The 144,179-nt window shown below is 41.0% G+C and overlaps 1 protein-coding gene across 3 annotated transcripts; it reads right to left on the reverse strand.

The window, feature by feature from the left end:
- Positions 1 to 46,877: 46,877 nt before the first annotated feature.
- On the reverse strand, positions 46,878 to 98,450 carry TEX10 (testis expressed 10). 3 transcript variants are annotated; one of them, XM_075212707.1, is made up of 14 exons: positions 98,102 to 98,449; positions 94,764 to 95,479; positions 93,177 to 93,423; positions 88,943 to 89,052; positions 85,753 to 85,991; positions 84,704 to 84,842; positions 83,312 to 83,487; positions 82,056 to 82,233; positions 76,468 to 76,556; positions 67,858 to 67,991; positions 57,700 to 57,780; positions 56,962 to 57,140; positions 49,495 to 49,705; positions 46,878 to 47,115 (listed from the first exon to the last, which is right to left on the reverse strand). In XM_075212707.1, exons 1-14 carry the CDS (start codon positions 98,279 to 98,281, stop codon positions 47,026 to 47,028), a joined length of 2,769 nt encoding a protein of 922 aa, XP_075068808.1. In that variant the 5' UTR covers positions 98,282 to 98,449; the 3' UTR covers positions 46,878 to 47,025. The 3 variants fall into 3 exon arrangements, with proteins under 3 accessions (XP_075068808.1, XP_075068809.1, XP_075068810.1); XM_075212708.1 differs by having other exon boundaries at positions 98,125 to 98,212; XM_075212709.1 differs by lacking the exons at positions 46,878 to 47,115; positions 56,962 to 57,140; positions 57,700 to 57,780 and having other exon boundaries at positions 49,501 to 49,705; positions 98,102 to 98,450.
- Between the last annotated feature and the right edge of the window lie 45,729 nt (positions 98,451 to 144,179).

A 144,179-nucleotide genomic window follows, 5' to 3' on the forward strand; every position in this document is an offset into this window, starting at 1 on the left:
AATAGATTCTTGGGTTTTACAGAAGTGGAGGCATAAAATTACATCTCTGGGGAAAGATCCTGTGACCGTGGTTTGAGAGACCTATGGGCTTGGTTCAGGAGAAGCTGTTTTTGGGTATTTCCGGGGCAAGTTGGGAGAACAGTTTCCTAAAGTAAGGGCCCAAGTGAACCGGTTCACAAGATTCAGGGATCCTCTTGATCATGCAACGACTCCTTTTCCTTGGAGATCTGGTATGATACAATGTCCTCCTTTCTATTTGGTCTATATGGGTGCCTAGGGAAGTCATTTGCTATCAGACCCCAACCACACAGTGGTGCCCATAGGAACTCTAGAAGAGTACGACTGCCATGTCCAGCATTCAGGCCATGCCCCTGCACAGAACCATTTTAATATCATTACAGCACAGACAGTACATATCTAATATATCTACTCAAAACAATGTGTGATGACCTAGATGCTGCAATATGGTGAAGTAACTGATCATCTCTCTTGATTCTTCTCTCATCCTTTCTAAACTGTGCTGTATTTACCAATGCTAATTAACCTCTAAACTATCTTCAGGTCATGGATCTGTCCTTTAACAACGTCAATCTTTTATTCTCAACCATAGCCTCCTCTTGCTTTGTCTTTATAGGTGGTCATTATTCCCTGTCTCAATTACTGTAAGTGGCACCAGAAGCCAAATTCCCAGAATACATTTCTAGATCCAAACAAGGTGTGGTCTTTACCTTTAGCAGCCCCCTTCCCTTAGAGCTGGATATGCTCACAAATACTCAGTGTACAGACTAGTAGGGGTATAAGAGAGATGTTGTAAAATTAAAATTCCGGTACTCACACACGCAAGAATAGAACACACTGGGTACAGTTCCGACCAGAAGTTAGGCTGTCAACAACCCAGGAATGGTCAAGGTCTAGGCATATGATCAGAATAGAAGGCTATTCAGAAAATGGCTAAAGTCTGGGCAAAGGTCAGAGCAGGCAGATATCCAGAGAATGATTAAGATCCAGGCAAAGTCAGGGCCGGTGGCAATTCAAAAAGTAGTCACTAATCATTCAGTATCAGCAAACACATATTCCCCAGAGTGCAATCACAAGATCGCTCTGCATTAACTGTCTGGCTGCTGGGAAATGTCCATAGCAACCGAGTAACCAGAGGAGGGAAAGATGCTTACAATAATACACTGCCCAATGGATTTCCCACATAAAAACTCAAACTGCTTCAGACTATTTTGAATACAGTTACCAATTAATTTTCATCCCCAACAGTTTTACTAAGGCAAAACTATTTAGCAGTCATTGTAAGGATTAGATGTTTCCTCAAGGATGCAATTAGAAATCCTTCTTTTCGCCCTTTAATACTACACCTCTTCAATATTCTCCCATATTCACTCTATCGTCCACTCACATTTTCCAATTATCAAAACCTATCATTCTCTTTTATTGACACTTTAAACTTCTCCTATGCTGTGCTCATACTATGGAATGTACAACCTAATCTGGCTCATTTAAGCCCTATCTTTCAAACTTTTAAGCTCTCCTTGAAAATATAGGAATACCAATCAAATTCCAGAAGTATAATTGTTTAGCTCCTCTACTTCAGTTGAAAACCTCACCCTCTGTCACCCATGCAGTGGTGCCCAAGTGATCAATCATGGTCTACCTGTCAATGGTGAGGCAGTGACCCGTGGCCACTGAAAATCAGTGTCACGAACGCCAAGCCTGTCCCAGATACAGCAATCTGAACAGCTGGCCGTAACTGGCATCACCTTAGTCACTTAGCAATGACTATACCTTTTTTTGCCACCATGAAGGATTTATTATGGTGTCCTTACGTTCACCAGAACCACTTATTAATGTTTCACACTTAAATCACTTACACATGTAGCATGAGCCTCCCAGGGCTTCGTAAATTCACAAAGAATCACGGAGAACACACTAGATTAAATTTATTTAATCTGTAAATTGTTTTCAAGGCTTATTTACAAAAATTAATAACAAAGACATAGAATATGTTGCACAAATGAGTTTCAGAAATTAAAATAGGAAATAAAATCAGAGTTACTACTTACTAGTTAAGACCTGATGTGTGAGGGAACACAATTGAGACGTATGGGACATTTCAGTCTTGATAGAATCCTTTAAAAATATGAACACTGTACTATTGATACAAGGGATTTTTAAACCATTTCTTGTTGGTCTTCACCATCAACCTTAGGAATTTTATTTTCACCTAAGTTAGATGGATGCCCAAAATGACACAGGGCTTTCGAAGTAAATTATGGATGTCCTGAGACCTGGCATTTTCAGAGGACCTGAGTTCTCACCTCTGCTTGTTCGGCCTGACTAAATCCTCTGCACACAAACTACTCAGAGATCTTATCTGTCTCTGGGCCTGACTACTTTCAAAAAGACCATTGCCTAGGTCAGACTCAGGTCAGTTAACAAAATACACTTTGAAGGGTTACATAAAATATTCACAGTGTTATACATAAATTCAACAGAAAACAACAATCAGTCATTAGATAATCTACATTTTGTCACAATCAGTATCCAAAATTGAGTTTACTTGTACTTACTAACAAATGAAGTAGTGGTCAGAAAAAACACACTATCATTGGAGGTAGGGCCACAGTGGCAAAGGATAGAGTGGCTGTGAAAGCCTTTTAAAAACTGCTCACATTTTTTAAATGAATAAAAATACTTATTGGGGGTGAGCAAAGGGGATTTTATAACTAAATATAAAGTGGATTCCTTGTGTTGTATACACTATATAGACAAAAGTTTTTGGCACCAACAGGGGCTGTAATGACAGTATTGTATTCAAATACATATAATTTAATATGGAGTTGGTCCACCTTTTGCAGCGATAACAGCTTCCACTCTTCTTGGTAGGCTTTCCACAAGAATTTGGAGTGTTTCTGTGGGAATTTGTGCCCATTCATTCTGTAGATTAGAGCATTTATGATGTCAGGCACTGATGTTGGACGAGAAGGCCTGGCTCGCAATCTCCATTTCAGTTCATTCCAAAAATGTTTGATGGGGTGGAGGTCAGGGCTCTGTGCGGGCCAGTCAAGTTCTTCCACACTAAACACATCAAACCATGCCTTTGTAGTCCTTGTTTTGTGCACTGGGGCACAGTTATGTTGGAATAGAAAAGGGCCTTCCCCAATCTGTTGCCACAAAGTTGGAAGCATAGCATTGTCCAAAATGGCTTGGTATGTTGAAGCATTAAGATTGCCCTTCACTGGAGATAAGGGGCCTAGCCCAAACCCTGAAAAACAGCCCCATACCATTATCCCTCCTCCACCAAACTTCACAGTTGGCATAATGCAGTCAGGCAGATAATGTTCACTTTGCAAGTTTGCCTTTACAAGCAATCGCCACTTTAAATTTTCCCTGCAAAGTTGCCGATTTCTGGCGACTTGCAGAAATTGACGTTTCATACATTTACCCCCTAGAGTCTTCACTAGTTGATTTGCTTTCCTTGCGGTGAATAATAACTATCTCTTTTCCAAACAGGATCCAGTCAAACAGCAACTGAGCTTAAGACACTAACAACAACACTAGGTAGTCTAAGATGAGAGAGCAGCACATCTAGAATGGTTTAGTGCTTAAAGGGCTAGGCAAGCCCCCACAATAGGATGGCTACTTTTCCTTTGCAGCATCTACTCCCACCAAGATTGGGGGGCACCAGTGGTCTTTCTTGCCCATGGCACTTAAATTTATAGTTATGGTTCTGATGGGAGACGATAACAAAGCAGGTGAACTCAGTGACCCTTTTTCGCCATATCATCACAGAGATCAAGAAATGTGTATCTGATTCAAAATGTTCTTACATTTACATCTAATATGTTTAAGATTTCTGCTAAATACTTGATATTTAGGTAAAAAATTGTTGCATAATATTGGGTTAACTGATAATTGTATAATATTGGGTTAACTTATAATTGTTTGGACTACCATGTTTCCCCGATAATGAGACACTGTCTTATTTTTTTGGGGGGCCCAAAAAACTGCCTAGGGCTTATTTTCGGGGTAGGGCTTATTTTAATTAACATTGACAGCAATTTCAATAAACAGGTAAGTGTGAACAAAAAAACCTACCTTTATTCAAAAATGGTCATGTCATCTTCTTCAACAACATCATCATAAGTGTCCATACCCCGAATTCCGGCCTGGATTTTTTGCGCCTCCATTTCCTGCAGAAGAAGTGGACCCAATCTGTCATGTCCAGCAATATAGCTCTCCTTAAATGAGTATGTCTTGTCCATGTAGCCTGCTCATAGTGCATTGGCAACACAGCTGTCAGTAATTTTATGCCATGACTTCTTCACCCAAGTCACGACCTCCTGCAGACGGGGCTTTACAAAGTTTCCACGCTGATTTCTTTCCATTTTATTTTCAATGTAGTCATTGACTTTCATGCGCAAATGGTCCATGAATGGCTTGTTTATATCAAGAGTCTGGAGATAGGCAGTCATTCCTGCGGGAATCCTTACTTGATCTATTCTTCTCTCTGCAAGGAAGATCTTCATGTCTTTAGCACGGTGAGTGCTGGATGAATCCCAGACCATCAGACCTCTTTGGTCACCTCGCAAAACAAGTGGCAGCATTAAATACATCCACTTCCTTATAACTGCTTGTGTGGACCAGACTTTTTCGGTTTCAAGAACGAATGCCTGATCTTATCTTTCTTGCCCTTACTGATGATTAGAGGTGTGGCTTTCTTTCGATCCAGACGAATTGCCAAAACACAGGTAACCCGTGCACTTTTGTAGCCAGTGGTGGGAATGTAGATTGACGTGGCACCCCTGTGATTAACTGTCGTTTGAGATCCTTGACCCATAAACACTGCAGTTTCATCCATAGCAATCATATTGCAGGTTTGATATTTAGAGAAGTCGATATCATCAACAAAGGACTTGAATGCAAGTGCACGTTTAATTACTTCAACATCTTCCAGCTTAAACAGTATTGTTGATTTTCTTAGAGACAGTTCATATCGCTGAAGGAAACTGTCCAACCAGTGTTGTTATGCTTTGAATCCTTCTGGGAAAATTTTGAACTGTGGTGCCATTGCAAGGGCAAATGCTTGAATATCAGCCCTGCGCACAACCAACGCCTTTGCTCTCCTATCAGCAATCCATTCACCAATGATGTCTTCCAGCTCAGGATATAAGGGTTGACGACCTGATCCAGACCTGCGCTTCTTAGCTTTTCCCTCATCCACCTGTTGACTGAGGTTATTGTACTTTGCTCGCCATTTTCGGACCATTCTGAGATCCAACGTCTTTTCTTTACAGAAAGCTGAAAGATTCTTGCCCTGTGAGTCCTCCACAATTGCTTTCTTAAACTCAACGTTATAGCTCTTCCTTTTTGCACTTATGTCTGGGGGTCAAAACAGACAGGATAAGAAATAAAATGATGACCGTTATGCTCCCCCATTCCTGCTTTTATCCCCATCATGCCCCTCAGTCCTGCTTTTATCCCCATCATGCCCCTCAGTCCTGCTTTTATCCCCATCATGCCCCTCAGTCTTGCTTTTTTCCACATCATGCCCCTCAGTCCTGCTTTTTCCACATCATGCCCCTCAGTCCTGCTTTTTCCACATCATGCCCCTCAGTCCTGCTTTTTTCCACATCATGCCCCTAATTCCTGCTTTACAATACTTTACCGTACTTACCGTTTTTCTTCACTTTCCTCTATTTCTGTACTCTCCTCCGCGGTGCTGCTGTAAATGACGCTGACATGCACGTCAGCGTCATTCACAGAAAACGAGGGGAGGGTGCGCGCTCACTCTGAGACAGTGAGATGCTGCAGCTGTGACTGGATGCCACTGTTAGATCTTTAACAGTGGCATCCATTTCATGCAGGGGGGGCGGAGCAGGGGGCATTGTATTGTAGCGCAGGGACCGGACAAAATGGGGATTTAGATAGATCTTCTTTTCGGGGTAGGGCTTATTTTGGACCGTTCAGGGAAAGTAAGGGTAGTTCTTATTATCGGGGTAGGTCTTATTATCGGGGAAACACGGTATTACACAGCATAATCATATCTATATTCAGATTCACATTCAGATAGGATTACCTCATATGTCTTAGGGGAAATGATCTCCCTAAAAAATACTCAAATATCCCAAAAATACACCCAAGCATATATAAAAAGAGATACATCTATATATATATATATATATTTTCATAGACCAACATTGATTCATCTTACAAGATAATGCATTAACTTAATAACTTATTTATTTTTCTTCTGTTAACAGGTGGCAGGATTTAAAGGCAAATCCAGGGATCGCCACTGACACGCCAGAGGGGACCAATGATAATCCCAATGCCTCAATCAACATGTTGCCTCTTGAACGGAGCAAGTTGGCCTGTATAGATGTCCAGCAAGTTGAGGGGATAGGTCAAGTGGTTTGTGTGGTTTGTTACACAAGGTCACAAGTATCCTTAGTATCTAAAATCTAGATGATAACAATCCTAGGACTATATATATTGCTGTATCTTGTTCACTCTGATCTCACACCCCTTTTTTACATTTTATAAACTAACTTAAAGTCTTTAAATTGTGCTTAAATTGTCACATTGTAATTTGATTTTGTGAGCTAATCTGACAGAGGTTACCGTTTTCTGGGATAGACAGCTGCACATCAGACAGGCCAGCCAAGGATATCACACCAGTGAATTGTTTTGGTTTTATTCAATATGTTCAAAAACAAACAAAACCTAAATAAAAGGCCTTGCCTGTCTGGCACTAACTAAACACAAGGGACCTTGTGTCCCACACAGACACAAAATTTAAGATTTGCTGGTCAGGTGGGGTAGGAATTTCCAATTTCATTAATTCCAACATGAGATTGATCAACAGGAAGACAGTGAATGCTGTTATTACGACATGCATTAAAAGTCATCAATCTCATGTAAGAATTAATGAAATCAGAGAAATGACTACTATTGTACTGGTCACAGTTTACAGCATCTCTCAGGAGGCGTTCAACCTCCTCCCCAGGTCTGAGAGACAGGACGACTGCCTAGCAGCTTTTTGTCAGCACCTTGCAGGTACAACTGCTGATTACTCTGCTGTGAGACTGGGAGATCAGAAGACTGGGCCTTATGTATAATGCCCATCCTTCTTTCTCCATATATAACCCCAGGGACAAGTTTTTCCTGAAGCTGTATAAACTCTTTGGGAAGCTTCTACGCATACAAGACTACCTCACTGAGATCTTAGGGTATACAAGTGAGAAATCCTGGGTCATATACCTCTGCCATTCATCATTTGCCCAGTGCTTTGGTCACAAATTATATATATATATATTAACCGGGTTAGGAGAACTGTGTCATCTCCTGGGGTAGATGGTAGTGTATAGCAGCATAAAAGTCACACAAGTCCAAGGTTCTGGTACAACTGGCTGAGCCAGTTTTATTAAACAGAAAAAACAAACAGAACTTTGATATAAAAACATTGTAGGTCTGGCACTAACTAAACACAGGAACATCCTCTCTCAAGCCTGGGACCCTGTGCCCCCCACACACACAAAGTATACATGACTTATTGATCACCATTTACAGTGTCTCTCAGGAAGCATCCAACTTCCTCCTCAGGTCTGACAGACTGAGACTGATCTGACATCCTTTTTTTTTTTTAAAACACACCTTTCAGGTGCAACTCTTAAGCAGTTTGCTCCCAGACTGGCAGATCAGAAATATAAATGGAGCCCACCCATATCTTTCAATTTACACCCCAGGGACCCTTACCAGTTTTTCCTTAAACTGAACATACCCTTTGGGAAACATTTCTCAAACACCAGCACTTTCCCTGGGGTTTAAAGGCATATAAGACATACAGCCTGATACATGTATACCTGCCATTTGCCACTTTTCCAGTGCTTCTGTCACAATATATATATACACAATATATATATGGCATGTCTGACAAAAGGACTTCTGAAACACCATTATTTTGTTTATACTTTCAAATGCGCATTACTTTAAGGCTTATGTAACAAGTGATTTTGCAATGTTGATATAATCAAGGCCTTTCTAGAAACTTCTTCATATATTTTGTTAGGGAGGTGTCTTTGGGCCTACTGCACATGCTCAAGTTTCTTACCAGTATTAAACCAACAGAATGTCCGAAAATCATGTTTATACCTTATATGCAAATGATTTTAGGGTCCTGGTCTCTAAAAGCAAGGTAACTGCGACATAATCTCGCCTCGAATATTGCAGGATTGCCAAGTACCTGTTTATTACCAGTTTTTCCTAGCTTTCGAGATAATGTGCCATCAGTGGTACGGAGAAAGACGGGTCCTAGGATATCTGTGATTAAAAATATCTACTGGAAAATCTATTGGCAGCAGTATTTCTTTTATTTACTCTTTGTATTGTATACTAACTCTTTGTATTATATTTACTGTTTTATATTAATTCTTTACATCAAATAAACCATATACCAGTTAGACAACCTGAGTGTCACGTGTTATTAACACCTATTACCCCGAGCGCATTATTTCCCACCGAAAACATTATTTATATATATTACTAATCAAAACAGAGCCCTTTCGTCAATAATAATTCTAGGGAGAAGTTGGAAAGTATGTTTCATTTAGAGACAAAGACTCACTACAATGCAATGAAAAGACATACTTATGGTCATCTTTTGGTGGAGGTAGAAGCAAAATCTGCTTTGAAGAAGACACCTTTGCAATACAGAAGATTGAAAAGATTTGATGTTCTCGAAAGTGGTGAAATTAAAAAGTTAATCTTAAGAGGTGAATCTGTGAGGTATTATTTACCACTTGAGGAAATCTTCAATGTTGTTGAAAGAACTCATGTAGCAGTAGGCCTGGAATGTTGATAATAGACTGAAGATGAAAACACGCCAATGTAGCTATTGAAATTAGAAATATTTTCTTATAGATGTTGTGAGGATTCCGGGTTTAAAGTAACCTTCTGCGCCACACAGCTGGCCTACCCGATACCTACCCAAGGTTCAAAATCACCAAGGCAAATATCCGAAATAAAACAAATAAGTTTATTAGTCGTAATACAGCTCAGGCTGCCCACTGAGCATTTCGCTGTGATCTTCCCCCAGTGAGGAGAGAAGGGATAGCAGGTGTCGCTTCCTATCATCAACCTGGTTGAGGCCAGCCTCCTCTCCCTGTTGACCTGGAACCTCTGAACTAGGCGCTCGAATGTCTTGGCCCAATTGTAACATCTCATGGGGTGTCTACTCCAGCGCCTTCTTCCACTCAGGCAGTTTCACTATGTGCAGGGCTCGGGCCTCTGCCTGACATTTCACAAACACATCAAACAGAAGTCCCAATTTGTCCTGCTTGTGAACTCCTTTCCAGCTGTTGACCTCATTCCCCACCATGTAGAAGCACTCCCAGGGCAAACAGAGCCATTCATCTCTGGGGAACAGCGGCAGCTCTGGGTCCTGGGGGTTTAATGGGCTGCCCCCATCTATGCTGGTCCTTGCTCTGCTACTGCTATGGCCCTTTCTTTCCCTCTTCAGGGCATCTTTATGGTGGGGCTGATACCCACTCTAATTTCTGTGGGGCTGGGACCCACTCTACTCGCAGTTTGGCTATGACCCACTACTGCGTACTCTGTGGGGCTGGGACCCACTCTACTTGCTGTGGGGCTGGAACCCACTCTTCTTGCAGTTGGGCTACGACCCACTGCAGTGTACTTTGTGGGGCTGGGACCCACTCTACTTGCTGTGGGGTTATGACCCACCACTGCGTAATCTGTGGGGCTGAGACCCACTACTCATTCCCAAATCTCAAGGCATTGGCTCAAAATCTCACACTGCTGGCTGGGTGCACGGACCCACTGCCAAGCTGCTCTGTATTTGGACCATAGCTCCAACCTACTGCAGGCGTTCCACTTCCTCAGTGGGGAGCTCCTACCCACTCTCATACACAGTGGGACTGGGACCCACTACCATGCACTCTGCTACAAGGGTTTCCGGGTCTTGAACAGTATCTGCGGTAGGGTTCTATCCTGCTCTCACTTCACTCAGGATATACTTGGTAGTTCCCGGTGGCCACTGTTACTCCCCGGCGAACACCTGGTCGGCACTTTAATCAGTCCTTTACTTACAGGAGCACTCTCCCCACTCCGACTTGCAGGGTGTACCAACCCTCGCCAAGCCTGCACCTAGATGGATCACTATTACTACTCTAGGCCCTGTGTCTTTTACCTGGGCACACGGTCCCACACTCAGTACTGCCAGTAGGCATTCGCACCCTCATTGTGCCAGTACTTTTCTCGCCCTGGATTACACCCAAGTGCCACACTTATCTCGCATCTAGGTGGACCGTAATCCTAGCCTAATGCCGAGGTCACCTGTCTATAATCCTCCTTGTGGGACACGGCTCACTATTCTGTACTGCCGAAAGGGTGAATGCACCGACCGTGAGCCAGTACCCTTGTTGCTTTTGGATCCTTTTGCAACTCCTAACTACTGGTTACTGAGGATCTGGACATATATACTATACTATACTATATATACTATATATTTTGCTATGTTTGCATATTTTCATTAGGATTATTATTTAGATACTGTATTCTTGAGCTCCAACTTTTTGAGTTTATCATTATACATGTTTTGTTGTGGCATGTATTTAAATTTTTAATTATTTTTTATATATATTTTACAGTGATAACATATGTTTTGTTATAATATATGGCTAAATAAATTGTGTTTTGGATTTACGTGGTGTTGCACATGCTATATGAAATTTGTGTATAAATGTGCATATTGTGCACGTTTTTTAAAAATTCACTGTTGGTTATAAGCGCTGCACTCTTTGAGGTTTTGTTGATAAAATTCTTTTATCTTAACAGCGATCAGATAGAGATTTCTTTTTTGGAAATAGTTTTGACTAGTAAGATCTGGTTCTGACTAATCTTGGGTCTTTACTGTAAAATCTATCTATTTATCTATCTATATATATCTACATATATATCTATCTATCTATATATATTGTGAAAAGTGTGCAAACAGATGGCTCCTCAAACATGTTTCAGCTGAATCACTTAACGTTTATTCACGTTAGGCAGTATCTTCAGCGAACAACATGAAACTTTCAGAGCAATAAACAAAATCCCATAGCCATCAACTCTGGCTATAACAGTTAGGTCCCTTACTGAACATTGGACACTTTTTGGCACCAGTCTCCCACCCACAACACAAGGGGGTATATTTACTGAACTGCGGGTTTGAAAACATGGAGATGTTGCCTATAGCAACCAATCAGATTCTAGCTGTCATTTTGCAGAATGTACTAAATAAATGACAGCGAGAATCTGATTGGTTCCTATAGGCAACATCTCCACTTTTTCAAACCCGCAGTTTAGTAAATCTAGCCCAAGATATCTATTTATGCCTCCTCACCAGCACTACCCTAGCTGATTCCTTGATTGCTTAAACCCAGGTGCTCCACCTGGTCTCCTGTGCTGTGTGTGTGTGTGTGTGTGTTCGTGCAGATTTAACCCTCTCTGCACCTATAGGCTGTGGTTTCCCAGGGAAACCACCACTCTTTCCTCTAGTAGAAGGTGGCAAAGTATCCCAATTGTCACATACCCCTCCCCTTAGCTTCGTGCAGCTACACGAAGCCGACTCAGCGGGAGTGCAAAACTGCCCTCTTTGTCATACTCCCGTCTCTTTGACTTCATCAACCCCACTGAAGCAGATACTGCAGAGAGCGCATGTCTACGGGACAGAGCATCTGCATTTTTATGCAAAGCTCCTGGCCTATGCTCTTGTCATGGTTGTCTCGGCAGAACCATGGATCCCTGGACTCTGCTGAATATGACTGAGTTCTCTCACGGGCGCAGAGTCTAACGGGTAGGTGGTTTTCACCAGGAACCCCCGCAAGGGAGTATGGGCTTAGCGGCACCTATTCCGCAGGTCGCGGCCCCGCGAGAGAGTATACAGCAGAGAGGTGAGGAGGAGCCAGAAGGAGGTAGGAGACTCACTGGAACAGCGGTGGTTCACTGCTGGAGGAGAGCAGGCTGGAACCTCAGAGGTAACTTGGGACAGCTGCAGAGGAGTCACGGAACAGCGGTAGCTCTGGGAGGCAGCGGAGGGAGAGAACCGAAGCTGACACGATACAGGTAACTCAAGTAGTGGTAGAGGAATCACTGGAACAGCAGGGTTCAATGCTGAAGGAGAGCAGTCTGATAGAACAGAGGTAACTTGGGACGGCTGCAGAGGAGTCACGGAACAGCGGTAGCTCTGAGAGGCAGCGGAGTGCGAGAACCGAAGCTGACACGATACAGGTAACTCAGGTAGTGGTAGAGGAGTCACTGGAACAGCGGGGTTCAATGCAGGAGGAGAGCAGGTTTATACCACTGAGGTGACTCAAAACGGCTGCAGAGGAGTCACGGAACATAGGTAGCTCTGAGAGGCAGCGGAGTGAGAGAACCGAGGCTGACACGATGCAGGTAAATCAGGAAGTAGTAGAGGAGTCACTGGAACAGCGGGGTTCAGTGCTGGAGGAGAGCAGGAAGATACCACATCATGCAGGCCACACAGGAAGACATTGCGATTAACCCTCCCCCCCCAACGACTCCAGTAGCATTCAAAATGTTTTTTAATTAGTAGTTGAAATGAAAGGAGAATAAGAAAAAAAAGGTGATAATAACATTTCTTTAGAATATACTTACCGAGATGTTGCAGCTGCTGCTCCTTCTTCAGCGGCAGTGGGAACATCAGTATGATGTCAGGTCACACCATCACTCACCGACAGGAAGGGAGGATCATATGATCGCAGGGAAGGAGCAATGATTGCTCCGCCCCTGCGATCGCATTCTGCATTCTTCCTTGCCAGGGGGCCCTCTGTCCTCCAGTCTCGGCGTCTCCGCTGCTGTCTTCAGCCTGGCTGTCACCGTAACAGCCAGCCTGAAGACAGCAGCGGAGACGCAGGGACTGGAGGACAGCGGGTCCCCTGGTAAGTGTGTGCCGTCGGGCCCCCTGGTGAGCCCGGGCCCGGTACAAGAGTACCCATGTACCTCCCTGATGGCGGCCCTGATCCTCATACCAAGGTTTTAGTAAATCGACATGGTAAATCTGTTCCTCTTCTACCCAACTGACGGACCCTATAGTTTACCGGGCCAACCGCCTCTATGACTTCATAAGGTCCCTGCCAGTGTGTAAAGATCTTGCTTTCCTGGGTGGGAACAAGACCCAAACCTTGTCGCCTGGGCTGAAGCAACGAACTACTGCCCGAGTGTCATAATGCCTTCTTTGATGCTCTTGGGCATCCTCTAAATGTTCTTTCACTAAAGGCTCTATTTGTCTCAACCTTTTATACAGTTGGGCAACAAACTGAAACATTTGGGTTTTGGTTGTTCCCAACCTTCCTTAAGGAGGTCTAAGATGCCCCTTGGTTGTCGTCCATACAAGAGTTCAAATGGACTAAACCCCGTTGAGGCTTGTGGAACTTCCTGCACCGTGAACATCAAAAAAGTGAGTAGTGTTTCCCAATCCTTCTTCTTTTGTGCCACCGCCCTCCTAATCATTTGTTTTAGAGTATGGTTAAAGCGCTCCACCAGCCCATCCGTTTGTAGGTGATAGACTGAGGTGTGGAGAGCTTTTAAGTAACTGAAAACTCTTTTTAAATCAATTTCGACATAAAAGGGGTATCCTGGTCTGTTAGTATTTATTTTGAAATCCCCAACCTCATATAAAGTAGAAATTGTTCCTTTGCTATAGTACTTGACTTGATGTTGCATAAGGGAATAGTTTCTGGAAAGCGCGTGGCATAGTCCAGAATCACCAAGACAAACTGGTGTCCACGAGCAGATTTCTCTAGTGGACCTACCAGGTCCATTCCTATTCGTTCAAAGGGTACTTGAACGACTAGATTAGGAATTAATGGGGCCCCATAATTAGGTTTTGGGGAGGTTCTTTGATATACTGGGGAGGTTTTGGGGAGGTTCTTTGACACACATTTTCACACTCCCACCCGCTCCCTGCGCTCGGCCAATGACCGCCGCCTCTCCTCCACTCTCATCACCTCTTCCCATTCCAGAATCCAGAACTTTTCCCGTACAGCCCCCCTTCACTGGAATAACCTCCCTCGCTCCATCCGCCTCTCTCCTACTCTGTGCTCCTTCAAACGTGCACTCAAAAATCACCTCTTTCTCAAAGCCTACCAACCATCCACTTAACCCCCATCTCCTCCGCTCAATCTCCCCTCTCTCCCATTCCCTCAACTGGCTCCTCTTGTGCCTGGTCTGTTTTACCCTCCCATAGGATGTAAGCTCGTATAAGCAGGGCCCTCTTCCCTCCTGTCTCCTTACCCGTTCTTCTGCTCCGTGTCTATTGCATCTGCCTGCCTGGAGTTTCTGAAGTATTAGTACTTTTTGTTTATTGTTCTGTACTGTTATACCCTGTATAGTCTACTGTTTGTACTATGTGCGGCACTTCGGAAACCTTGTGGCGCCTAACAAATAAAAGATAATAATAATAATACTGGGCAGGTTAAGCAATACCTTTTTATTGCCATACGTATTCCTGGCTAGTAAAATCGTGGTAGAATTATTTCCCTAGTATTATCCTCTCCCAAATGACCCCCACAAAGATGTGTGTGTGCGGCTTCCAACACTAAAGGTACATGTACCTGCGGTATTAATAGTTGTTCAACATTTTCCTCCTGAACAACCCCTGCTCTATACAACAAATCCCCTTTAACAAAAAAATAAGGTACACTATCTGCAAGTCTGGCAGCTTTTATCACACCATTAATTTCCACAACAGCTTTAAATGCATTTTCTAGGGAGGCATCATTAAGCTGATCTCCAGCAAAGGCTTGCAATGAAAACAGCCTTGGAATTGAGGACCAGTCCTCAACTTCGTCTGGTGGCTCCACATTTTCCACAGCAGAGTCACCGGCAAGTGATTGTCTCAATGGCTCCTTCTGTTTCCTTGTGTGAGACTTGGGACGAGTAACGATCGTGGACCTGTATTCAGCATCCATAGACGACAGTTCTGTTGTCTCTTTTTCCGGGCCCAGTGAGAGTTGGACAGGTTCCTTTAAGATTGGACTTTCGGCCGGTGTATTAGTTGCCGACATGTCCAGCCGGATCCAGTCACTAAGAATCTCCTGGAACATGGGAAAGTCTCGCCCAAGGATAAGGGGGTATTGTAGTTTAGGGGCTACGGCAGCCACTACCTCAATTGTTTGGCCTTTTATAGTAATAGCAAGGAGAGTCCGCTCATATTCCTCAGTAGGTACATGTATGCACATAACACCTTCACCTTAGGTAACCTTGTTGTTACATCTTTTGGAACCACAGAACTGAAGACAAATGTCAACTCACTTCCTGAGTCTACCAGGGCCAAAACAGCATGTTGATTTATTAAAACAGTCACCCGAAACAGTACCGGTTTCCCTGTGGAGGGGGATATTGTGCAACAAGTAGGAAAGGCTAGTCCTAGTTGAGTAAACGAACAATTCACAGGTTCTGGTTGCTTTGGACATTCAGCATGGAAATGCCCAGGTCTGCCACATTCAAAGCGCCGATTCGACAACTTTGTCTTGGACAACAGTTTTGGATTCCCCTCTGGAGTCTTAGACATGTGTTGCAGGGCCGAATAACGGTCTATCACCATAGCAAGTTCCTCATAAGACTATGGATCTGCTTGTAGCACCCATCTCGGTAAGCTCCTCTCCAACCCACGGACACAATGGTCAATTGCCAGTATCTCGCTATGCGGCCAGGTGTATTGGTATTTGGCTGCCACCAACTCTTTCTCACTTTAGAGAGATCAGCCATCTGTGAGCGAACCGATTTTCCTTGGAGATAACGCCATTCATGATAGCGCTGAGCTCTCTCCGCTCCAGTCATACCTATTCAGGCCAAGATTTCAGCTTTCACTTCCTGATATACAGCAACCTGCTTATCAGATAAATCAACATAAGCACACTGAGCTTCACCACTCAAATATGGAGCCAGCTTATCCGCCCAGGTTCCTGGTGGCCATTTTAGTCTCGTAGCGACTTTATCAAAGGCTAAGACGGTCATTTTCTGCAAGACTGGCACCTCAGACACATCATGCACCTGTCTCACTTGTGCTAACTTTTTACGCAAGAGCTTGGTATTCTCTATCTGGGCCTCTGCAACCTGTAGCATTTGGGCCTACTGTGCTTGTTGTGTTGCAGCTACAGCTAGTAATGCCCCCTGCTGTTCATGCTGCCTAGTGGTCACATTCACCAGAACCCCTCCATATTGCTATTTTGATGTGAAGGAAAATTAAACTTTGCTTCCCTAAGCACAAATTAAACAGATTTGTTTGTGGGAAAGGCTGTATGTCACTTGCAGTTCACAACAAACAACCATCAATTAATTTCATACACCTGCTTTGTGGTTAAGGTTTGAATCACCTATAAACTTCACACATTTGCAGCAAAGATTTTGCAATAAACAGTTTTACACATTTGCTTTGTGATTATGGTTTGTGTCACCTATAGATTCCTCATATTAGCAGCAAAAATTTTGGTTCCTTCTCGGTAGCAAATCACCAGGATACAAATGAAAAAAGTTTTGTATAATTAGTTTCCAGAAATGTTCTCAAGTTAGGACATATTAGAAGCAATATACAAACAATATTATGTTAGTGTACAAAGATTTCATTAGTAGAAGAGTCGCAGACCTGATCCATTTTAACAACTCCCAAAAATATCCTTCCGTCATTCTCTCACTGGATGCAGGGAAGGCCTTTGAAAGACTATCATGACAGTTCATGAATCATACCTTGCAAAAAATGTGATCTTACATGAAGCTTTTTGAAGGGCATTCAAGCCCTATATACCTCTCCTGGAGAGAGGATAATTATTATTATTATTATTATTTATAAGGCGCCACAGATTCCGCAGTGCTGGATACAGAAGCAAGTAACAAATAGATGAGGTAATACATGTCTTTAGCACAGATGAGTGCGAGTAATGCTATGGAGACTCACACAGAGTGCAGCAAAAGACATGACAGGATGTACGAGGGACAGTAGACAGACGTGGGACAATAGGTAGATAGGACACTGGCCACGAGGGCTTTACATTCTAAAAGGGAGGGGTAGTGACTTACAGTAGGACCAACTGGGAGAAAAATGTAGATGGCAGACAAGGAAGAGGAGAGATCAATTATGCCTCTTTGAGTATCATCATCATCATCATTTATTTATATAATCGCCACTAATTCCACAGCGCTGTACAGAGAACTTATTCACATCAGCCCCTGCCCCATTTGAGCTTACAGTCTAAACTCCCTAATATAGGCACACACTCACACAGAGACAGACAGACAGATAGGGAGACAAACAGACAGACAGGGGGAGAACTAGGGTCAATTTTGATAGCAGCCAATTAACCTACCAGTATGTTTTTGGAGTGTGGGAGGAAACCGGAGCACCCGGAGGAAACCCACACAAATACAGGGAGAACATACAAACTCCACACAGGTAAGGCCATGGTCGGGAATCGAACTCATGACCCCAGTGCTGTGAGGCAGAAGTGCTAACCACTAGGCCACTGTGCTGCCCCCATGGTTCATATTTTAAATGGTACCCAACAAGGCTGCTCTCTGCCTCTAATTTTTGCACTGGTGATTTAACTCCTATCAGCCTGATTAGGTCTTCCACAGATGTGCAGAGTAGAGGTTGACCCTTAAGGAATAAAATCTCATTATTCACTGATGATATTCTCCTCTAACACAACCACAAATTACTCTCCATAGCCTATATAAAATTATAGATGAGTATGGTAGAGTCTCAAGTTACAAAGTGACCTTAATTAATTCAGAGACTATGATGTTACATAGCCCTGAGGAAGACAAAATAAGTTTACTTCTTCAAGTAATACTGCGCCTGCATCAATCACTTATACATCTTATTGTATACATTTCTTTCTATTATGGTCGCAGCGAGCGTTGTATATTATTGTATTTCAAAAAGAGTAATTTTGTTACTGTTATTTTTTATAAAGAGACTTTTTGTCTAACATCTGTAAAATTTTGAAAACAAGAAATCCCATGCTAATTAAGCATTTGGTCTGAAGCAGGAAAGTGTTGCATTGACCAAACACATTTCTTTAGCTTGAATGCACACCAAAGGCTATCCTGTGCGACTGTGTCTTTGCTGGAGATAATAGGGATGTCAGGAAACGGGTGGTAATGGACTGAGCACTTTTTATTCATCATCCGTTTCTCACAGTTTAATGTACTTTTTAATCCTTGGCCCAGTCTAAGAATATATACACCACAGCATTGTTGTATTATATGTATTATTATTTCATGTTATTAGGTATATTTTGCCATTGCTATTACCTGCAATAGTGTGTGCATTAGAAATATAAAGAATATTGCCATATTGTGTGAAAGTAACAGGACAGCAGAAGTCATTTTGCTTGTGTTAGCTAAGGTAATTATCATTTGTCTCAAATGTTCACTGTTATGAGGTGTGGCTTAAATCTGTTTGTAATCAAAACAATGGCTGAGTGACTTGACATAGCTAGCTGGCAGTCACGTTAATTAGCTAAGCCAACAGGTAATCTGAGAGGTAATTAGGTTAGAACTTCTAGAAGATATGCAATGTGCCTCCACAGTAATATACTGGCTGAAATAACATTGGGAAATGTATTTACATGTATTCATATAAATGTTATTTTATCAAAATGTATCACAGACTCAGATTGTGTAATGTGGCAGATACAATGTGTCAAATTGATTAAACTCAGAAGGGAAAAACCGCACCAGGTGGTTCATATAATTCCTCAATGATATATCAATCCTATCTAATGGCATCATCCATAAAGATTGAGGATCGGTGCACCCGATCATTAATACATTGTAAATCAAGACACAAGGGAAAGAGAAGAAATGATCAAGTTGGGGCACTCAAAAATGAACCCTAAGTTTCGATTATAATATATGTATATTGATTACTGTAAAATACTTCTTTATTGATATTCATTAAAACATTCTCATAGCGAAATATAAAAGGTGATAAATGGATGAAATTGGTGAAATGCAACAACTGATAAAAAGACAAACTAAAATTTGTCTTGCCGCGTTGCTACTCTCTTATACCACTGGACTATTATGAGTTTATAATGTATAATGTCAATATTACATCTCCGTGGTTATTGTATTCCTGGACATTAAATATACAGTTATACTAAATATCTAACCTCTAATAATGAGAGTATAAATGAATATAATACCCCCTAAGTAATAGAACAGATATATATTAAGGGTTTAAGAAAACTGGTGTGATTAACATATACCAGTTTGTAGATGAGATCCAATAGTTATCACATATAAACCATATATTAGGTGTGAATATTGTAATTTAAACCACTGGAACACATAATAAATCTCCTGGGAAGATACCTCCAATCTATATATAGATTTATTAAACACCATATATTATATTTATTGTGGCTTAAAGATATTGATATGCATTGTAATAAACCTTTTTACAATGCCCTAAATATAGGTATAGTCATAGATTCTTGTCCCCTCTTATTTATGCGGGTTTAGAACTGTTATATAAGGACCACAATTAGATAGAATCAACTAAACAAATTGTATATTAATAATTATGATTCAATCCATGGCCTGCTATCTTCCTTATTTCCCCATATAGAAGGATCTGTCTATCCAGTATGTAGATGGTACTATGATACTAAATTTCCACAGCTGTGTCAGGCTGCTAATTTGGTTAACTGGTATAGACGTTCTCAAAATCAGGGCTGCAGCGTACACAGAGATCTCATTAGGCTGCTTGGGTTTATAATATATGTGATCAGATCTGTTAGCTTATTAGAGGTTAAACTATCTATGAAAACTGCCAGGATTGAAGAGAGAGCATTAAACGCGGCGTCCGCCGACGCGCGTTTCGCTAGAAGCTTTTTCTAGGCAAGCCGATAGTATGGCTTGATTGGATATATATAGTGGAAGATCCTCCCCTTTGATGATGTCATCATTGGCAACGCTGTAGCAACAGGACTATCATCACGCCTCTCCCCGTATGTGTGGCAACGGACCAGGGAGTATTCGTTTACATTTTTTGCATTTGATGTTATACATTATTCAGGAATGGAATAGAGTATTTTATCAGCTCTTTGTGTGAAAATATTAAGGCATGATCTCAAACATGAATGAGCTGGACTTCAAAAGGAATCGCTACATCGGTAAGTATACTTACTAAGGAAGTATTGGATTCATCCTAACTAAAAGGAGGGATTATGATCTTATAATTAGGGGGATATCCACATTGAAATACTGTATAGAGTATAGGGATAAAGTAGATACATAGGAGGAGAGCAATAAAAATAAAAATAAGATAAGTAAAAATAAAAATAAAATAATGCTGGGCAAAACTTCCTATATACAAGCTAATATATTTGATGGGGAATTACCAACATCTATATTCAATATCAGCTAGATTTCAATATGACCATGTACTTTCAAGGCTAATGATTGTGGGTTTATTGTGATCAGAAAAATTGTTTATTATTAAATAGTTAGATAAATAATAATACCATATGTGAGTGGTGATCTGTATTATTGATATAATATAAAGTAGGACCATGCTCTATCTCATGGATGAAATATAATGATTTGGAGTGAGTGATGATGAAAATGAAAAAATTAATGTAAGGGAAATGTGGATTAATAAATGAATAAGAAGTGATATAAACGAAATTGTGAAATGATAATATAAACTGAATTAAGAAAGACGGTCCAAAAGGGACCGAAAGGGTGAAAAGTGAGGGATAGGGAATTATGTGCTTGATGATATATAATACCTGGTACATAGATTTAAGATATATATTAATTTATTCTTATTCGTTTATTATTTAATGAATTGAATATATATGGAGCTTGTCAGATATTCCCATTATTCTTATTAATAGATGAAATAACCATGAAACATATTGTAATATTCAAATAAATTTGAGTGGTATATTAATTTAAAAAAACTGAGAAATTACTATGGTCATTCAGACCATAGGGAGTCATACTCCCCAATAGGAAGATAAATTTGGTCTCTCTCCGTAATAATTCACTATGTAAATCCCCTCCCCTCAGGCCCAAATTGACCTGTTCCATTGCAAATGCTGATAAAACACTGGAGTCACTCTGATGATACTTCATGAAGTGTTTGGCTACTACTGTCAACTGTTTAAAGTTAGTCTTATCATTGACAGCTCTTTTTATATTCCCAATGTGCTCCAAAACTCGTTTTTTGAAGGGTCTACTTGTCATTCCCACATATTTCAAATTGCAGGGGCATGAGAGGCAGTAAATAACGTTCGCGGAATTGCAATTTAAGTATTTGGAGATTTTATATATTTTACCAAATCTGTCTTTGTACTCTTTAACCTGACTCATATTAGAGCAGGCTTTACATGATCCACATTTGAAGAAACCATTGGGAATACTAGAAATCTTCTTCCTTGGAGTCAAAAAGCTATTCACTAAATGGTCTCTAAGATTTCTTGACCGTCTCCATGTAATGGAGATTCTGGGTTCCAAGGTCTTATTAAGATCCTCATCTGATTGTAAAATGTGCCAATGTTTTTGTAGAATTTGAGTTACCGCTTTCCACTCTGAGCAAAAGGTGCCCACCATTCTCATCTTGGATTTTTTTTGGTCCATATTTCTTCTATCTATATTGGAGTGGATCAAGGTTTCTCTATCTAATTTAGACACACTTTTTTCAGCTCTGTGGATGGTTCTACTGTTATACCCCCTTCTCTTCAATCTACCAATCAACTCATTTGATCTCAGTTTATATGTTGAGTTGTCAGAACAATTCCTTTTAGTTCTTAGCAATTCAGCTTTTGGTATTCCTGTAATAACCGGCGGATAATGAGAGCTGGTTGAATACAACAAGCTATTCGTAGCTGTTTTCTTCCTATACATGTCTGTATGTAAATTACCATCTTCAGTCTTGAAGATGGTTAAGTCCAAGAAATTAATAGACGAATCATGTATTTCTGATGTCAATTTTAAATTGAGCTTGTTGTCATTCAAAGATTTTGTAAACTCATTAAATAGTCTTTCATCTCCATCCCACAGAATGAACACATCATCTATATACCTTAACCACATTAGTATATGGTCAGTATATTTGTCATTCTGTGGGTGAAAGACTACTTCCTTCTCCCACCAGCCCAGATATAAATTGGCATAGGTGGGAGCACAAGCTGTCCCCATAGCGGTTCCCCTTGTCTGTAGGAAGAATTTCTCTTCAAATACAAAGTAGTTCTTAGTTAGAACGAACTGTAACAGAGTAATGAGAAAATCAACCATCCCAGTATTTCTTTCCATGCTCAAAAAATATTTGACTGCATGGATTCCATCTGTGTGTATAATATTGGTATAGAGGGACTCAATATCATAGGACGCTAATTTAATCATAGGGTTGACAGTGATATTGTTCAATTTGGATAGAACATCCTTATTATCTTTAATATATGAATCCAAACATATAACATGTTTGCGCAAATGGTGGTCTATAAATCTACTAGCTTTTTCGGTCAAACTTCCATTGCCAGACACAATGCTCAGAGGGGAAAGCGGTAACTCAAATTCTACAAAAACATTGGCACATTTTACAATCAGATGAGGATCTTAATAAGACCTTGGAACCCAGAATCTCCATTACATGGAGACGGTCAAGAAATCTTAGAGACCATTTAGTGCATAGCTTTTTGACTCCAAGGAAGAAGATTTCTAGTATTCCCAATGGTTTCTTCAAATGTGGGTCATGTAAAGCCTGCTCTAATATGAGTCAGGTTAAAGAGTACAAAGACAGATTTGGTAAAATATATAAAATCTCCAAATACTTAAATTGCAATTCCGCGAACGTTATTTACTGCCTCTCATGCCCCTGCAATTTGAAATATGTGGGAATGACAAGTAGACCCTTCAAAAAACGAGTTTTGGAGCACATTGGGAATATAAAAAGAGCTGTCAATGATAAGACTAACTTTAAACAGTTGACAGTAGTAGCCAAACACTTCATGAAGTATCATCAGAGTGACTCCAGTGTTTTATCAGCATTTCCAATGGAACAGGTCAATTTGGGCCTGAGGGGAGGGGATTTACATAGTGAATTATTACGGAGAGAGACCAAATTTATCTTCCTATTGGGGAGTATGACTCCCTATGGTCTGAATGACCATAGTAATTTCTCAGTTTTTTTAAATTAATATACCACTCAAATTTATTTGAATATTACAATATGTTTCATGGTTATTTCATCTATTAATAAGAATAATGGGAATATCTGACAAGCTCCATATATATTCAATTCATTAAATAATAAACGAATAAGAATAAATTAATATATATCTTAAATCTATGTACCAGGTATTATATATCATCAAGCACATAATTCCCTATCCCTCACTTTTCACCCTTTCGGTCCCTTTTGGACCGTCTTTCTTAATTCAGTTTATATTATCATTTCACAATTTCGTTTATATCACTTCTTATTCATTTATTAATCCACATTTCCCTTACATTAATTTTTTCATTTTCATCATCACTCACTCCAAATCATTATATTTCATCCATGAGATAGAGCATGGTCCTACTTTATATTATATCAATAATACAGATCACCACTCACATATGGTATTATTATTTATCTAACTATTTAATAATAAACAATTTTTCTGATCACAATAAACCCACAATCATTAGCCTTGAAAGTACATGGTCATATTGAAATCTAGCTGATATTGAATATAGATGTTGGTAATTCCCCATCAAATATATTAGCTTGTATATAGGAAGTTTTGCCCAGCATTATTTTATTTTTATTTTTACTTATCTTATTTTTATTTTTATTGCTCTCCTCCTATGTATCTACTTTATCCCTATACTCTATACAGTATTTCAATGTGGATATCCCCCTAATTATAAGATCATAATCCCTCCTTTTAGTTAGGATGAATCCAATACTTCCTTAGTAAGTATACTTACCGATGTAGCGATTCCTTTTGAAGTCCAGCTCATTCATGTTTGAGATCATGCCTTAATATTTTCACACAAAGAGCTGATAAAATACTCTATTCCATTCCTGAATAATGTATAACATCAAATGCAAAAAATGTAAACGAATACTCCCTGGTCCGTTGCCACACATCCGGGGAGAGGCGTGATGATAGTCCTGTTGCTACAGCGTTGCCAATGATGACATCATCAAAGGGGAGGATCTTCCACTATATATATCCAATCAAGCCATACTATCGGCTTGCCTAGAAAAAGCTTCTAGCGAAGCGCGCGTCGGCGGACGCCGCGTTTAATGCTCCCTCTTCAATCCTGGCAGTTTTCATAGATAGTTTAACCTCTAATAAGCTAACAGATCTGATCACATATATTATAAACCCAAGCAGCCTAATGAGATCTCTGTGTACGCTGCAGCCCTGATTTTGAGAACGTCTATACCAGTTAACCAAATTAGCAGCCTGACACAGCTGTGGAAATTTAGTATCATAGTACCATCTACATACTGGATAGACAGATCCTTCTATATAGGGAAATAAGGAAGATAGCAGGCCATGGATTGAATCATAATTATTAATATACAATTTGTTTAGTTGATTCTATCTAATTGTGGTCCTTATATAACAGTTCTAAACCCGCATAAATAAGAGGGGACAAGAATCTATGAATATACCTATATTTAGGGCATTGTAAAAAGGTTTATTACAATGCATATCAATATCTTTAAGCCACAATAAATATAATTTATGGTGTTTAATAAATCTATATATAGATTGGAGGTATCTTCCCAGGAGATTTATTATGTGTTCCAGTGGTTTAAATTACAATATTCACACCTAATATATGGTTTATATGTGATAACTATTGGATCTCATCTACAAACTGGTATATGTTAATCACACCAGTTTTCTTAAACCCTTAATATATATCTGTTCTATTACTTAGGGGGTATTATATTCATTTATACTCTCATTATTAGAGGTTAGATATTTAGTATAACTGTATATTTAATGTCCAGGAATACAATAACCACGGAGATGTAATATTGACATTATACATTATAAACTCATAATAGTCCAGTGGTATAAGAGAGTAGCAACGCGGCAAGACAAATTTTAGTTTGTCTTTTTATCAGTTGTTGCATTTCACCAATTTCATCCATTTATCACCTTTTATATTTCGCTATGAGAATGTTTTAATGAATATCAATAAAGAAGTATTTTACAGTAATCAATATACATATATTATAATCGAAACTTAGGGTTCATTTTTGAGTGCCCCAACTTGATCATTTCTTCTCTTTCCCTTGTGTCTTGATTTACAATGTATTAATGATCGGGTGCACCGATCCTCAATCTTTATGGATGATGCCATTAGATAGGATTGATATATCATTGAGGAATTATATGAACCACCTGGTGCGGTTTTTCCCTTCTGAGTTAAATCAATTTCAATATTCGGTTGGTCTTTAACCACCCTTTCTCTAAACCAGCACGGGCCAATAAAATTAAAATCAGTTAATGATATTTTATATCAGAGATTTATTTATATATTTGTCAATTAATATGGCTACCTTTAGCCTTAGTGGAGAGCTCTCCAAAAGACAAGAAAAATGGCAAATTGATGGGGAAGTAGATTTCTTGTCAGATTCTATTTCCAGTTGCTCCTTGACATCAAAAGGATGGACACAAGATCTGTTTGAGCTAAAAAGCATCATGTTCAAACAAGTAAAAACCTTCTGGAATAAGACCATGTTTTGCAATTATACTAAGCAGAACATGATCCCCAGGGGTTTAAGACCTAAATTATATCCCACTTTTGAGCTTTTCAATGAAGATTTAAAAAAGGAATGGGAGATTTCCCTTACAAAATGTTCGAACGAATTAATTAGTATCCTGATTAGACATGATAATGCGCTATTGGACAAATATGCTTCAGAAATTTCAATATTGGGTGATAAATTGAAGAGTTTTGAGGGACTTGAGTCATTTCAGAAATCTTACGATAAATTAAGACAAGATCTAGATTCATTCGAGAAAACTATTGTTGAGAAAAAACGGGGCAAATTCTTACGAGATAAAGAAGACTATTTACAGGACAAAGTCTTCAAATGGCACACTAAGAAATCCTTTAGAAAAGTACCTGTGTATAGTACATCAGATATGGACTCATCGGAGAATGAAACCTCTGACCAATATAATTCAAGAAATCCCAATGAAACATCTCAATCAAGGGATTTTTTAGATATAGGTACCCGAAACAAGGACAGAAGTGGTCCAGAAAATTCCGTAAGTTACGCAGGGGGGGGGAAGAAGTTTAAGAGACAGAAAAAGGAAAGAGATGGAGGGACAGGGGCATCAATCCCATATGAGGAAGAATTACAGACGGACCAGATTTTAGAAGACTCTCTCAGGGTCATAAATCTGTCAGACAAAGTGTTAACCCCAATCCAAATCTCTTTATTGAGCAAAGGTCTCTCCTTCTCCCCTACTGAACATCTCAATAGATTCGAATGGGAGAAGGATCTGGTATTATTTTCCCGAAAATTACTGTTGAATAAGTTTTTCTGTATTAAATCTAGAGAGGATAGTGCCTCCCCAATACACGGCTCAACACATTTAGAAGATAATCAGGTCTCCTTGAATACAGAGGAAGATAGAAAAGCTCTTATTATATTGGAAGAATTAATTGATTCCAATTCAGAGACTGATGATGACTTCACATCCAGAGAGATATTAACAAATATGAGACTACCGAGTATCAAACCTAAGTCTACCTTTTTTCCGGATTTCTCTATTTGTCCACCAGTGGGAGTGTATAGGGACTTAGTTTCCAAAGATTTGGATAGATTATTTTTGAGAGGCAAAAAATTTCAGTCTGGCAATTTGAACAGAGATGAAATCTTAGCATTAAGAGAAATACATGAATGGGAGGACATTGTAATCAAACCCTCTGATAAAGGGGGCAATGTTGTAATTTGGCCTAAACAACAATATCTCAAGGAAATCTATCGCCATCTGAGCGATAAAAATTGTTACAAAAGGATTATTTTTAATCCTACTGCAAATTTTTTAGCAAATTACAATAACATTATTGATTTAGCCTTCCAAAATAATACAATCACAAAAACAGATTATGAATTTCTCAAGGTAACCAATCCTCGAATTGCTACAATTTATATGCTTCCTAAGGTCCATAAAAATGAACAATCACCCCCTGGGAGACCCATTGTGTCTGGCAATGGAAGTTTGACCGAAAAAGCTAGTAGATTTATAGACCACCATTTGCGCAAACATGTTATATGTTTGGATTCATATATTAAAGATACTAAGGATGTTCTATCCAAATTGAACAATATCACTGTCAACCCTATGATTAAATTAGCGTCCTATGATATTGAGTCCCTCTATACCAATATTATACACACAGATGGAATCCATGCAGTCAAATATTTTTTGAGCATGGAAAGAAATACTGGGATGGTTGATTTTCTCATTACTCTGTTACAGTTCGTTCTAACTAAGAACTACTTTGTATTTGAAGAGAAATTCTTCCTACAGACAAGGGGAACCGCTATGGGGACAGCTTGTGCTCCCACCTATGCCAATTTATATCTGGGCTGGTGGGAGAAGGAAGTAGTCTTTCACCCACAGAATGACAAATATACTGACCATATACTAATGTGGTTAAGGTATATAGATGATGTGTTCATTCTGTGGGATGGAGATGAAAGACTATTTAATGAGTTTACAAAATCTTTGAATGACAACAAGCTCAATTTAAAATTGACATCAGAAATACATGATTCGTCTATTAATTTCTTGGACTTAACCATCTTCAAGACTGAAGATGGTAATTTACATACAGACATGTATAGGAAGAAAACAGCTACGAATAGCTTGTTGTATTCAACCAGCTCTCATTATCCGCCGGTTATTACAGGAATACCAAAAGCTGAATTGCTAAGAACTAAAAGGAATTGTTCTGACAACTCAACATATAAACTGAGATCAAATGAGTTGATTGGTAGATTGAAGAGAAGGGGGTATAACAGTAGAACCATCCACAGAGCTGAAAAAAGTGTGTCTAAATTAGATAGAGAAACCTTGATCCACTCCAATATAGATAGAAGAAATATGGACCAAAAAAAATCCAAGATGAGAATGGTGGGCACCTTTTGCTCAGAGTGGAAAGCGGTAACTCAAATTCTACAAAAACATTGGCACATTTTACAATCAGATGAGGATCTTAATAAGACCTTGGAACCCAGAATCTCCATTACATGGAGACGGTCAAGAAATCTTAGAGACCATTTAGTGCATAGCTTTTTGACTCCAAGGAAGAAGATTTCTAGTATTCCCAATGGTTTCTTCAAATGTGGATCATGTAAAGCCTGCTCTAATATGAGTCAGGTTAAAGAGTACAAAGACAGATTTGGTAAAATATATAAAATCTCCAAATACTTAAATTGCAATTCCGCGAACGTTATTTACTGCCTCTCATGCCCCTGCAATTTGAAATATGTGGGAATGACAAGTAGACCCTTCAAAAAACGAGTTTTGGAGCACATTGGGAATATAAAAAGAGCTGTCAATGATAAGACTAACTTTAAACAGTTGACAGTAGTAGCCAAACACTTCATGAAGTATCATCAGAGTGACTCCAGTGTTTTATCAGCATTTGCAATGGAACAGGTCAATTTGGGCCTGAGGGGAGGGGATTTACATAGTGAATTATTACGGAGAGAGACCAAATTTATCTTCCTATTGGGGAGTATGACTCCCTATGGTCTGAATGACCATAGTAATTTCTCAGTTTTTTTAAATTAATATACCACTCAAATTTATTTGAATATTACAATATGTTTCATGGTTATTTCATCTATTAATAAGAATAATGGGAATATCTGACAAGCTCCATATATATTCAATTCATTAAATAATAAACGAATAAGAATAAATTAATATATATCTTAAATCTATGTACCAGGTATTATATATCATCAAGCACATAATTCCCTATCCCTCACTTTTCACCCTTTCGGTCCCTTTTGGACCGTCTTTCTTAATTCAGTTTATATTATCATTTCACAATTTCGTTTATATCACTTCTTATTCATTTATTAATCCACATTTCCCTTACATTAATTTTTTCATTTTCATCATCACTCACTCCAAATCATTATATTTCATCCATGAGATAGAGCATGGTCCTACTTTATATTATATCAATAATACAGATCACCACTCACATATGGTATTATTATTTATCTAACTATTTAATAATAAACAATTTTTCTGATCACAATAAACCCACAATCATTAGCCTTGAAAGTACATGGTCATATTGAAATCTAGCTGATATTGAATATAGATGTTGGTAATTCCCCATCAAATATATTAGCTTGTATATAGGAAGTTTTGCCCAGCATTATTTTATTTTTATTTTTACTTATCTTATTTTTATTTTTATTGCTCTCCTCCTATGTATCTACTTTATCCCTATACTCTATACAGTATTTCAATGTGGATATCCCCCTAATTATAAGATCATAATCCCTCCTTTTAGTTAGGATGAATCCAATACTTCCTTAGTAAGTATACTTACCGATGTAGCGATTCCTTTTGAAGTCCAGCTCATTCATGTTTGAGATCATGCCTTAATATTTTCACACAAAGAGCTGATAAAATACTCTATTCCATTCCTGAATAATGTATAACATCAAATGCAAAAAATGTAAACGAATACTCCCTGGTCCGTTGCCACACATACGGGGAGAGGCGTGATGATAGTCCTGTTGCTACAGCGTTGCCAATGATGACATCATCAAAGGGGAGGATCTTCCACTATATATATCCAATCAAGCCATACTATCGGCTTGCCTAGAAAAAGCTTCTAGCGAAACGCGCGTCGGCGGACGCCGCATTTAATGCTCTCTCTTCAATCCTGGCAGTTTTCATAGATAGTTTAACCTCTAATAAGCTAACAGATCTGATCACATATATTATAAACCCAAGCAGCCTAATGAGATCTCTGTGTACGCTGCAGCCCTGATTTTGAGAACGTCTATACCAGTTAACCAAATTAGCAGCCTGACACAGCTGTGGAAATTTAGTATCATAGTACCATCTACATACTGGATAGACAGATCCTTCTATATGGGGAAATAAGGAAGATAGCAGGCCATGGATTGAATCATAATTATTAATATACAATTTGTTTAGTTGATTCTATCTAATTGTGGTCCTTATATAACAGTTCTAAACCCGCATAAATAAGAGGGGACAAGAATCTATGAATATACCTATATTTAGGGCATTGTAAAAAGGTTTATTACAATGCATATCAATATCTTTAAGCCACAATAAATATAATATATGGTGTTTAATAAATCTATATATAGATTGGAGGTATCTTCCCAGGAGATTTATTATGTGTTCCAGTGGTTTAAATTACAATATTCACATCTAATATATGGTTTATATGTGATAACTATTGGATCTCATCTACAAACTGGTATATGTTAATCACACCAGTTTTCTTAAACCCTTAATATATATCTGTTCTATTACTTAGGGGGTATTATATTCATTTATACTCTCATTATTAGAGGTTAGATATTTAGTATAACTGTATATTTAATGTCCAGGAATACAATAACCACGGAGATGTAATATTGACATTATACATTATAAACTCATAATAGTCCAGTGGTATAAGAGAGTAGCAACGCGGCAAGACAAATTTTAGTTTGTCTTTTTATCAGTTGTTGCATTTCACCAATTTCATCCATTTATCACCTTTTATATTTCGCTATGAGAATGTTTTAATGAATATCAATAAAGAAGTATTTTACAGTAATCAATATACATATATTATAATCGAAACTTAGGGTTCATTTTTGAGTGCCCCAACTTGATCATTTCTTCTCTTTCTCTTGTGTCTTGATTTACAATGTGTCAAATGTCTTGCTGTTTCACGCAAGCGGGAAGTGTCATCCTTGATGTTATATTGTAACCTTTTATTTAGTGTATTCAGCCAAATAGCTAATTGAGTCAAGCCATCCCATTGTATAATCAAGGTAACAGAGACAGTATATCTCAGTTAAAGTATCCACTGATAGACCCCTGCTGTAAGGGGGAGGATTGAAACATTTGACCCTACTCCCTGTGTATATAGCCAAGAATATAGAAAGCAGAATGCCAAGAGAGCTTTTCTAGCTTGGAGGATCCTGGTGTACAAGACATCAGCGAAAAGGACTCTGTGCCAGGCATTGTTGCGCAGCTGAAGGAAACCCTACCAGGACAGGGTCTGTGTGAGCCAGTAACCCAGGTTGGGCAACACCGTAACTCTCTAGCTAATCAGTAGTTGTAATATTGCGGCAGGATAAGACTCTGAAACAGACTGAGATTATTATTTTGGAGTGCTAACTACAAGAGGCTGCTGGTGGATACATGCTATCATTTACCCTGTATCTTGTGAACGTCTTGTGATGTTGTGCTGTCGTAATAAAGCCTTATTTTGGATATATTCTGGTCTACCCGAGTGAGTTGAATCCCACAGAGGGTTCTACACAAGATCTGCGTCTCTCATCCACCCTCGTTACATCCTCCCATTCCCGGTTACAGGACTTTTTTCGGGCTGCACCCACTCTATGGAATTCTCTCCCTCGCACAGTAAGACTCTCCTCTGGTCTACAAACTTTCAAGTGTTCTCTGAAAACCTACCTCTTCAGACAAGTTTATAATATTCCTCAGCCACCCTCTTAACCTCGCTACCTTTAGCCTGTTACACAATTTCACACAAGACAACTACCGCCTGACCAACATTGTTGTGTGACGGGATCTTAGCTTATGAGTCACTTTTACCTTTGCAGTCTGGCTGGGCCAAAATGCAAAATGTAGACTTAACCTCATGTGTCAATCTCCCATTGTCCCATAGATTGTAAGCTTGCGAGCAAGGCTTTCTCACCTCTTTGTCTGTTTTACCCAGTTTGTTTATTAGTTTATTATGTTTGTCCCCAATTGTAAAGCGCTACGGAATATGTTGGCGCTATATAAATAAATGATGATGATGATGATGATGATCAGGGTAACTGCCATCCCAGCTAAGGGTGGTATCCTCACAAGGGAAAATATCCCAGTTGTGATTATGCATCCAAATAGATATAAGTTAAATTGCAGATTGCTGTTTACTTCCAATTTTAGATGATGCGTTGAATCCTGTGCTACCCACTGATGCATTAATACTAATATGTGATATACCAGTGTGTCAAAGAGGAAGAATGGGCTGGGCTACCCCACCCCTCCCTACCTGTGTATATAAACTGTACAGAAAGAGGCAGTTGAGTGTATACCATACTTCTGAGGTTATCATCCCTACCACAGAAGGATGTGTAACAGTCCTTGTAAGGACCCTTTAAGAGCAACAAACACCATTTTGTTTGCAAGATCCCACCTAACGCCAATTGCCTACTGTATCCTGTGACCTACAAATGAGAGCTAAATTGTAATCAATTCCACAACTGTCCTGTGTTAAACCCAGTGCCCTGTGTCAACACTCTACCTGCTATGCGCAGTCATGATCCAACACCTAGAAGTAAGCGCTCCAGGTGCCAATTAAAGAGCCTGGTGATGGCAGCGACTCGTGCACAGTGGTGAGAGTCTGATGTCTTACAGCATCTGTAGGAGTGGTCAGTATTGACAGGTTACTGATGGCAAGAGGGAAACCCAAATAAACTGTTGTGTAAAAAAGACAGGGTGGCAGAGTAAGGACATACTGTCACAGAGTATAACTGGTGGGAGTAAAAGACTGAGTGGGAGAGCAAGGCAATCCTTTCACAGATACTCTTTTCTAGCATTATATTACTTTTAGACCCTACCAGTGGTGTTCCTGTACTCAGTATTTACGGGTATCCAAAAAGAATTCTCCAAATTTGTATGAAAGAGTCAAACTACAAGGGTCAGGTAAGTGGTCCTTTAAAAGTCTACTAAAATGGAAATCAGTGCTATCCAGATGTTATATGGCTGCATAGTTAGCATATATAGTAGCAACTTTTGCTGCGCCAACACAATCTATTGTCTGGACATTTAAATTAAGCTTATGGCTGTTACTGCTCTTTCCTCCAACTGGGGCATAAATTACTTAGGCCAACCAATATCACTTTTATTCCAACACTTAATTTCCATTAAGGCTTTGAAACTAATTTGCTCTCAAGTATAAACTCTCACTCATTACCTCCACTATCACTCTCATTTGGGATAACCAATCTTTTCCTGCTGGCCTTATCCCTAAACCTTGTTGCATTTGAGAATACACACCAACCACAAATTTCCATAATCATTCAATCAGAAGTGAGTAGGTAATGGTGCCAGTTGTCATCATTGTCAGTGTGTATTTGCAACAGCTCTGTAGCACAGACAAAAAAATCTGCCTCCTATCTTATCCCAGCCCGACTCCAGAAGATCTGACCTGACCATTCCAAACTATGTTGGTGCAACTGTGGGGCAGTAGGTAATATTATGCATGTGTTCAGGACATGGCCCATCATTCAACCGCTTTGATTGGAGTTTTTGATCTTGCCCGAAGGGTCACGTCCATATCTTTGACCCCAACCCTGCCTATCGCTTTTTTTCACCTATACGCTGACCCAAACACTACCGCTATGTATGGGGCCACCATTTTAGTGGCCACCAGAGCGGCAATAGCACTACTCTGGAAACACCCAACCCCCCCAACCATCCATAAAATTATTACAAAGATTAATTTCAGTTTTAACATGGAGACGCTAGATGCACCATCTCTAAGGCGCCAATCTCCCCTATTGTTAACTGGATGCCCTGGCACGAGTTCACAACCGATGGTGAAAAGGTCAGGATTATATGCCCCCTGTGATCTGTCTCCCCCTTCAGCCTTGACCCGTCAGTCACACCTATACCACACAGTTGAATTCTCACATCCAAGCCAACCCGGGATCCTCCATCAGGTCTACACAGCTTTATATTTGAGAAAGTATTTCTGTAGTTCAGTGTTCATTGTTTAGTCTGCTCCCCACTATGTACCCCTCCCTTTTCCCTTTCTTTTTTCTGTACCCTTACCCCCCATACCATAAACCTTTAATAAAAACTATTGGTATAAGTTTTATCCAAAATACGAATGATTGGCAAATAGCCAGCTAACTGGTATTAATGGGAAGTTGTAGTATGAATCATGAGAAACACCAGGAGACCACACTACTCGTGGTCAGTCTCAGTCTCCCTCCCTTCCCCCCTCCCCTGTCTCCTTTCTTGCCCTTTTCTTTTTTCCATTCTATCTCTTTTCCTCTTCTTTCATTTTCTTCTTATTTATGTTTGTGATAAAAAAGGAAAAATGTTGTTTGTACATTGAGATATTATGTTGCAATTATTTGACGTGATGTAAACTTGCCTATTTCTTTGTACAATAAAAAAAGAATTAAAAAAAAAAACAAAAAAAACAAAACTATTGGTGACAAAAAAAATACACCTCCAAACAGGTGTATATACACATCCATGTTGGACTGCCACAGCCAAATTAGCATGAACACGTCCTTACTGTGTTTGGCCTACATTAAACCAACCCTTCTGCCCACCCCCTTCTGCCTCTCCAGGCGCAAGTGTCATATATGTGCAAGACAGGCCCCAAGTCTTTTGCCCATTGGATACTAGTCACGGATGAAATAGCAGACACCTGAACTTTAAGAGATCAGTGTTCTCCCAGCACCTTTTTCCCGGGAGCTCCACCTGGCTGTTTTACTTGCCAACCGACTCTTGGAGCCGAACAGAGTCCTATTATAAAATAATAAACCATTCTTTCTCCTATTATAACAGGCACTATGTGAGGACTACAGCCAGCAGTGAGTGTTAGACTAGTCCTGGCAGGTGTGGGCAACATTTTTCATTATTATTGCAAAGTATTACAACTCTCCCCACCGAGCTGCTTCTTAACGCTACCCAGCTGGCAAAATTTTCTGGGAAGAACACTGGAGATCAAAAATGAAGAATTATTCCAAGCAGTCTGGACTAGTTTATGTGGCTTGGAGGATAAATATACTGTTGTTTCAGTAGTTTTGATGAGTTTGGAGATCTCCATGGCCTCCAGAACTGTACACAGTCTCAAGGTGAGGTCTTACCAGTGACCTATGAAGTAGCAATAGAACCTCCCAGTTCCTGCTATTAAAATCTCTTCCATACAATCAAATATTCTTTTCAAATTTTTCACTACTTGACTACATTGCTTGCTTACCTTCATATAATCGATAAACTGAAACTACGAGGTCCCATTCATCTATATGTTGGCATTACATCAAAATTCATTCTGCTTTGAATTAGTGTCGTACATGTATTATTTTACATTTTGATTTATTAAATTTAAGATTCCACACTTTAGTAAGTTCCTCTACTTTATATCATGACATATTCCATTTACCATTTCTAGGCATTCATTCCAATATTTAAGTAAAATCCATGTCTTTTCAATTTCTGAATTAATTTATTATGATGTCACATACAAAATGTCCTGATAAAAACAAAATAATCTATATCCATTGATCACTTTAGCTACTGAACCAAAAAATACTATTAATTTATTTAACACAATGTCTTGGCATCAATTAAGGCTGCATTTTGACCTTGTAAATTTTGGGACCGCAAAAACACAATAAAAAAAGATTTCCCTTTAATCCCTAATATTCAAGATATTCATGTGATTGGCTATTATTCAGTCACTTGTCAGTAGTGATTGCTTAAATGGCACAGCAAGAACTAGTTATTTTAATACTTTTGCATGTATGCTATCTAGTCCCATTGTATTATTTACTTTTAGTTCTGCGTGTTCAAGGAACACATCTTCTGTAGTTAATATATTTGTGCCTACAGTAATATATATCTTTCCACTCGAGTGTAAGTGACCCCCACAGTGATTGTAGTTGTGGGAGATGCTACCAAGTTCTATCCCTTCTAAAAGAAAATAAATTGTTAGTTAAGCTTAGGAACAAAAAGATGCATTTCCAATGTATCCAACACCAAATGAAAACTAAAAGTTGTTTCAGTCATTAACGTGCAGACTGTGTTAACAGTTAATTGGTGCAAAATCACAAAAAAAGATTTTGCCTTCGTCAATCAAGGCTAAAACAATGCATTAACTCCTATTTTTCCTTTAAAATACTACAATGACTTATACATAAGTTTTGCATTAAGGACATTTAAGAAGGGATAGCAGTGGCATTATATAATAATTATTTATTTGACATATAGTGGAAAAACTTGGGTTGCATTTTTTACTATTCTCTTAAATTTGCAATATTGGCCATTAAAATTGCATTTTTGCTTGCTTGCTTTTAGTTAAAAAAAACCCTTTTATTTTATTGTGCAGCCTTCAGGAAAGCAATGGCTGAACAATTTGCATTGGAATGTTTACAGTATATTGACAAATTGCATTCAGCCATTGACATTTGTGTCCCTGGGTAATACATGCCTGCTTATCTAACACTTTCCTTGTTCTAGCCTTTCATTTAGTCAAAGTTAGTAGGTAAAAAGAGTAAAAGAAGTAGATCTAACACAATATAAAAACAGGCAGAATTTCTTACAGTAAAGTGAAAATGGTATGATTTGGTTCCTTTTGCACTGCTTAGCAGCCTTTTCAGGATATCCCATGTGACCTCAAGGATGTATAAAATACTGTCTAATTTGGAAGATTTGCTTCTGTTAGAATGGCCTTACTTGAGAAGGTGTTAGCTGTAGTGACAAATAATCAATAGCTGTCATTGTCACAAGGAACACTAGTAGTTGCTCTTTTTTCACCTTGAGAATTAAAGGTCTAACTGGTTTGAGACTATGTAGAGTGGGTTGTCAAGTAACAGTGCCAAATATGTAAAGCTGTCAAATGTCATGTTTGTCGATAAAGCAAGAAACAACCATTGCCTTTTATTAGCTAAAAAAAAAACTGCACAGCAAAACACTATTCAAGTAGAGTATACAAATATTCATTGTATAGTTTCATATCAGTATATATTCATTACTACATTCTTATGCACATGTAAAATAACATTGATAATGGTGACTTTTGAAAGAAACTTGTAATGAGCTTGTAACTTTAAGTTGTAATGAGACCAGTCTAAGCAATAGGGGAAAATGCAGTGTAGTATATAAGTACTACATACAGAAAACACACACACACACACACACACACATACATATATATATTATATATTGTGGCAAGAGCCCGCTACTGCTGAAGCACACGCAAACTTCTTTTTATGCAGCTTTATTGTCGGGATGGAAAAATGTATTTGACACCATATGAATTTCACTGCAATTATAGAGACCCTACACGCTAGCTAGACATAGACCAGCTCTCTAAGGACCAGCCAGCTTCCCCAGCGTTGGTCTCCCTGAACAAATGATACAAGCAAGCTTTTATACATGATACTCCCCCCCCCAGCCTTAGCTTGATGGGTAGGTGACACACCCACCTTCCCTTTAAGAGGAAACTCCAATCAGTGGTTCTGTTTGCACTAACAGACACACCCTGTGTCACTCACCGGACTTCTAGACCTAGAGTTGAGCCATTTGCCCCTCTGCCGGTGCCTGTGCTGCACTGCGGCCATCCACCATCTTGACTGTGCTTCTGCGCATCTGCAGACCAGCAGGGTCCTTTATAACTTTTCCTTTATTGGTATTGGCTATCCATTAGCCTTTTTCCTATTTAAAGCACCTCTGACCCCTCCTTGATTGTCTGATCTTGATTCTCACCTCCTTGTGTCAGCTGTGTACTCCGTTCCTGTGGCTGCAGTTACCTTCAGTGTTCCAGCACCATTGCACTGGTCTCCGACTACTTCTAGTGCTTCTCACCTGTTGGCCGCATACTTTTCAGCCACATCTGTGGTAAACCTGCTTCCAGCTGTAGTGATCGCTGCTACTCACCTGTTGGCGGGATACTTCTCAGCCACGTCCGTGGTAAACAACCTCCCACTGTATGCTATAGTGATCGCTGCTACTCACCTGTGGGATGGATACCTCTCAGCTACATCCGTAGTAAACCTGTCATTTGTTGACTTTTGTGCCATTATTGTTTCTCTATCTAATCGTTGGCTATCTCTCATCCTAATCAGTGGTAAACCTATCTCTGGCTGATAGCCATAGCCCGTGCTATTTCTCTCCCATTGGACTGACTCCCTTCAGCCTCATATGGGATAACATAACCTTTGTTTATCATATAGCATCTGTCACATCTCTCCTCCTGGCTGGACAGTTGTTAGCTATAACCATTAATTAAATAAATATAATATATATATATATATATATATATATATATATATCTGCTCTCCTGAGTATCTTCGCATATCTAAAATTGTCTACCTTTATATTTAGCTGTACTCCGTTGCTCTGCTGCACTCTCTTGAGGGCCGCGACCTGCGCAGTGACGCCACAAAATCCCAAACCCTCTTGCGGGGGTCCCTGGAGAAGACCAGCCGCTGCGTTAAGACTCCGCTTCTCGAGAGTAGTGATAACAACTAACAGAACGCTGGGTCAAGAACTCTAGTGACCGTGACACCCTGTCTGTTTGCTGAGAGGAAGGAGCTTTCAAACCATGTGAGTTAACCAAACTTAAACTATTGTTTGTCACACATAAGTCTTTACCTGGTTTATCATCAATCTAGGTGCACAAATGCACCAATGTTATACTCTGCTTGTATGCTTTCTCTGCATCTTGTCAGATAAATGCCTCCCTTTGTTGCATATCCCTCCCCCTAGTGTCTCCAAGTAGGGGGACGCGGACTGCATCTGCATTCTTGGGCAGAATTCCAGGTCTATGTTCTACTGAGAACTTGAAAGGTTGCAGTGCCAAGAACTAGCAGGTTACCTTGGCATTTACCTCCTGGTTGTTCTGCATCCATCGCAATGGTGAATGATCTGTTATTAAGATGTACTCTCTGTCTAGGAGATAATAACGCAGAGCTTCTGTAGCCCATTTTATGGCGAGACATTCTTTCTCCACGGTGGCATATTTTTGTTCCCTCGGAAGTAAATTATGACTTAGGTACAGGACAGGATTTTCTACTCCATTCTTCTCCTGTGACAAGACTGCACTTAGGCCAACACCAGAAGCATCAGTGTGAAGGAAGAACCTTCGGGTACAGTCCGGTGCTTGTAGAACTGGAGAGGAACAAAGTACTAACCAAAGATCAGACCAGGCGGCTTCTGCTGAGTCAGACCAGGTTAATCTATCTGGACAACTTTTTTTTAACATGTCCGTAAGTGGAGCAGCTCTAGTGGCGAAGTGGCTTACAAACCGCCTGTAGTAACCTACTAAGCCTAGAATGGTTCTTAACTGTGATTTTTTTTCTGGCCTTGCCCACTTTTTGACTGTCTCCACTTTGTCTAGCTGGGGTTTAACATGCCCTCGACCAACAATGTACCCCAAATATTTGGCTTCTCTCATGGCTATGGCACATTTCTCTGGGTTAGCTGTTAGTCCTGCTGACCTTAATGAAGCTAAGACCGCCTCGACTTTGCCTAAATGTGATCCCCAGTCTAGGGTATAAATCACTATATAGTCCAAATAAGTGGCTGCATAAGCTGTGTGAGGCCGTAACAATTTATTCATGGCCCTTTGGAAGGAGGCAGGGGCCCCATGCAACCCAAAGGGTAGGACTTTATATTGAAAGAAACCATCAGGGGTGGAAAATGCAGTCTTTGACTTGGCCGTAGAAGTCAGGGGGACTTGCCCATAACCCTTTGTTAGATCAAGAGTTGTCAAATAGTTACAACCAGCAAGATTTTCTACCAGTTCATCCACACGTGGCATCAGATAGGCATCGAATTGGGACACACTATTTAGGCGCCTAAAGTCATTGCAAAACCTAATTGTCCCATTGGGTTTCGGGACAAGCACAATGGGACTATTCCACTCACTAGTGGACTCTTCAGTCATGTCTAATTGGAGCATTTTCTCGATCTCCTTTCTCACGTCCATCCATCTGGCCTCGGGAATGCGATACGGTTTGTGTTTTACAATGACTCCTGGTGGAGTAACAATGTGTTCGATTAAGGTAGTGCGCCCAGGAACGGAAGTGAAGACATCCCTGTTTCAGAGAATCATTTCTTCAGTCTGTTGTCACTGCTTAATAGACAAAGCTGGCTCTATGGACACTTCAGATTTTTTCATGGCAGTATTTCACTACCTGAGAGGTTTCCTAATCATACCAAGGTTTAAGGAGGTGAACATGGTATATTTGCTCCTCCCGACTCCTACCTAACTGGCGGCCTCTGTAATTAACAGGACCGACAGCCTCTAGAACTTCACATGGACCCTGCCAATGGGCGAAAAGTTTGCTTTCCTGGGTAGGAACCAGGACTAGGACCTTGTCCCAGGCTTGAAAGATCGAACAGCACTTTTGTCATAACTTTTCTTCTGTCGTTCCTGAGCCTCTTTTACATGTTGCTGCACAATGGGCCCTATCTTTCCTAGCCTCATATATTTGGGACACAAATTGTACCAGATTTGGCTCCCTGGGACCTTGCTGCTCCCACCCTTCCTTTAACATATCCAAGATACCCCTGGGCTGTCTCCCAAACAATAACTCAAAGGGACTAAACCCTGTTGAAGCTTGAGGTACCTCACGGATGGCAAACATCAAATATGGAATAAGAGTGTCCCAATCTTTTTTTTCTTGAGCCACGGCTTTCCTGAGCATGTGCTTTAATGTGCAGTTAAAGCGTTCCACCAAGCCGTCTGTTTGTGGATGGTACACGAAGGTGTGAAGTGCCGTCACCCCATGTCCTGTCCTTTATCAGTTTGGACATGAATGGGGTGCCCTGGCCTGTGAGAATTTCTTTGGGTATACCCAAGCGTTTAAACATCAATACAAGTTCTCTAGCTATGGTGCTGGACTTTATGGTTCGTAGGGGAATTGCCTCTGGATACCTGGTTGCATAGTCAAGCACCACTAGTATATATTGGTGCCCACATGCAGATTTTTCCAGTGGCTCCACAAGGTCCATGGCTATCCGTTCAAAGGGAACTTGTACTATTGGTATTGGAATGAGAGGTGACCTGTACATGGGTTTGGGACAGGTTCTCTGACAAATGGGACAGGACTGGCAATACTTTTTCACTGTCATGTCTACACCGTGCCAGTAAAACCTAAGCAGAACTCGTTCCTGTGTTTTATTCTCCCCTAGATGTCCCCCACAGCCATGTGTGTGTGCTGCTTTTAACACTAGGGATACATGGACCTGAGGAACCATTAATTGTTCTACTTTTTCACCCTGTACAATAGCAACTCTATACAGAAAATTATTTTTCACAATAAAATATGGTATACCTTCTGCAGGCTGGGCGGCTTTCGCTACCCCAATTACCTCAGTTACACTTTTAAAGGCATGTTTCAAAGTGGCATCATTAATTACCAGGGCCCGGGCATATTTTTTTTTTTCAAAACTACATTCTTATCTTTGTTTTTTTTTAGCGGCGAGGGGGGGGGGGGGGGGTTTCGGTCGTTGGTGGGGGGAGCAGGGTAGTTAAAAAAAACCCAACATACTCACGTGATCGCGGCGCCGGCGTCCCTCCTCTCTGCTGCTCTGTGCTCCATTCAGACTGAATGCCGGGTGTGACGTCATCATGTCATGCCCAGTATTCAGTGAGTCTGGAGCAATGGAGCACAGAGGAGCAGAGAAGACCAAGAATGAAGAGAGAAGAAAAGGTAAGTGAAGGGAGGAAAACGGGGGGGGGGGCGGTGCTCAAAGGGGTTAAAAAAAGGGTGGGGGGCAGCATGACACAGAGGGGTTAAAAAACGGGGGGGGTGGCACAGAGGGGTTAAAAAACGGGGGGGCAGCATGACACAGGGGGATTAAAAAAACAGGGGGGGGCATGGCACAGAGGGGTTAAAAAACGAGGGGCGGTATGGCACAGAGGGGTTAAAAAACAGGGGGGCATGGCACAGTGGGGTTAAAAAACGAAGGGGGCATGGCACAGAGGGGTTAAAAAACGAGGGGGGAGCATGGTACAGAGGGGTTAAAAAACGAGGCTGGGCATGGCACAGAGGGGTTAAAAAACAGGGGGTAGCATGGCACAGTGGGGTTAAAAAATGGGGCAGCATGGCACAGTGGGGTTAAAAAACAGGGGGGTGCATGTCACTGAAGGGTTCAAAAACAAGGGGGCAGCATGGCACAGTAGGGTTAAAAAACAGGGGCAGCATGGCACAGTGGGGTTTAAAAAACAGGGGGGTGCACATCACAGTGGGGTTAAAAAACAGGGGGCAGCATGGCACAGTGGGGTTAAAAAACAGGGGGGCAGCATGGCACAGTGGGGTTAAAAAACAGGGGGGAGGCATGGCACAGTGGGATTGAAAAAGAGGGGGGCGCAGCATAGTATAGTGTAATGAAGGGGAGCCAGGTGAAGAGGGCAAAAGCAGCATGGAGGGCGCAGTGTGATCATAAGGCATGGCGATGATGAATGGGCATATGGAGGAAGGCCTAATTATTAATTGTGGGTGGTATTGATTTAACGCCAGGGTTGTTTGGAATTATCTAAACGTAGCCATTTTTTACAAATAGGGCCCCCAGCATTCCAGGATCCAGACAAGCTGCAACTAAAGAAACATGCAGCCATAGGTGGTGAAAGTGAGAAGAACAGGTAGGAGAGAGCAGGACAGTATGTGAAATGTTGTGATTATAGTAGGGACAATGGCAATTTTTGGTGAGTGTTGTGCCCAATGTAAGGTGCAGGCCAAGACTGAACTCTTTGTGTACACACTGCATTCTTTGTATACTACACTGTGGTGCTAGATGTCCTGAAAGTGAGGAGTGCTTGGACATATGTGACGCTCCGGCAAATTGGGCGCCTAGTGATTTTGATGTGTTAGCCACGCCCCCAAAAGCATAACCACACCACCAATTTTTTTTTTTTTTTTACCATACTTGACTATAAGGGGGGCCTTGAATTCCTCTTGGCAGCCCTGCTACACTAATATATATATATATATATATATATATATATATATATATATATATATATATATATATATATATAATGTAAATGACTGATCAGCAGCCGCCTAGGCCCAAAGGAACTGTAATAAATTTGTTTGTTTGAAATTAATTTTACATCCATTATTTAACCCCCATGTCCAAATTAATTCTCACCCAAATTTTTGTCTGTACATTTAGAACCACCCCTCTTTCCTGTCTGTGTCTTGCCTGTGACCCCATGTCCCATTATACTGTATATCTACCTTTATAGCCATCCATATTATATCTACTATATAAATGCCTAGTGGCGTGTGTGAAAAAAAAAAAACCAAGCTGCAGCGCCACCTGCTGGGCAGAGTTATACACTGACCTATATATTTCTTGAAGGAGAAGTGACAGTTGGGAGTGGTTGGTGGTTGCCGGGGGGGGGAGTTTTTAACAACTTAAGTAGCTTGATGAAGGATGTGGCGATGAAGATGAAGGATGAGGTGATGGAGAAAAATGATGAGGTGGTGACATGTGGACAAAACCACGTTAAAAAAGGGCGCTTGCGCCGGGAAGTAACGCTCTTCCCCTGAGGAGGCCTGGGCTAGGCCCAAATGCATGACAATAACCTTTTTAACACCTTAAGTAGCTTGATTTGACTAGAATGCATAAGTATCATGCACGGGTTAACATACATACATAATATATATATATATATATATAATATTTATTTTAATTTCCTAACAACTAACCTAACAAGCAAACAAAATCATGTAATGAGGTTACAGGTGATTAATTTGGTAACATATTATATATTCTACCACTGTATATTATTAAAACCAGCATGCTACGCCATTCAATAGTAGAGCTTTCATATTGGGGACACAGTGGAGCAATGTGTGGGACTGGATCACTTATATATAACTTATGGTATAAATTTATTTAAAGGAAATAGCGCAGGGCTATGTACTAATTTTACCATATTGTGTGGCAGTTTGCTAGAGGAAATCTACAATTAGGCATATGTGAGGAGGGAGTCTGTTTTGCGGATAGCAGGAATTGCTAAATAAGTCTATTCAATGTGAGTGACCAACACTTGAATGCACACACACACACAGTATTAGAGGAAAAATAGAAGGATGATTTATTCTGCAGAACAGGATTAAATACAGCAGGGCCCCTTAACGATAGCAGGTCCAAGTGAGGAAATCCGTTCAAATAAATCCAGTGAGATAGGTTCCACATCTCTGGCAGAGCATCACCCCTTGGCCAAAGTCAGTCACATACATGTCCAGCTCCCATGGTAGCCTCTTATCACCTCATAATCCCACCTTGGGAACTGCCTGCCCAGAGGAGTTGCAAATGGTCTCAGTTGGTGGGCTTTTGCCACTATTCAGCCCCTCCCCTACCTCCCTAGGTGTCTTCCCTCAGGTGACCTCTGCTGGGTCCGGCTCCTGGCTGCCTGTAAAGCTCACTAGTGGACAATATGAAGCAAACAGAAATAACAATGGTGGCTTAATTCACTCAACTCCTGAGTGTTCCATGTGAAGGTGGAATTCAACCCCTGAAGTACTTTTCCAAGGAGATGTTATAGTTACATCTCTGATACTTCCTGATAACATGGCTAAAAAGTGCAGTTCAGGTATGGATTATATTAAGGGGTTGTAAAAAAATACCTGTTGCTTTAGAAATGGGATGCAGGATATCACAGAAAAGTGCAAATTTTGTCAAGTATTCATTGTATTTAAATCCATGTTTGGGTAAACATATTGCATTCTGTTACTAAAAATAACTCAGAATTTAGGGGGCTAGCTTACCCTGGAGGCTGTGTCCAAAACTGTATAAAACAGCATTGGTTTGTACTGAATGTGTCATTGTTGTACCATCTACTTCTGGAAAGTTCGTTAGTACCACAGACTGGCGTGTGAACTGTCCTTCTTAGATCTGCTTGAGCAAATAAACATCTCTTGCTTTAAACTACCTGCTTGACAACCTTTCCATTCTGAAATTCCTATGACCTACAGATTAGACCCAACTCTAATCCGTTGCTGTCTGTTCTGAGGTTTGGACCCAGCTTTCCGGTACCACCACTCTGCCCGCTACCCTGCAGCTCTGGCCAGTGGGGATCCATTCACAGCAACCCTGATCCATAGTAAAAGGTCAGGGGTACCAGTCCAGGTACACCAGCAACGGGGTACACTAGCAGTGACAGTTACCCAGAAGGAACCCGGTTCTCAATGCCAGTAAGGAGTCCAATGGTGTCAGCATTTGTAAGCCCCTCCAACTGCGGTTAGAGGGTGCATTTGGGATAACGAAAGGAAACGGTGTCAAAGTAAACCCAGCCAGTTCCCAGCAACAGACAGGGTGACATAGGCGGTCCGTCCCGTCACACTGTGCTTTACTGATCATGTATCTGGGAGCTGAATGGAATGGACGCTGGGCACAATACTGTAGACCAGGGGTGTCCAACCTATTCGCTTCCCTGGGCCACATTGGAAGACGACGAGTTGGTTTGGGCTGCACATAAGATACACTAACAAGAACGATAGCTGATCATCCCAAAAAACATAGAAAACATAGTTAACATATATATATGAGAAAAAAAAAGTGATTATATATATATATATATATATATATATATATATATATATATATATATATATATATATATATATATATATATATCTCACTTTTTTTTCAAAATCCCCCTATACTTACCTTTCAATCGCCCTGTTCAAAAAATCCTCTCTAGTTATTATACTATAATCACTTTTTGTATTGTTTCGATGCAATATCAATAAAGTGCATTTAAGCCAGGCATTGTATATCAGGGTGCCGTGACCAGGCCTGCGGTACCTGACATATACACCACTGTGACCCCAAATTGTCACCTGTTTTGATAATTTCACCACTATGTTAGTTACGGGATAACAAATTATAATGGGCCAAAGAGAATAATATATAATGCCCCATTAGTATTACAAGTAGAAGTATGTAGCAGGGAGATAAGGTCCATGATGCTCCAGGACCAGGTGACTTTTATTCACTTGTCAGCGTCCCTTGAAATAATAAAAAAAATCCCCCTTAACTTACCTTTTAATCGGCTTGTTCTCCTGTCCTCTTCTCTGATTCTGTGCTGCTGATTGTTCTTCTCGCGCGGGTGTCTCCTCTTTGCTGCGCTCCGCAATGGATGTTGGGCGTGATGACATCACGCCCGACATTCACTGCAAGCACCGCACGGAGGAGGGGACAAGGGAGGGAGCCGGAGTACCAACGGACGTGACCGCGTGGTAAGTATTTTCTTTTCTTTTTTTTTTGCAGGATTTTTTTTCTCCATTAACAGTGCTGCCCCCTTGTCACAACCCAAACTCCTTCTGGGACACATTTATCGGCATGCTGGGCCGCATGCGGCCCGCGGGTTGGACAACCCTGCTCTATATGCTGCAGAGGATGGAGGAGCAGAAAAAGGCCATTCAAGCCTACACAACCACCTACGATGGGCCACGTGTTTGTGCCACCGACTTTTGTCGCTTTGCTTAGACATCCAGCTACCTCGGTGCAACCTTTTGGACTAAAAACAATATTGTGAGGTGTGAGGTGTTCAGAATAGACTGGAAATTAGTGGAAATGAATGTTATTGAGGTTAATAATAGTGTAGGAGTGAAAAAAAAACCGAAATATGGATTTTAGCACTTTTGTATGCTTTTTTTAAAAATAAATCAGAACCAAAAACCAAAACCGTTCGTGGGGTGTTTTGGCAAAACAAATCAGAACCCAAAACCCAAAAATGCCCGGTGCACACCCTTAAAAATTACCTCAACAGAACTTAAGAAAAGTCCAGCAAACCATAACGCTGTGTAAGAATGATGTAGGCAATTTATTTTGTCCAGCAGTTTTTAAAACACATTCAGTTACTGATGTCACAGCTTGTTTTCTTTAATACATATTCATCACACACAATATACAATCTTATTCAATTTCCTAAAAATGCTAAAACAGCAGCACCTCATTCCTGAATCTGTTTCGAAAGATATACATTAAAGCAATACTGAAGATCTGTAAGCCACTGTTCTTGAATTTCACAGCTCTTGAGACTCTAAAAGGGAAAAAATAAATTACATATAATTACATACAACGGAAAAAACAAGATGTGTGTGACTGATTATTAGAGGATTCTGATGAAGCAGATATACAGAGAAATAATTCAGGCTAATTTGCACATTTCTGTATGGATCTTGAACTTTTATTTTGATCTATTATTCTTGCACTATCTTGCTCACACCCAATATTAGAGATTGATTGCACACAAACTACAGAGAGGCTTTTCACTTAGGATATGTGACAGGATTACTTTTATAAGTAACTTATGGTATAAATGTATTTAAAGGAAATAGCGCAGAGCGCTTATTTATAGAATTACACATGCACTTATTTTTGAGATTGTGTATATTTTGGTATAGTAAATCTTTATTTCTGAGACCAGGGGAGAAAATTAGTTGTTTTCTGTTTTAACCTTGCTAGAGGAAATGCATTATTTCTGATGTATACATCTGATACAATAAACCTTTGTTTAGAAAGTCTTTTGTATATCTTTGTGTAAGGAAATGCCTTGTTTGGGGTTTGAAACTTTTCTTGGGGAATTCTTTTCTTTGGAGGAAATGTATATTCTGCTACTGGTGGAAGAAAGCACCCATGCTAATCTCATGTTAATTAGACATTTTGACGGGAGTGTCCAATAAGGGAAAGGAAGGTGTAATTAGACTTGCTGTCAGATGTCCACGATAAGATGCAGGAAGTCACAGAAAGGTTTTAAGATATCACAGATAAGCGTAAATATTGTTAGCTTTGCATTGCATGTAAATCCATGTTTGGATAAACAGGTTGTATCCTGATTCTAAAAATAGCCTGTGAGGCTTGTGTCTAAAACTGTATAAAAGGTGAGCTGTCTGAGCATATAATGCATCATTCTGATGTTCCTTCTGACCTGACCACTGATACCTTTAATCAGTGGAACTGTCCTTGCCAGGACACTTAAGCGAAATAAACATCACTCTCTGCTTCAAGACCCTGCTTGTCAACTTCTTCAATATTGCTGTAATCCTGTGACCCACAGATTAGACACTAAATTTAATCCATCCTCCAGCTGTCTGAGGTTTGGACCCAGCTCTCCAGTACCACCGCTCTGCCCGATACCCAGCGGCTCTGGACAGTGCGATAGGCCAGGGGGGATCCATCCACAGCACCCTGATCCATAGTAAGCAGTCAGGGGTACCAGCCAAGGTGTACTACCAAGGGGGTACCCTAGCAGTGACAGTTACCCAGAAGGAAAGTGGTTCTGGATGCCATAAAGGAGTCCAAGTGGTGTCAGCAGGCTTCTCCTACTGTGACAGGAGTATTCAGAATAACGGAAGGGAATGGTGGCAAAGAAAGCCCAGCCGGTTCCCAGCAACAGACAGGGTGGCATAGGCGATATATCCTGTCACAGGATACCATCAGATCATTCTCAGCACTGGGCGTAGTTACATTGTAGCTTATAACTGTCTACCTTTTATTATGAGAGATCTTTCAAAATTCACACTGGAAGTGGTGCAATCTCCATATTTGTAGTGGTATTGTTTATAATGGACATTATATAGCACTAATGCACCTATTGTGTTCCTAATTAGAGAGGACTTTTCTCTATAAACATCTATTATATGAAACTTTGTTTTACGGTTTCAGTTTTACAGATTCTTAATTTAGAGAGGAATTTGGGCTACTCTTATTTCTATGCCTACTACAACGGAAAAAAAAAAAAAGCAGATATCTCTATACTAAGGAAAACCAGTCTTATATGGGGACAAAGATATGTTTGAAAGTGCACACACCAAACAGTGCCTCTTGAAGAAATCCAAATTTGTTTCTCATCTTTATAACAATTAGTGACATAAAGGTGTTGATGTGGATGTTGTTACTTGTAAATGTGTGGCCTGTAAAATTAATAATTATATATGCTTTGTGAATTAGTCTTTAGTTTATTTTTAACTTAAGTTTTTAAGTAAAGCTAATTATACCAACACAAACAGAAGATATCCAACAGACTGTCAGTAGATGAAAAATACTGTGTCTGCCCCATAGTTCTTGCTGATTGCAACCCAACAGATGTTTTGATCAAATCTGCCTATATATCATGCTGGCCAAGTGTCACCATTTATTGAAAACATTTGTGATCAAGAAATGAAGTCTTTTTTTAAACAGAAAATAACTGAACATATGTTGAAGAATCATTTGAGAAATCTTGTAAGTACAACTGTCATTCTTTGTTTTTTTTTTTTATTAATTATAAGCATACCACAGCCAATTTGCTTGTGTGTGTTGAGAATTGGATCCAATCCTATTATGATGTTTCTCTTTAGAATTTTGAACCATACAAATTACAAAATTCACAAAACTAAAGCATACAATAGCAAGAATTATCTCCTACATCTTAACATACCATGACATCTTGAAGGGTTTGCTGTACTAGGAAAGCATTGGTCATCATGTGACTTCTTAGCTGTGTGTTTTGTAGCAGTAGTCGAAGCAACTGTGCAATAACCGGCAGCTCTTCCTGACATGCTCTGCTAACTTGAAGATTTTGTAACATCAGCTTCAGAACATTTGGCAGCATAGATAGTAAGGAAATGCATGCTCCCCATAAAGAATCCCTGAAATGAAAATGATAAGAAATACATTATACATTTATATATAATAATTTGGAAAATGTAGCAAAACAGAAGATTTCTTTGTTTTCATGACTGCCTAAGGTTACATTTGCACAGTACATAAAGTGATGTTTATTTCTCCCAGGTTTTTAATGTACATAGGTTTAAAGGGGGGTCTAAATAATGCCTTAAACTAAATGTATTTGTTTTCTACTACTTGGTTATTTGAAACTTCCAATTACTAAATCATTTATGGCAAAATAAAGTTTCACATTTAATTTGGTTATACCACCAATATTTTGGTTTATGATTAGAGCAGCAACAAAAGAGTGCAGTCATTATCCATGTTTTAAACAAAGTATTTAATTCTTACACATAACAGCATTTAGTAATGGGTGGATTGAGGAAAAACATAATTCATTACAATATGTCAGCATATGCAGAGATTAAACACCAAATTTAAAATAGCCTCAATCTACTGATTTTTATATTTTCTTCTGTGACAAATAGGACTTCTTTTTCAGAAAGAGAATGAAAATGAAAGCCAACATGTCAGGCCCTCCCTCTTGCCAAGTGTTGTGCTATTTGTGGAAGCATATCTAAACCTTACACTCCCTACATGACACATAGAGAAAATATATATATATATATATATATATATATATATATATATATATATATATATATATATATCTATATATATATATATATATCTATATATATATATATATATATATATATCTCAATGGCTCTGTAAGGAAAACACAACAGAAAAAAACTCACATGTGTACTTTTGTTAAACCTTGAGAAATGTATACATATTGGCTATGTCTAGAGAACTGGTCAATTAAAATGTAAAGATAAAGATTGACAATATAGATCTAAGATTGTATTACCGAGCCAAATAATACACATGTAAAATAAGTGGTGTATTTATGCTAAACCAAATATGCTCTTTAATGTATATATCAATTAATTCTATAGTGCAATATACAACTTTTCAAAATGGCTTAAACACCCCTGGCTATTGTAAGAATGTATACATATACACACAAAATACTGTGCAAACATTTTAGGCAGGTGTGGAAAAAATGCTGCACAGAAAGAATGCTTTTAAAAATAGAAGTGTATTTTTATCAATTAAAAAAAAATGTAAAATGAATGAACAGAAGAGAAATGTAAATCAAATCAATATTTGGTGTGACCACTCTTTGCCTTCAAAACAGCATGAATTCTTCTAGGTATACATGCAGTTTTTGAAGTAACTCAACATGGAGGTTGTTCCAGAACTATAGACAGATCGTTTGTGGATGTAGGCTTGCTCAAATCCTTGTCTCTTCATGTAAACCCAGACAGACTCAATGATGTTGAGATCAGGGCTCTGTGGGGGCCATATCATCACTTCCAGAACTCCTTGTTCTTCTTTACGCTGAAGATAGTTCTTAATTACATTGGCTGTGTGTTTGGGGTTGTTATCCTGCTGCAGAATAAAGCTGGAGCCAATCAGACGCTTCCTTGATGATATTGCATGATGGATAAGTACCTGCCTATATTTCTCAGCATTAAGGAGACCTTTATTCCGGACCAAATTCCCAATTTCATTTATTGAAATGCAGCCCAGATTTGCAAGGATCCTCCAACCATGCTTCACAGTCGCCTGAACACACTCATTATTGTACCGCTCTCCAGCGAACAAAATGTCTTCTGCTACAGCCAAATATTTAAAATCTTGACTTATCAGTCCAGAGCACATTGCTGCCATTTATCTGCACCCCAGTTCCTATGTTTTTGTGCATGAATGAGTCGCTTGGCCTTATTTTGTTGAAGGTATGGAAATTCTTCCATGAAGACCACTTCTAGCCAGACTTCTCCGAACATTAGATGGGGTACCTGGTTCCCACTGGTTTCGTCCAGTTCTGAGCTGATGGCACTGCTGGACATCTTCTGATTTCGAAGGGAAGAATGATGTGGTCTTTCAACTGATGAACTAAGTTTCCTTGGTCGACCACTGTGTCTACAGTCCTCAATGTTGCCAGATTATTTGTGCTTCTTCAAAAGAGCTTGAACAGCACATCTTGAAATCTCAGTATGCTTTGAAATATTTGCCTGGGATAGACATTGTGTCTTGTTGCTGTACTCAGTGTTGCCATTGCGTATGACCTGTGACATGAAACCATCTTCCATAACTCACCTTTGTAGCAGAGTTTGGATGTTACTCACCCAGTTTTAAGTCTCCTCCACAGCTGTTTCTGTTTCAGCTAATGACTGATTCAACCTACATATGAAAATGATCATTATCACCTGTTTGGTATGATTGGTTAAATCATACACCTGACTATAATCCTACAAAATTCCTGAGTGTGTGCAAGTGTATCTAGAAGAATGGATGCTGTTTTGAAGGCAAAGGGTGGTCACATCAAGTATTGATTTGATTTACATTTCTCTTCTGATCACTCACTTTGCATATTGTTAATTGGTAAAAATAAAATATTAACACTTCTATTTCTGTAAGCATTCTTACTTTGCAGCATTGTATTGTGCATATACACAGACTTTGTAATGTCTGTGTAAACGTGTGTGTTTCCTCTGGCCAGAGTGTAGCCACTGAACAATAAAATATATAATATAGTAGAAATAACGAAAAACACTTGCAAATGCAAACAATGAATGTCTCTGACAAAACAAAGAGAAAACAGGAAACTCCTCGTCTCAGAATGAGAGACTTTTTGATGGATTACAGATTCGTGTAGTAACCAATGTTACCTTGTTTCTGGCAATATAAAATGTAAAACGGGCCCTAAAAACCCACCTTTTTCTTAAAGCCTTTCTGTCTCCCACTTAACTTCCTACCTTATCTTCTGCCTCTGTCCCCCTACTCTCCCTCTCTCCCCTGTGTCTCTCTGTCTGTCCACCCCTCCCCTTAGATTGTACGCTCCTCTGAGCAGGGCCATCTCTCCTCCTGTTTCCACCACTTCTAAATCTGCTCTCCAGCTACTTAGCCCTCCTCCTCGAGGGTCCGCCACCCCACGTCCACTCTCGCTCCCTCCTCCCCCCTGGGGGTCTCCCTGTCTTCCGCGCCCTCCTTCTTGGGCCCCGTCGTTTGCGGATCCTCCCTCCCTCTTCCCCGCCCTCTCTAGCTGTGCATTGAGCTTACTGAGTTGCTGTGTTTACTGTACTGTGCTGTCTCCCATTGTATTGTAATTTTGTTTGTCTCTGTACGGCGCTACGGATGCCTTGTGGCGCCTTATAAATAAATATTAATAATAATAATAATAAAAGTTAAAAACTCACAGTATGTAGGTACACAGTCCAAATCTGTCCTGTATATGTGAAAAACGGTAGGAAATTGTATCCATCTGGGCCTCTACTCACATAGGAAGCGGTAGAGACTTGATTTCCCCGCTATTGGGGACGCTGTGTTGGTGCATGAGCGGTTGATTGGAGATCTTCCGGATGTCAGTGCTACTCTCCATCTACTGGGGGATCCTGCTTAATGCAGCTGACAGAGTAGGGCCAGGGAATTTGCATTTTTTTACTATCTATATCATCTCTATATACATATATATCTCTCTATATATCTCCACACACACACACATATATATATATATATACACACACACACACACACACACATCATCGTCATTTATTTATATAGCGCCACTAATTCCACAGCACTGTACAGAAAATTCATTCACATCAGTCTATGCCCCATTGGGGCTTACAGACTAAATTCCCTAACACACTAGGGTCAATTTGTTAGCAGCCAATTAACCTACTAGTATGTTTTTGGAGTGTGGGAGGAAACCGGAGCACCATAAGGAAACCCACGCAAACACGGGGAGAACATACAAACTCCACACAGATAAGGCCATGGTCGGGAATTGAACTCATGACCCCAGTGCTGTGAGGCAGAAGTGCTAACCACTGAGCCACCGAGCTGCCCCCGCACACATATATTATATATATATATATATATGTGTATATTTTGATATAGGAAATCTTTATTTCTGAGACCAGGGGAGAAAATTTGTTTTTTTCTGTTTTAACCTTGCTAGGGTAAATGTATATATCTGATACAATAAGCTTTTGTTTAGAAAGTCTTTTGTATATTTTGGTGTAAGGAAATGCCTTGTTTGGGGTTTGCAACTTTTCTTGAGAAATTCTTTTCTTTGGAGGAAATGTGTGTTCTGCAACTGTTGGAAGAAAGCACCCATGCTAATCTCATGTTGATTAGACCTTTTGATGCGAGTGTCCAAAACCGCTTAAGGTAAAGGAAGGCGTAATTAGACTAGCTGTCGGATGTGTCAATGTGTCCAAATTAAGATGCAGGAAATCACAGCAAGGTTTTAGGATATCACAGATAAGCGTAAATGTTGTTAGCTTTGCATTGCATGTAAACCATGTTTGGGTAAACAAACTGCATCCTGATTCTAAAAATAGCCTGTGAGGCTGTGTCTAAAACTGCATAAAAAGAGAGCCCTTGAAATGCATCATTCTGATGTTCCATCTGACCTGACCACTAATACCTTTAATCAGTGGAACGGTTCTTGTCAGGACACTTGAGCGAAATAAACATCACTCTTTGCTCGACAAATTCTTCAATATTGCAGTAATCCTGTGACCTACAGATTAGACCCTAAATCTAATCCGACCTCCTGCTGTTTCTGAGGTTTGGACTCAGCTTTCAAGTAGCACCGCTCTGCCGCTACCCAGCAGCTCTGACAAGTGTGATAGGCCAGGGGGGATCCATACACAGCACCCTGATCCATAGTAAACGGTCAGGGGTACCAGCCCAAGTGTACCCGCACAGGAGTAGACGAGCAGCGACAGTTACAAAGAAGGAACATGGTTCTGGATGCCATAAAGAAGTCCAGTGGTGGCAGCAGGCTCCTCCTACTGCAGCAGGAGAGGCATATTCGGAATAACGAAAGGGGATGGTGGCAAAGTAAGCCCAGTCGGTTCCCAGCAACAACAGACAGGGTGGCATAGGCGGTCCATCCTGTCACAAATACATTTTAGTGAGCAGAAAACTATATGCAATTATGTAAACTATATACACAATATACCTCCTCTTTATAGCAAGTACAGTGTAATATAAAGAAAAATAATACTTAACCTTCCAGGCTAATGTATTACAGCCAGGAGAGAGCCCAACAGCAGCCAAGTCGGTCTGAGTTTTGACTGCAAAGGTTTCTTTCTTCACCTCGATGCTTTAGGCCTCAGGAAAAAAAACAACCTGCCAATTAAGACACGGGGAGCTCCAGAATAACTCCTCCTTGTCTGCAGTGTCCAGCGGTCCGCCTGACTGCTTGTAAGAGTCTGTCTGCATCGCTTCTCTTATTAAGCCCACAGACTGTCTGTCTTAACCCACTAAGTGCACTATGCAGCGTAGCTCTGCCCCCACCCCCCTCTGAGGAAGGGACCTGGAAGCTTCCAAGATGGCGGCCACCATAGCTTCTGGATTCCGGCACTCTATGCTCCACAGAGCAGCGCCGGTGCCCAGAAAATGAGGTGCTGCCTTCCACTGCGCGCCAACCTCAGAAAGGATAGAAGACAATTGCTGCTTCTGAGCACTGCCGCTCTACTCCGTGACAGCACTGCAGTAACTTGCCAGGTAACTGTCCCAGCACTTTCCTATCTTCTTTCCCTTTACTAATATAAAAAAAAAAAAAAAAAAAAAAAAACACAGCCTACAAAAATAAAGAGCAGCAAAAGGAAAAGACAGCCCAACTCCTTGGACACTTAGACTACACTGACTAGCTGCAGAGGGTTGCAGGAGAGAGAAGTCTGTCAGCAGCCACAAAATTAACTAGTTAAGTGCCAACTCCACACTCTCCAACTACAACCCCATGGTAGTAGTGTCCGTACTATCTATCTAATATATATATATATATATATATATATATATATATATATATATATATATATATATATATCTATATATCTATCTAATATATCTATCTAATATATAAATGCTTAGTGGCGTCTGTGTGTGTGAAAAAAAAAAAACACAAGTTGCAGCGCCACCTGCTGGGCAGAGTTATACACTGACCTACTAAATTCTTAGTGTGTGTGGGGAAAAAAAATTCATAAAGGGCTGAAATTTGGTAGGGCTCAAACTCATTTTCGGGAGCTAATTTTTCCTCATGAACACACATGTGTAGAGGCGTGCGTTAGTGTGTGTGTGGAAAAAACTCTTTTCTCAGAAAGGGCTCATCCAATTGACCTGAAATTTGGTATACTGACATTATTTGACAAAAAAATTAGAATAGTCAAGTCAGTTAACTTCCATCATCCCACCTGGGAGGGGTAGTAAAGGCTAAATTTACGAGTTGAGGGGTCAAACTCATTTTCGTGAGGTAATTTTACCTCACGAACACACATTAAAAAGGGCGCTTGCGTCGGGAAGTAACGATCTTCCCCAGAGGAGGCCTGGGCTAGGCCCAAATGCATGACAAGAACCTTTTTAAGACCTTAAGTATCTTGATTTGACTAGAATGCATGAGTATCATGCACGGGTTAACACATATACATATATACATACATATATATATATATATATATATATATATATATATATATATATATATATATATATATATATATATATACATATACATATATATATATATATATACATATATACACACATATATATACATATATACACACACATACACACACACGCATTGCAAAGTCTGTGTCTACACAAGCCAAGGTATAAAAAATATTAAAAATGTACCTGTCTACAGCTGTTGTTTAGGTGGACTCACTAACATAGTAACTAATGGCTCCTGCGTGGTTTAAAAATGTTCTCCAGTTGAACAGTGAAGAAACAGGGCGAATGCCTCCATCATATGGTGTTCAACATTCACCACAAATAGCTTTCATGGTGTTGGGAGAATGAAGAAGCTGAAAGCAGGTCCTTCACTGTTTACACATTACATCCAGAGGAAACCATGTCAACAGGGAGTTAGCAGGGGGAACTCTACTAGAGTAACTACCCAAAAATTGGAAGAAGGTTAAGATTTTATTTTAAACAAATAAATCTCATTAAATAAAAACCTCTATAAATATATATCTATACATATAAATCTAAATATACATATCAAACTATAGATCTGTATAATAATTTATGAAAGTGGACTTCAAGCACAAATAAAGCCAAACAGATTTAGTCAGTCTTTAGTCAAAGAGTGCATTTTCCCGATGGATATAAACATACAACTATATTTACTATATTTTTTGTTTGTTTTCACCTTTTCTGTACATGCTCTCCATCTTTCTCAATTGTAAGCAAGAAGTTAAAAATGCTGTAACAGCTGGAAGCCAAAAATGTATGGAGAGTCTCAGTTGGAATGCAACTTTGGTCAAAAAGTGTACTTATCGCATGCAAAACTGATCCAATGGTACTGTCTGGTATTACCACCAAGCCACCCTGTTGAAGACAATTACACGAATCAGACAAAAATGTAAAATATTTACCATTAAAATAGACACAATCATGTACTGAAAAATAAAAAATTAAAATTAAATCAATAAAAGCAGATAGGCTAATCGGTCTTTATCTGCCTTGTACAAATTTGTTAAAATACAGTAGGTAAAAAATTCTGAGTACTCGCGTCAAATGTGCTATATTGATGATGCCTTCTTGGTTTCAAACAGGCCCCTTGTTATACAAGAATGCAACAGTTACCTAGGTAACTGTTACATTTTAGACCCCCCCCCCCCCCCCCCCGATATATCTATACCTTCCTTCAGATTGGAAACGTAGTTGATATATAAAAAAATTAATAAATAAAAATATGATATAAGGCAAAGTGAGGGACTGATAAAGGTGATAGTGAAAAATCATAACAGAGAAGGATGAACACTATATAGGGTAAATTTCCTCTTTCTAGAATAGCTATTCTATGTCTAGTATTTGTTTTTAATGTTTACCTCAATAAAAGTGTAACAGCATATATAAAATGTGAAATATGTTCAATAAGTCTCACCAAATGTTTGGTGATTGCACTTTGAAGGATATCAAAACATTGGCGTCGCGATCTCACTGAAGACAAACTGCTGCATACTGCCTGTTAAAATACAAATACTGTTGCATCATTCCTTTTAAACCAAGCACACTGTTTTATCATACAAAATAAATACTATATCCGGACTGTCATGATCATTGTTTATTTGTTGAGCAACACAAAATTGTAGCACTGGACTGTCAAAATGATAAATCATACAAATCACACATAAAAACAGACCAAGCACATAAGATATTGATGGATGCTGAACACAATACGAGCTAGTGGGACTGAGTGGATAATGGCGAGAAAGGATGTTCAATTGAACATGTTTAACGATCTACTCAAAACTCCTGAACAAATTCTATAATTGTTTATATTTTTATCTTCTATCTATATAAACATGAATGTCACTTGTAATAATTAAATAAAACACTTATGAGTTATAATGATCATATGAGTCTTATGATATGCTATCATGCAAAGAATCATCAATGGAAAGCATTTGGACAATACCCAAATGTCCGCTAGATTGCACTAGCAAGAAACAAATGTTTGCAGAAAAGTGGAACTCTTTTTCCATTTATGGTATACATAATTATCACTCACGCTGACTATTTAAGTGAACTCCACATGCATTTAACATAGATCATTTTTCCTCCAAAAAATATTCTCTTAACTAACATAGCTAGAGAAAGAGAGCTCAGATATTTTGTGAGATGACTTTGTAAGATGACTGATACTTTTTGAGATGACCGATAGGACACGTTTGGCAGGAGCGAGCTATTAAGACTGTTAAACTTTATTTCATGAATAACAGAAGCTAAGATGATGATGAGAGAGAATTAACTAGGGTCAACTGCGCATAAATGAATAGTTGCAACTGTGATGTCTGTGCATTGCTTTTTGTTTATCCACAATGTCTGGTATTAGTATTTTGTTCTTCATGTAATGTGTATGGATCACTGCTTTCTGTATATGTTATGAACGGTGCTGCAGATCTTTTATGACACCTTAGAAAGAAAAAAATAATAATCATTGATGCCAAAAGATGCACATCTTTCTTAGTTGCTTAAAAGATGTTGCTAGCTATTTGTGCAATTATTTGACTAATGAACTCCTGATTTCTACATGTCTGTTCACTCAAAAGTAATAGAGGGCAACATAATAATATTTTGTTGGCCATACCATTTGAGCTTACCATTAACTGCTTGATTTGTATAGTTTAAAAGAGAATAAAAGTAACTGCTGTGTACTCCCTAGTATGGTATAAGCAGCATTACTGTAGTATAATATAGTGGACCTTGGCACAGGATTACATAAGATAGCATCACATCCCCTTCAGAAACACACAAGTGGCAATTTGCACCACAAATGTTGAGTACATAAAATCGTCTTATGGGAAGTGGAAAAATAAAAACAGATACAAATTGTTACATTTCCACTAGCACACATTGCACCTCATGATAGAAATAATCTGTTATGATAAGGATAAGTTTACAGCTTGAATTACATTTATTGGAGATGGCCTTCAACTTAGGTATGAGATTTAGGGATTGTGTTGACAATTGAGAATATAGCTCAGGCTGTTACTACAATTGTTACTACAGGATGAGAGCAGGACCAATAACCAAATAGAATAGAGTTGGTTTCTTAAAACCACCTGGGCATGGAAATACATAATCCATTTTGTGATAGAGGATAAAAGGATATTTTTTTTTTATTATTTTTTAAAGTGTACCACTACATATCTCTGGAACTATGAATACTTATGGTGGGACCCTTGACATTTGGGACCTGAGAAAATGGGATTTTTATACTTACGTAAAATCTGTTTCTCTTAATCCATTGTGGGACACTGGGAACATTGGGGTATAGAGTAGGGACAGGCGAACTGGCACTTTAACTTTAGTTAACTAAGCCCTAGCTCCTCCCCCTCTAATACCCCACCTCCTGATAAAGTCCAGTCTATGTTTAACCAAGCCCACAGAAAGGGAGATACAGAGAAACCATAGAAGAGAGAATAAACTTAACACAACATTCTCTTAACAACCAGACAACGTGTCAAACAGAAGGAGAAACCAGAGCATTAAGGGTGGGTGCCCGGTGTCCCCCAATGGATTAAGAGAAACGGATTTTCCGTAAGTATAAAAATCCCATTTTCTCTCACATCTTTGGCGGACACCAGGAAGTTTGGGGACATTCCAAAGATGTCTCACGGGAGGGAACGCTCAGAAGAAACGGCACAAAGCACCTTTCTCCCAAAACTTGCATCCCCAGATGCAAACACATTAAATTTGTAAAACTTTGTGAAAGTGTGTACAGACGACCACGTGGCCGCTTTACACAACTGTTTACTGGAGGCGCCATGGCGGGCCGCCCAGGAAGCACTAACAGATCTTGTAGAATGCGCCCGGAAATTATCTGGGACAGGCTCCCCAGCCCCACTATAAGCCTGACGGATAGCAGACGTAATCCACCTAGCAATGGTCACTTTAGAAGCTGGCCAGCCTCTTTTGTGAGCATCATAAAGAATCAAAAGTTTCTCAGTTTTGCACAGTTTCTGTGATCTTTTAACAAACTCGCAAGGCACGAACTACATCAAGATAACGAATAGACTCATCGTTATCAGAAGACGAGGAATCAGTCAGAGCCGGAATGACAATGTCCCGATTCAAATGAAATCTAGATACAACCTTAGGAAGGAAGGAGGGCTTGGTTCGAAGAACTGCCCTATCCTCATGAAAAACCAGCAGAAGAGGCTTGCAAGACAAGGCAGCAAGCTCTGAAACTCTGCGTGACGTAGAAATGGCCAAAAGAAAAACCGTTTTCCAAGTTAGAGATTTGAAATCCACCGTATTCAAGGGTTCAAACGGTGGATGCTGTAAAGCCCTCAACAACAAATTGTAATCCCATGGAGGAACATAAGGTTGTATATGGAGAACACCTTGAATGAAAGTTTGCACATCAAGTATGACAGCAAGTTTTCTTTGAAAGAACATTGAAAGAGCCGACACCTGACCTTTAAGTGAACTAAGACGAAAACCTGCATCCAAGCCGTCCTGAATGAACCTCAGTAACCTGGCCAGACGAAAGGAAGACGTAGGATAACCCTTCTTTTCACACCAGCCAATATAAGTTTTCCAGACTCAACAATATATTTTTGCTGAAGCTGGTTATCGAGCACGGAGAATGGTCTGCACCACCCGTTCAGAAAACCCCTTGTCCCTAGGATCCTGGCTTCAATAGCCATGCCATTAAAGCCAGACGTTGCAAACCTAGATGCCAAAAGGGACCCTGAGTCAACAGGTCTGGGCGTATCAGCAACCGCCACGACCGACCTCCTGCCATGAAGAGCACGTCGGTGTATCAGGCCCTGAGCGGCCAATCTGGTGCCACTAGAAGAACTGGAACACCTTCTCTCCACCTTTTTTAGTACTCGTGGAAACATGGCTACCGGAGGAAAAAGGTACACTAAGCGGTACGTCCAAGAGACAGACATGGCGTCTACCTCGACTGCTCTGGGATCTCTTGCGCGGGAGCAGTAGAGAGGAACCTTGTGATTCAACCGAGATGCCATTATATCGACATCCGGATGACCCCAACGTTCCACTAACAGTTGAAAAACCTCCGGATGGAGGGACCATTCTCCCGGGTGCAGAGTCTGCCTGCTTAAGAAATCTGCTTCCCAATTTTCTAATCCGGGAATAAAGATGGCCATGAGAGCTGTAACGTGAGCCTCGGCCCACTGAAAAATCTTGTGAGTCTCCCGCATAGCCAAGGGACTCTTGGTGCCGCCCTGATGGTTGAGATATGCCACTGCTGTGACATTGTCTGACTGAATCTTCACTGGCTTTCCCTGCAGCAAGTGTTGCGCACTCATCAGAGCATGAAACACTGCTCGCAGTTCTAAGACATTTATAGGAAGCTTGGATTCCTTCCGAGTCCAAAGCCCCTGAAACCGAGCGTGAAGACAGACAGCCCCCCAATCTCGAAGGCTGGCATCTGTTATCAGAATCCCAATTCTAAATTGAGAACAAGCGTCCCCTGGTGAGATTCGGCTTGTGTAAACCACCAGATCAGCGACTGACGCGTCTGCGGATACAGGCGAAAAAGCTGACTCGCCAGATTCCGATGGGCTTTGTTCCATTGCGACAGAAGTTCCAACTGGAACTGCCGTGCATGAATCTGAGCGCACTGAATTGCCTTGAATGACTATACCATCTTGCCTAGAAGTCTCATGGCAAAATGAACCGAAGGTCTCCTTGCCACCAACAGGGATTTCATAATCTTCTGCAAGGCTAGAATTTTGTTCTGCGGAAAGAATACCCGTCGCAGCCGGGTGTCGAATAAAAGACCCAGAAACACCATACGTTGACATGGGATCAACTTGGATTTCTTGAACTTGATAATCCAACCGCGAGACTTCAGAGTCTGGATTACTATTTGAATATGCGACTGAGGCCTCTCTGAAGAATCTGCCTTTAACAGAAGATAGTCCAGGTAAGGAATGATTGTAATTCCCCTGGACCTTAGCAGAGCAGCCATGACCGCCATGATCTTGGTTAAGATACGTGGGGCTGTGGCCAGACCAAAGGGAAGAGCCTGAAACTGGAAGTGCTCTGATCGAACTGCGAACCTCAAAAAGGGACTAATGACCCTTCTAAATAGGCACATGGAGATATGTATCCTTGATGTCTAGAGCCACCATAAACTCTCCTTGTTCCATGCCGAGAGAAAACCCCAAACCTTTTTGAGAATGAGGAATCGAAACAATCCCCCCGAACGAAAAAAAAAGAGAGTGAATCGCTTCTTTTAACGCCAGTCTTTACCTTGGACAGGCCGGAAGCCCTGCGGTAAAAAACGTCTGGGAGGAAGAACGATCAGCTCGATCTTGTAACCCTGGTTCACCACCCCCCGAATCCAGACATCGGTGCTCGACTGAAACCACCGATCTCTGAACAAAAGGAGACGAGCTCCTACCACTAATGACAGTGGAAAAGCAAAATGTGCGTCATGCAGACTATTTGTCTGCAGGCTTTGCTGCTAGGCATCGAGCAGACCAGGCCTGATGCACCCACTGCAAACCACCTCTAGGAGCTGATAACTGACCTCTAGAACATTGTCCTGAGGAATATTGTCCCCGAAATCTTCCTGCAGAACGAAAGGCCCAAAATCTAGACATCCTCTGCTTGGGAGCACTGACAGGGAGGAAAGTGCTCTTACACCCTATTGCTTGACTGATGATGTAGTCAAGCTGCGATCCAAACAAAACACCTCCAGAAAAAGGAATGAACTCAAGAGCCTTTTTAGACTCTACAGCAGCCTCCCAGGACTTAAGCCAGAGAGTACGACGAGCTGAGACTGCAGAGGCAAAAATACGTGCCCCAATCAGCCCTGCATCCATAGCAGCTTCACCTAAATAATCTGTTGCCCTCTGAATTTGCTCCACTAATGGAAGCAGTTCAGAGGACGGCCTGCCTGCTAACAAATCTTCAGACAGTTGCTGTGACCAGCGTTCTGCCGCCTTGTTAACAGATGGTGATGGTAACGCAGGCCTCGAAGAGAAACCTGCTGCCATAAAAATGGACTTAAGGACGGTCTCAACCTTCCGGTCTGTACCATCCTTAAGAGTAGCCTGGTTAGGAAGAGGAATAGTAGTAACCTTGGCTAACCTTGCCACAGCCGCTTCCACCCGTGGAAGTCTCCCATTTAGCGAGAACTTCAGGGGGAAAGGGATAACACGACTGCAGTCGCCAAGCTACCTGAAACTTCTTGTCTGGGGAAGCCCAAGTTTCTGCCAACAAATCTTCCAATTGAGAAGAGGCCGGGAAGGAAAAGGCTTTCTTCTTGCGCCTTACAAAAAGAGAAGACTCAGCAGCCTCAGGAACTTCTTCCTCAGGAAAATCAAGTACCTGACGCACAGCCTGAATTAACTCCTCCACACTCTGACGATCAGTATGACCCTCCTCCACCACCGAAGGAGCATTTATGTCAGAATCCAACGATAACTCACCCTCTTCCTGAGAACCACAGTCAGAATCTGACTCATTTTTCTGAAAAGGTGCCGCCGCTCTCTTACGCTTACGTGAAGAAGACAGTGCAGCTGATGTCATTATCCTCTCTAAAGAGGAGGAAACCACAACCAAACCCTGTACAGAGGATGCAAGACCCTGTATTTAGGCTGGTTCTACAGACTCCACCGGGGCAGAAACAATCAAAACCAAAAACTGCTGCTAAGCAGCCCTGTGCACAGCCCGTTCGCCGGCCACTTAAACTAGACTGGGCTCTATCAGGAGGTGGGGTATAGAGGGGGAGGAGCTAGGGCTTAGTTAACTAATGTTAAAGTGCCAGTTCGCCTGTCCTACTCTATACCCCAATGTTCCTGGTGTCCCCCAAGGATGCGAGAGAAATACTGCTTTCTAACAATTTATGTATTTAAAAAAAACAAAAAAAAAAGTATGCTATTAAATCCAGATATTAAAATAGATGAGGACTTTCATTTTTTGAAGTGAGATTGGGTGGTAATTTTTAGTAGAGAGGGAATCCTTGCCAGGATTTGTAATGTTACCAGGATTACTTTCCAGTCTGGTTTGGGCAGGGGTGTTTCACCAGACATAAGTTCAGAAAATAAAAGTACCTACAAGACCAATACTTCCAGTAATAGCAGAGCTTTGTGTATTCTTAGTGCTTTAAATAAATACTATGTTTGAAGTAAATTAAACTGCTGCAAAAATCCATGTCTGGCCACAAGGTATCAAACATATAGTAAAATTATAGGGTTTTCTACATGAGAGCAATGGATCATCAAGGTCCGGAAACTATCACATGCATTTATAAATATATACATACATATATATATACACATATATACATATATATACATATATATACATATATATACACATATATATACACATATATACACATATATATATATATATATATATATATATAGATAGATATACACACACACACACATACATGTATCAAAGGTCTATAATAAAATGTGTTCAATTTAATACTTTTCTTTGAAATTAAAATAATTTCAGGTGACAGGAAAATAAAAGAAAATCTAATCATCAGCATACATCCTCAGGCAGTATTCTATAATGATTACTGTGAATTTAAACTGTGTTTAACAGATGCATTATTTGATGCTGGCATTTATCACATCTATAAGTCATCACAAAAGCTATTTATAAATGCATACAATAAAAACAAAATTACCATTTTTTATGTTTTAATATTCTGATTTTATTTTTATATCAAAAGTTTCACAAAGATACATATCAGGATAAATACATGAAGCAACAAGTAAAGGCTTGTATAAGCAAAGTAGATAGAGGGAATACGAGGAGGGAGGGGAGGCAGGTACAAATAGGGAAAGGGAAACTATACTTTGGAACTCAGACATTCATCAATGCAATAGTTTGAGTAACAGAGAAAGACTATGATCTGACAACACATTTACTCATCCATGACTACTTTCCCTATTTGTTTTAACACTTCTGCTATGCTATAAAATATTTCAGGGGCGAGTCTGTAACACTTGAGGCCATCTCCCCTCTATAGTCAAACTCTTCTACAAACCAGTTATGGAGGGATGCGATACTGAATTCTATAGTTGTACTACAGACTAGGGCCACATTTGGCAAATGTCTATGGTGAATGCCTATGTTGTAAAATAGGCATGGGAACATTACACAGAAAGAAAAACCGTTTGGGCAGCACGGTGGCCAAGTGGTTAGCACTTCTGCCTCACAGTGCTGGGGTCATGAGTTCATGGGCCTTATCTGTGTGGAGTTTGTATGTTCTCCCTGCGTTTGCGTGGGTTTTCTCTGGGTGCTCCGGATTCCTCCCCACAGTCCAAAAACAGACTAGTAGGTAATTGGCTGCTATCAAAAATTGACCCTAGTCTCTTTCTCTCTCGGTCTGTGTGTGTGTATGTTAGGGAATTTAGACTGTAAGCTCCAATGGGGCAGGGACTGATGTGAATGAGTTCTCTGTATAGCTCTGCGGAATCAGTAGCGCTATATAAATAAATGATGATGATGATGATGATGGAGAGAGTGGGTGGCCTCTAACCAAAGTTTCTTTTGGGAGATTTCCAAAAAGAGATTCTTGCCAGGTATGTTGCTACATAATAAAGTGACCATGCAATAGTATATTGTGTACATAAAACCAAACTTTTAAAAGCAAGTCCAAAAAGCCTTTACACTAAAACAAAAAAAAACAAAACTTCAGCCTCCAACACTTATTGGATGAAAATAGAAACTGTCCCTGGTACAGTACTTATTACCCGTTTCTGTATTTGAATTATTTCAGTCTGAATTCCTAAAACTGTGCGACATCCATGCTCTAAAGTGTAGAGTAGAAGCACATGGAAGCTGACCTTCTTTGTCTTACTACAGGTGTCTATGAATTCTAAAAATGCACATGCCTTGTGGAAAAGCTCTAAATGAAGAGTTGCTATCCATTACCTTATTAACAGAGATGTGTGGAAAATATCCATTGGGCAAACAAGTCTAGATAGAGTCCAATACTGCACTGGCCATTTTTATTAACGCACAACAGATCCTGCAAAGATCAGGGGCGGGTTGGGCCGGGGGGCATCGCCCCCCTGGGCTGCTCAGTCTAACCCCTGTTAGGGCAGGCCGCCCCCCCCCGGCTGCAATATTACCCATATATAACCAGGCGTGTCATGTGATGCGGCCGCATCGCCTGTCAAGTGATGCGGCCGTGTCATCAATGACGCGGCCACATCGCATATCATGTGACGCGGCCGCATCGCATATCATGTGACGCGGCCGCATCGCATATCATGTGACGCGGCCGCATCGCATATCATGTGACGCGGCCGCCTGTGCGCCCCCTGGGCTGCATGTTGCCAGGCCGCCCCTGGCAAAGATTCTGGAAGGCCATTAATGATTTATTTGAGCCCTCTAGATTTCATAAGCCTACTTGTATCATAAAGAATATGATCTTATCTAAAAACAATGCTATTGATACTGTATTCCTACTTAGGGAGGAATTCAATTCCCCCACGAGTAGCGCAGTGTCAAACCTAATACTGTTAATATGGTAATTTGAACACATATCTGCTCGCGACTCCCAAAAAGCCGGCATTGAAATTACTGCACTAACGGTAATTATGCGCACTATTACCGTAGTAATGTTAATAGTGCACAGGTCGAGTTACCTTTGACAATAACGCGCCCAATTGAATATGTCCCTTAGTGCGACGTCACTCCAACAAAAGTATGTTTTTTTTAGATTAGATATATAGATATATATATATATATATATATATATATATATATATATATATATATATATATATATATATATATATATATATATATATAAAAACTCTATTTTTAAAAAAAAACGAAGAGAAGAGAAGTCATGAATAGCATTGACATCGCCTTTCTCACCCTGATCATGCTGGAAAGTTGACTAAAACTCATGAGCCATCTGATTGCTGCCCTTCATGCCCCACGTGTTTCCATTTATTTGTTCTGTCAAATATGCAGGTTTGGGCTGGGTGGCACCTGCTTTTTTTTTTTCTTAAGCATTTAACATTATTCCACACAACAAATTTATGTGCATAAACTGAACATACTAGGGGGAAAAGTATGAAGGGCAGACAACTGGCTTAAGAAGAGAATGCAGTGTTTTTATAAATGAAACATTCAGACTGGATCTCAGATGATATATACCATAGGTTCAGTACTGTTCCTTTTTCGGTGGTAGTCATTATACCGGTGCTTGGAATCCTGACAAATCAGCATTATTTGATCATTATACTGGTTGTCAGGATTCAAAGCACAGGTATAAAGTACCCTTACCCCCTTTTTAATATCGGAATGTAAATGTATCCAAAGTGCACAACTCCTATAATTTTTATACATTATTTCTCTTATATTGTACTTCTATCTGTACACAATAGAGTTATTGAACTGGTCATTGTACTACTGATGCAACCTTGAAATAACATAACTTGGCATTAAGAGCAGACTTAAAGATTAACATTAAAGTGCAATTTGCTGGCATCTGCTATTTAAGATAATTAGTCAGTTTTACTGAAGGACTTTTTTTTGCAATCACACAGAAAATCAGTTAAAGTTTTGAAAGTACCTGTGTCACTGTCCAATGGTGCGCAAAATATGGCTGATCAGTCAAATAAAGGCAGATACGCGAGACCCGTGTTCTGCTCACCCGAGAACTTATTTTGTTAGTCTGCATGAATGCCAACTTCTCTGCTGAGAATCCTAAAAAAAATAATTAAAAATAGTATAAATGTGGGTACAAATTTATAAAATTTATATATATATATATATATATATATATATATATATATATATATATATATATATATATATATATATATATATATATATATATATATAACATTTATAAGTGCATTTAAAAGCAAACATTTCCTTTGATCACAACCCGAACAAAGAGATACACTAAAAACTGTACATATGCTATGCTGGTTGATATTATTATTATTATCGTTTGTTTGTTAGGCGCCACAAGGCTTCCGCAGCTCCGCACATAGAACAAACAGTAGACTATACAGGGTATAACAGTACAGAACAATAAACAAAAAGTACCAATACTTCAGAAACTCCAGGCAGGCTGATGCAATGAACACAGAGCAGAAGAATGAGTAAGGAGACAGGAGGGAAGAGGGCCCTGTTCATGCGAGCTTACATCCTAAGGGAGGGTTAAACAGACCATGCACAAGAGGAGCCGGTTGAGGCAATAGTAGAGTGGGGAGAATGAGCGGAGGAGATGGGGTTAAGTGGATGGTTGGTAGGCTTTGAGAAAGAGGTGAGTTTTGAGTGCACGTTTGAAGGAGCACAGAGTAGGAGAGAGGTGGATGGAGCGAGGGAGGTCATTCCAGTGAAGGGGGGCTGCACGGGAAAAGTTCTGGATTCTGGAATGGTAAGAGGTGATCAGAGTGGAGGAGAGGCGTCGGTCGTTGGCCGAGCGCAGGGAGCGGGCAGGAATGTGAATGGAGGGGAGGTTAAAAGATGTAGGGGGCAGTAGAGTGGGAGAGCGCCTTGTAAGTGGTGGTGAGAAGTTTGAAAAGAATTCTGTAGGGGAAGGGGAGCCAGTGTAGGGCAAGGCAGATAGGGAAGGCAGAGGAGGAGCGGCGCAAGAGGTAGATGAGTCTTGCGGCCGCATTGAGTATAGAGCGGAGGGGGGAGGCCGGTGAGGAGGAGGTTACAATAATCGAGGCGGGAGATGAGTGCGTGGATGATGGTTTTGGTAGCCTCCTGAGAGAGAAAGGGACGGATGCGGGCAATATTGCGTAGTTGGAAGCAACAGGCTTGGGCAAGGGAATGAATGTGGGGGGCAAAAGAGAGAGAGGAATCAAGGGTGACACCCAAGCAGCAGAGTTGGGTAACAGAGGAGATGGTGGTGTTGCTAACGACAATGGAGAAGTCATGGTGGGATGGGAGGCTGGGAGGAGGAAAGACAATGAGTTCAGTTTTGGAAATGTTGATTTTGAGAAAGCGCTCCGACATCCAGCAGGAGATGGCGGAGAGGCAGTCAGATACCTGAGAGAGGAGGGTGGAGGAAAGATCAGGTGAAGAGATGTAGAGTTGAATGTCGTCAGCATAAAGGTGATAGTGAAGGCCAAAGGAGGAGATGAGAGCACCAGGGGAGGAAGTATAGAGAGCGATAAGAGTAGAGGGCTGAGAACGGAGCCCTGTGGGACTCATACAGCGAGAGGGTAGGGGGAGGAGAAAGAACCAGACGTGGATACAGAGAAGGAGCGGTTAGCAAGGTATGAGGTGAACCAGGCGTGGACAGAACCAGAGAGGCAGAGAGAGAGAAGAGTTTGCAGCAGGAGGGATGGTCGACGGTGTCAAAGGCTGCGGAGAGGTCAAGGAGGATGAGTAGGGAGAAGTGACCCTTGGATTTGGCCGATAGGAGATCATTAGTAACCTTGTCCAGGGCAGTTTCGGTAGAGTGGAGGGGGCGGTAGCCGGATTGGAGAGGGACAAGGAGGGAATTGTACAGAGGTGCCTGGTTAGGCGGCTGCAGACAATCTGCTCAAGTAATTTTGAGGCATAGGGGAGAAGAGAGATAGGGTGGTAATTGGCAAGAGACGTGGGGTCGAGATTGGGTTTCTTGAGGATAGGAGAGATGAGAGCGTATTTAAATGAGGAGGGTACTACACCAGAGGAGAGTGATAGGTTGAAAAGGTGTGCGAGGTAAGAACAGGCAGTGGGAGAAAGAGAGCGAAGGAGGTGAGAGGGGATGGGATCGAGAGGGCAGGTAGAGGGTGGAGAGGAAAGAATGAGAGAGCGAACTTCTTCACCTGTTGTAGGGCAGAAGGAGCACCAGAGATGGGTGTTGGTGGGAGGTGAAGCGAAGATGGAGTCGGGAGAAGGAGATGTTCAGTCTGATAGCCTCAATTTTGGAAGAGAAAAAGGTGGCAAAGTCGGAAGCGGAGAGGGAAGACGGGACAAAAGGGGGTGGGGGGAGAGTAGGGAGCTGAAGGTGGCAAAGAGGCGGCGGGGATTGGAGGACTGAGAAGAAATAAGGGACTTAAAGAAGGACTGTTTGGTGAGGGAGAGGGCGGAGCAGAAAGAGGAGAGGATGAATTTAAAGTGAAGGAAGTCGGCCAGGGAACGAGATTTTCTCCAGTGGCGTTCAGCAATGTGAGAGCACTTTTGGATGAAGCGGGTGAGTTTTGAGTGCCAGGGCTGGGGAATAATGCGGCGTCTACTGACAGTAGAGGCCGGGGCGACAGCGTCCAGGGCAGTAGTGAGGGAGGGATTGTAGAGAGAGGACGCCTGGTCAGGACAGACCAGGGAGGGAAGGAGTGATAGGAGAGTTTCAAGAGAGGAGAAGAAAGAGGTAGGGTCAATAGCATCAAGATTGCGCCTAGTGAGGGTGGCTTTATTGAATATGCAAATAAATATAGAAGCCTTTACAGGGCAGCACGGTGGCGTAGTGGTTAGCACTTCTGCCTCACACCCCTGGGGTCATGAGTTCAATTCCTGATCATGGCCTTATCTGTGAGGAGTTTGTATGTTCTCCCCATGTTTGCGTGGGTTTCCTCCGGGTTCTCCGGTTTCCTCCCACACTCCAAAAACATACTGGTAAGTTAATTGGCTGCTATCAAACTGACCCTAGTCTGTGTGTCTGTGTATGTATTTTAGGGAATTTAGACTGTAAGCTCCAATGGGGCAGGGATTGATGTGAGTGAGTTCTCTGTACAGCGCTGCGGAATTAGTGGCGCTATATAAATAAATGATCTAGGATAGCATCAAGCAAAAACTAGTATATAAATCAAAGGAGCATTATCAGACCCGTTATAAGTACACTGTTCATTCAGTGTCACAGATTCCATGCACAATGGGATGGAAAAGATTGTACCCTCTACATTTAGTAATGATGGATATAGTTGATCAAGTTAGTTTGCAATTGTGTCTCTACTCCTTATCCCACAACTTTTTTGCTGCCGGAATGCAAAATGTGCTCTTGCTTTAAAAGATCATACTCAGAACATGTGAATTTAGGAATAAAATTGCATAAGTTAAAAAATGTAAAATTTAGAATAGCATTTACAATATAATTGGTATTGCATCTTAATGAGCAACAAAACACCATCAGTAAATACGACATGGAGCATTCTAAACTACTGGACGGGATCTACTGATGGGTCACTGGTAAATAATGAGCAACTTATGCTGGGTGCTTGCACACTTTCAGTAATCTTGCGTGTGTTGTGCCTTATGTGCAAGAAATGAGGAACATCTTTGAGCATGTAGCGATTAAGGCCATTCCATGATCAAATACATAGTGATCCCCTGGCTCCAGCATTACGCTCATGTCAAATAAACCACAGAACTTAAATTTGGTTAGGATGGTCTTCAAATCTATGGCGTTCACAGAAACCTAACTTTTTTTTTTTTTAACTTGTGTTTGCATTTGTAAATAATTACTACTGGATTTTAAATTTGCTTACACAGATCAACTTTCAATTTTAAAATTCACTGCAGTTTAAAATGTTTATATTAATGCTTATTTACTCTTCACACTATTCATTAAAAAGGTATACATTTGAAATGACCTAAATGATCAGACATCTTTACTGGAAATGTAATGGAATATCTATTTGCATATGATGTATAATTAAAATAAACTAATATGAAAAGCAAAAATGGGGTGATAGATTGAGAAAGATGGACTTTGACTTCACATCAAATGACCTACAGAGTCAAAAGAGAAGAACAAATGTTCAACAAATGCTAAAAACTCATTGCAACAAAAGGTTATGGTTAAGTAAAAAAAAAAAAATGGTTTTAAAAGGAATTTTGTAACATCCAAGTCAAGATTTCTCCTACCATAAATAGAGAAGTTCTAGGCACAAGCTCCACCATTCCAAAAATAATTTTTCAACGAATCTGTGGTGTCACAAATGTTATCTTATGAATTGTGGAAGAGCCAAAAAAGCGCAAATGAAAGCGTTAATCCCATACTTACCTACTTTCTTCAGCTCCCTTCCGGGAGCCAGCCAGTGGAGGGGGGCGTGAAGGGGCGGGGTGGCCGAAATCGCGTCATTTCGGCCCCGCCCCCTGTGACGTCATGACGCAAATTGCGTCATTTGACAGCGGGGGCGGGGCCAAACGCCGCGATTCACCGGGAATCGCGGCGTTTGGGATCTAATTCTGCCCACTTCACTAGGAAGTGGGGCACTTCCTAGTGAAGTGGGCAGAATTCGGGAGATTGCCACACTCGCCCGGGAGTCCGGGAGACTCTCACAAAATGCGGGAGTCTCCCGGACATTCCGGGAGAGTTGGCAAGTATGGTTAATCCTAATGTATTACCCTTTACTGAACAACTTCTGATTGCTCAAGCATCTTCAGCTAGTGAAGAAAGATTTTTTTTTTTTTTCTTCTTTTGGTTTAGTTTGAAGCTTCAAAACAGACTGGGAACCAGAAAGGCCTCTAGACTAGTTTTTTTTTTTAATTCAAAATGTTTAATGCCAGTGACATGCCTAGTGCAAATGGTTAATTCCTTTTTTTTCCCCTGTGTTTCTCTAAAAAGTGCTTTTGCATTTTCCATTTTGTATTACTATTCAGATTTAATTATAAGTAATAAGCACAACTAATGCTTAACATTAACTTATTCTTATTTACAATTTCATCTAAGTGTACTTTGCATGTTTTAATGTGTTTAGTATATCTACATATACTCAGATGTAATAGAAATAATAAGCAGTATAAAATTGGTTTTATTAAAAGATTTTAAATAAATCATATTAAAGCCTAATAACTTTGAATTGTTAATGTTAGAAAGCATTAAAATATGGTAGATCAAGGTTTCTAGTACATAGCAATGTTTCACAGTATTGATTTAAGCAGAATTCATTTTTTTATTGAAACATTCATGTAATTTTTGTTTTTTATTTACAAACAAATTTTTTTCCAACCCTGAAGGAAAGTATGGAAAATAATATAAATGGAGTCTAATGTCATCCAATGTGAACCTCAATTGGATGAGATTCAGGAACAGGAAGTACAGAAAAATAAACCAGGTGTAATATTAGACTTAATTCTTACAAATGGTGACAGAATATCTGATGTAAATGTGGGAGAGAACTAGGATCCAGTGACCATCAAGCAGTATGGTTTAGTATAAAGACAGAGACTGACTCCACACAAAAACAAAGGTATTCGATTTCAGGAAGTCTGAACTTGTCGAGATGGAAAAATGTGTAAGTGACTCTTTGGCAGAGTTTAAGAACTTATGTAGGAGAGGTGGGGAAAACAAAAAAAGTGCAATATTAAAAGCAACAGACCTTTGTATCAAAAGGGTTATGAAAGCACAAGCAAAAGGAAGAAAGTGTGGTGGTATGCAAAAGAAGTAGCAGCTATTGTGAAAGCAAAAAATATGGCCTTTAGGAAATATAAGCAGACTCTGAATAATGAAGACATAGGGGTGTATCTTGCTAGATAGAAGGAGGCTACGAAGGTAATCAGATGTGAAAAGACACAAGTTGAAGAGAAAATGGGCCAGTCAGTATGTTTAGGAGGCAAATTTTTTTGTTTATGGTATATAAGTGAAAGGAGAAAAACAATAGGAGGAATAATAAGATGAATGGCAGAGAGTGAGTCTTGTTGAGGGAGACGAGAAAATAGCAGATCATCTTAATCATTTTTGCTCAGTGTTCACTACAGAAAGAGCGGGGAATGGGCCACAGTTAAGTTGCAAGTATGTTTATAAAAAGGAGGTAGATACAAGTACATTTACAGTGGAGAAGGTCTTAACAGAGCTCTCAAAACTGAAAGGGGATAAATAAATGGGGCCAGATGGAATACATCCGGGTATACTAAAGGCGCTTAAGGTGGTGCTGGTAACACCATTAACAGGATTATTCAACCAATCACTAGCTAGGAAAAATTCCAGAGGACTGGAAAAGAGCGAATGTAGTCCCACTGCACGAAAGTGGAGGCAAGGAAGAAGCGAGCAACTACAGACCAGTGACCCTTACATCAGTAGTAGGGAAATTGATGGAAACAATCTTAAAAGAAAGAGCTGTAGAACATCTAAAATTCAGTAGCTTACAGGATCCCAAATAGCATGGATTTACTGGGGGGAGATGATGTCAAACAAATCTGTTTGACTCGGTGACTAAAGTAATAGATCAAGGGGATGGGGGGGGGGGGGGGGCAATAGGTGAAGCTTATCTAGATTTTAGTAAGGTTTTTAACACTCTCCCACAATCAGACTGTTAAACTTGAAAGCTTGGGATTGGATTCTAAGATGGTTGAATAGATATGATCTTGGTTACAGGATAGAAAACAGAGAGTTCTAGTAAATAGATTGCATTCACAGGAGGGAAAGGTTACCAGTAGACTACCTCAAGGATCTGTACTTGGACCTGTGATTTTTAATGTCTTTGTTGGTGACATTGCAAATGGTATTGAAGGGAAAGTATGCATTTTTGCAGATGACAAAAAGATATGCAACAGGATTAAAACAAAATGATTTATGAACTAGGTAGATTAGAGAAATGGTCAAGAGAGTGGCATCTACAGTTTAATGCAAAAAAGTAAAAACATGCCTCCAAAACCCAAAGGTTAAATATAGTATTAATGGCACTATAATGGATACTGCTGAGGAAGAAAGGGATCTAGGAGTCACTCTTTAAAGTGACTTACAGGCAGGTTAACAATGTAACAGAGCAATGACAAAGGCAAGTCATATTATTGGTTGCATAGGGAGAGGAAGTAGTAGCAGATAGAAAGAAGTAATAATTCTACTGTATAGGTCATTGGTACGGCCTCATCTATAATACTGTGTTCAATTCTGGAGGCCATATCTCCAGAACAATATAAATACATTAGAGACTATACAAAGAAGGGCAATTAAAATGGTGGATGGCCTATATGACAAAACTTACCCAGAAAGACTAAAAGATCTTAATGTATAGTTTGAAGCAGAGAAGGGAAAGAGGGGACACGATAAAAACTTTCAAATATATCAAGGGTTTAAAGAAGGTACAGGAGGGAAACATTCTTCAAAGGAAGAGAAATATTGGAACACAAGGACAGGCATGGAAACTGAAGAGAAGTAGGTTCAGAGGAAATTGGAGGAAAAACTAATTCACAGAAAGGGTAGTGGAAAAATGGAATAGCCTCTGCCACCTCTGATGGGAGGCTAATACAGTAGAGCAATTTAAACATGCTTGGGATAGACATAATGATATCCTTAAAAAGAAAAAAAGGAGGTTACAATGCAGTATGTTAAAATAAAAAATTGCCAGACTAGATGGGCCAAGTGGTTCTTATGTGACAAACAAATTCTATGTTTCTGTTTTTTTATAGTCTCATATGGGTGGCAGAATGATACATGACTAAAGGAATCCCATTTGGACAACACTTTGCAATTGAATCCACCCACAGTTTGTTACATCTGTGGCAATCAAATTGACCTGAATGTTCTTTTACCTCCTAGGGTTGCAAACAAAAATGTGTTAATTAAGCACATTTTAAACACACAATCACTACTGTTGGTCTTTTAAATGTAATTACTTTTTTCATACTTCCCTTCATTCCACAAGATAATAGAACTTCAAAATCAATTTACTTGTAATTGAATCATCCACTGTGAATACTAGTGCATACGTGGAAAAAACCTCCAAACATTGGCCCATCCAGGGCCAGCGAAACTGCCTCACCGGGACCATCGCTTTGTATCTACCTGTGTTTTTCCGATTGGTAGTGATGGTGACTTAGACACAGTGACCCCTCTAGGTGAAGGGCCAGGCTTGCAACGCTCAGCAAATATGGAGCCCACCTTCAGCAGGTAGGGATGGAGAGTCGTTGAATGCACTTCTTTACCAGGAGTATCCTCTAACAAAGGAGAAATGTCAAGAAAGTAACCTTTTTCGCCACACATCAGCATGTCCAGGTTTGCGCTGTACAAATGTGCTAGCAGACCACTAGTCAGGTGGCTTCCTGATGTGACAAATTGCACCAAGCCATTGCAGAAGCAACACGTGAAAATCTCAGATTTATGTGCAGTCCCACCTGGAGAACTCCAACAAAGGTGGTGGTGCTTGGGGGCCGACACCCACGATATGTTGCAGTCTAGTATTATTACATTTCATAAACTGGTAAATTTACCGACCAGATCTTTAAGCGACAGTGGACACAGGACATTACAAACTAAGAGAATGCAAAATGTTAGTTAAAAAACAGCATACTTTACCTATAAGTGTTGAGAACAAAAAACTAAAATAGTCCACGTCATACATTGTAATTTCAGGGGCTGGACACAACCAATTTCCAAAAGAAGACCTGTAATAAATAAAGAATCATTGTGCCTTCTTTGAAATCAAACATGTCTACATTTAAACTCTGGTTATTGTTAAAACTATTAATAACGAAATCCATTTACAGCTCTATAACATATTAAAATAAATAATCATTGCCAGCAGTGAGGTAGTCTGCTCAGAAGCACAACAAGGGATATTATATACATGTACACACCTGTGTACAGCCTATGGAAAATATACATTTTGGCACCAAAACCTCACACGTTTATAGACATACAGCGCCTTTACACTGCCATTAATTCTTGCAAGAGAAATCACTAAGGAATGCGTTTGAATTTAAGTTATAATACAGGTGATCTGTAAGAAGTGAACTGGTGGAATAAAAAGATCTGCTCAATTATATTGTTTATACCTCTCTTCAACCCTGTTTCCCCCTTTGCCTTTCTAGTCTCTTCTTTTTTCATCAGTCTTTTCTTACTCCTCTCCCCTCCCATTTTGTCTTTCCTCATCTCCTATAAACTTATACAAGTGAAATTAACTTCTACATATCTTTCTTCAGCTCTGATAGCATTTTATTCTTGTGCCTCCTAAAAAACAACTCCTCTTCCTTGAGAAGAGTCACTATGGACCCTTGGTTTTGGTACAACACCACTACAAACATCAACCTAAAGGACAAGGCACTCCATTATGATGAAAAGCTAAGAGAAATATTAGTGCCTCTACAATATTACTCTATTCCCACCGTTAACCACCTATCCAAAATTTGAAGAAACCACATGGACTTACAATTACTTTGATATGAGATCTGTATATTACGTAAATATTTTTATTTAAAAAGTTGCATAACTGGGTGTGCAACTGTTCTCATACTAATTGACAAATAGTTTCATTATAATCACACACAAGATTTTAACATCTTATTCAATATTATAATATAAAAATAAAAAAAAATAATTATGTAAATAACACATTCTGTAACTATCTGAAACGACAAACTACAGTCAGCATGATTCTTGTACAAAATTTGGAGGGAAGTTTTGATATCCTAACATTGACCTATATAACCAAGTTGCAATTTATAGATCTATCAAAGACTGGATTAATAATAAAGATACCTCCACTAATTGTCTAATAGAACAACAATTTCTGTGTAATATAAATCTATTTCCTCCACCTTCCTAAGGCTGAGATCAGCTCTATTGACGTATACTGTGCTTTTTTGGTGACCAAGAAAAAAAAAAAGAGCATTAATTGTCACCATACATTATTTTAACCATTGGTGAGCAATTTGGTATTCCAATGAAGCCAGGCAACCCATTCAATGTATGGGCAAATGCAGGTAACATCTATAGAGAAAATCTGCACCAATTATCTGACCTCACCACTACAGGCTCCATCTCCTGCTCATCTGTATTGTAACTTGGTTCATACACGTCCTGCGCTGCAACCCTAACTCATTTGTCTGTTTCCTCAGTTCCCGCCCCCCCCCCCCCCGGATTCTCTCTGGATCCTATCCATCCACATCACACTGACCCTCTGCTTCTGTCCTATCTACCTCCAACCTGCTGCCTCAGTTTTTATTATGACAATTTGAATATACTCCAGAATATCATGGAGTGATCAGATGAATTGGCATTAATTTCAAAGTCCCTCTTTGCTACAACAATTAACTTTATCCCAAAAACAATATTTCCACTGCATTTCAGCCCTGCCACAAAAGCACCAGCTGACATTAGGTCAGTGATTCTCTTGTTAACACAGGTGAGAGTGTTGACGAGGACAATGCTGGAGATCACTATCATGCTGATTGAGTTTGAGATTGAAATCATTGCTCTTCCTCTGTTAACTGCAAGGAAACATGTGCAGTCATCATTTATCAGGTCATCAAGAACTTCAAGGAGAGGTTCCATAGTTGTGAAAAAGGCTTCAGGGCACCCAAGAACGTCTAGCAAGCGCCAGGACCGCCTCCTTAAGTTGATTCAGCTGTGGGATCGGGGCACCAGCATTGCAGAGCTTGCTCAGGAATGGCAGCAGGTAGGTGAGAGTGTATCTGCACGCACAGCGAGGCGAAGACTTTTGTAGAATGGCCTGGTGTCAAGAAGGCCAGCAAACAAGCCTCTTCTCTCCAGGAAAAATAGCAGGGACAGACTGATATTCTGCAAAAGGTACAGGGATTGGACTTGAGGACTGGGGTAAAGTCATTTTCTCTGATGAATCCCCTTTCAGATTGTTTGGAGCATCTCGAAAAATGCTTGTCTGGAGAAGGGAAGGTGAGCACTACCATCAGTCCTGTGTCATGCCAACAGTAAAGCATACTGACACCATGTGTGGGGTTGCTTCTCAGCCAAGGCAGTGGGCTCACTCACAATTTTGCCTAAGAACACAGCCATGAATAAAGAATGGTACCAAAACATCCTCCAAGAGCAACTTCTCGCAACCATCCAAGAACAGTTTGGTGATGAACAATGCCTTTTCCAGCATGATGGAGCACCTTGCCATAAGGCAAAAGTGATAAAAGTGGCCAGGAAACTCCCCATACCTTAATCCCATTGAGAATTTGTGGTCAATCCTCAAGAGGCAGGTGGACAAACAAAAACCCACAAATTCTGACAAACTCCAAGCATTGATTAGGCAAGAATGGGAGGCCATCAGTATGTGGCCCAGAAGTTGATTGACAGCATGCCAGGGTCAATTGCAGAAGTCTTCAAAAAGAAGGGTCAACGCTGCAAACATTGACTCTTTGCATAAACTTAATGTAATTAAGTGAACAAAAAAAGCCTGCGACACTTACGAAATGCTTTTAAACTTACTTCAGTATACCATAGCAACATCTGACAAAAAGGTCTAAAAAAAAAAAACCTGAAAACAGCAAACTTTGTGAAAACCAATACTTGCGTCATTCTCAAATCTTTTGGCCATGACTGTACTACTCCTAACTCACATATTATTTCACTGCTTTGCCTCTTAGTGTATTGCCCTATTACAGCCACTGTACTGTTCTACCATAGTATTAGTTTCATTTGGATACCTCATTGTACGGTTTCATCATCCTCATTGTTTTGCTCTTCTATAAAAATTGTGTGCCACATTATTGCATTACCACTGTTTATCTGCTTTGGTTTCATTGTTAATGTTTTGCTCTATCTTAACTTTGTTGCGCCTCATTAATAACCTGCCATATAACTGCTTTGTCAATGTCACACACCACTGTGTTTTACTCACCTATGCCACATCGCTTCTGTCTTCTCCTTTAAACGCCTTTACACTTCCTTACTGATCCTATTATCTTTTTTCCACCACTTCTCTCCTGCAAACTCTTTTCTAACCTCTCCACTCACCTTATTTTTTTACTTCCATCACCCCCACACTCATCTCTAACCTCTCACTTCCCTTCCTTCTCATTCATACTTTCAACTGACAATCGAAGGCTTATTCTTCTCTATCCCTTCAGTTCTCTCTCTCATCCTACCTTCCAACTCTCTCCCCTTCCCTTCATCATCCCTCTTCCCACTGTCTCTCCTCTGCACCCCGCTCTCTCACTGCCACCTCCCTCATCTCAGCTCCTACCCTGTCCTCACACCCTCCCCTGGAAACCCCACTCACTGCCACCCTCTGATTTAACTCCTATCCTCCTCCTTTTCCCCTCCACCCTGAAATGAAGTTTCTCTATCCTCACTCCTTCCCCCTTGATCTTCTGCTATCTATGCACCGTCTCACCAGCTCAGCCCCATATTCACATCTCCCCCACCAGCAATTTCCCTGCAAGCTATGGGCCAGCCTCCCAGTTCTGTTGCTCATCCCATTGCCTCTCTCGCTCAAAATTCTGCCCACACGAACAATACAGCAATTTCATCCATTTCTCTCCTTTTCCCTCCCTCTATCCTGTTCTATCTGGAATGCCAAGTCAGTATACAACAAACTGGCCTCCATCCATGATCTCTTTACCTCTAGTTCCTATAACATGCTTGACATCACTGAAACCTGGATATCCCCCGACGACTCCATCTCACCTGGGAAGCTGGCAGCTTTGGAATTCTTTTATCGCACTGCGCTTTGCGTGCTATTCCCAGTTAACCCTCCCTCTCCTTCAAAGTCCATTCAATTCGCCTCTTCTACCTGACCCACCTCTATTTGGCCACTATGCACTGACCCATTTCTCTCAATTCCTGGATCATTTGAGCACCTGGCTTCCTCAGTTTCTCTCCTCTGTGCATTCTTGAGGGACTTAAACATCACTATTAAAAATCCCACCTCACTGCATACAAACTTCTCTGAGTGTCCTCCTCCCCCTCAATCTCTCTCAATAGACCTCCTCTCCCTCCCACAGTAGCGGTCACTCCCTTGATTTGTTTTTTTCCAGCTATGTACTGTCTCATTTCAACAATTCACCTGTCCCTCACTGTGACCACCATCTCCTCTCTTTTAGCATCCCCCCACCCCTCTCACATGTCCCCTCCACAAAATCCATCACCAGGCACAACCTCAATATCACTGACCCTGCCATTTTCTCCACCTCCCTGGTCTCACATCTCTCCCCCATCAGCACTTATACTTGCTACAATCAGATTGGCTGGCTCACTTTTCAATTACACCCTTACCTCTGCCCTTGATACGGTCATCCGGGCTGTCATCCCTTAGCCTTCGTGGTCCCAACCTCAAACTTGCCCACTATATTCAAAAATGCTTCTGTAATGTGGAACAGCTCTGAAGGAAGTGGAGCTCTCACAACGATTTCTTTCACTTCTAGTTTGTTCTCTCCTCTTACAGTTTTCACCTATCATTTTCTCAACAGTTCTTCTTCAAAGTTCTCATTTCCTCCCAATCCTCCAACCTCTGTCGCCTCTTTGCCATGTTCAACTCCCTCCTGCTCCCCTCTCCCTCCATATGTCATAATATAGTCTCCCACCAGACCCTTCCCTCCACACCTTCTCTCCTCTCCCTACCCACCACATCTCCCCCTCTCCTCTGGGGCGACATCTCCATCCCCAGTTCCCCATACCCAAAGCCCCTCAATAGCCCACACTCCTCCTTCAATCCGGTATTTGCAGATGAAGTCCACTCCCTTCTATACTCCTCACATCCCTCCATCTGTCCCCTTTGATCACATCCCTTGATCTTGATCTCATCATCTCTGCTCACTCACTCTCCTGATGCCTGCTTCCATCTTGCCAATCTCCTCAACCTATCCCCCTCCTCCAGTACTTTCCCCTCTTCCTTGAAACATGTTCTCATCTCCCCAAACTCAAAAAACCCACTTGTTACTCTGCATTACTCTCCAATTACAGCCCTATGTCCCCACTTTCCTTTGCCTTCAAACTTCTTGGGTGGGTCCTTCCCTCCGTTAAATCTAAGGGACACGTCTACCTTCTCATTCTCTCTGCTACCTTCCATACTTCGTGTGGAATTAAATCCCTCACCCAAATAATTTGTTAGGCATGTGCACACAATAAAATTGGTTCATCATGCCAACATGTAATTGGAATCACACTTCACTTCAGAAGACAAATTAGTGTTCACTCACCTAGCGTGAAATATACCAATAAGCGTAGACACAAGATTAGATGGCAATCTTTCGGCAACACAGCACTGACTCAAACGAATAAGCAAATCAGAGGACAAAAAAGGAAGAAAGTACAACAGCTGCATCAACTTCAACTGCAAATCTTCAGGTAGAAGCACAAGAACCCCATCTTCTGAATCTAATTGAAACATATTCGGTAACAATATTATTAGAAAATCTTCAGCATAAACAATGTTATATTATATGAAAAACAATCATTGTAAAGGGATTGAAATTTCTCTACTCTATGCAAGATCAACGAGTTCAAGAACTGTAAGGTTAAAAACACACAAGCTGTTTGCAAAATAAATAATTGCAAATCTGTGGTTCTACTGAAAATTATGAAACTTGATACGGTTTATCTACTAAAACTGAACTTACCTAAATTTGGAAGGAATGCTTCAATATATAGAGGTACACGTTATGTCATATGTTACTCTATAGTCCCACCATTTTCTAAATCTATTTAAAGAAATGAGGTGCATTTTAAATGCTTGGAGAAAATATATTCAGACATTTTTTGGTTGAATTACTTCTATAAAAATGAGCCTTCCACCAGGGTTATTGCTTTTATTTTTTATTTTTTTCCTGTTCACGTTCCCATAAAACCATCAAGAAAACGAATATCTTCGTAATATTATTTGGTCTGTAAAAACATCAACTTGTGCTGAAAAGAGTATTACTAGGCACAAAAGATTTAAGGGGAATTAGCAGCAATGGGTATAGACAAATAATTATGTTTGCTATGCAGTCTACCAGGCCACCTGGTTTGGTTGTAAAAAATGCAAATACTAAATGTAAATGTTTTACGTCCTTTACTTTTCCTCAATAGGGATAGTGGTACTCTCAAAAAAACATGGTTTCCTCGTCCATTTACTCAAAGTCCCAATCTTTCTCTATTTAAGGCTACACACCACAAAACAACAGATACATTTTATATGCTCATCTGCGTCAGTTTAATTTTACCCTCAACAAATGAACATCAAAAAGTGCACAAGATTTCTAGAGGCTCCTTTCCCTTTTCCAGGTGCAAGATTAATGGTTTATTTTTATTTAATTATTCTTTATTTCTGCACATAAAGGGGGGGTGTGGTGTCCGTTTATCAAAATTTATGACTTATGACCATATACTGTATTAAGACTATGGGTTGTGAAGAACAACAATTCCATATTACAAATAATAATAATTATAATAATAAAAAGAAAAAAAAAGTCACCATATATCTGACAAGCTGCAGTCTGGAGGTTCTGTAGCAAGTCTTTGTTTGAACGAGCTGCAGCAGTATATATTGTATCAATCATAAGGGCAGAAAGTTGGTGATTTCTTGGACCAAGATGAACAAGCTGCATTGGCAGAGTAGCAAGCCAACGAGATAAAACTTTACTTCGACTTCTGCAAAAACAATCAAATAAAAAGCACAATTAGCATATTAGCAATTAATGCTGTAAATAGTCATATGCAAATAAGTTTGTTGCAGTCAGTCACACTCAAGACATCCCCAATCACTTCCAACATAACTGGGGCCAATAAGTGCAGTTGGAAGACCTCATAGGCTGACAGCAGTCATCTATTCACTGAATTTACCTACAAGTCCATGAATTGCAGTCATTTTAGGACCACACACTGACAGTTTCTATAAATGTCCCTGACAAGCACCCTACTCTCCCTAGTTAGATGCAAGTTGTTTGCCAGGTCTAAAATATCAAGGAGCTGTTTCCCACTAAACCAGACAAGTTTGAGCACAGTGGCAGCAGGAACAGGAAAATAGGTTTTATTTGTACATACTGTAAAATGCATTTAGTGGACCACTCTCAACCAAGGTATACAGGAGGGAGCTGTGCTGGAGTAGTAGGTACCATTCAAACAATAGGCTTGTTTGTATCCTGGCTGCTCCCCTCTATACTGCTCTAGCCATATCTCCTCAGTTGTTTTATTAACACCACAGGATTCAGAGAGATGTATTTTACAGTAAGTAGATGAGAGAGAGAGAGAGAGAGAGAGAGAGATAGAGAAAATAATAATAAAGCAAAATAAAAACTCAAGAGTTGCAGGAGCGAAAAAAACAAAAAAAAAAACAGCTAAGGAGATATAGTAGAAGCAGTATAGAGGGGAGGAGATAGGATACAAACAAGTCTAGTCTATATTTTGAATAGTGCCTACTGCTATATCCTAAGGCTGAGCAGTGTCACCCACATGTAATGAATGAGTAAATAAAATTTCCTTGCTAACCCACATTATTGGTTTAAAGCTCTACAGAGCACCATTATTGTTAAAGATTTCACTTGCAAACATCTTTCATAAATGCCCCCCCCCCTCCCAACAGTGCCAATATTTTAATAAGTTACTGCTTCACAGCACTTTCATTCACTTATCTTTACTCTCAGGTCCTCAGTCAACCGCTTAGAGCCCAATATCAGAAGTTTTAAGGCCTCATTTAAAAAACAAACAATCGATTGAAAAAAAAAAAAGTGACATTCCTTATTCATATTTTTTTTTTTTTTTTTTAAGTCTGCTAAAGTTAGCAAATAAAAAGTAAATGCACATTAAGAAAAACGAATAAAACAATCAGAGCAGAAATGGGGGTGGGGAGGGGGTATGAGAAACTCACCTTCCCAGGTTGAGACACATATCTTCTTCTTTTAAGTAAACTCTATTAAAAAACTTCAGGAGCATGGAGCGCACGGTTAGTTGCAAGTCTCTTTGCAGGTACATCATGTATACTGCTTGAATCAACTTTTCTGTAGCCACTAAAATATAATGATTCAATTAGCAACTGACCTACTTAAAACATTTTATACTCCGCCTAATGCTCTACTCAGTTTGACCCATGTCCGCTGGGGAGTCCAGACCTGGTCTTACACCCCCCCTCCTCCTTCAACCCTTTCCCGCATCCTCACTATTGCATACAACGCCACATGTCCCAGCATCCCTTTAAGGTTTCTCATTGTAATATTGTTGCAAAATTCTTCTACCTGTTTATGTTTTGCTACTGCCCCAAGAGTACTTGTTCTTTTTACTCTGTTATCCAACTCTCAATGTAACTTGGTGTTGCCCTCTTGAGCTAGTTGTTTACCTGTTTACTGTGCGACAAAATCTACAAATAAACTATTTAAAATAAAACAATTTTTTTTTTATACACACCTCACTTTAAAAACAAAAAGACATAAAACCAATTTTAGTACTTGCTTTTCGAAATATAAGCTAGAATGATACATAGTATGAAGTAAACAAAGAAGTTAAATTGGGTAATGAACTACATGACCAGTTTTGCCCCTTCATGATCAAATTTCACTGTTCGGAAACATCAGTTTAAAAGTGAACAACTTTAATGTCATAGTCTAAAGAAAAGTGTTTTTGATGTGCCAGATAGGGCTTTATTTTCCTAAGAGATCAGAGATTGTGACATCCAATAGGTCCTCACATTCGTCATCATTTTTAGGTGGAAAACAAAACAAATTTGATGGTCCTGTATTACATGCACCCATGTTCCCCAGGGCTCTGGGTAGGGGAATCAGCAGAAGTCAAATTTGTTGGTATCGCAGCTTTAACAGTACTACTGTTTTTTTTGTTTACATATGTTCATAAATACTGTGCTTGCTGCCCTGTAAGACAAAAGTTATAATTTTATACTGGAGAATCTTCAAAATTACAACTCACCTCTGTTTCTTTGAATATTTAATAGTCTATTTGTTACTTCAAGTAGTCGCTTTAACTGCTTGCAATTAAGCTTCCATCCATTAGTTAATTTTTCTGTCACGAACATCCTAATCATAGCCAGCCATCCTGAATCCTCTTGAAGGGTTGAAGAATTTGCCAAAGAGACCATGATATCACATAATGTTAAATTTAATAAAAGATGGTCAAGACCATTATGGGGAAGCAATCCATCCTTGTTACTAACAAAAATAAAACAAAAACAAAAAACCATTACAACAAAATAAAAAGGTGAAGCAATTTTTCAAAAGTATGCAGCTCAAACCACATGGTAGACCATTATATAAGTGCTATTTGCAACTGAATAGGTTTACTATTTCAATGGACAGCATGGAAGTCAGGACTTCTCCTACTACCCTACATAATGAGAGTTATAATAAAATTCACTTAACCCAGGGATACATGACACTCATATACATTGTCAAATATCTGACATACACCAGAAGTTTAACACACACACACAGATCCTCCACAACATTAAAATCATCTTGTGCCCCAAAACAGCGCTGAACCGTCGAGGTATGGACTCCACAAGACCTCTGAAGGTGTCCTGCGGTGTCTGGCACTAAGACGTTAGCAGCAGATCCCTTCAAGTCTGAGCAAAGTAGGCATCACCTGGCAACTTACATGACTTGTTTTTCCAGCACATTCCACAGATGTTCGACTGGATTGAGATCTAGGGAATTTGGAGGTCAAGTCAACATCTTTAACTCTTTAGCATGCTCCCTCAAGCCATTCCTGAGCAATTTTTGCAGTGTGGCAGAGTGGTTTATCCTGCTGAAAGAGGCCACTGCCATCAGGGAATACCGTTGCCATGAAGGGGTGCACTTGGGTCTGAAACAATATTTAGGTAGGTGGTACGTGTCAGAGTAACATCCACAGGGCCTGATCAACCACTAGGCTGACCAGGCTGCAGCCTGGGGCGCCGAGTCCTGGGGGGCGCAGCGCGGCACACTAGCAAGCTTTTTTTTTTTTTTTTTATTCAAATGCCGGCGATCGGCTTCTTTCTCCTCTGATGGGGCCTATACCCAATCACGCAGCTAACAGCATCTGATGCTGTTAGCTGCTGCTGTTAGTCAGTGTATTGCTTAGTGTGGTCACGTGAGATCTCACATCTCACGTGACCACACTAATCACAGAGAGCGTGCCCGCAGTGACAGTGCAGCTAACAGTGTCGGATGCTGTTAGCTGCGTGTGAAGAGGACAGAAGCGCCGGCTGGTGAGAGGAGGAACAGAAGACAGCAAGGTAAGTGCAGCTTGTTAAATATCAGGGGGGGGGGGAGACACATCGGATGTGGAGGGGGGGGGGGGGGAGATGACTGGGGGGACTAATGAACTGGCTAATGTGGCTAACGAGGGGGGTCTTATAAATTGGATATGGGGGGGGATTAATGAACTGGCTAGTATGGATTGGATAGGGGGGATTAATGGAGTGAAAATGGGGAGGTAATGAACTGGTTAGAGGGGGGCTTATGAATTGGATGGAGCAGGTTAATGAAATGGCTAGGGGAGGGGATTAATGAAGTGAAAATGGGGAGGTAATGAACTGGCGAGAGGGGGGGTTAATGAATTGGATAGGGGGGATTAATGAAATGGCAATAGGGAGGTAATGAACTGGCTACAAGGGGGGGGTTAATGAATTGGATAGGGGGGGGTCATACACTGTCTGTTGCGGGTCGATAGGGGGGATGAATTAGATGGTGGCGGAGGTGATGAAATAGCTTGTGGGGGAAGGATCTCTGGATTGTGTGGCGGTGATGTGGATGCTGACTGTGGTTTCAGCGGTCACTAGAATACTAAATACTAGATAGACAGGGCTGGTAAATGTTACTATATGAGTGTAAATAAATTTCATATATTTTATTGTCTATGTCTGTACTAGGGGGTTGTTTTGTATCATTCAGGGTTTGTTAAAATTTGGCACTATAATACAATTTTTGCACATTTTAAATACAGGACTCCCAAGTTTTCAGAAGCCAGGCAACGAACAACGCTCCAAGAACAAGCAAAAGAGAACACCAGGTAGTCTACGCTGCAAGATCAGGTAAGAGAGGAAGTGCATAATGAAGTGTGTTTTATGTATTAATTAATGTTTTACAATTTTGTTTACATATATCTATATATGGGGGGGGGGGGGGGGGCGGTAACCAGTGTAGTAGCCTAGGGCGGCTGTGACCCTTAATCAGGCCCTGAACATCCACATGAATGCCAGGACTCAAGGTTTCTCAGAAGAATTGCCTCCTGTGGAGCTTACAGTCTAATTTCCCTAGCACACACAAACACACACAATATTTAAAACATTTTTAATGCATGTTACTGGCATTTTAAACATATAATCATTAGGTTACTGAATGATACGTTTAAGTTTCTTTACCTACACTATATCAATTTGCATTAAGAAATAATTTATTACAGGCATTTACCTCCAAGGTCTAATTTATATTTGATAATGCTCTATATATGACGGCAAACCCACTACCGTTTGTTTTGTTTTTTAAACTGGTTCTTAACTTTCATTACGTCGATTATGCATTTTCTAATCATTTTGTGCTAATCAATTTGTACATTAACAAAGATATATATCAAGATATTCTTTTAACTTGGTCATGCCCTGTATTCAGTGGTATTTTTGTAGGTGTTTCAGTTAGCCCTCAAAGTGCCTCTGGGCTTGCATAAACTGGTTATTACATTCAGTTACCATGATTAACAGCATACATCTACAGCACAGTAATAATCTTTAAGATTATGGCAGTGAAATTATTCAGTAATGACACAGCAAAATATCTGGATTCCATCTAACTGAACATTTGTTTAATATTTTGACTGCCCAATAGGATAGACAAAAACAGGGAAGCAAATTATCTCAGATAATTCTAAATTAAATCACAACATCCAAGTTTTTGTTCTGGATACTTTAATATAATGCAATGATTTGGTCCACAAGCACCAGCGCGTACAACATTAAAGTTGCACCTATAGTTCCTGAAAATCAACCAAACTGAACATAATTACATGTATTTAAAACTTTTTCAGTAATGATAAACAAAACATATGTATAATATATATATATATATATATATATATATATATATATATATATATATATATATATATATTATTTAAAGAACAATACCTTTTCTTTATTTTCTTCTTCTGCTTTAAAGGTTCATGTAGGTTGTATGGAAAATGCTTCATAAAATGATGCTTGAAATCTTTAAGATAACTTTTTCTAAGCCAACCATCCTGTGGGATGAACAAAAAACAAAACTAAACACAAGATACTTTAAGTAAAAAGATAAAATATGTAACTATTTATTTTGTATACAATAAGTCAGTAAATATAAAAAAGTGCCCATTCTCATGTCCTCAGTATATGTAATGAAATGTTAAAATTAAAAAAAGAAATCCAAGCATCCCTCTTTTTAGCATTAGTAAAAACATTTAAACACTAAAATTTGTTCCTTTGTCACAAATGTAAAACTTTGAAAATTTTGTTCATACAATGTTAAGTATCTTTTAAAAAAGGAAAGTGAGATTCCTCAGTTTATTAAATGTAACACTCAATATAAAGGATATGCTACAATACCCATGTGGCTTGCAGTACATATGGAGGTCCTGTAAAAACGCAGATCAAAGAGCAGGTTTTAACCCAAGTCCTATTACATGGTTTGGGGGCAGAGGTGGGTTTGGGAACATTACCATCTAAAAGTGGAAATCCTCTATAAGGATTTAATTAATATTTGGATACTTTTTAAATTGATTCATTATGGCTATATTGTAGCAAGTTCTATGCTTGTAATAGAACATAAAAACATGAAAAGCGGTTTATCAGAGTTATGTAATCCTACTGTGAACTAGGGAACTGGGAAGTGTTATTTTAGGTGCTTCTATTTCGACCTTGTGCAATTTAATTTGTTTATTTTGTAAAATAAAGTCATTAGCGTTATGGATTTGTGTTTTTAACAATATTTCAGGCATTTTTGTGACATTAATTCCCAGTTCAGCTTTATAACATATACAGGGACCAGAGTGCTGATACTTGCAATTGTTTGGACAAAAAGACCAGAGCTAAAGTAAATCGCAAAACTGTTAAGATGTTTACACAGTTGCTAGACAAGGTGCTCTATCAAACTGCACAATACCATTTGATATTTATAAATATGGTTCTAGAATTAACCAGCAACAAGTGCACAAATAATATTTATATGGATGAAAACACAATTTACTTAAACTTTAGCTCATGCTTTTAGTTCATATCATTTTACCTCTTATTCTGTGTTTGTTCAATATGGACTGCAATACAGTGAACTTTATTAACAAGAATGGAAGAAGTCAGCCTACCAGGTATGAAGATTAGGAGGAGAAAATGAAGCATGGGGGAGGCTGGTGTAGTTGCTGCTTTGGAGCTTGAGTCATTAAGGAAAGCAAAGCAAAAAAAAAAAAAAACTTGCTCCTAGGCAAACCCATGTTGCATTGGAGGTAACTTTAAAATGTGGGAACAGATTTACAGTTGGGATAGGGCATGTCTAGATCAACTTTAAATTTCAATGCAAAATGGTGGTAAAATCATGTTTGTACACCATACTGGTGAAAAGTTAGAACAGGATAAATAAATCCTGAGTTGAAAAGGTTTTAGTCAACAGGAGACATAAAACCCTAAATTTGGATTCACAAAGGTCATTTAGTTTTGACATCACAGGAAGGGGAGCTTCGGGCCCTGTAGCTTGGTTTTAAAACTGCACTGTGACTCTAAGAAACTGTTCACTTTGGGAGTCAATCTGATATTGAAGAGTATTCCATTTTCCTGCTTCTCCCAGCATCAGTAACTTTATTATACGTGCGTTATCGATTCTGTGTTTTATCCTTTTTATTTTATAAGAAACAATTGCATTATATTTGTATGTCATTTTATTAACAGTTTTATCTTAATCATTGTGGATGTAGTTTCCATATTAAATTACACTTAAGTTCAAGTCTCTGTGTTCTTATGAATTCACGCAACAGTTTAGTCAAAACGCTAGATAATTGAAAACTGGGGGAGAACATTGTGGCCTATGTTAACTCTGACTAAAGTAAATTGTGCTAGATTAGTTGTAAGGGAGACCCAAAGGCTACCTTAACAAAAAAAAAAAATAAGTGTCAGCTCTTCATAAAAAAAAAACCTTGGCGGTGGCATAGTTGGTACAGCAAAGCTAGTGTGTGGCATAGATAGGGAAGGATTTAATCATTTTAAACAGACCAGGTGGTTGTTTTTGGTTAACCCTTTGTCTCACACACACTCGTCACGCAGGCTCAGGTGAGTGGTGTTTGTGACACACCCCTTGCATTGCAACATGGTTTGTCCAGGTTCAAATTTACTCCTTTATTTGCTTTGCTCTCCTTAATGACTCAAGCCCATGATGTCTATTTTATGCAGGCTTACATCTAGCAAAGCTAAATTTGAAGAAGAAAGAGTAGACGGACAGAACTGAAGGAGAAAATCTTTAAGACAGTGAATGAACAAATGTGAAGAGAAATCTCCTAACATTAATACTAACCGAAATATATTATCTTTGATGACCAGCGATACCAAAAGGTATATATAGTTTTCACAGGTGCTTATACACATATGTACAAAACTCACGTGTTGTGGTAGTAGTATAGCATAGTATAAAAATGATCACTAAACCTCAAAATTTAAATCTTCAAAAATAGAATTTAAAAGGCAAAATACAATGTTTAGTGTTTTAATATTTCACTGTTAAAAGGATAAGTTGCTTCCCCACTTCGTTACAACTGACAAGCACACAGAAACATAGAATTTGTCTGCAGATAAGAACCACTTGGCCCATCTAGTCTGCCCATTATTTAATCTATAGTAATCTCAACCCTATTTGATCCCTAGTTCTTTGTAAGAATATCCTTATATCTATCCCAAGCATGTTTAAATTGGTCTACTGTATTAGCCTCTACCACCTCTAATCGGAGGCTATTCCACTTTTCCCTACCCTTTCTGTGAAGTAATTTTTCCTCGAATTTCCTATGAACCTATTTCTCTCCAGATTCAGTGCATGTCCTCATGTTCTAATACTTCTCTTCCTTTGAAGACTGTTTCCCTCCTCTACTTTGTTAAAACCCTTGATATATTTGAAAGTCTCCATCATGTCCCCCCTTCACCTTCTTTTCTCAAACTATGTATATCAAGATCTTTTAGTATTTCCAGTTAAGTTTTGTCATGTAGGCCATGCACCATTTTAATTGCCGTTCTTTGTACAGTGTCTAATGTATTTATACTCTTCTGGAGATATGGCCTTAAGGAGTGAACACATTATTCTAGATGAGGCCGTACCAATGACCTATGCAGTAGAATTATTACTACTTTCTATCTGCTACTGATTCCTCTCCCTATGCAACCAAGCATCTGACTTGCCTCTCTCATTGCTTTGTTACATTACTTACATGCCTTTAAGTTACTTGAAATAGTGACTCCTAGATCCCTTTCCTACTCAGTAGTTTCCATTATAGTGGCGTTATACTATGTGTAGCCTTTGGGTTTTTGCAACCAAAGTGCATTATTTTGCATTTGCCATTAAACTGTAGTCCCACATGTCTAGGACTGTGCCCTGATGGGATCGGAAACAGGTCAAATGCAGTTATTTGAGTTGCATGGTCTTCAGTGGTCCTGCCCATGTGTATGAATCCACCAATCCATTCAGTACAGTAAATTTATCAAGTCACTCTGTGGCGTAATATGATAAAGCAGAAATGTCGAGAGATCTATGGAGCGGTTTGCAAACCAAATCAAACGGTGTATAAACTGAAGTGAGCCAAGCGAGACAGAGCTTGCAGACAGGTCACTGATCGAAATGATGGTAGGTAACACACATCATTTTTCTGCCTTAACTAGTATTACTACTTTTATGTCATTTGTGATTAAAGCAGACTGTTAGGAGTAAATAGTAGCACCCATATCAAGCATTTTTTTTTTTTTCAAATAGGAATAGGGAATATACCACAGATTTGAAGCATTTTTAGGATTTAAACTATCAAATTATAAACCTGGTCCGGCTTATATAAACTACAAGCCAAAACTATAAAAATTATGTAACATGCAAATATATCATTTAGATACCTGATTGAATAGGCTTCCAGACAACCATGGTTCTATGAATTTCAGACTATATATTCAGTCCTTGTGCTACCCTAACCCCATATAAGCCAAATACAACCATCTCTAATCCCTTTCCATCACCATGTCTATTTCCTATAATTTCCCTTGTTAATCTGTCAATGAATTACCATGCTAACATTATAAATGTACAGATGACAAAAATAAAATAAAAGGGACACTAGATAAAGTTTGTTAATAATTTTTTAAAAAAACCTACCATTTTCTGGGATTCATCCTGGTGTTCACCAAGCTTCCAAAGAAGAGAAATTATGCTCAACACTTGCTGCAGAAGATGATGTGCTACAGGTTCTAGAAGGTTTTCAGAAACATCACTAGTGATCTTACCAGGTGACTCTTCAACCCAGCATTCAATCAAAATTGGAATGATTGCTTGAATGAACACTTTCAAATTATTTGAAGAAGAAAGACCTTCACCTGCATTGCTAGATACACCAGTCAGTGCCCTTACAAAAAAAAAAAAAGTTTTAAAAACAAAGATGCAATAAAGATCAAACATGCTAATCAATTTTGAAAAACTTAAAAGTTGCCACATCTTCTAAAACGGTAATGTAGAATGGATTGATACCTTTACAATAAATTACCTCCAACATTGCCCAGAAATCACAGAGGCATGAAAGCAAGCACAAATGTACAAAGACAATAGGCACAAAACCTTTGCTTTAATCTGGAATTTAAAATGTTTAAATGTATGTTAATTTTGCATACAATGATGGCTTACTATCTCGGCTGTTACAACAAACTATTCTGTTGTCTTATTCCCAACCTCACCATGCAACTATTTATATTTGACAATACCATTTGTAAAGGACAATACCACATTTCATAAATACATTTTTAATTGAAGGCGGTTCCTTCACTTTGGATCCCATTAATTTGAACCGTGGTGATTTGTAGCAAATTTGGCTTCCCCAACCAACCTCCCATATCAATTTCGCTGCTTCAGTCCACTAATAAAACAGCACATGAAAGTTCCAAGTCAATAATAATTACCCTTATATATATATAAAAGTTATAACCTGTCAAATTTTGAGGCAAATTATGGGGTTTGTACTAATTATGTGAAAGCAACTATACGAAGAATATTTGAAAATTATTTTTGCCATTACCCCTAAAATAAAAATATATTTATCTCAAAACATAAACAAAACCAACAGCCATCTGTCTTTAAAAAGCAATACGCAATTCAATTTTCTGCAGATGGACATGAAATTGGTAACAATTGCTTTGGTCATGAAGAATAAAATAAATAAAATACAGACAAGGGCTGTCTAACTCCTCTATTGTGACCAAGCAGTAAACAAAATGTTAAGTGTATTTACCTTTATGTACTAAGAAATGATCCACTACTAGTGCTTCCATTTTAAAGTGTGCTGGAATGCATCATTGAGTTAATGAATGCAAAACAAGTTTAAATTTGAAGATCACCTTCTGACTGTCTGACGCGCATTACCCAGGATCACTGAGAATAAACCCATCTAAAAAGGATAGTGGCCTCTTATTTGGATGAGTGAGCACCCATACACTCAAATCAGCTGTAATTCTCCAAGATAGACCCCTCCATCATCTAGTATTCAGAGATGCTCACAGATGCACCTGCTGATCATAAACACTGAAATCCTATTGTACTGAGAAAGTAATGGCAGGGCTCCCAGGGGTGGGACCCAAATAAAGAGAAAGAAAAAAAAAAAAATCAAAAAAAATCAATGCAACATGGAAAATCTATTTCCAATATTTCATGGGTAATTTTTATCTTAATTTAGTCTTGCTTGATGTAAAGCTTTACCTTAGACGAAATGATGAGTTTATAGCGGTCTGTGTTTCCCCACAATCAAACAATCTGACCCTGTGCTGACCATTTGCATGTTCTGGCCATGAGATAAAAACATTTTTTTTTAAGGTAAACATATTTTCTGCGTTGTCTTGAAGCCCTTCGTTATTGGGAAATCTCTCTGCAGCTCGTTTCACTAAGGCTTGAAGAAACTTTTTTAGTCTGCTCAGTACATTTATCCTCCACTTTTGGGACGTAATCTTTCGGTTAGGATTGACAGACAATGTCCACGCAGATGGCTTATCTGTGCTTTTTATTTCTTTGGAATTCTTCTGATGGGAAATAAGTTCCAGGAAATTGTTTATCAACATACTACTACGATCAATAAGTAGGTCAGGATACTCTTCCAGAAGAATATCCAAGATCTTTAATGAATCTTCCTGGATACCCACCGAAATATGAGTCATAGCAGTGGAGAGATGGGCACTTACAAGAGGAAAAAAAGGCGTCATTTTCTGTTGCGATATCATGGGCGCTAAATACTGCAAGACAGAAATAGCAGCTGATCTAACCATTGAATCTTTATCTGTAAACACTGCAGCAACTTCACTCATTATGTTTGAAATGTGTGCATCAATTAATGAAGGATGTGTTGACAAGATTTCTCGGAGACCAACAAGAGCACCATGTTTAACACCAGCATTATAATGGTGCAGTTGCGATAGGATATCCTGCAAAAGAAAACAAAATTGCAACATTCATTTAGGTATTACCAAGCATGTTTCATAGATATCCAATAATAACAGTCCCAATGAGAGCAGTTATGCATTCCTGCTGCAGTTTTGAAATACTATACTAAGATATATTGGGGCATATTCAATTAAAACGGCAGATCGTGGTTACGCGTGGCTGCATATTTCTCGTTACCACAACATTGCAGAGATCCACAATGTTGTGGTACCATATTGGGACTTAATGTGCGCAGCCGCAATCTGCCATCTTAATTGAATATGCCCCATGCACACAATGAAACAAGAAGCAAAAAAAAAAAAAAATCACCAACAGATATTTCCATAGAGAAAGAATAAAGCTCTTGTATCAGATGATCCTATCATGATCCCAAAGTAAAACTTTGGGGATTTATTAACAGTATGAACAATTTTTGAGATGCTTTACAAAAAAGTAAAAATATGGCTTTTTGAGAAAATCAAAATTTTTGAAAATTTTACATTTTTAATTTGTATTGAAACATTATGCAGTGTTATATATCATATGAAAGCCATTAAAAAGATGTTTAAATGAGACCTTGCCCAACTCTCTAGCTCAATCAGGTGAGCTACAAATGCAATTTAAAAAAACGTTAAAAGCAAATTTTTGGTCACAAAACAAAAAGTGCAACTTTAAGGGGGGTATTCAATTGTTGCTCCGGGCGCCGCCGGAACATGCGCGTTAAAACTATTACCGTTTATACGGTAATATTGCGTGCAATTACCGTTCATACGGTAATTTACTCGCTCAATTTCAGCTCGCTGCTCAGGGAGCTGCGAGCTGAAATTGAGCGAGTAATTACCGTATAAACGGTAATAGTTTTAACGCGCTCGTTCCGGTGGCGCCCGGAGCAACAATTGAATACCCCCCCTAAAGGCGTATAACGTCAAAGCCAGTGCACATATCAGCCTAAGATTTAGGGGTTTTCTTTACACCCATGCAAGCATTTATCATAGCAAATTTAATTGAAATTAGAGAATGTAAGGTAGATTTTTTTCTAAAATTGTGTTGATTTGATGTGGAATGACCCTACAGTGGATTTACAATTACCAGTGTTTGTGACGTAAAGCCTGAAATCAAGATAAATCATGTCAGACCAATTTCCAAATTTAATGTGACCTTGTACCCAATAAAATCCACGTGAAAAGCAAACACAAATTATTTAGGTAAAAGAATCAAAAATCAAAATACATACACATTCTTACAAGCACATAACATAGAACCAAAGACAAGACACACACTGCACATATTTAGTTATGCTAGGATAGTTCAGCATTCTATGTGGAATACAGCACAAAGGATTCAATAGCATAATATTTTGGGTAAGTAGAGTCCTTAAGAATAAGAGTGAAATATTTTGAGCCCAGCATTCACTTTGGGACGCAATGTTCATATACTGCTTCTGCCTTTGAGTTGCAATTTTCATAGAGCATATCCTCTGTATTTTCATTGATACACTGGGCACAGAACACATTCACCTGACATCATTGTAATTATTATTCTTGTCCCCCTAACAGTTATGACCTGAAGCTTAAATGGATTTAAAGAATGAGGGGAACTTCAGGCAATCAAAGGTGAATGATGTAAATTCTGCAGCTGTTATTTTGCAGTCTATCATCTAAATATAATAAATTATATATTTCACCCAATCCTATGAATGGATGAAAAGGTGACTCAATGTATAAATTTCAAGACTGGTGAAGCCAGTGTTCTCCTCATCGTTAACTAGCCGCAACTAGTTAAAAACACTTAATAAATGAGTGAACAGGAAAGTAAAATCAAACTCCTTTTCTACAAATTGCTGTACTGAAGGCATTAAAACTTACATGTTTTGGGTTGGACAATGAATCAAAAACACACGTTGTTGTGTATGTCTACAATATGACAATTTGCTGAGAGTGGCAGAATATGTACCATTTTATTAGTTTATGCCTAGCAAGCTGGACTGTTAGCTCACTATCCACTCAGTATGTTCTCTGGTGGCAAAAAAACTACTGTTGCTGCGCCAGTCACCGAGGTTCCCTATGTACAAAACAGGAACAAATACTATCCACAGCATCCCTAAACCATTTTCTCTTGTCCCTAACCTCTGTCTTCTTCTCCAGTATAAACTACTGGTAATTTGCATGTAAGAGAAGATAGAGCTGCAGGTAAATGGGCAACAATCTCACATGTGACATCACTGCACCAGCTGTCCAAGGAGAAGAGAAAACACCACAATATATGGAGCAGTCTCAGAACAGAGAAGACAAATTGGAATCTGGTGACAGCATAGGGTTGAAAACTGCTTTACATATTAAATTCATAAGGGAGATGGTTAGTAAAAACAAATATAGTGTTAACTAAACCATCATTTATGGCACCAAACTTCACCATTAACATTCCTTAGTTTACACTTTACAATAGACAATGTTTGCAGTAATATTTCATTAGCATATTCTTTGAACGGGAAAGTCGTTCAAGACACATGGATGACACAGAATGAACCCACATGTAAAGGATTATATAGAGTAATACATAAGTCTCCAGTAGTGAGAAATAGTTGTACATCTTTGTGAATTACTAAATAACTTGTTTGTCAGTACCGTAATGGTGAGCTTTCTCTTACTGGTGGGGAGTAAATGGTCCTCCCTCAACTGCTCGCTCAGGTGAATAGACTTGATCCTGCAGTTGGTGTCAGTAACATTGTCCGCTCGAGGTTTCTTCTTCCCAACCTTCAACTTCACTTTTTGAAAATCTTCTTGTCGTTTTCTTTTATTCGCCATCGTCAAGATAAAACGCTAGTAAAGCAATGCTGCTACAGTGTGTAACAAAGACTCGGTATTACACTACTGAATGGAATCGTTTATTGTGACATGCCAAAATGCGCTCCTTTCACTAAAAGCTCCATGCAGCTTCGTCCGCTCCTCCGTATGCACACAATATACTTCCGGGTTACAAGGATCCACTTCCTATCCCCATCTACGGGAAGTACGGTGAGACATACAGATGAAAACCCTTTGCAAACACATTTTTGATCAGAAGTGTCAGTGAGTTTAATTGAGTCATTCAATTCAGTCAAATGTTTTGGTAGTAAAACAAAACTGGAGGACTATAGAACAAAGTGGCACACAGCATTTATCACACCAATGTTTTAATTAACTTTCTGTTACACCTCATAGTCTGAAAGATTATATGTGTGTGTATATCATTCACATGGGAAAGAGATGGGACAGGATACACAATTGGAAGAAAGCAAACCAGCGAAGGTAGTGTGTTGATCTGGGAACTGTTCTACTGGGAACCCTTGGGTCAGGGCCATCTTAACAACATCATGGGCCCCCGGGCAAAGCAGTGCACCGGGGCCCCTACATATATATATATATATATATATATATATATATATATATATATATAGATGTATAGAGATACAGATAGAGATAGATAGATGTACTTGCTCAGTGACCCTTGAAGGTTTTTTTTCAGTTTTTTTTTTTCAGGAATATTTATTCTAATTAAGAGTCCTGCCTATGGGGCCCCCTTGTCCGTGGGGCCCCCAGGCACCTGCCCATGGTGCCCAATGAAAAAGATGGCCCTGCCTTGGGTCCTGGCATTCATGTGGATTTCACTTTGATACTTACCACCTACCTAAACAATGTTACAGATCAAGTACACCTCTTCATGGCAACGGTAATCCCAGATGGCAGTGACCTCTTTCAGCAGTATAATGTCCCCTGCCACACTGCAAAGATTGTTCATGATTGGTTTGATGAACATGACAAAGAGTTCAAGGTGTTGACTTTGCCTTCAAGTTCCCCCAAACCTCCTCTCATGCACGTATCCAAGACTTCTCCCGCGCCGCTCCCCTCCATTGGAACAAGCTCCCCCGCTCCATCAGAACTTCCCCTAATCTGTCCTCTTTCAAACGAACATTAAAAACCCACCTTTTCCTTAAAGCCTTCCAGTCTCATGCCTAAACTCCCACCTGTCGGCTACCTCTCTTTCTCATCCCTTCTTCCCTTCTCCCCCTTCCTCCCGTCTCTCCGTCTCATCCATGTGTCTGTCTGTCTTCCCCTCCCTTTAGATTGTTCGCTCCTTTGAGCAGGGATCTCCTACCTTCTGTTTCCATCACTTTTAACTGCGCTCTCCAGCTACTCAGCTCACCTCCTCTCAGTCCCTCTGCCCTCTGTCTCCTCTTGCTTCTCTCCGCTCCCCTCAGTGACTCTCTCCCTGTCATCCGTGCCCACCCTCTTGGGCCATAGTTAACTGCCTGTACTCACTTTTCCCCTCCCTCCCTCTCTTTCATGCTGTGCCTGAGCCCCCAGAGTTATAGTGCTTACTGTTACTTGTACTGTGCTGTTTCACCTTGTACTGTGCCATTGTTTGTCCTTGTACGGCGCTACGGATACTTTGTGGCGCCCTACAAATAAAAATTAATAATAATAATAATAATAATTTAGATCGAGCATCTGTGGGATGTGCTGGAAAACAAGTCTGAGCCATGGAGGCCCCACCTCACAGCTTACAGGATGTAAAGGATCAACTGCTAACATCTTGGTGCCAGATACCACAGGTGACCTTCAGAGGTCTTGCGGACTCCATGCCTCGATGGGTCAGAGGTGTTCTGGTGACACTAAGGGGATCTACACAATATTAAGTAGGTGGTTTTAATGTTGTGGCTGATCAGTGTTTATACATAGTGGTTGAAGTGGTAATTTAGAAGTTGCGGTATGGAAAATGTAAGTGACTAATGTTTAATAGTTTTTGCAATGGAGGCAGTAGGAGAAGTGGTTGTATGCCATACCAGCCCACATCGACCACTGTGTGTGTATATATGTATATGAAAATTGGGGCACACTATGCCTTCCCCGCTTCCCATGGTATGTACGGGGTTAAGACATTGGTTACTCCCTTGGGAACCTTTCATGGCTAACACTGTCTGAGTCTCCTTTGGGAAAGAACACCCTTCCCCTCGGGGGACTTGGCTATATGGAGATGTAGTGTAACAGAGCTGCCCCCTCTAGGCCATTAGACGGCTTACTAAGAGAGTTTGGGCTAGCAAATGACCCAGATTTGAGATCTGGGTGGTGAACATTCTGACTACAGGTTACAGCGGTAATGCAAGCACTACTCCCAACCGCTACTTCCTGTTGGTCATGTCTATGTGCCTCCCCCAAATTTCCTACTAACTTGGGTACTGCTGGTTCAAGCACACTTTCACTCTGCCCCCCCCCCCCCCTGCCATTTACACCGTACACCCCCAACACATTACCAGGGTAAAAACATTGCTATTATCTAACCCAACAGAATTTACCACAGTATCATCTACCACATTTTTAGCAACTATCTAATCTACACCAGTATCAATGCTAACATTTGCAGAAACATGGTGGATAAACAGGCTTAGATTCTAATGCAGTACTATATTTAGCATTATCATCATTACACACATTCTTAGCATCACAAGATTCAAAATTATCACAGACTGCTTCTGAATTTTCACACAATTCTACCATATTACAGGATTCAACATTGTAACATACTACCGTAGATGAGGATGAGGGAATAGGCTTCCTTTTTTCAGGGCAAAAAGTCTGACATGTCCAACTTTGTTACACACAAAACACCTGCTGGTATGAAATGCTGGTTTGGTGGTTGGGCCAGGGGTAGACCCCCCCGCCCCCCCAGTGATTAGCTGGCAGGGGAAGAGGTGTTTTCAGTGGACTTATCCCTTTCCCAGCATTGGCATCCGCAATCTGTGCTGCCTTATCTGCAGATTTGAGTTCAAACAGCCCTAATATCACTGGGCAAATGCGAAGAAGCTGATCCTTAAACATGAAGGCCTGCAAATTCTCTTGAGTGGTAATAGACAGTCTATAGATCCATTGTTGGAGGATGACCCTCAGCTTATCTGCCACATCCAAGTAGCCATCAGTAGGTCTACATTGTAAAATCTGGAATTGTCTGCAATACACCTTTGGGGTGTGGTTATATAATCTGGATTAATGCCTGTTTTATAGCATTATAATCCACATCCAGGTCCCGGAGAAGGGCTGCAAATACTTCCAGAGCTATGCCTCTTCACCCTGGTGTTAATACCTTGCCCATTCATTCTTGGGCAGCTGATATTGTCTGAAAGTCCTTTCAAATCCTCTTAAGAAAATGTCCAAGTCTCCATCTTTTTCCATGACAGTAAAATGCTCCAAAAGGGATTTAAAAGTGGTTACATCCCTGGACTCATGGTACTGCGGTGAATTATTACGCCTTTGGAGTCTTGACAACTCCAGTTGAAACTCTCCCTCCACCTGGCGTTCTTGTAAAATAAACTGTAAACACAGCATCACATGTAGCCAGCTGCTGAAGGATCATTGACAGAGAAGAGTCCCCACCGCTCTGAGAACTATGATTGCTGACATGCTCTGCTTCAGACTGTCCTTGAATAGTGTCCACATAGTGTCAATTACTGGTCCCCTGCTCAGGTACTGTGACAGTTGCCTTGCGTCATCTTCCACTTATATACGGATCAGCACATCCTTCATTTTATTGGTGCCATCTAGGCCTCTACTCACAGATCAACAATAATCGTGTTTTTATCCTGTCTCTTATAAGCAGCTGCAATTTCCTCAGTCACACTGCAAAATAAAAGATAGAAAAAAAAAACAAGGGAAGGAGGAAACTGTTTTGCATGTTTGTCAATAAAAAGTAATTCGCCCTGAATCTCGTCCTTGTAAAACTGTTGTATTTCTCGCAAGGATACTACTAGTTCTTAAGTGCAAGGGTTAGTTGCTTAAACCATGCACTTAATACTCTAGGAAATGAAATCTATCCCACGACTATGTCACAAATCTGTCAGGAACGCACTCCCAGCATCCCTGACTTTGGGTGTTTATTGTGTGGGGTTACATATAATTCCAGCACTTAGTCTTTCACTCACCCTTCACACAGGTTATAGATTTGCTGAATCGCCCCCACACAGTGCTCTCACACCCACACACCTATGATCTGCTTCCGCCTATTAAATGAGGGCAATTGGACCCAAGAGCTGACCAGCCAAATGTTTTAAAACACTTTTATCCGAGGGGAAATCATGTACATTCCTATTTATCAGTACATGGATTCCGCGGCATGGTAGGGGTAAGGAGGGACAGGAGAAGATGGGGAGCCAAACAACATAGATAATTGGAAAGCAAAAATGTATATAGACAAGTAGGCCAGCCGGCGTACTTGTATTTATTCAAAAGGTAAAAACCTAATATGTCAAATAGATAAGAAACACTGAATCAAACAGAAAAAACATAATGCATATATGGAACAGAGATATCTGAACACAGTATTGAGAGCCGTTAGTCTATGAACAGAGTAAATGGCTTCTATTGTTTAAACCAGCCGGCTTAATTAAACAATAAACACAATGAAAACATGAAGTATAAGGCCCGCAGGGTGTAGTATGAAGGCAGTAGAAACAGTCTGTGGGCTGTGTTCACGGGGTGTGAAAAAATAAACAGTTATTGCATTTAGGGTCTTAAAACTCCGATATAAGCTCTCTGTTGCTGTAGAGCGGTAAGACAGTAACTGAAACATAAGTCCACAGATAATTCTTATCGTTGGGTATATAACAGTATCTTGCGGATAAGATAAAATATGTCCGCTAAAGTTCATGAGACAAAGAGTAAGATAGACGAGCAGGAATCCGAGACTGATGGAACTAAAAATTTCTGCCTTGTTGATAAAGTCCTATTTATCAGTTTAATATTTAGACCTTCACCCTGACATATATTTATTCCAAAAACGGTATATAATGAGTATATAGAAGAAACATCCATTTAAATCATACATTTTAAATCGAAAAAAATAAAAACAAAACTATATAAGTAGTTGGGTATTAGGAGAATAATGCTGAGTGTACAATTCATGTGTTAAGAAACAAAATCTATAAAGGGGCCATAAAGTATCAAGGCTACTAAAGTTGCTGGGCAAAGAGAATTCTGCACCATGTTGAGGAGGAACGTTAACGCAAGTAGAGATATTGTCAATAAAGCCAGATAGTGGGAATGGTCTTGATCTCTGCTTGAGTGCCAGCTACCCCCAGACAGGTGCCGAGTCTTAACGGAGGAGAAGTATTCACCATGGATTCCCGCAAGGGAATATGGTCTTAGCTGCTCTAAACCGCAGGTCGCGGTTCTCTAGGGGTCACAGAGCAGATAGTACAGAGAGCCACAATGTAACTGTAAGGCAGAATGAAATGTAGCCTCAGGTGTATAGAATTCCGGAACAGGACGGGTGCTGTGCGATGATCAGCAGTCTAGCCACAAATCTCGATAATAGGATAGGCTGAGGAGGTAGTACAGTCACAGATCTAAACAGCGGAATAAGCTGAACAGATATAGCTGTGAAGCGATGCACTGCGGTAAGCAAAAGCACTGAGATCCACACAGGTGTTATAATTCTGGAACAGGACCAATGATGAGCGAGTCTCTGCAATTGAACGAACGGCCTAACTCGCGAAGACAGGAACAAAGGTAAGTATGGGCACGGACCAGAGACAGAGGAGATGCTTCCTATCAGGTAGGGAGACATGATGAACTGACACCCATAGAAAGGAGGAGGACCCTTATAAAGGGAACTGGCTGGTGATCTTCCTATCACCGTGGAGCAGAGGTTTTAAAAGGTTCCCGGGGTTGCGCATGTGCAGAATGCTTGGCAAGATGGCGTCCGAGGATAGAGGAACACCAGGCTGTAGAATAGATAGGAGTAACCATGGGAAACCCATGTATACAAGGCTCAGAATGGAACTTAACCGGTGAGATGCGTGATAGATATAGAGAAGCTTTGTACTATTGTGCAGCAACGTGGATACATCTCAGTTATTAAAGAGAATGTATTTGTTAAAAATTAAATAGAAAATAAATGGATTGTAAATAAACAGGTCATAAATTATTGTGTTTGTAAGTAGAATAATAAAGTGGCCACAACGCTCAAAATTATGCCAATGCTAAATGTCAAAATTTGAAAAACCTAAGTGTGACATTAATTGATCAAACAATATATCTCATTAGAATATGCACTTGAGACCATAAGTCTGAAATGACCATAGAAAAGTGTCACAATGTAAAAGGACACATGAGAAGCTACTAAGCCTGTCAGCGGCATGTAAGAAGTAAGAAAATAAGATTAGGTATGTGAACATAACAGCTTTAAGCACCAGAGCATAAATTAATGAAAAAAGCAACAATGATAGTGGTGATAATAAAAGTTACAGAACAGAATGTACCAAGAGATAAGTGATTGCAAAAGTGAGAAGAATCAATTTCTTATTAAGTCCACAAGGACTAATCATATTCAGATTGAATATTCACTTGGCTTCTAAACTTAAAAGTAAATTTTTGCGATCTCCTCCTTTGCTTGGAATGGGTATGTAGTCTATGATCATATACCTTAATGAACCTGCTGACTTTTGGTTACATATAAGAGGCTGACTTTTGGTTACGTATAAGTATATAGCCCTCCCTCCTGTTCTCATCATTAGAAGAGAGTGCATATGGGGAAGAGGGTGGCTGCAGTTCTTTGCTCAGAATATCACTTGGAGAGGATTAGACAGGGTAAAAGAGCCAATTTATATAGCAAGCAATAGCTGTAATTTGATTGCAGTGTCACGGGCACTAGGAGTCTTTACCCAGGTATCACCAGATGATGGACTTACCAGAGCAGTATAGGTGGTAATATGGTACTCTGGTAGCGGGGTGATCACGGAACAGGAGACAGCAGATGGTAAGAGAATGCTCGTGGAAAGTCTATGACGAGCAGCACTGGTAATATATAGATAATTGTACACGAGGAACTGGATGGACAAGGAAACGTGAGGGTAGTCAGTGGTCTGCGGATAGCAAGTTGTACCACTGCTATAGTGAGGAGGAATGTCCAGAAGTAACGAGGAGGTGATGAGAGTCAGCGGTCTGCGTATAGCAAGTTGTACCACTGCTATGTGAAAGGATACTGGAAACAGATGACTCAGGAAACAGGGAACAGTGGTCTGCCTCTAGCAAGTTGTACCACTGAAATATATATGTGAGGAAGAGCACGGGGAGATAAATGCAATGCAGAGTATACACGGGCACACTGAACTTGATCCCACGATGATATGCACAAGATAGTAATAACTGAGCAGCACTGCACAAATATACAAAGTCACAAGAACTATCCAGGCTGAAAGGTAACACAGTCAAATGATGGCAATAGTCTCAGTGGATAGGAAACTCCAGAGGAGAACAACTCAGTCCAGCAAGATATGCAATACACCAGCACAGTCAATGAGAAGTATGCATACCGTGGTTCAGGAGAGCAGGCTGTCAGAAAGAGGTGCAGGGATACCTGAACGGCTGGAGGCCGGCAGGATACGAAGTCCCAGGAGGGTGGAATTGGTAACCAAGTAGGTGCAGCGCACAGGTAGGTAGACCAGCAAGGATGGAAACAATACTCAGGAAGCAGTAGTATATAGAACTGGACACCTGGAGAACACAGGAGAGTAGAGGTGGTCTAGCCGAGATGAAAGCAGCGGAGCGTTGATCCAATGCAGACAGGCGAGTTGACACAAGCAGGAACGCTGTAGAAGCACGGAGAGCGGATCGGCTGGCTGCAGACACGAGGAGTACTGGAGAGTTGCGATGAGCAGGGCACTGCAGATACACGGAGGCAGCGGATAGGAATCAGCTGGTGCAGTCACGATGAAACACGGGAGAGTTGAGCTGAGCAGGATACTGTAGATAGACGGAGGCAGCGGATAGGAATCAGCTGGTGCAGTCACGATGAAACACGGGAGAGTTGAGATAAGCAGGATACTGTAGATACCCGGAGGCAGCTGATAGGAATCAGCTGGTGCAGTCACGATGAAACACGGGAGAGTTGAAGTGAGCTGGAAACTGTAGAGCACGGAGGCAGCGGATAGGAATCAGCTGGTGCAGTCACGATGAAACACGGGAGAGTTGAAGTGAGCTGGAAACTGTAGAGCACGGAGGCAGCGGATAGGAATCAGCTGGTGCAGTCACGATGAAACACAGGAGAGTTGAAGTGAGCTGGAAACTGTAGAGCACGGAGGCAGCGGATAGGAATCAGCTGGTGCAGTCACGATGAAACACAGGGGAGATGAAGTGGTCTGGAAACCACAAACGAACAACAGGAATCAGCAGGAGCTGAATACACGAGGAAACACCTTCAGAGGCTCATGGGGAATGAGACTCCAAGATCAGGCAACGAGGTATTGACCACAGGTGCTTTAAATAGGGAGTGTTGCCTGATCAGCCAATTAACTAAAAGGAACATGTACTGAAGGTTTGAAAGGGCTGCACATGTGCAGACCCTCAGGATGGTGGACGGCCACGGTTCCTAAACACACGGGAAGTAGCACTCACAGTCCGGTGAGTGACATGCAGTTTCTGTTATCAGTCTGATAGAATTGTGTGCTGCTAATCAAAAAGAGTTTAGAGTAGTGGCTACTGGTTATCATAGTATAAAGTGTAGACATTTAACTATTTAGGGGAGAAAAAACAGGGTGTTTTTTGACTGTGAGCATCACACCCCAAAAAACATATATTTTTGTCAGTAAAAATTTGTTAGGGGCAGTATCAGTGACATCTTTAGTAAGTGGACAAAAACAGGGTGTTTTTTGACTGTGATAAGCATACCCCCTCAAAACATACTTTGAAAATCCAAACTTTTTCAAGATGAAAGCCAGTTCGGGTCCGATTCATCAAGGCACATATCAACCAATTTTGTGCGCGTCATATGCTAAATCACTCTGAGCATGCTCAGAACCGGAATATATGCCAGTGAACGCAGCAATGTTAACTGCATTTACTTACACAAATGACACTTACTACAGCCTATGATTTCTGGGAGTGGACAGGGTGGGGAAGGGGTGTTCGCCCATAGTCAATGTACAGTAAGGGCGTGCCAAACTCGAGCGCATGCAGCCAGATCCAAATCAAGCTTTTGGCATCTCAAAGTTACTTCTTGTTCTGCCATATCTCTTTCTCCAGCTACAGGGCTAGTCTTAAGCTGAGTAGACGCTACAGGTTTTTCACCAAATCATCGGGCCGATTACATGATAAATGATTGCTAGGTCCAATATCAAATTTGTGTGTACCACGCATCAATGATCATGTTTTATTGTACCAAAGCATGCCATATCGTTTGATTTCCTAACAATTGCTATAAACTATGGAACGATGCCAATTCTGCAGTGTGTGTGTACCCACTACCGTCTGTCCAACAATTTCGCCAATAGTTCCTCCAACAGCGATGCCTTTGTGGACATGTTTATTTAAATCCTGTGTGCTTTGTTGCCTAAGAGTAAAGCATATGGAAATAGTGATCTTTTCATAGCGAATCAATAATAAACTTTTTTTTATATGCTCTATATGTAATCTTTGTGTTCCTGTATGTAAGTGTATACAACATAAGTTGTTAACACATGTGCAAATGCATATTCTCAATAGAGTCTCATTTATTTACTGATGTGACATGTGTCCATTTCTTCAGTTCAGTATTATCTACCTGTAATTTATGTATATATTTATAGGACTATCATAATATGATTGGTGGACACCCTAATAGACAGGGTTGTAAAGTTGACAATATTAGGATGCCAGTTGAATGTAGGCAGTATTCATTAGGTTGAGAATTCTAATATAGACAATATTATTCCTGTCGCTGTCCCTGTCCCCTATCCCTATCCCTGTCTTTATAATACTGTCAACATGTGAATTGGCAACCTAATATTACTGTTGACACCTGAATTGTCGATCAAATGTTGTTGTTTTTTTCTGAATGTCGAACAAATGAATCTAGCACTTTACAGTTAGACAAGATGATAGACCAAAGCCACAATGTCAAATAGTGGAAGATGAAATTGTCCTTGGGCCCAGCATATTACATGCACATAGTTTAACAAACCAAGCACTTTAGCGACAGGGACTGCCGCTTTTATGGCTGAAGTGCTTGATTTGTTTGAGCCCCCACAAAAGAGAATATTTTGGTTGTTGCTTGATGAATTGGACAGAATGGATAGGGATTTTAAGATATTACTAATGGCAATTTGGCTAACAATGGTCATCTTCCTCTATGTGGACAATGTTATCATCACCATCCTCATCACTGATGTCATGATCATCATCACACAATATTATTTCATCCCCACTAGAATCTACATATTCTATTTGTAATTGGCAGCAAAAATATTATTCCTCATACAACTTATAGTTCATTTTGATAAACACCAGTTTGTCTACATTTTTGGAAAGTAGTCTCGGGCGATCATTCACAACATTCCTGGCTGCGCTAAACACTTTCCGAATATACACTGTAGGGTGGGCAGCTTAAGTACACCATAGCTAGTTTGTACAAGGGGCCCCAAATTGCCTTTTTCCCCTCCCAGTATTCAAAAGGACTGTCTGAGATGCTAAGTTCTACTTTATCATTAAAGTAATCCTCCATTATTTTACATTTGTTTCAAGTGAGACCTGGTAGAGATGTCAATATATTTGGGCATTTCTTTTAAGCCTGACCAGATGTCATAACGTTTTACATTGCTGCTGTGTTGTTAACTCATCATCAATGTGACTTTTAGAAAAGGAAAGTTTTATCTGGCACCAGCACTTGTAGGAGAAGCTGAAGCAAGGAACGTGTGTTGTGCAGCTTGTGCCCACAGCTTCCTCACAAGGAGCTGTTTGTATCTCTGAAGATTTGTCATTTGGAAAGAAAGACATTACATATTGTCACGAATTGGGGTCTTAGTCCTGTTTACACCACTCGACGGTACTATATCACAGTTTATCTCCCTTTTGGTCGAAGGCTACATTCTATCCTGGGACAAGTGTGACTTCTGTCTGCAGTACTGGAGGCTGACATTTTTGAGACATTTGCTAAACATCCTGCTGAGTCTAAACACCTGATCTCATCCACCAATTAGCTTCCTATGCAGACAGACTATAAGAGTCCCCTCCTACACTCAGCAAATTGCCAGTGCAACACTTTCCTAGTCCCTGGTTCCAGACTACCACAGTTGCTGTTTGTTTGCTGCTTCATCCTGTCTGCTGTACGCAGATCTCAACCATTTATCCTCTGAGTGAATTGAGACTCATCCTGTTGCTAATACATGGACCATAACCATTTACTCTCTGAGTGAGTTCAGTTCCATCCTGTTTGCTGTTATATGGATTTCAAACCATTAACCCTTTGTGTGAATTCAGCTTAATCTTGTTGCTGTTATATGGACTTTATACCATTAACCCTTTGTGTAAATTCAGCTTCATCCTGTTGCTGTTATATGGTCTTCAAACCATTAACCCTTTGTGAAAATTCAGCATCACTCTGCTTGCTGAAATAAAGACTTAGGCCATTTATTCCTCATGTGGATTCACCTTCATTTTATCTGCTTGTGTAGAGTTTCCAGCTGTTACCTTCTGTGTGGATCCTCCTCTCATCAATCTATTCCTGCCTCTCCTACTGGCTATCTGGGGTAGTAGTTTGTTCTGAGTCATCCACTTTCGGCAGCCAACTCTGTGTCTCGGGGTGCCGACTTCCAGTTCCAGGCCTACCTCAGGTTCTGAGTTCTGAGTTGTCCAAGGCCAGCTCCAGGTTTATTCCGTTCAGGAGGTTGCAACCACCTGTATAGTCTCTGGCTGAGTTCTGACTCTTCCTAGTCCCAGTTGTGGTACTATATTCCTCTGTTCCCACGTCCGTTTACCAGTCCATCAGGTCCAGATTCCAGTAGTTTATTCCAGTACGGAGTCCAGTCCAGCATTCCTCCTCTTAACATCTGGTATACAGGAATAGAGGTACCCCTATGAGAAGACACTCATCCGGCCTCCCAGTTTTCACTACATCACTGCAACAGCTAGCCCCAAGGGTCCCGAGATGGATCCTAGAAACTCTATTGCCGTGACACATATTACTTAAACCTAGGATCAAGCATGTTTGCCAAAATGTAGTGATCCAATTTCAAGATGCTGCAAACCCTTGAGTGCTGACAAAGTGAATAAAGAACTTCTAAATCTATAAGGCCTACGTAGTATCGCTAAATTTCATCTCCTCCTTCAGCTTCTCCGTCTGCTTTCCAGTAGTTTGATTAGGGGTAGAATTGGACTCAGGCTGGCAGTGTTTGAACTCACTTCATTTGTTACAATTTCAAATGGTTTCAGTAGGATTTTCAAATGTGCTGGAGTAAGGTAACATGTCCCCCCTCTTCATATCTCATCTCATCATCAGTGAAGCATATAAAGTGTGGAATTCCACCTCATTACTACCTCTTGCTTCAGTTGGTGGCATGGCAGATGACATGTTTTTGCAGTCGCTACAATGTTCTACATGCGGTCGCTGAATGTCGAAGTGCCCAGAAATTTTATGGCCATGTACAGCATCTCCTGCACTGATCTCTCATTTTTTAAAAAATTCTGCACCACTAAGTTTATTGTGTGTGTGCAAAGCATGGTACATGTTGAAATTCACCCAGTTATAATGCACACACAATGTTCACTCTGTTTTTGGCAAGGAGGAATCTTGAGCAGAGTCTTAGTGGGGTAAGCCATTTTTCTGTGACATTCTTGAGTTTTTCCAACAGATTGACACTGGTATGTTTCTTTGTGAAGCTAGCGTTACAAAACGTAGCTTGCTTGTGAATGACCTGGCATTGTGTGTTAGCTTTACTTTGCTGAAAAGATGAGGAGGGCGATGGTGAAGCTACGGGCGCTGTTGTTGATGATGACAATACACCTACCCAGTGGGCTGTCATGGTCATGTTGTCTTTGGTTTGACCAGTACTGCTTCTCCACATATCCATAGTTAAGTGGACAGTCGGTACAATGGCATTTTCTAGGGACTGAATGACTGTTTACTTAACCTCCCGGCACAGCTGAGGGATTGATGGGAGAAATGGAATCTAGATGGAATTTGGTAGCCTGGACACATGACCTCAACTAATCGGCTAAAACCTGATGCATTGATGTCGGAAATTGGACGCACATCCAATGCTAATATAGCTGTCATGGCTTTATTGATTTGCTATGCAACAGGATGCTGAATGTCATACTTGTTTCCTCTTGCAAATGCTTACTTGACAGACAGTTGTGTAAAACTATGCTTACACTTCTTACTCCCCTTCTGTATAGATGTATCACTCCCAGCAGCAGCTTTAGTGTGCAAGGATGTTATGACTGGATGGGATTACTTCACCACCTGGTCTTTTGAGGGAAGAAGGATGAATGATGGTTACCCAAGGTTACCTAGGGGATCCGGCGCTTCCTCACTAGAGAGTTCATCCGCATTGCTGTGGGCCTTTCCTTGCTTGTGAGCAATATGAAAGTTATAAATTTCAAGTGCAAGGCTCCACCACAAGAGTATGCCATTCTCCCTTAAATTGTGTTGTTCCCACTTTAAAGAGTTGTGGTCAGTCACCTATGTGAAATGTTGTCCATACAAATAAAGTTGAAGTTTTTTCACTGCACAAACAATGGGCAAACATTCTTTCTCATTTGTGGCATACCCCACCTCCCAGTTCAGCAGTTTCCTGCTCAAATAGGCCACAGGGTGCTCTTGCCCATTGGGCCCCACCTGGCTAAGTACTGCTCCAAGTCCGTACTGTGATGCGTTAGTTTGCACAAGAAATTCCTTGCCATAATTGGGCACCATCAGTACTGGAGCACCATCACTGAAGGGCTTCCTTCAGTGATTGAAATACCAGCTCACCAGGAAAACTTTCTCAAGGGTGAAAGTTTTCCTGGTTGGAGACGAAACATGTTGGGACCGCCCCTTTTACATCACTTCCGGATATCCTAATACCCGCAGTCATACAACGCACGCTGTTTCTTTCACCTCACATCTGATCCACAGAGCCGTTTTCATGTACATCCACAATCCCTCCACATCGATCCGCACATTTACAGTCAAGTCCATAAATATTGGAACATTGACACAATTCTCATATTTTGGGCTCTATACACCACCACAATGGATTTGAAATGAAACTAACAAAGTGTGCTTTAACTGCAGACTGTCAGCTTTAATTTGAGGGTATTTACATCCAAATCAGGTGAACAGTGTAGGAATTACAATGGTTTATATATGTGCCTCCCACTTTTTAAGGGACCAAAAGTAATGGGACAAACTAAACAATCCTACATCAAACTTTCACTTTCTAATACTTTGTTGCAAATCCTTTGCAGTCAATTACAGCCTGAAGTCTGGAAGGCATAGACATCACCAGACGCTGGGTTTCATCCCTGGTGATGCTCTGCCAGCCCTTTACTGCAAATGTCTTCAGTTCCTGCTTGTTCTTGGGGCATTTTCCCTTCAGTTTTGTCTTCATCAAGTGAAATGCATGCTCAGTTGGATTCAGGTCAGGTGATTGACTTGGCCATTGCATAACATTCCACTTGTTAGCCTTAAAAAAACTCTTTGGTTGCTTTTGCAGTATGCTTTGTGTCATTGTCCATCTGCACTGTGAAGCGCCGTCCAATGAGTTCTGAAGCAATTGACTGAATATGAGCAGATAATATTGCCCGAAACACTTCAGAATTCATTCTACTGCTTTTGTCAGCAGTTACATCATCAATAAATACAAGGGAACCAGTTCCATTGGCAGCCATACATGCCCACGCCATGACACTACAACCACCATGCTTCACTGATGAGGTGGTATGTTTAGGATCATGAGCAGTTCCTTTCCTTCTCCATACTCTTCTTTTCCCATCACTCTGGTACAAGTTGATCTTTGTCTCATCTGTCCATAGGATGTTGTTCCAGAACGGCTTTTTTAGATGTTGTTTGGCAAACTCTAATCTGGTCTTCCTGTTTTTATGGCTAACAAATGGTTTACATCTTGTGGTGAACCCTCTATATTCACTCTTGTGAAATCTTCTCTTGATTGTTGATTTTGACACATATACAACTACCTCCTGGAGAGTGTTCTTGATTTGACCAACTGTTGTGAAGGGGTTTTTGTCCACCAGGGAAGAAGTTCTTCTGTCATCCACCACAGTTGTCTGTGGTCTTCCGGGTCTTTTGGTGTTGCTGAGCTCTCCGGTGCGTTCTTTCTTTTTAAGAATGTTCCAAACAGTTGATTTGGCTACACCTAATGTTTTTGCTATCTCTCTGATGGGTTTGTTTTGATTTTTCAGCTTAATGATGGCTTGCTTCACTGAGTGACAGCTCTTTGGATCTTATATTGGGAGTCGACAGCAACAGATTCCAAATGCAAATGTCACACTGTTACGATTTTGATGCCTTAGTCAGTATTAGCACAGGCTTACCTAGGGCGCGGAGTCTAACAGCCTTCCGGTCTTCACCAAGAACCACCTCAAGGTAGTGTGGACTTTGCTGCCGAAGAACCGCAGGTCGCGGCCCCCAGATTAGCCTACTGACATAAGGGAGAAAGTTCTAAGTGATGGCAGGCAGACAAGAAAATAGACAATGCGGTGCAAGTACAGGCACTAACCGTTAATTCCAGGCGTTGTAGGTCTGGAACAGTAACCGGTAGATGCACGGAGCCAATGGGTGCGTGGCAGGATATGGGTCCAGAGACACGACCGGGTCAGTACACTGGTGATATCAGATATACGGTACCAGAGGGAAATCCAGAGAATAGTTGGTAACACAGCCGAGTCGGTACACAGAAGGTATCAGGTATACAGTGCCAGAGGGAGATCCAGAGAATAGTTGGTAACACAGCCGAGTCGGTACACAAGAGATAGTCCAGTTCGTAGTGCCAGGGATAAGCCAAAGAATAGTCAGGTCACAGCCAGGTAGGTACACAGGAGAAGGAGGAATAGAGGGATACACAGGGAGCAGGTTCACAGGAGTCAGGACACAGGAACTGTAGCCAGGAACAGGAAACACATTGCTCTGACACAGGCAGCGTGTCAGAGCAGGGGAGATATAGGAGTTTGAATTCCACGCCCAGGAGTCACATGATCGGCAGCAGGGAGAACCCGGAAGTGCGGCAGCGCCAACAGAAGAAGCGCTGCACAGATCGGCCACCGCTGTCAGACCACGCTGACAGCGCAGCGGAACGGGAACAAGGTAAGTTCCTAACAGTACCCCCCCTTCAGGGGTGGCCTCCGGACAACCTATAAGGCTTTTGAGGGAACTTGGTATGGAATTTCTTCAACAAACTCGGAGCATGAAGGTCTCGTGCAGGAATCCAAGAACGCTCTTCAGGGCCGTAACCTTTCCAGTGAACCAGGAACTGCAAGGAACCTCTGGAAATCCGAGAATCTAGAATCTCCTTCACCTCAAATTCCTGATCTAGCGCAGAAATAGCAGCAGGAGGTCTTCTTGAAGAGAAGAATTTGTTAATAACAAGTGGTTTGAGAAGGGAAATGTTTAAGACATTGGGAATCCTCAAGGTAGGGGGTAATTTTAATCTAAAGGCCATCGGATTAATGACCTCAATGATCTTGAAGGGACCGATAAATCGGGGTGCGAATTTCCTAGAAGGGACCAACAAGCGAAGATTCTTCGTAGACAACCATACTTTGTCACCAGGAGTAAGTAGTGGAGATGGTCTTCTTCTTTTGTCAAATGCTCTTTTACTGATGGCAGAGGTGTGAAGTAATTTGCGTTTGATAAGATCCCACCTAGACGAGAAGTCCGATAGAAGGGAATCAACTGCAGGAACTCCAGAAGCGGTTAACTCTTTGAAGGGTGGAACTTTAGGATGAAATCCCTGAAGAGCAAAAAAGGGAGAAGTGGAGGTAGAATCGTGTGAATTATTATTGTGAGCGAATTCTGCCCAAGGTAATAAATCAACCCAATCATCATGTTTAGCTGAAATGAAACATCTGAGGAATTTCTCCAATTCTTGATTCGTCCTTTCAGTGAGACCATTACTTTGAGGATGATATGCAGAAGAGAAATTTAACTTAATTCCACAAAGACGAGAAAAGGCCCTCCAAAATCTTGCCACGAACTGAGTTCCTCGATCAGAAACGATAATATCTGGACAGCCATGTAAGCGGAAAATTTCTTTAATGAAGAGTTGAGCCAGAATAGGAGCAGAAGGGAGACCTTTTAATGCCACAAAATGAGCGGCTCGGGAAAGGCGATCAGTGACCACCCACACTACTGAGAACCCTCTGGAGGAGGGTAAATCTGTGATAAAATCCATGGAAAGATGACTCCAAGGTCGATCCGGAATTGGCAGAGGCTGCAGCAGACCGTATGGAGCTTGACGAGGAACTTTATTTTGAGCACAAGTGGAACACGCCGTCACAAATTGTCGAACGTCCGAACGTATAGCCGGCCACCAATAACTACGGGAGATAAATTCCAAGGTCTTCTTTATACCGGCATGACCAGAAAAACGGGAGGCATGAGCCCATTTAAGGAGTTTAGTTTGGAGATGTGGAGGAACCAAAGTCTTCCCGTGAGGAATAATCAAACGAGTAGGAGTAGTAGCCAAAATACATTCTGGATCTAGAATAGACCTAACACTCTCTTCTTCGGTATCCATAGAATCAAAGGAACGAGAGAGAGCATTAGCCTTCTTGTTCTTGGACCGTGGTCTGAAGGTAATGATCATATTGAATCGTGAAAAAAATAAGGACCATCTGGCCTGACGGGGATTGAGGCAAGATGCAGTTTGTAAATAAAGCAGGTTCTTGTGATCCGTAAAAATAGTAACAGGAAATCTGGCTCCCTCCAAATGATGTCTCCAAGCTTCCAAGGCCAATTTGATAGCAAGTAGTTCTCTGTCTCCAATGCCGTAGTTTTTTTCAGTGGGTGAGAATTTACGAGAAAAGAAGCGACAGGGAGAAAATTTTCCAGTAGAATTCTTCTGAGACAAAATAGCTCCCACTCCAGCGGAGGATGCGTCAACTTCGAGAAAAAAGGGGAAGGAAGAATCTGGCTGTTGCAGAATAGGTGCCGATATGAAGGCTTCTTTAAGATACTTGAAGGCCTCTACCGCCTCTGGTGGACAGGTTTTAGCGTTGGCAGATTTCTTGGTCAAGGAAGTGATGGGTGCAATAACAGACGAAAACCCTTTGATAAAGTGGCGGTAATAATTAGAAAACCCAATAAAACGCTGGATGGCCTTAAGTCCAACCGGTTGGGGCCAGTCAGAAATCGCCTTTAATTTCTCAGGGTCCATACGTAATCCGGAGCCAGAAACCACGTGACCAAGAAAAGGAAGATGCGTTTTTTCAAAGACAAACTTGTCCACATTACAGTACAGATGATGTGACCGAAGGCGTTGAAGAATCAAGGAGACATGATGGCGATGAATAATAATATCAGGTGAAAAAATGAGAATATCGTCTAGGTAGATGACAACAAATTGATACAGGAAATCCTGAAAAACTTCGTTAATGAAATTTTGAAAAACCGCAGGAGCGTTACAAAGTCCAAATGGCATGACAAGATACTCAAAATGCCCATCGTGCGTATTGAACGCCGTCTTCCATTCGTCCCCTTGTTTAATACGGATAAGGTTGTAGGCCCCTTTCAAATCAAGTTTAGAAAAAATTGAAGCTCCCTTGATCCTATCAAAGAGTTCAGAGATCAATGGTAAAGGGTACCTATTCTTTTTCGTTATGGCGTTGAGGCCACGGTAGTCTATACAAGGACGCAATCCGCCGTCCTTCTTTTTTACAAAAAAGAAACCTGCTCCTGCTGGTGACGAGGATTTCCGGATAAAACCCCTGTTTAAATTCTCCTTAATATATAGGGACATAGCATCTGATTCGGGTAGAGACAATGGAAATACCCGTCCTCTGGGTGGTATCTTATTCGGCAACAATTCAATGGAGCAATCCCAAGGTCTATGAGAGGGTAACTTGGAAGCCTCCTTTTCACAAAAGACGTCAGAAAACGAATGATATTGAGGAAGAATACCGGAGGATGTTGAAAGACAGCCCATAGCGGGTCTATGAATCCTGGGAAGACATCGGGAATGACACTCTGAACCCCATGCAAGGACTTCCGGTTTCTGCCAATCTAAAGTGGGGGAGTGAAGTCTGAGCCAAGGTAAGCCTAAGATCAACGGGTTGATAGCCTCTGGAATGACTAGGAAGGAGATTTCCTCAGTGTGTAAGGCTCCAATGCGTAGAGAAATGTTGACAGTTCTGTTCTTAATGGATCCTCCAATAATACGACTGCCGTCTATAGCTGTAATGGCAATAGGTGGATCTAAGGGTTGCCTAGGCAATGACAACCGCTCAACAATGTCAGCTCGTAAAAAGTTCCCCGCTGCACCGGAGTCAATAAGCGCTGGAAGAGACAATTGTTTATCAGTATATTGCAGAAGAACTTGGATAGAAAAACTAGAATCCATAGGAGAGAGAATGTTAATACCTAACTTAGTCTCTCCGTCAACAGTTATGTCCGATCGTTTCCCGGCCGCTTCCCACATTGACTCAGGACATGACCGGGTTCCCCGCAATAAAGGCATAAACAATTCTTGAACCGCCTCTCTCTTTCCTCCTGGGATAAACGTGCTCTTCCCAACTGCATAGGCTCTTCCTCCGGTGTAAAAGGACTTTGGAAGCGAGGAGCCAAACGGAAAGTAGATCGACGGGAACTCTCTCTCTCCTGAGTGCGTTCACGGAAACGTATATCAGTCTGGTTACAGAGAGAGATCAAATCATCCAGGGTAGTTGGTAACTCTCGGGCCGCTAGCTCGACCTTAATACGATCGGACAAGCCTTGCCAAAATGTGGCCACTAAAGCTTCATTGTTCCAACGAAGTTCGGCCACCATAGTGCGAAATTGAAGGGTGTACTGGCCCTGGCGCAGACGGAGGAGTCCAGAAGCTGCACTGGAGACTCGTCCGGGTTCATCAAAGATGCGTCTGAAGGTTTCCAGGAAAGTGGCACAATTATGAAGGATGGGGTCATCATGTTCCCAGAGAGGAGAAGCCCAGGCAAGCGCTTGACCAGACAATAAGGAAATGATATAAGCGACTTTAGTTTTCTGTGTAGGAAAGTTTCCAGGCAAAAGTTCAAATTGAATAGCACACTGGTTCAACAACCCTCGGCATTCCTTGGGATCCCCATTGAACTTGGGTGGGTTAGGTATGCGGAGTTGAGAGGTTGTGGGAGCAGATACAGCCGAACTGCTTGGAGCGGGGGCAGGTTGTGGGGCCGGAGCAGGTGGAGGATTAGGAGCTGCCACCTGAGCTGCTTGAAGCGTATCCAACCTGTTAGACAGAGTCTGCAGAATCTGTAATAACTGTTCTTGATTTTTCCCCTGTTCTTCAACCTGAGCCGCTAAGTTATCCAGTAATACTCTCGCAGTGGGATTCCCTGTCGCTTCCATCAGTTAGATAAGTGGGTCAGAGCAAACTGTTACGATTTTGATGCCTTAGTCAGTATTAGCACAGGCTTACCTAGGGCGCGGAGTCTAACGGCCTTCCGGTCTTCACCAAGAACCACCGCAAGGTAGTGTGGACTTTGCTGCCGAAGAACCGCAGGTCGCGGCCCCCAGATTAGCCTACTGACGTAAGGGAGAAAGTTCTAAGTGATGGCAGGCAGACAAGAAAATAGACAATGCGGTGCAAGTACAGGCACTAACCGTTAATTCCAGGTCTGGAACAGTAACCGGTAGATGCACGGAGCCAATGGGTGCGTGGCAGGATATGGGTCCAGAGACACGACCGGGTCAGTACACTGGTGATATCAGATATACGGTACCAGAGGGAAATCCAGAGAATAGTTGGTAACACAGCCGAGTCGGTACACAGAAGGTATCAGGTATACGGTGCCAGAGGGAGATCCAGAGAATAGTTGGTAACACAGCCGAGTCGGTACACAGGAGATAGTCCAGTTCGTAATGCCAGGGATAAGCCAAAGAATAGTCAGGTCACAGCCAGGTAGGTACACAGGAGAAGGAGGAATAGAGGGATACACAGGGAGCAGGTTCACAGGAGTCAGGACACAGGAACTGTAGCCAGGAACAGGAAACACATTGCTCTGACACAGACAGCGTGTCAGAGCAGGGGAGATATAGGAGTTTGAATTCCCCGCCCAGGAGTCACATGATCGGCAGCAGGGAGAACCCGGAAGTGCGGCAGCGCCAACAGAAGAAGCGCTGCACAGATCGGCCACCGCTGTCAGACCACGCTGACAGCGCAGCGGAACGGGAACAAGGTAAGTTCCTAACACACACGTAGAATGAACTCCAGACCTTTTACCTCCTCAATTGATGATGAAATAACGAGGGAATAGCCCACACATGTCCATGAAATAGGTTTTGAGTCGATTGTCCCATTACTTTTGGTCCCTTAAAAAGTGTGAGGCATATATAGAAACCATTGTAATTCCTACACCGTTCACCTGATTTGGATGTAAATACTCTCAAATTAAAGCTGAAATACTGCAGTTAAAGTACATCTTGTTAGTTTCATTTCAAATCCATTGTGGTGGTGTATAGAGCCCAAAATATGAGAATTGTGTCAATGTCCCAATATTTATGGACTTGACTGTAGAGTTCACACGGCGAGCTGTATTAGTTAACTCTTGCCACATATTGGATTAAGCATTAGATGCGCTTGTTTCCATATCGATCTATTAGGATCATTAGGGCACCTGATCTTTTGGGGCATATTCAATTGTTCGCATTACTCGCAAAAGTAACGCAGCTTGCGCACTATTATCGTTATTACGGTACCTTTAATGCCGGCTTTCTGTTCGCAGCTCGGGGAGCTGCAAGCTGAAATCCGGGTTAGAATTACCGTGATAACGGTAATACTTTTAACATTGTGTTACTTTTGCGAGTTACACGGACAATTGAATATGCCCCTTTGAGTTTACTGTCAAAGAGATTAATTTATGGTATTTTTGTTGCTATTCTTTAATATGCTTTGGTATGGAGCCTGGATAAATAATTTTTTAACAATTTTTATTTTTCTGAATGTGTTTATTTATATCTAATTACATTATATTTTTACTATTTCTGCTATTTAATAAACAACCTTTTTTAGCCTTAACAATTAGTGCCTTTTTTAAATCAATAATAGCACAGCCAGCTTTAGGTTATTGTGAAGGAGCTCCTTTATGCGCATGTGATGATTCAATTGCAGTGGGCGGACACGCAATAGCCAATAGCGCTCCACTGCTGTTTGCACGTGCTGAACACATGCGCAGATCAAGAACTGGCTGAAAGCCATAGCGTTTCAAACAAAGAAATTTCCTCTAACATGTTCCATTTAGCCAGGATCATTTCAGACAAAGGAAAAACATGAGTCTCCACAGGAAGTTAGATCAGACAAAGAAATGCATATGCTCAACTGGACAACTGACTCATCATTCAGTGTCCACTTGTGAAAATCACCACCCCCTACCTGCAGCAATGCATTCTGGGTAAAGGTTTATAAACTTTAAGACAACCTGAAATCAGTCTCTTTTGACCACAACACATACACACCTTTAAACTGGGACATCTCTTCCACCTGGAGCCTACAGGACACACACTCCACAGTGAGCTAAGTTAACAACAACAGAATAGGATATTATAAACTAATTTCTGAAGTATTAACATCATGCCTGTTGAATCTATCATGTATTATCTGTATTGTATGTATGCATTTATGTATTGTATGTTTGATTATTTTTGTAAAGTAAAAGACTTGTACCTTTCCGTCTGTTTTGTATGTTTAGATAACTGGAATGAATAGAATGAATGGATATTTATATAAATAATGCAGTACAGTGAAGTAAATGAAAAATTGGTATTTAACGATTAACACATAATGCTGGGCTATCTGACGTGGAGGACAATAGATGTGTAATACTTAGGCAGTATGTAGCCTGGTCAAACAAAGGGATCACGTAAGTCGCTCTTACGGATTTCTAGTTGGGATGCGTAAGCATAACAACTGGGATTCCTTGTTTATAGCTGGCGCGGTATTGTAAGGAACTTACCTCTCCTCGTTCCTGTTCTCGATCGCAGCTGATGCTCCGTTCCTCCAGGTGGTGCGTGGCTCCGGTCATGGGACATGCAGGTGGGAATTTGAAATCCCTTCCCCTATATCCCCTTGCTCGCTCTGACACACTGCCTGTGTCAGAGCAACAAGTTACAGCTTGGCGTCTGGCTCTCTCCATTTGTGTATCCTGTGCTGACTCCTGGTGTTTCCTCCGTGTATGACCTCTGCCTTGTTTGACCACTGCTTCTGGATTATCCTGCTGACATTCTGTGTATCCGACCTGGCTATTCATATTTGATTACTCTGCTGCCTGTACCCCTGTGTTTCCGAACCGGCTGACATTCTGTGTATCCGACCCGGCTGTTCATATTTGACTACTCTGCTGCCTGTGCCCCGGGGTATCCGACCCGGCTGACATTCTGTGTATCCCACCTGACTATTCACATTGACTTCTATGCTGCCTGTGCTCCAGTGTATCCAACCCAGCTGTGCTCCTGTGTATCCGACCCTACGACTCTCCTACTGTGGTATCGCTTCATGTATCCGACCCGGTGCTCCACTGAAATGTGTCAGGAATCTGTGGTCTGTGCTGATCTATTTCAGCTAATTATCCTGCCCTGCTTTACCGTTTCAGAGTCTGCTCAAGATCTCTTATCTACTAACCTCTCATCTAATATAACAGGGACAGAAAAGAGGGTGGTAAGGTGCACTAGAGCTCTCAAGTTTGCTAGGTAAAGATATCATGGAACGTGTTAAAATTTAACTTTTTATTATAATTAATAAACTAGCGATATATATAAAGATATATGCTCAGTAAAAACAAACAATGTGTATGTTAAAATCAGCTGGATGCACCGAATGACAATGGTTCAATATAATTTGGGGAGTGTTATATATAGGAAGGACATATATTCCTTATAAGGTAGGTAAGATATTCTCATATATATCAATTCGATTCCTCCAGAAAGATTATCCTAAATTGACAGTCCATATACCACGTCCGGTATTGGATAATCTCAGTGGGCTAAAATATAGAGATAGCAAAGCCCTAGCCTTTCGGTATCCTCGACCTCTCAGCGTCGGATTCCAAATCCCCCTAAATTTGACGGGGACACTAGAGCTTGCCATGGCTTCCTAAACCAATGTGCCATTCAATTACAATTACAGCCAGTGAATTTTCCTACTGATAAAACCAAGGTGGCCTATATTATTTCTTTATTATCGGGACAAGCTTTAGCCTGGGCATCCCCCTTTTGGGAACGCAATGATCCCATTTTGCTTAATTGTACCACCTTTTTGGAAGCCTTCAGGCGTATCTGATGAACACGGACGAGTATCCAGTGCAGCCTCAGGTATTCTGTACCTTCGCCAAGGCACCCTCTCCCTAGGACAATACGCTGTCCAATTCCGTACATTGGCCGCCGAACTTTGCTGTAACAACGAAGCTCTTGTGGCCACTTTTTGGCAAGAACTCTCGGACCACATCAAAAATGAATTGGCTGGTCACGAACTCCCTTCCTCTTTGGATGCTTTAATTGCACTGTGTAACCAGACCGATATATGTTTCCAGGATTGCACTCAGGAAAAAAAGATGTCCCGCTATTCTGGGTTTCGTTTGGCTTCTCACTTTCAGAGTCCGGTGGTACCTTTAAAGGAACCCATGCAATTGGGGAGAGCTAGTCTCTCTCAGGAGGAGAGAGAGACAATTCAAGAATCATTTGTGCTTGTACTGCGGAAAACCAGGTCACCTTCTGAGTAATTGTTCCAAACGGCCAGGAAACGACAAGGCCTAAATGACCCAGGAGAGGTCAGGTTAGGTGTTTTCGCTTCTTTTCAATCAGATTCCAGTTTTTCTATTCAGGCCCTCCTATATGCTGACAATCAGCTATGTCTTCCTGCTCTTATTGATTCCGGGGTGGCAGGGAATTTCATAAGTGCTGCTACTGTCACCAAATTATTAGGGATGTGCACCGGCGACTTTTGAGGTCTCGTGTTTTGTGTTTTGGATCCGGATTTTCGTTATTTTTGGGGTTCGGATTTGTCTCGCAAAACACTTGACGAAAGGTCTCGGTTCGGATTTAAGGTTTTGGATTCGGATTTTTTTGGAAAAAAACATAAAAAGTTTAAAAATCAAGTTTTTGGGCTTATTTTCACTCCTAGGCTATTATTAACCTCAATAACATTCAATAACAAGCATTTCCACTAATTTACAGTGTATTCTGAACACCTCACAATATAGTTATTAGTCCAAAACGTTGCAACAAGGTATCTTTCTGGACTGCGTAGAGGAGTGGGTCACCACAATATATATTAAAAACCCTGAACTTTTATGATTCGCACCAATAAATGTACCTGGACTGCGTAGAGGAGTGGGTCACCACAAGATATATTAAAAACCCTGAACTTTTATGATTCGCACCAATAAATGTACCTGGACTGCGTAGAGGAGTGGGTCACCACAATATCTATTAAAAACCCTGAACTTGGGGGGTGCGCTCATCAGCAGTGTTCGGACGGAGCTGCACCGGGGAGAACCTGGGCTGCATTTTGAGCCCTCGGACGCCCGTGGAACTGCCGTGTAGCCGAGTGTCGGGATTGCGGCCTGGATCTCCACGTGGCTATTAAGGAGCCTCCATCACATCCCCAACCCCATCCTAAGGTTGAACATCACAAGCGGGTCCATACATCCGGATCTGGGGCTTACCTATTTGGAGGGCATCCAATCGTCCCCGCTTGTCAGAACCCCTCTTGGCGGGGCAGCTTAGCGGACGCGGCAGCCTGTCAGCCACAAGCGGACGGAGAGCTCCTTCTGCACACAGGATTGTGTCTGGAGGTACGAAGGGGAGATTGTGGGTGGTTGCGGCGGCGCCGCTGGGAGTCCACAACGTCAATCAGTGGACTGGATTAAAAGGGGCAGCCCCGGCCCCCCTCTGCATACTAGCACTCAAACGCTCGTTGCAGCACAAAACAGATCCCTCAGCTGCTGACACTTTGGCCTCACTGACGCCGCGAGACACCAAAATAAGGTACAAGCTGTTTGTATGTCTGGGATGCCTGAAGGAGAGAAGTTGGCTTCCTACAGATAGCAGGGCAGTAATATAGAACCATTACAGAAAAGAGTAATCAACTGCTAAATACCAGGCTACATCCAGTGGAAATATTTCTGTTCAGATTTAACGTGTAACAGACCTGGATTGAGTCTTTCTGATGTAGCAACACTGACATCCGGTGGCAGACTCTCGCTACTACACTACATTATTCAACCTAAGTTTACAAAGTCAACTAGTATATAAATTCTGCTCTTGGGAAGCTGGCTCTTTAGTCAGAATAGGGCCGCACTGGACACATGGTAATATTCCTTTAAACAGACCACGGCTCGCGTCCTGCGAGATGGCCGCCTAGACCAATCATGAGGAGGGGTGAATAGCGGCAGTCTTACCTCAACATTATGTACTACCTGCAATGAGTATTATACCTTGAACAAACTGCTGAACACACATAGAGTCGTCTTGATGGGCAAAGACCGTAAAAGCTCAGCTAAGAAAAATCAAGGAAAATCCCAAGAGACCCCTCAACGTTCTGACCTTCGCTCATATTTAAAAACCCCTGTGGCCACGGAAGAATCAGAAATGGCATCTCCTTCCGTTGCTTCTGGATCAACATCACCTGACCCACGACAGGACGAAACACGTCGCCAGAAGGGGACTGAGATAACAGAGCAACCTGATTTGTCACAAGTCTTAAGGATGCTTAAGTCCCTCCCAACTAAGCAAGAGCTACCCTCTAAAAAAGACTTTGAAGCGTTAGAAGCAAAATTACAAGAGATTGTACACCAAGAAGTGGTCACACTGCAAGCAGATATCGCCCACCTTGGCCATCGATTGGTTGCACTCGAGGAACACAAAGAAAAAGGTGATGAACGTGTTACAGCTCTAGAAAAGACGGTGGCGGAGCAGGCAAAGGCCTTGCAGGGATTCCAGCAAAAGATGGACGATCTAGACAATCGAGGTCGCCGTAATAATTTGCGGATACGGGGTTTGCCAGAAGACGTCCCCCCACAGGGCCTTATTGATGCTTTGACAAAGATGTTTAATGAGGTCCTAGAATTACCATCCGACAATATAATCGTATTTGACAGGGCGCATAGAGCATTACGCCCAAGGGGGTCCCCAACGGAAAGGCCTAGAGATGTTATATGCCGTCTCCACTATTACACACAGAAGGATGAAATCGTCCGCAAGCTAAGGGGTCTCCAAGGAGTGGAATTCAACGGTCAGGAAATCCACATATTCCAAGATCTATCTTGGCAAACCCTACAATTTCGGAGGTTACTTAAACCCCTTACGGAGGAGCTCCGGAAAAAATCGATTAAATACAGATGGGGCTTCCCGCTCCAACTGCAAGTTACACATGAAGGGAAACTGACGGTCCTCAGGATTCCACCAGACCTGCCAGACTTCTGTACCACTCTGAACATTCCTTTAATCACTCTAGCTGAATGGCAGGAGTCCCATCAACGTTTGTATCCGGTAATGGAGTCCCAACACGATGATAGGTTCCAATTTCCAAGTAGATCCAAGCGGTCACCCCAAAAGCGTCTGAATCAGCAGGCACAAGGGAACACTTGAATACGCACAAATGAGTGCGAGACTTCACCCTTAGGAGGAGAACCTCTCATAAGACCCAACTAAAGACCTGCTACCGTGAATAGCTTCTCTTGGGCGTGAATATTCCTATCCTACCTTTGCCTACTTTATCCCCCTCATCTCTGATATGCTATTTACAACTGTTAGTGTTCAATATAGATCTGCCTAGCTCATCAATATTTTTCTAAAAGTTTTTCTATAGATTTCTAAGGTTATAGTGTTATAATGTTTTCCAATATTACAATGTTCAAGTATTTTCGATTAGCTGTGTGTTCATGCATAGTTGTTTGTTGTTCTCTTTACAAAAATTGAATATGTTAGTACATATAAGTAACAGAGGTCCTACACCTCCCTGGAAGATAGGGACCTGGGCTGAGAATACCCGGGACCCTGCTGAGGACGAGATGCGGACCATCTATCTATGTATGTTTGATTGTCGCTGTTTACTGCCCTCCTCAGGGCTCCAAGACCGAGTGCTATATTCCGGACCATGTTTGGATCACGATCCTATATGGTATGCCGGAACGGTCTTACAAAATTGCCAATGATTAGTAGCTCTTTGCTGATACTGATACTTCAGTCTAAGCACTTATGGCTTCCTGACCCTCTTCCCTCCCCCTTCATTCCTACTTTCTTCAATTCCCCCCCACTACAATTCACCTATGGGTTCATACACACTTTCCCCTTGTGGTGGTACACAGGTAAATACCTAGAACTGCTTGGTAATGGTGGGTAGACTTAAATGCGTTACCCTTAACGTTAAGGGTCTAAATGTCCCGGAAAAGCGGTCCCGTTTATTACGCGACCTTATGGCCAAAAAAATTGACGTAGCCTTTTTACAGGAAACTCATTTCAAGCAAGGTTCTGCTCCTAGGTTGAGCAGCCGCCAATTCCCACATGTCTTTATGAGCAACAATGCGGAAAATAAGTCCCTGGGAGTGGCAATTCTCATGTCCAGTCGTTTGCCTGTTCAGGACATAGACACACATACATTACAGGAAGGCAGAGGTTTGGCAGTGACATGTATGATATCCACCCAAATGTATACCTTTGTTAATATTTATGGTCCGAACTCTAATCAACCTGTATTTCTAGAAAAGCTTCTGGACAAAGTGGAATCGTTAAAGAAGGGCATCACTGTAATGGGCGGAGATTTCAACTGGGTTCTACATCCTCCGACGGACTCATCTTCGGGATCCGCTAGACTGGCCGGTAAGCTGTATCGAAGGGTGAGACGTACTATGCACGAACACCAGCTGGTTGACGCGTGGCGTCTTAAACATCCCACAGACCGTGACTATACTTTCTTCTCGCACCCACATAACACGTATTCGAGACTGGACTATTTCTTCCTTACCCATAACCATTTGCCCTTGATTTCAGAGGTAACTATAGGCCAGATCACATGGTCAGATCACGCGCCGGTGTACCTGACGCTCTCTATTTCTAAGACAGTTAAGAGACCTTTCACCTGGAGACTAAACGAACTCCTAATTCAAGAAGCGCATAACAAGACAATGATAGAAGAGGCCATCACGGATTATGTCCAAACCAACGACACACCCGACATTTCGAAGATTTCCTTATGGGAAGCTCATAAATGCGTTATACGGGGTAAACTTATTCAAATGGGTGCGGTTAGAAAGCGAGAAAAAATTGCCCATAGGGACTCGCTCCTAGAAAAAATAAAGACACTTGAAACGTGTCACAAATCAGACCTGGATCCCTCTGTTATGATAGAACTGACAGAAACCAGGAAGGCCTTAAATCAACTAATGTCAGATAAAATTAAATATGACCTCCGTAGATGTCAGAACCAATTTTATCAGTGGGGAGATAAGCCAGGGAAGCTTCTGGCCCGTGCTTTGCGCAAACAGAGAGCTCAACTATATGTTCCCCAGATCAAGACAGACGCAGGGTCCACACTAGTTCACACTTCTGATATCGCTGGGGCGTTCCGGGACTATTACACCAAGCTTTATAATCTGTTTGACACATCTAACACATCTAGCCTCCCGACCAAACAGACCCGCATAGCAGAATACCTTGAACGCATAGATTTTCCCACGCTAGATGAGGATTCTGTACAACTGTTAGAAGAACCCTTTACGACTGAGGAACTAGAGGAGGCGATCAAGACGACGCCATCAGGGAAGAGCCCGGGGCCGGACGGTTTTACCACTCTTTACTACAAAACTTTCAAAACACAATTAGTACCTCTTTTGCTCCAGGCCTTTAACTCTGTCTCTGCCCAGAAACACTTTTCCCCTCAAACACTAGCTGCCCAGATTACTGTATTGCCAAAAGAAGGGAAAGATCCAGCTTCATGTGCTAGTTATAGACCCATCTCTCTACTTAATGGGGACATTAAACTTTACGCTAAACTGATTGCAAATAGATTAAAACCATATCTGACCCAAATCATTCATTCTGATCAGGTGGGGTTTGTTCCGGGAAGGGAGGCAAGGGACAATACCACTAAGATAATTAATTTGGTACAATACGCACACACCGCCAACATCCCTACGGTTTTACTATCCACAGATGCCGAAAAGGCGTTTGATAGAGTGGACTGGGAATTTATGAGGGGGGTCCTTAGTCACTTGGGTTTAGGTCCATTGAGTATGGCCCGAATAGAGGCTCTATATATGAAACCAACGGCAAGAGTCCGGGTTAACGGGGAACTATCAGAACCCATTGTAATATCCAACGGTACCAGACAGGGATGCCCCTTGTCTCCGTTGATCTTTATCTTGTGTATGGAAGCATTGGCTCGATCCATCCGGGCAAACCCTGATATCTCTGGTCTACGGTTAGAAGACAAAAGCTTTAAATTGGCGCTTTTCGCGGATGACCTCCTGGCAATCCTCACTAATCCTGTGGTTTCAATTCCTAACTTTGTGTCAGAATTTCAGCAGTTTGGCGAGCTGTCTGGCTTTAAAATAAACTATTCAAAATCGGTAGCACTCAACATCTCTGCGCCCGAGACAGTGGTTGAAGGCCTGAAGCCAGCATTTTCATTCACGTGGCATTCCTCACGACTTAAATATCTGGGGGTGTTTATCAATAAGGATAACAAAAAGATTTTTGAGGACAATTTTATCCCCATCACCAATACAATTAGTAGAGACCTGAAAAACTGGTGTCCAAAAGGCTTTTCTCTGATAGGCAGAGTCAACGTGGTCAAGATGAATGTATTACCACGGATTCTCTACTTGCTCCAAACTCTCCCTATACACCTTCCCACCTCCTGGTTCAAGACGCTACATAAAGCAGTTAGGGATTTTGTATGGAATGGGAGGCGCCCACGTTTTAAACATGACATTTTATATATGCGGAAACACGCTGGGGGGCTACAATTACCCAACTTCGCGTTATACTACGATGCGGTCATACTAAATAGAGTGGTGGACTGGACAAGGCAGAGACTGGACAAGCAGTGGGTCTGGATAGAGAGTTACGTCGCAGGCAAGGCCCTTAAGTTCTCATCATGGCTACACTCACTCCCTAAAATCATCCACCCGACTGTTTCGCCAACCCTAGCTAGATGGACCAAATTACGCGCGGCTCCTCATATTTCCTCACGACACTCGCCTTTGACCCCGATATTTGACAACCCAGAGTTTCCTCCAGGACTTACTAGACAGACATTCAGATGTTGGATTGGGGCAGGACTCCGCAGGGCTGGCCAGCTGGTGGACGCGTCTGGGGTCTTACCCTTCACCATTCTCCAAGCTAAATGGGAACTACCAAATGCGGAGATTTGGCGATATATACAGCTCCGCCATTTTCTGGGGTCTTCGGAGGTCCGAGAGTCGGTGGGGAGGTCGCTTACCCAGTTTGAATCTATATGTACCACTGCATTATATCCTAATCATACTTTGTCTCTCATTTACAGTATTCTCATTGAACATGCTTATAACAAACAACCTACCTTCATTAGAGAGTGGGAAAGGGAGCTGGCTTGCACGATTCCTGAGCAAGATTGGAAAAATATCCTTTTACGCACTCAGTCAAGCTCGGTCAGTGTACGGGTGGTGGAGACACAATATAAAATTTTGACTAGGTGGTATAGATGCCCCAACCTGCTGGCTAAGATGGTGCCTGGGATGTCAAACTTGTGTTGGCGATGTATGTCAGCACCAGGTACTCCGTTGCATATATGGTGGGAGTGCATAGCTCTTAGAACTTTTTGGGACGCAGTTCTTTTGATTTCAAAAGAAATAATGGGCGTTGAACCGCCTAATTGCCCCAAATACTGGTTATTGAATCTTAATAAATTGACCATCTCAAAATATAAAAAATCAACAATTAAAAACCTTAGCAACGCGGCAAATGCTGTGATCCCGGTGCATTGGAGATCACAGAATATTCCTACCATCAAAGAATGGTTTGCCCGTCTAGAATCTTACAGAATAATGGATGACATACTCTATTCATCAAGAGACAAATATAGGGAGTATTACTATATATGGTTCAAGTGGCTTGAATTTAAGGATTTGCCACTATATTCTCAGTGGAATAGGTGAACCCCCCCCCCCCCCTTTCCCCTCTCTCTCATCTCTGATCTATCCCTCCTTCCCTGTCTGTATTCCTCTTGACCTTTCCCCCATCCTTACATGATGTATTATAGTATACTAAATGGTACTTTGTTTTTTTTTATATACTGGTGCAATGACACACCTCGTTCGTGTAACTGTATCTTTATATGCAATGTTTATTAATGACTTTAATGCATCGTTCAATGCAAAACAGATATATTTGTAAAAGCTGTTTAATTTTCTTTCCAATAAAAAAAAGAATTTAAAAAAAAAAAAAAACCCTGAACTTTTATGAATCGCACCAATAAATGTACCTGGACTGCGTATAGGAGTGGGTCACCACAAGATATATTAAAAACCCTGAACTTTTATGATTCGCACCAATAAATGTACCTGGACTGCGTAGAGGAGTGGGTCACCACAATATCTATTAAAAACCCTGAACTTTTATGAATCGCACCAATAAATGTACCTGGACTGCGTATAGGAGTGGGTCACCACAAGATATATTAAAAACCCTGAACTTTTATGATTCGCACCAATAAATGTACCTGGACTGCGTAGAGGAGTGGGTCACCACAAGATATATTAAAAACCCTGAACTTTTATGAATCGCACCAATAAATGTACCTGGACTGCGTAGAGGAGTGGGTCACCACAATATATCTTAAAAACCCTGAACTTTTATGAATCGCACCAATAAATGTACCTGGACTGCGTAGAGGAGTGGGTCACCACAATATATTAAAAACCCTGAACTTTTATGAATCGCACCAATAAATGTACCTGGACTGCGTAGAGGAGTGGGTCACCACAATATATATTAAAAACCCTGAACTTTTATGATTCGCACCAATAAATGTACCTGGACTGCGTAGAGGAGTGGGTCACCACAAGATATATTAAAAACCCTGAACTTTTATGATTCGCACCAATAAATGTACCTGGACTGCGTAGAGGAGTGGGTCACCACAATATCTATTAAAAACCCTGAACTTTTATGAATCGCACCAATAAATGTACCTGGACTGCGTATAGGAGTGGGTCACCACAAGATATATTAAAAACCCTGAACTTTTATGATTCGCACCAATAAATGTACCTGGACTGCGTAGAGGAGTGGGTCACCACAATATCTATTAAAAACCCTGAACTTTTATGAATCGCACCAATAAATGTACCTGGACTGCGTATAGGAGTGGGTCACCACAAGATATATTAAAAACCCTGAACTTTTATGATTCGCACCAATAAATGTACCTGGACTGCCTAGAGGAGTGGGCACTGGGCACCACAATAAAATATATAAAAAACCTTCAACAGGTCTGCATTACACTACACATACGGCTGCTCCTCCATCCTCTCCATCGTATACATGTTGGAGTTTTAGCGTGTGACAACCTCTTGTTTTTGATAATGTCAGTGCATTTTGAATATTTTTCAATTTGCCCCACACCACTGAATGAACTTTATCTATGATACGCATCTATCTATCTTGACTGCGTAGTGTGATGGCCCCGGTACACAATTTGGTACCGAGGCCACAATATAATTAAAAAACCCTCCACGTGTCAGAATTCCACCAAAAAAGGGTATGGACTGCGTAGTGTGGTGGCCCCGGTACACAATTTGGTACCGAGGCCACAATATAATTAAAAAATTGGGCATCAACAGTCAACGTTGTTTAATATCTGATACACCTCTATCTGGACTGCATAGTGGAGTGGCCCCGGTACCCAATTTGGTACCGGGGCCACAATACCTCCTCCAAACATGGTACAGACAATTCGTCATTGAGATCCCATCAAGTATGTTAAAGACAGACAGGGTCGAAGTGTTATTCGTTGACTTTGTAAACCCAAAAAACTGTCCCTGTTGCACATAGTCGTGCAATGAAGACTGACTTTTTCATTTAAAGGCACGATCTTTCAAGTGTAGTGTTTGTAAGTCTAAGTCATATTATACTTTTGGTAAAATTGGTTTATTTTGTTCCTCTTTATGGTAATTAGTCATAGAATTAAAGTATGAAATAGAATTAAAGTATGAAATAGAATTAAAGTATGAAATAGAATTAAAGTATGAAATAGAATTAAAGTATGAAATAGAATTAAAGTATGAAATAGAGTGGTATAGAGTTGTAGTGTGGTATAGATAGAGTGGTCCACACAATATAATAATAAAACCCTCAACTGGTCTGAATTCCACCAAACAAGTATCTGGACTGCGTAGTGTGGTGGCCCCGGTACACAATTTGGTACCGAGGCCACAATATAATTAAAAAACCCTCCACGTGTCAGAATTCCACCAAACAAGTATCTGGACTGCATAGTGGGGTGGCCCCGGTACCCAATTTGATACCGGGGCCACAATACCTCCTCCAAACATGGTACAGACAATTCGTCATTGAGATCCCATCAAGTATGTTAAAGACAGACAGGGTCGAAGTGTTATTCGTTGACTTTGTAAACCCAAAAAACTGTCCCTGTTGCACATAGTCGTGCAATGAAGACTGACTTTTTCATTTAAAGGCACGATCTTTCAAGTGTAGTGTTTGTAAGTCTAAGTCATATTATACTTTTGGTAAAATTGGTTTATTTTGTTCCTCTTTATGGTAATTAGTCATAGAATTAAAGTATGAAATATAATTAAAGTATGAAATAGAATTGAAGTATTAAATAGAATTAAAGTATGAAATAGAATTAAAGTATGAAATAGAATTAAAGTATGAAATAGAGTGGTATAGAGTTGTAGTGTGGTATAGATAGAGTGGTCCACACAATATAATAATAAAACCCTCAACTGGTCTGAATTCCACCAAACAAGTATCTGGACTGCGTAGTGTGGTGGCCCCGGTACACAATTTGGTACCGAGGCCACAATATAATTAAAAAACCCTCCACGTGTCAGAATTCCACCAAACAAGTATCTGGACTGCATAGTGGGGTGGCCCCGGTACACAATTTGGTACCGAGGCCACAATATAATTAAAAAATTGGGCATCAACTGTCACCGTTGTTTAATATCTGATACACCTAAATATGGACTGCACAGTGGAGTGGCCCCGGTAGTAAATTTGGTGCCGGGGCCACAATACCTCCTCCAACTTCCAAGTGTAGTGTTTATAAAGACAGACAGCGTCGAAGTGTTATTAGTTGACTTTCTTAACCCTAAAATTGTCCCTGTTGCAAATATTCGTGCAATGGACAGTTACTTTTTTATTGAAAGACTCAAGCTTTCAAGTGTAGTGTTTATAAAATATAAACAACAATACAGTAGTTTTAGAGCACGTCAATACCTCTTGTTTTAAATTATGACACGGCATTTTACTTTTGGTTTAATTTCTTGTATTTTTTTAAATTTGGTTTTACTTTTTGAACATGGCAAACGACTGTTGATTGGTCATATAATGCAAAAAAAAAAGGTCCAAGATGGAATTGTCCTTGGGCCCTCACACCCACCCTTATGTTGTTTAAATAGGACATGCACACTTTAACAAACCAATCATTTCAGCGACAGGGCCTACCAAACAACTTTGGCTGAAATGATTGGTTTGTTTGGGCCCCCACACCAAAAAAGCTATTCATCTCTCCCTGTACAGACTAAACAGGCTCTACTGAGGCAAGATGTCGTCCTCATCCTCAACCTCTGATTCCTCTCCCCCTACAGTGTGTACTTCCTCCTCATCACACATTATCAATTCGTCCCCGCTGGACTCCACAACCACAGGTCCCTCTGTAGTATCTGGAGGGCAGTGCTGTACTTCATTGAGGAATTGATTATTCATTTTTATAAACATCATTTTTTCAACGTTCTGAGGAAGCAACCTCCTTCGCCGCTCACTGACCAGGTTCCCCGCTGCACTAAAAACTCTTTCCGAGTACACACTGGAGGGGGGACAACTCAGGTAAAATAGAGCCAGTTTGTACAGGGGCTTCCAAACTGCCTTTTTTTCCTGCCAGTAACAATATGGACTGTCTGACATGTCTACTTGGATGGTGTCAGCAAAGTAATCATCCACAATTTTTTCTATTGTGACAGCATCCAATGCAGCGACAGTAGACATGTCTGCAATGGTTGGCAGGTCCTTCAGTCCGGACCAGATGTTATCAGCATCCCCGCCAGTGCCTCTTTTGGGAAAACTGAGCTTTTTCCTCGCAGCCATAGATGTGGAAGAAAATGAGGGTGGAGCTGTTGGCATGTCACGGTCCTCTTCAGAGGACAATCTCCTGACCAGCAGGTCTTTGCACTGCTGTAGACTTGTGTCCGCCGGAAACAGAGACACAACATACGCTTTAAACCGAGGATCGAGCACGGTGGCCAGAATGTATTCCTCTGACTTTAAAAGAGTGACCACCCTCGGATCCTGGCAAAGCGTACGAAGGGCTACATCCACAAGAGCTACATGCTTGGTGTAATCGCAATGGCTTACCAGCTCCTCCCTCACTTTCTCCAGCTGCTTCTGCAACAGCCTGATCAGGGGAATGACCTGACTCAAGCTGGCAGTGTCGGAACTGACTTCTCGTGTGGCAAGTTCAAATGGCTGCAGAACCTTGCACAACACGGAAATCAGTCTCCACTGCGCTTGACTGAGGCGCATCCCCACTCCTTTGCCTATGTCGTAGGTGGCTGTGTAGGCCTGAATGGCCTTTTGCTGCTCCTCCATCCTCTGCAGCATATAGAGGGTGGAGTTCCAGCGCGTCACAACCTCTTGTTTGAGGTGATGGCAGGGCAGGTTCATGCTTTTTTGATGTGCCTCTAGTCTGCGGTAGGCACTGGCTGAATGCCGAAAGTGTCCAGCAATTTTGCGCGCCACCGCAAGCATCTCCTGCACACCCCTGTCACTCTTGAGGTAATGCTGCACCACCAAATTAATGGTGTGGGCAAAACATGGGACGTGCTGGAAATTGCCCATATTTAATGCCCGCACAATGTTACTGGCATTGTCTGACACCACAAATCCCCATGAGAGTCTAAGTGGGGTAAGCCACTGGGAGATAATTTCCCTCATTTTCTCTAATATGTTGTCAGCGTTGTGCCTCTTATTAAAGCCTGTAATACACAATGTTGCCTGCCTTTGCACGAGCCGCCATTTTGTAGTTGCTGCTACTGATGCAGCTGTTGCTGTTGCTGCGGAAGGGGATGCATCTACCCAGTGGGCTGTCACAGTCATATAGTCCTTCGTTTGCCCAGAACCACTTGTCCACATGTCCGTGGTTAAGTGGACAGTGGGTACAACCGCATTTTTTAGAGCACTGAGGACACTTGATCGTACTTCTCTGTACATTTTTGGTATCGCCTGCCTAGTGAAGTGGAATCTCGACGGGATTTGGTACCGGGGACACAATACCTCCATCAACCCTCTAAATCCCACTCCACTGATGGCGGACACCGGGCGCACGTCTAACACCAACATTGCAGTTACAGCCGCAGTTATACGCTTTGCAATAGGGTGACTACTATCGTATTTTGTGGTCATGGCAAACGACTGTTGGACGGTCAATTGTTTTGTGAAAGACTTAGCGGTCTTACGACTTCCCCTCTGGGAAGATGACCGACTAACAGCAGCAACAGCAGCAGTGGCAGTAGTAGGCGTACCGCTGCAGGATTCCTCGGATGAATCCCGTATTGAGGAGGACTCAGTCTGGCTGCTGACTTGGGCTGCAGGACTGAATCTGATGGAGATTGTGGAGGAAGTTGACGAGGAGGGTGTTGCTGGTGTGTATCCAACTGGACCACGGGATTTAGGTGTCCCTGTACCGATGAGGGTCCTAGCCCCAGTTCCTGAACTAACCATCATCATCATCATCATCATCATCACCATTTATTTATATAGCGCAACTGATTCCGCAGCGCTGTACAGAGAACTCATTTACATCAGTCCCTGCCCCATTGGAGCTTACAGTCTAAATTCCCTAACATACACACAAACAGACAGACAGAGAGAGGGAGACTAGGGTCAATTTTTGATAGCACCCAATTAACCTACTAGTATATTTTTGGAGTGTGGGAGGAAACCGGAGCACCCGGAGGAAACCCACGCAAACACGAGGAGAACATACAAACTCCACACAGATAAGGCCATGGTGGGGAATTGAACTCATGACCCCAGCTCTGTGAGGCAGAAGTGCTAACCACTTCGCCACCGTGCTGCCCAAACCACTGAACTATGAAGGTTATTCAGGTGACGTATAAGGGAGGATGTTCCTAGGTGGGCAAGATCCTTACCCCTGCTTATTTGAGCTTTACATAAGCTACATATGGCCATACATTGGTTGTCTGGATTTGGATAAAAATAACTCCAGACCGAAGAGGTGCATTTTTTGGTCTTCTGACCAGGCATGACGATGGGCTTTTTCATCCCATGGACATCAGCTGTTTCCCCCCCTGGTGCCTCATTTACAATAACCACATCACCATCCTCATCATCAAGTTCCTCCACAGCGCCAGCTACATCATCAATAGCCTCCTCCCGAGCCACCTCTTCCCGTACAGTGATGGGAAGGTCAGGCTTGACAACCACCAACATCCTTGGACTCGCCTTGTGGATTTGTAATAATTTCTCTTTAGAAGGCAGAGTTGTTTGCTGTTTTGTTGCTGACAGCATAACTCTCTTCAATTTTTTGTAGGGGGGGGAGGAGGAGGAGGGCTAAGATCCGTGGGTGAAGCTGAACCACTAGTCATGAACACGGGCCAGGGCCTAAGCCGTTCCTTGCCACTCCGTGTCGTAAATGGCATATTGGCAACTTTACGTTTCTCCTCAGATGATTTTAAGTTTCTCTTTTTGCTACTTTTAGTTAACTTGGGCTTTTTGGATTTTACATGCCCGGTACTACGAGATTGGGCATCGGGCTTGGAAGACGACGTTGATGGCATTTCATCGTCTATGTCATGACTAGTGGCAGCAGCTTCAGCATTAGGAGGAAGTGGGTCTTGATCTTTCCCTACTTTATCCTCCAAATTTTTGGTCTCCATTATATGTAGCACAAGATACATGCAGAATGTGTGAACTTGGTAATATTGCAGTACCAATGGACTTATACTGCTGGATTGGTTTTGCAAATTTGGTTCTAATTATTATATATATATTTTTTTTTAAATTTTTTATTTTTTTTTACTTTTTTTTTATTTTTTAAAAACTTTGGAATAATGGGGAAATAACTATGCCCTTAGAAGCACAGAGCACAGGACACAGCACCACTGGACTGAACAGGACACGGCACAGGACCCAGCAGCACTACGGAACTCAGCAGGACAGAGCACAGGACACAGCACCACTGGACTGATACTGCAGAATGTGTGAACTTTGTAATATTGCAGTACCAATGGACTTATACTGCTGGATTGGTTTTGCAAATTTGGTTATAATTATTATATATTTTTTTTTTTTTTAAATTTTTTATTATTTTTTACTTTTTTTTTATTTTTTAAAAACTTGGGAATAATGGGGAAATAACTATGCCCTTAGAAGCACAGAGCACAGGACACAGCACCACTGGACTGAACAGGACACGGCACAGGACCCAGCAGCACTACGGAACTCAGCAAAACAGAGCACAGGACACAGCACCACTGGACTGATACTGCAGAATGTGTGAACTTTGTAATATTGCAGTACCAATGGACTTATACTGCTGGATTGGTTTTGCAAATTTGGTTATAATTATATATATATTTTTTTTAATTTTTAATTGTAATTTTTTTTTTACTTTTTTTTTATTTTTTAAAAACTTGGGAATAATGGGGAAATAACTATGCCCTTAGAAGCACAGAGCACAGGACACAGCACCACTGCACTGAACAGGACACGGCACAGGACCCAGCAGCACTACAGAACTCAGCAGGACAGAGCACAGGACACAGCACCACTGGACTGATACTGCAGAATGTGTAAACTTTGTAATATTGCAGTACCACTGGACTTTTACTGCTGAATGTGTGAACTTGGTAATATTGCAGTACCAATGGGCTTATACTGCAGGATTGGTTGTGCAAATTTTGTGGTAATTAAAAAAAATTAAATTAGTTTTTGGTATTTTTTTAAATAACTTTTTTTTATTTTTTTAAACACAGGGGAATATTGGGGAAATAACTATGCCCTTAGAAGCACAGAGCACAGGACACAGCACCACTGGACTGAACAGGACACAGCACTGGACCCAGCAGCACCACTGACCTCAGAAGGACAGAGCACAGCACACAGCACCACTGGACTGATACTGCAGAACACAGCACAGCACAGCACAGCACAGCACAGCACAGCACAGCACAGCACAGAACTAAACAGCACAGCACGAGATCTACCAGGACAGAGGACCACCTAACACATCCTCCCTCTACCCTGATCAATGCCCGAGTGAAGATGGCGGCGACTAGCGGGGAATTTATAGGATCCGAGTATCGCGAGATCCGACAACGGGATTATGAGTCAGAGCCTCAGTTTCAGATTTGAATTTGGCGCCAATACCCGGATCTGTCTCGGATCCGACTCGGATCGGCAACGTTCGGGTGGGCTCGGATTTCATAAATCCGAGTGCGCTCATCCCTACAAATTATCCCTACCTACACTTACCCTGGATCATCCCATTGCTATTACTGCCATAGATGGAAGTCGCCTAGTAGGAGGATCAATTAGAAGACGTACTATAAACCTGTCCCTTCAGATTGGAGCATTGCATAAGGAGATCATTTCGTTCCTGGTAATTCCTGAGGCTATTAATCCATTGGTACTAGGCCTTCCTTGGCTCAGACTTCATTCCCGCACTTTAGATTGGCATAAAGCCGAAGTACGTGCTTGGGGTTCCGCTTGTCACTCTCGATGTCTTCCAAAAGTAGGTAGGTCCTTAGGGGCTACCTCTTCTGTACCCGAGGTATCCTCTAATATTCCTCCGCAATACAGTTCATTCTCTGATGTATTCTGTGAAAAGGAGGCTTGCAAGTTACCTCCCCACAGACCCTGGGACTGCTGTAGTGAACCTCGAGGGCTGTATTTACCTGAATCACAGTCCATGTCTGCTTATATTGAAGCTAACCTTAAGCGGGGCATCATTAGGAAATCTCTCTCTTCTGCCGGGGCCGGTTTCTTCTTTGTTAAAAAAAAAAAAGACGGTGGTCTCCGTCCCTGTATTGACTACAGAGGACTTAATGCTATTACTGTAAAGAATAAATATCCCCTACCACTAATCTCTGAGTTGTTTGAGAGAATAAGAGGGGCTTCTGTTTTTTTCAAGTTGGATCTCAGAGGTGCTTATAATTTAATCTGTATCAAGCAGGGAGACGAAGTGAAGACGGCATTTTCCACTCATAATAGACATTTTGAGTATTTCGTTATGCCTTTTGGGCTGTGCAATTCCACCGCGTTGTTCCAAAATTTTATTGAGATTTTTTGGGATGTTCTTTACCAATTTGTGGTAATATACTTGGATGATATCCTTATATTCTCTTGTGATATCACTTCCCATCGGAAGTATGTCTCCTTAGTTGTTGATCGGCTCCGACTGCATCGATTATACTGCAAGTTGGAGAAGTGTGTCTTTGAAAAGGATCATCTTCCCTTCCTGGGATACGTGATTTCAGGCTCTGGTCTTCAAATGGATCCTGAGAAACTTAAGGAGTTTTTGAAGTGGCCTCAGCCGGTGGGTCTTAAGGCCGTTCAACGTTTTTTGGGGTTTGTCAATTACTAGAGACAGTTCATCAAGGGGTTCTCTTCTTTGGGACACCCATTACCGCATTAACTAAGAAGTTCACCAATTCTAAACTTTGGCCTCCTGAGGCTGTGGAAGCTGTTACTTCTCTTAAAAAAAGCCTTTACTTCTGCTCCTATCCTACGACAGCCTGATCCCACTCTCCATTTTTCCCTTGAAGTAGATGTTTCCTCTATCGGTGTTGGAGCTATATTATCTCAGAAGAACTCCTTAGGGAAACTTTCTCCATGTGGCTTCTTCTCCCGAAGATTATCCGCTGTGGAGAAGAATTATGGTATTGAAGACAGGGAACATCTCGCCATAAAATTGGCCCTGGAAGAATGGAGACATCACTTGGAGGGGTCTTGTTTCCTATAATGGTATACACTGATCAAAAAAATCTTCTATATCTACAATCTGCATCCTGTGCTCCACTGAAACGTGTCAGGAATCTTCGGTCTGTACTGATCTATTTCAGCTAATTATCCTGCCCTGCTTTACCGCTTCAGAGTCTGCTCCGGACCTCTCATCTACTAACCTCTCACCTATTACGTTAGGGGGCTAACCTAGGGGCCACGACCTGCGAGCCTCCTCTTGGTGAAGACCGAGAGGTCCGTTAGACTCCGCGCCCTGGGAAGGCCTGTCTCAACTCTGACTAATAGGAGTCTCCGGTGAGATATAACAGGTATGAGGCGAAATATCAAAAAGGTTATGTAAAATATTGCCTCTAAAGTACATCTGAGATGTCACGGGTGCGTATTATTCGACGTGACTAAAATAGTGAAAAAGACGCAAATTGCGTTATATCCCAATAATTAATGATATTATTTATTAATAAGACCAAAGGCATTGTATCCTTATTATGGCAGAACACAGGATCCTATAACAGTTATAGTCAATTGTCATAAATTATCACTGCACCTCACTGAATCCTATATCTTTATTCACTTCGAGGTACTGTGGAATTTAGGGCACGTTCATTCTTCGACTGATGTGACTGAGTTCTCTGTATAGCGCTGCAGAATTAGTGACACTATATAAATAGATGATGATGATTCTTCACATTACGCTCAATACCTCAAGTATTGTTTTGGACATAATTCCCTAAAGATTCCACAAACATAGATACCTTGAGACAAATACAGTATATCAAGTTTGTTCCTGTTCAAGACATTTGATCTACTACTGTGAACTTTGCATTTCCAATGAACAGGACATCTACATCTACTATTGTGGACCCTCTTTTCTCATCTGAAAGGTACACACAAGGGACAGTTCATCTAGAACCACTCTGCTATTCATCATATGTACCAAAATCTATACAGTTATAATCAAGGAGGGAAACCTTGTTAATTTCTGCAGCTTTAGTAGTTGTTATTATTATTATTACCATTATTTATATAGCGCCACTAATTCCATAGCGCTGTACAGAGAACTCACTCACATCTGTCCCTGCCCCATTGGGGCATACAGTCTAAATTCCCTAACACACACACAGACTAGAGTCAATTTTGTTAGCAGCCAATTAACCTACCAGTATGTTTTTGGAGTGTGGGAGGAAACTGAAGTACCCGGAGGAAACCCACGCAAACACGGTGAGAACATACAAACTCCTCACAGATAAGGCCATGGCCGGGAATTGAACTCATGACCCAGTGCTGTAAGGCAGAAGTGCTAACCACTTAGCCACCGTGCTGCCCATCATGCCCAGGTTATCTCCTGGGGTCCTCCTTGTAAATCTCGTTGTTTGACTACTGTTAAACCAGTCATTTCCTGTGAGGCTGCGTCCTCATGTGATCTTCACCCTAAGGTCTACTCCCGAATTCCTCAATGTTTTTAGCAAAGTGGCCGCTGAATCCCTTCCTCCTCATCGTCCTTGGGACTGTCCCATTGACCTAGTACCAGTGGATTTTGATGATTTTGAGCACAGTGCAACCAAATAAGACAGTTCATTTATGTGTCCCTTGATCGGTTAGGATCTCACTACGGAACCCTACTCTACTAAATATTCCTAGCAGCACGCCTGCTACTTTTTACACAGAGCTATACAGCCTCATTGTACCTTGTTGCGTAATTCACCACAGGGAGAATGTATCTCTTCCCCAATTTACTGGGCACAGTTAGGGGACCTACAATGTCCACAGCTACTCACCCGAAAGCTTCCTCCATTTATTGGCAAGGACCTGAGGGGAGCACGGGCACTGGATTGCCCAAGCCACTGACACGTGATGAAACAACCTTGTTTCTCAGAAAATGTGGAGCATCAGAACATGTACTTTTTATAGCCCTGTTAATGTTCCCCAGCTCACCAGAGTTCAAATGCAGTGTCTAATTACATGTGGATAAGGGCCATTGTAGCCATGGCCATATAGAAAACTTTTTCACTATATGCTACTCATTGTAAAAATGTATATTGTTTATGGTATATTGTTGATATTGCAGTGATACTGTTATACATTGTTCTTAAATTGAAGCCAGGTGGGTTTTGAGTAAGGATCAGGTGGGGTCCAGGACCAGGATACAGGTAAGGGGGCTATAGTTATATTTATCCCCCCCCCCCCTCTTTCTCTACAGGAAGTCCTGATCAGCTGGAAGCTAGTTCTGGCTGAAAAAGCATGTAAAGGTTTAATTTCAGGAGGGACTGAGTGCTATCCAAGATCTGGAGGTGGGGAAGGCCAAATACCAATTGTCTTCCACAGGACTGGGCCAGACATTGTGGCAGGGACACAGACAGGAAGGCAGTATGAAATATTATATGTTATATGCAGTTCCTTTTAATACCCAGCAATTCCAATTTAGTTATAATTTCTCCTGTGAAAACTTATATTTTATTTAGGACTTTTGAATGACCAAATTTGCAAGTTATGTGATAATTAGGAATCATTTTAATTAATTTGTATCAAAATAATATTAATTCAACTGGATTTGTTATTTCAATCAGATATCTTTTTCCCCAATACATCTTTTTCTTATGTTATAACTGTACACCTTGTCTACAGAATAGGTTTGGAGAGGTAATTTTGGAAACTTGGTGGTTTCTGTCAAGGGTGGGATTTCTGGCTATTACAGAACCCGGTCAAACAAAAGAATCGCAGGAGTAGCGCTCACGGTTTCTTAGCGGGAACGCATAAGCATTAAAGCTGGGACACCCTGTCCTGTATTGTACTGGTACAAGGACACTGTTTTGAAGGTTGTGTAGAAAGATGCCTCCTTAGAACACCAAAGACTGTCAACGGTTTGGAAGTAATTTCAACTTTGACGGAAAAAGGTGCATATTGTATTACATACCGATGGTTACTTTGGGTTGATACAATATTTTTATTTTAAATAGATAGTTCAAGTATTGCTTTTCTCTTGTAGATTAGCTATACTATGAAATCTATGATAGCATTCCAAATCTGTAAATTCTGTAGAAACCTTTGAGAGTTGTTTAGTGGGTATGACGGCTTTGGCGACACTTAAATTATGAGCGGATCATGCACAGTGGTTCCCCTGTAAAGCCATTATTAGCGATTCTGGCTGGGTTCAACCAGATCTGCTAGACGGATTTACCAATCGCTATACGATTGAGAGCAGCAATTCCTCTCAATAGACGGGATATTCAGACAAATCGCTAACACAGAAGTCTGTAGCAGGAACAAATGGATTTTATTTCTTAAATATTTTAAGATGTGCGCAAAGTGTGGTAATTTTAGCCTGTTTGTTTAACCCTGCTAAAATTGATAGAAATCTCCGTTAGAAAGCTAATAATCAGGTTATATATTGTTAAGCTGGGTGTAATTAAGAGGACCAGGTCATAGGTTTGTGCAGTGTGGCAAGAGCCCGCTACTGCAGAAGCACACGCGAACAACTTCTTCCTTTTTATGGTGCTTTATTGTCAGGATGGTAAATGTTTTGACACCGTATAC

This window comes from Mixophyes fleayi, chromosome 5 (genome assembly GCF_038048845.1).
Source record: "Mixophyes fleayi isolate aMixFle1 chromosome 5, aMixFle1.hap1, whole genome shotgun sequence".
NCBI lineage: Eukaryota > Metazoa > Chordata > Amphibia > Anura > Limnodynastidae > Mixophyes > Mixophyes fleayi.

Excerpts from the sequence above, each read along its gene's own strand:
- TEX10 (XM_075212707.1), bottom strand. The coding sequence starts at position 98,281 with ATGGCGAATAAAAGAAAACGACAAGAAGATTTTCAAAAAGTGAAGTTG. Across the intron at positions 95,480-98,101 it reads AGAGAAAGCTCACCATTACG|GATATCCTATCGCAACTGCA; the intron begins GTACTGACAAAC and ends TTTCTTTTGCAG. Across the intron at positions 82,234-83,311 it reads TGCAGCTTGTCAGATATATG|ATTCAGAAGATGGGGTTCTT; the intron begins GTGACTTTTTTT and ends TGTTTCAATTAG.